This window comes from Hevea brasiliensis, chromosome 11 (assembly GCF_030052815.1).
Source record: "Hevea brasiliensis isolate MT/VB/25A 57/8 chromosome 11, ASM3005281v1, whole genome shotgun sequence".
Lineage (NCBI taxonomy): Eukaryota > Viridiplantae > Streptophyta > Magnoliopsida > Malpighiales > Euphorbiaceae > Hevea > Hevea brasiliensis.
This window is the reverse complement of record NC_079503.1, coordinates 1,023,110-1,155,136: the sequence shown is the minus strand read 5'-3', so window position 1 is coordinate 1,155,136 and position 132,027 is coordinate 1,023,110. Positions and strand designations below refer to the sequence as shown.

Genomic DNA, 132,027 nt, shown 5'->3' with positions numbered 1-132,027 from the left:
AAATGGCCACATGATATACCAATATAATGGGACCATGCTGTCGGCTACGATGTACATGGGTCAGTTTCAAGCAAGTTCAAGCTATTTTGTTAAATCAAATCAAAAAAAATTAAAATTAATTAAATCAAAATGAATAAATTAAATTATAAAATAATATATATTTAATTTTTATATTAAATAAATTTAATTTAATTTAAGTTTAAATTTTTATAATTTAACTCTTATTAAATTTTTTTAATATATATATATATATATTATTGTACATTAATTGAAATATAAAATTTTAATTTAAGATATATTATTTAATAATAATAAATACAAATAGAGAATAAAATAAAATTATTCATATGTTTCTCTTTTATATATACATATATATATATAATTTTTATTATCTCAACTCAAAATTTAAATTAAAAATTTAATTTATAATTATTTTTAAATTATAATTTAATATTTAAATATATAAAATCATTAATTTTGGTTTGGATTTACTGGAGTTTCAGGTTGATCGGTTTGGCGATGTATTCATACACCCCTATTGCCAGCTAATCAGTTTGTAAACAATAATATTGGAATTTGTTTCGTGAAAAATTATGATGTTTGGAGCAAAACATTTTTCATGAATATTATTTTTTATTATTTAATTATAATATTAAATTAATAATATATATTCGTATATTTTTATATTTTAATAAAATTATTAAAATTTAAAAAATAATTTTTCTATTAAAAAGATAAAATCATTTTTTATAAAAATAATTTAATTTTTATATTAATTATAAAATATTTTCTATTAAATTATTTTAAAAATATTTTTTATATATAAATTATTTTTCACAAAATAAAACAAATCTAAATTTTAATTTTATAGTCTTATTTAGACATTTCCTGTTTATGATAAAATTTTCATGGTTTTTTACTGTACAATGTTATTTTTACAATGGTAAAAATATATCCCATGAAATTAAAAAAATTAAAGATCATCAAACATGGACTATTTCTTCACAAATCACAAATATATTCTCTCGTATAATTTTGATATATTTAGAATATTTAAATATTTTAAAATAATTTCTGATAAAGTCACCGAATTGATTAATATTTTATTCTATATTCCAATGTTTATTTATTTAAAGTCAATTAAATGATTATTGAGATCATAATGAATGCGGTTAGAAACCCAAGCAGACATATCACATCACATAACATTGGCCTAGTGGGAGGCTGCCTCAACTGATGGAGAAAAACCTTAGCTTGCATCATGGGAATGAATTATTGAGACTCATGGGACCATCCCAGAAGTATTATAACCATAACGGTTTGAGGTAGTTATGGTCCGATTTGAACTTGAAATCAGATCAATTTAATTTAAATTCAAAACTAAATCAAAGTTAATTGAACGTGAATATTTAAATAGTATTAAAATTGATTAGCCGGTTCAATTATGGATTAAAAACAAAATTTTTTTTCTTAAAAAAAAATTAATTGTTAGATTTTTTAAAATTAGACCGGGTTGGAATTGAAATCTTGATTAAAACTTAAAACTGAGGGAACCCACAAGAGACAATTTTCTTTTTTTTTTTTTTTTTTTAATTTGCCCTTTTTCTCTTGTGTATATGGACAATGTTTTCTTCTCTAAATTTCGTTGTTTATTACGAGGTCAAAATTGTTAATTTATTTCATAGCCTCTATTAAAAAGATGCCAAGTTAGAATTATGATTATTCTTATTTATTAATTAAATATTTTATTATATAAAATTATATTTAATAAATTATAATATAATATAATATAATTATCATTAAATTTTTTTTATAATATAATATAATATAATTAATTATATAATATAATTAAAATTTAATATAATATAATACATATTAATACAAATTTTTTTTTTTTTTTACAAGAAACATGACTATGCCTTCCACCAGCATGTTTATGGGACCCAAAACTCAATTATTTGAGGGATGGGTGCCAAATCCTCACAGTTTTTAATACAAACCCTTTTCCAGAAATTGAGTAGCCATGTAAAGCCGCTAACTAAAACCACAATTGATTAGTTGTTTAAACTTTCAATTTATCATTTTTTTATTAATTATATTATATAATATAATAAATTATCAGAGTAAAAAGAAAATTTGTATATTTTGAAAGGTGTCATGCTTGTATGGATGGAGAAGGTATTATTGAATTTTCATGGTCTCAGGGTCCCATACTTGTCTGGGTGGTGGTGGTGGTTGATTAGCTAAGATGTAGACCGCTCCTCTATTAATTACCTTTTCTTTTTTAGCAAGAATCTGTGGGCAGCTAACCAAAAATTAGCAATGATGTCAATTAACAATAAAAAAAAAAAATCATCTTTACTCATGATTAAAATTTTGATATGATTTTATCTAGACTTTATCAACCATCTGCCATTAAAAAAAAAATCTATTGAAATTTTGTCAATTGATAAATATTAAAAATAAATTTAATGTATTATAAATATAAATTTCAATTTTTTTAATATATATATGGCATGAAAAGTTAATAATTGTGAGCTGCGCTTTGATTATTTTTAAGTATAAAATTCGTGCACTTCTTAGAAACCCATTTTAGGGCGGAAAAAATGGGGCAATTATGAATATGTGACTTAAAAGTTTTTAGTTGGTCACGTAATAAAAGAAAACAAAATAAAAATAAAATAAAATAAAATTATTAGTTGATGCTTAGGAGTCAAGTATGACTTCTGAGCAAAAGCAAGTTGCCATGGCTGAACGTTACACTCGCTAATTAATTGCATTAACAATTTTTTTATTATTTTTTCTTAATTATAAAAAATAAAATTCACTAAATATCATCTTTTGACATCATCAATTTAATTTAATTTTATTAAAAATAATCTATCATTAAATCAAATATGACATTCAATAACACGAATCATTGAATAACTTATCATTAGCTCTATTATATTTTTAAATGAGAAAAATATTTAATAATCATATTAATATGGAGAGTCAAACTAGAGTAAGATAAGTTTATCTCATCAAGTTAATTATCAAGCTTAGTAATTTTATTATTATCGTTGTTTTTATTATTATTAGAATTAGGCTAATATAAATTTGTTTTTTTTTTGTTTAAAAGTATGTTGGTTTTCATTTATGTATTTTTTTTATATATAATTAGTTTTTTAATATTTTTGTCTTAGACAATAATAAAATATTTACTAAAACCTGAATTGTAATATATTATTTAAGGAAAAGTAAAAAAAAAATATAATTTTACATTTTAACACATAATAAACTATATTTTAATTTTCAGCAACTTAATATTTCATATTTTTTTTATTTATAAATATAATATAAATTATTAATTATTATTAAATGATATTAAATAATATTAACATTGTAAATATATAAAACTGACGTGGTTACACATAATAGTTATATTAGCGATACATCAATAATTTTAAAATTGTAATATATTATTACGCGAATATAACGTCATTTATATGTTACTACATCACTAATACGTTAGTGTTATTTAATGATAAAATTAAAATTATATTTATTAATAAAAAATAAAAAATATAAATTAATAAATATTATATCAAAGACTCTTATGTTACAAAACTCAAAATCATAAAGAATTTTTTTAAATTCTTTTTCCTATTATTTATTTATTTTATTAGAGATTCATTGCCGTCTCAACTCTCTAGTCTAGCGCATTCCTTCTTGGGCGGCACCAATCCTAGAAAATATGTTGAAGCACAATTACTAAAAAAGAAAATACCCATAAAATCCAAGAAAACAATATTATTTTATTCATCACCAAAATTACTTTCTTTGTCATTCTTTCTAGTTTCTACCATATTATTTCATGACTGCCAAATGTTGAGATATGATTTGTGGATATTTAAGAGAAAATTATGATTATTATTAAATTTTAATTTAATGATATTAGAATTATTTTTAAAATTATAAATTAAAGGTAATTTATTTTATTTTTTTTTATATATTTTTAAAATATAAGAAATAAAAAAATGCCGAGTTTAAACATTCTCGTTTAAGGTTAATATTCTTTTTTTTTAATATTATGTTTTCATTAAGTAAAAAGAAAATATATATTTTTAAAATTATAAAATTCCAAAATTGAGTTATTAGCAATTCTTGATTTCCAAGTTTTGAGCAAGTTGCAAAACAGTCGTAAATGGGAAACAATCAAATGTCCAGAAACGTAGGACTGAAAAATCAAAATAGAATTCTGTTATAAATAAGAAAATATAAATTCTTATGAAGATTATTTCATTTATACACATGCAAGCACTTGCCCTCGCCATAAAATGGGCATTCTAACGTTGAGCACAACCCACCAAAAAATAAAGATGCCTTCCAAATTGGCTGTGCTGGTTCCCGTATTGTTGTTAAAATTTTTGGTGAGAATTTTTTTTAAAATAAATTATTTAAAAGTATTAATAATTTATTTAAATTAAATAATATTTTTAATAATATCTAAATTGATATATTAAATTTTTTTTTTCTAATTACATATCAATTAATGTATAGTTCTAACGGTAAAAAAAAAAAAAAAAAAAAAAGTGTTGTTCTTCATCGAAATTTTGAATGATTAGAGTGTCTTTTCTTAATTTGCGGCCTTTCCCCATAAATTTTAAAAAATATATATTGATTTTTTTCATTCCGTGTGCGGTGTGCCCCTTGCGGCTCTTCCAAGGTTTCCTGTAAGCAAAATACTAGGTGCTCCAATGTCTAGAGTACAGTTTTTTGCCTTCTCCTCTTCTATATCTGTTGCAATCCACACTTTCTTCTGACAATTCTTTTGAAACCTCGCATTAGTAATCAACCCATTTAATGGAATCCATTCAAATCAGTATATCAGCTGTTCTTTCCTGGATCCCTTTACACTGTTCATCTACTCCTGTAAATAGAGCCTCCCAGCTTCCAAATTGATGCAAGAATCGTTTTATTCTGATATTCCTGCATATTACCTTTTGAGTTGAAATTGAAGAAAGAAAGAAAGAAGAAATTTTTATTTTTATTTTTATTTTTTGAGTTATGGAAGAAAGACATGTTCTGTTTGACAAGTACGAGATGGGCAGGTTGTTGGGGAAGGGGACTTTTGCCAAGGTCTACTATGGCAAGAACATGGCAACTGGAGAAAGCGTAGCAATCAAAGTAATCAATAAAGATCAAGTCAAAAAGGAAGGGATGATGGAGCAGATCAAGCGAGAAATCTCCGTTATGCGACTAGTTCGACACCCAAATATAGTGGAGCTTAAAGAAGTGTTGGCTACAAAAACCAAGATCTTCTTTGTTATGGAGTATGTCCGCGGCGGCGAGCTCTTCGCTAAGGTAGCAAAAGGGAGGCTCAAAGAAGATGCCGCTCGCAAGTACTTTCAACAGCTAATCAGTGCGGTCGATTTCTGCCATAGCAGAGGCGTTTCTCACCGAGACTTGAAGCCAGAGAATCTGTTATTAGATGAAAATGGAGATCTCAAAATCTCTGATTTTGGGCTATCAGCCTTGCCGGAACAATTACTCAACGATGGGCTCCTCCATACGCAGTGCGGGACTCCAGCGTATGTGGCGCCGGAGGTTCTGAGAAAGAAGGGATACGACGGATCCAAAGCCGATATATGGTCATGTGGGGTAATCCTTTATGTTCTCCTGGCTGGATTCTTGCCATTTCAAGATGAGAATGTCATGAAGATGTATAGAAAAATTTTCAAAGCAGAATTTGAATGTCCGCCATGGTTTTCCACCGAAGCTAAGCGCTTGATTTCCAGACTTCTGGTTGCTGACCCAGAAAGAAGAATCACCATACCAGCGATAATGCGAGTTCCCTGGTTTCGAAAGGGATTTACAAGACCATTAGCTTTCTCCGTCAGAGAAATATCAAACCCAGATAAAACAGAAGAGGAAGACGAATCTTTATCTGCAGTGATGACTAAAGTTTCCTCCCCAAAATTCTTTAACGCTTTCGAGTTCATTTCCTCGATGTCTTCTGGGTTTGATTTGTCGAGTCTATTCGAGAACAAGAGGAAAACAGGGTCTATGTTCACCTCCAAATTCTCGGCAAATGCAATCATGAACAAGATTGAAGGGATTGCAAACGGGTTGAATTATAAGGTAGCAAAGGTCAAAGATTTCAAAATGAGATTGCAAAGCCCGTCGGAGGGAAGGAAAGGGCGGCTATCTGTCACAGCCGAGGTGTTCGAGGTAGCTCCAGAGGTCGCCGTCGTGGAATTTTCCAAGTCGGCCGGCGATACTTTGGAGTATGCCAAGTTCTGCGACGAAGATGTTAGGCCTGCATTGAAAGACATTGTCTGGACATGGCAAGGCGACACCGTTTGTAATAGCAACGCTGGCGGGGGAGACTCTGACAATCAAACGTCATTGTAGAAAGGTTTATACTAATTGTAATTATAATTAAAATTAGGGTTTTTACTTTTTATTTTTTTTCCCCTCAATTTGGCTTGACATTTTCCTTTTTGGGCCTGCGGAGTGAAGATAGGTTTTTGGTTTTTGACATGTGATCTGTAAATAAGCTGTGATTAGCAAGTTAATGTATGGATTTGGATACGAATACAATCATAAAATAACCATCCCATTGTATAAAAAATCCAATCAAGCTCTAGTGAGAAATAGATAGGATGAAATTATTATTTTAATTTATTATAAATTCAATATATTTGATATACATATGAGCTATATAAAAATTATATATTTAATAAATAAATTTTAAAAAAAATTATATATATAAATATAAAAATAAAATTTTTTAATATTTTAACTTTCCTTTTATTTATTATTTTAATATTTTAATTTTGATTTTTAATTAAAAAATGGGGCCCAAAAGTAGTTGAAACTTCAAAGGTCGGAAAACTCAGCAATCAGACTTTAATAGGGGAGAGTGAGACATTCAGAGATTCCAAACCAATGAAGCTGTGCCAAATGCAAAAGCTAGAATCCCCAAATGCCTCTATTTTCATCATTTTCTATCCGTGAATGGCGGTGCTTTTCAGTGACGCGTGTCTATCTATCAGCAAGCTTTTGAGCTTCACCGCACAACAAATAAAAACGCCTTTTTATAATAAAATTAAAAAAAATAATAAATCAAAACTTTAATAAAAGAATAAATCGAACGATCAAATCATATTTATATATAATGAGTCAAGGTCTTAAAATAAAAAGCTGTATTTTAGATTGTTAAATAATTTATTTAAATATTAAAAAAATTTTAACAAAACTCATTAAGTGAATAAAACAAATAAAAACGCGTTTTCTCTGCATCTTATTCACATTTTTAATGAAATTTAAATTAAATGTTATTTATGTGATTGGTGAGAAATTTGCACTAAGCTCATTTTGTTTATGAAACTAATTAAGTGTTTAATTTAATTAATCCATTATTTTAAAGATTTGGTAATTTTTTGAGGTTGCAAACATGATCGTGTTGGCTTTTTTAATGGACAAAAGTGTTTTGCTTAAAGAACTCAATGCATTATTTAATTATGGTGGGAAACCAGTTCATTTTGTTTGCATATGAAGGGTTGTAAACTTTACAAGATTAGTGAATTTTTTTTTTTTTAAGGAAAGATTAGTGAAGTTGGCAAAGATAATTTGCTTTAAAAATGTCTTAATTATAAATAAATAAATGGATAGAATAGATATATTTTTTACTTTAAAATAAATTACTATTTAATTTACATAATTTGCCATTGTTATTTATTAGGTATTTATGGTTTGAAAACTCAATTATTCAATCTCTAATTATGAAATTTTTTTCATTCAGTTGATTAAATCTCCATTAAATGATATAAAAAAATCTATTTTTCTTTTAGATAAGATTGCTTGGTGATACTACTCGCTCAAATTGAGTCAAATAGTCAGTACTCGATCAAAAAATCTAATGTGACAGTTAAATTCAATACTCGATCAAAAGGTTAAAATAAAAGAGGATTTGATCAGGAGACAAACCGACCATAATGTGGTCTTTTATGTGGTTTGACTCAATCAGTCCAAACTAAAAAGACTTAGGCATTTTAGATTGAGTAGAAGAATGTCTGGTCTTGTAAAGCCAAGCAAACACGAATGCGAGATATTAAAATAAGTTTGCATTCTTGCTCGACAAACCGAGCATTAACTTTGTTGAGAATCAGTCATATCAATCAACAATCATGATAAATTTGTAGACGGGAATCTCAAAATAGTAGCCGAGCATCCAAGATTCTTGCAAATAACTATAACAACTCTTTAGCTTACAGTTTATAAATATGAGAACTGTGACACCTCTTATCCGTCTACAGTATAGCAGAGTAAGATATGCCACACAGTGTACCGAAATTCCGTATTTTATTTCAATTATTGTTATCATTCATTAATTTATTTCTTTATAGTTATGAAATACAATTTGTGAAATTTGACTCATTTAAGTCATTTATTGAAATTATAAATTCATTTGAGGTTCCGAAAATTTTATAGAAAATCCGGCAGAGTATCGGTTAAAAATGGAAAAAACAGTTATTTGGAACCTGTGAAAAGCACTTCCAATACATTTCACATCATTTTCAAACTCCATTATATCAACATATTCTCAATATTTCTCAACTATTTCTCAAAAATTCTTCTATTTATCATTCATTCATTTCACATGATAATCATGTACAAATCATAAATAAATACTAAATTTTCATTTATAAAAACAAATTACAAATATTTATATTAATACCAAAATATATTACATGAGTTTCAACTACACATGATAAAATAAAAGTTTAACTACAAAATACAAACAGTACAAAATATCAAAATGGGACCTAGTATCCTACTAATGTACTGAAGTCTGTGAGATGACACGAACACTATGTAGATGTGTATACAAGTCTCACCCAGTTTGTGGTTTGCTGGGCTCTCTGGCCAAATCTTCAGTACCTACGCGTTGCAAAAGCGACGCGTTAAGCATAAAACTTGGTGGTGCCAATAATAAAAAAAATATATAATATGCAAATAAAAGTAAAAATTTATTAGTTATTGTACTTATAAGAAATCAATAATTACTAATTTATTATTTAGTCGAAGGCTAATTACATCTTATGATATTAACTCTTTCTAGCATTTTCTTAATCATTTTCTTGATGATTTTGAGCCTCTTTTTATTGTAATCATTATTGTTCTTTATCTTGATATTTAATTTCCTTACTTCCTTTAATAATCAATTCAATTATATTTATACTTTTCCATGCCCAAGTAACCTATACAAATTGACCAGACTGGATAAACGGGTAAACTAGCACTGGGTACTAGGTACCTCAGGCAGTCACACCATCGGTGACAATGTGTCTCCCGGTGTGCAGATAGAATGGCTAATAAGCCATAAAAACAATAAGGCATAAAGCCAAATATAACATCATAATTAGTATAACCATAGGCTATCATATCACAGAATGGCATGAAGTCATACTCAGTACTGCTATCAGAACCCTATTGGTATGCCAACCTATTCAAACCAATCACACTAGGCCTACTAGGGCATATTACAAAGTTATTTCTTGAATATTTGTACTTAACATGTAAGGTTACTATTCATTTGATCATTTAAGTCAAAATATTGACTTTCTCATATATGATAGTTACATGAGTTTTAATCACATAGATTTATCACATTTTGATTCCCAAAAGTGTTAGCATTAGTTGCCAATTCATACTTCTAACCAATGGAAAATAAATCAAAATTTCAGTTTTGGGTGCTAGAGTTCACTGTTTCATTAGGCCATTCTACGGTGAGAATTTGGTCAAGTGTTCTTGATCAAAGTTGTTCTTTATTGTGTCTAGTTACATTTCACTTTTTGAATCACTCCATTTGGAGTTTTCTAACTCAAGTTATGGCTATTTCACCATAATTGATCGGATTGCCTTTACCCAGAATTTCTGAGCAATTTTGGTTCTGCCAGATTTAGTAGTTCAATTTTAGCTAGCAGTTTCATTTGGTTAAGTCTAGAATTTGAGTTTGTGTTCTACATAAAAGTTGTTTTAATTTGCCCAAACTTTCTATTGATATAAACTTCAGGTCAATTGAACCTTTCTACACTGAGTTATGACCAAATGAATGAATACTATTCATTTGGTCATTTTGCACAGGCAGAATTAGTGCTACCCGGATTTGGTCAATTTTTAGGGCATCCTAAGTTTATTCATTTGGTCATTTTGCACAGGCAGAATTAGTGCTACCCGGATTTAGTCAATTTTTAGGGGATCCTAAGTTTATTTTCTGGACAGGTTTCCTTCATCAAAGTTATATCATTATGTGTCTAATTTCGTGTCCAATTGGCCTTGCACCAATTGAACCTACACAACTCAAGTTATAGTTGCCCAAACTTTCTGAACTCACACCCAGTCCTGCAGGTCACTCAAGGCAGCACACCCAACCTCAAATCCAAAGCTACAATTCACTTCAATTCCTCATTATACTCAGCCAAATGGTCACTAATTGACCATTAAAACTCCACTTAACATTAAAATACAGTAACCCTCAATTCATCACAAACCCTAATTAATCAAAGTCTCAATCTTATGTAACTCCTAAAATCCTCAACTCCAATCTATATATACACATCAATTGACATCAATACACAAGTTTAATTGTAAGTAAATCATCAAAACCCTCACCCTCTCTTGGTTGCCGAAATTTGAAGTGCTCCTATCATGCATATTTTTCTTATTTTTCCATAATTTCTAGTTGATTTTTGTATCCTAACATGAAAACAAGAAGAGAGAGAGAGAGAGAGAGAGAGAGAGAGAAAGATGGCACTAACCTTGTTTGATGGAATTCTCAACTTGATAAACTTTCAATTCTCCTCTTCTTTTTGCTGCCTAGGGGTTAATCAAAGTGCAGGGATCAAATTTAATGGAGGAATCAAGTGGTTTCATGGTGATTTTAAGTGAAAAATGGAGCTTAGAGGATGAAGATCAACGGAGGAAGAGAGAGAAATATGGGTTGGCCAAAGAAGAAACGTGAAGTGCATAAAATTCTTTTTTTTTTTTCCATTCTCCTTATTTTATCTCTTTTTAATTTGGTTTTTAGTGGCTTGTTGCAAGGTAATTGGGTGGAAGTGGTTTAATGACATCATGTGATGTCAAAATTCAAAATTTTCATCCATTTTATTTTCTTTTCTATTCTACTCATTTTCAATTAAATTTTTAATAATATTTATTAATATTTTATATCATATAAATTATTTATTTAACTGGACAAGTCGGCAAAAAATCTTCTCTGAAAACGAAATGACCAAAATGCCCTCCATTTGGCTTATTAAGCGAAAATCGTCTGTACTGATCTAAAAATTTTTCTATGCGTTTTCTTGGTATTCTAATGCTATAAAAACCTCAATGACTTTTCTCTGGAGTCCCAAAAATTATTTTATAAATTTTTTCTCAGGTTTAGGGCTCCTAGCTGCGAAGACCGCAACTTCTCACTGGGTTATCCATCGCTAAGGCACCGGCTCATTTAACTTGATTGTATTTTATTTCTAAAATTTTTCCTAAATTTTTCTTATAATTATTTGAGTTATTTATGACTCCTCACTCTATTCAAAATATTTTTTCAAACGTTATAGCTGTTCGGATCGATACCGATTACCGAAACAGTAAAATGTACGAAATTGCTACAGTGAGTGTGTTACAAGAACCACGTATTAATTAGGTATGCTTGCTCTATTAAAATTTGAGTTTTAAGTATCAAAATGACTAGTTAATAGTCAATCAACCTCATAATTTTCTTTATTTATAGGCTGGCAGCATCACTTGAGTTAACAAATGTGATTTAAATGGTGGCAGCTCAGCCTCTCCTCCATTCTTTTATGTTTTACTCTTTTTGTCCAAATTGAAGTTTTCTTGTATCTCTCTATCTCATAATATAATAATTAGTATTGTGTAAATTATTTATTATTTATTTTAATAATATATTTAATATTTTATTTTCTATATTTTTAAAATTTTATTAAAAGAAAAAACTAGTTACAATCTCATCGACATTTCTTCTATTTGATTCTTTTGTATATACAAATCTTTATTTGCCATGTCAATCAATCCCTTCATATTAGACTTAATATAAAGTCATATTATAATGAAGGTAGCTTACTTAATTGTGATTTTCCTAATATCCATGCAAATAATTTGCCTTAAAAAAAGATGGATTAAGAATAACATACTGCAAAAATTTACACTCCCCAACTACAATACAAATAATAAAAGATATATTATCTTAGCTAGTTCAATCATTTAAAAAGTAGAGGTGGAGAAAACTAATCATCTTTAATTTAATGATATATATATATATATTGTACCATAAGATGTATTGAATTACATATCTTTGCCAGAATTTCACCATCACCATTTTCGTTGACTTATTTATTTTCTATTAACTTCCAAGTTGGTTTGCCCAACAATAATGGTGGCTTTTAGATGACTTGAAGCATTTAAAATGTACTCAAAATTTTTTAGTCAGGTTTATTATAAATTTAAGATATAAAAATATTAAATTATATATTTAATAAATAAATTATATTATATATTTTATATATTAAATTAATAATAAATTAAATTAAAAAAAAATTATTTGATAGAGATTATGAGTATAATATAAATGGTTAACAATTAAAATATAAATAATATGCAAATTGAAATAATTAAACTCTATTAATTAATTAATTAATTAATTTATATGAATTAAATTAATAAAATAAATTAATTTAATTATTTAAATTTCCATCAATTATTAACTTCATTGAACAACTTACTAAACCTCCATTAATTCATTTCCTTGAGGACTCTTTACTTTCATTTTTGTGGGTGACAGTCACCGTCAAGAAAATTGTTGTGGTGAGCTGAAAGATTAAAACATAGGTAGTTAAATGGAATCACATTTTACAAATTAAAATTTTCCAATAACGCAACTCTTTCTGTTGGCTCACCTACATGGAAATTTTAAAAACATTCTCATGTGGTTTAATAATTATTTATTTATTTAAGGTTTGAAATATCTTTACCTATATTAAAATTAATTTTTTAAAATATATTTTTCATATCAATTTGATACATTTAAATTTATTATTTTTGAAATTATTTCTTATTAAAATTGATGTTGTCATCAATCTCTAGGTGATCCAATGATTGATAATGGATCATTGAGATGATAATCAATAATGTGTTGAAAAAATATACTTGAATAAGTGTTAGAAGTCTTTTTATATGGTGATGGGTGAGATTTTGGCATGGTTATCGAGATCTTGTTAGCTAATCTCGAACTCATCTACAACCGTAAGTCACATAACAATATTGCCAGTGTGATTCTCAACAAAGACCATGCTAATTGTATTCAATGGCGGTTATTGTGTTTAAATTATTTCGATCTCTGATTCAAAATGCTGATCTCTTAATCACTGTCTTGTTAAGATCAAAACGATCATGTAAATACTATGTTCAATTTTATAAAGATTAGAGATTTCTAGACAAAGATCAAAAACTTGTAAATTTATTGACAAAGATCAAGAACTTGTAAATTTTCTTTACTCAGCATCCGTTTATGATAAAACTTGATTCTCATCAAGCTAATATCAGTTTGAAGTCAAAGTTTGAATTTAGAGTGAATCATATTAGAAATCTAAATCTCTGATCTATCATTTAACGTATGTATAATGATAAGTTTACTAAAGATACCTCGCATTACGAATGGTAAATAAAAGAATGATGAAAAATATTTATATAATGAGTATTCCGTTTGTTCTTAAATGTATTATGTATATTTTCAATTAAAATTGAAAATATGTCTTAATTAAATAATACTGAAATTATATATATAGAGCTATGAAATTTTAAATTTAAATTTGAATTATAATTAATTTGTAAAAAAAAAAAGATTTTTTTTAATAATTAATAATTTCATATTTTCCATCCTCAGAAAATTACACAGCATAGTGTGCTATTTGGTGTGTTATTTGTTGATAAATATTTAAAATAAAGTATGTAAGATAATAACAAGTTTCTTTCGATGATAGGTCCATATCAATAATCAATCCAATCTACAAAAGTTGTGGAAGCCAAAGTAAACGATAGGCATTTGCTTAACGGAACTAACACACAAACAAAACTGTCAATTCTTGTTGATAAAAGCATTACGAAAGGCAAAAACGTGCCTTTACACCTGGATTAATACAAGCGGCACCAACTCTTCTCCTGCGGGCTGCAGGAAGAACAGATTGCTTCTTTCTCACAGAGACAGGAGATTAATCGTGAAATTTTGGTTGGCTGTATCCCAACAAACTAATGGAGGATATCCAAGTGGGCATTTGCACATCTAACAAGATCAGATATGAAAAAAAGCCACATGATGATCGAGAAGTTCATTGCCAGATTTAATTGTATGATGTGAAAACCATCGAGTCACCCAACATGAACAGAAGCAGCAGTTCCCCCAGTTGAGTTAGGATGTGTTTGGTAATACTGTTAAATATATATATAGTTTATAAAAAATTTAAAATAATAATATAAATTTTTTTATTAAAATTATTATTTAATACTTATTTTTTGCTTCTTGTAAATTTCTTTTTTTAATCCTAACCGATTAGATTCGGATGAATTTCAATCTCCACATTTCACAATCTTGCAAATGACTGAATATACTAGTCAATAGCTGTTATTTCAGACAAAAGCAAAGGTGATTTCTGGCCTTCATGTTCATATTATGATTAAGGTGTTTTTTACGCCCTGAAATTTAAAAAGAAGGGTTGTTACGAGGCACTAATCATCCATTCGGCAAGCGGAAAGTTGTGCTTTGTTGGAACTGAGAACTTGTGTGATTCCAGATTTCACTTTGCAGGGACAAAGGCTCCTTGCAGGCCCAAGATAAAGTTAAAAGTTCACTGAAATGGGAAGGAGGTTGGCTGGGTTGGTAAGCGTGTTCTGTGGGCTCAGTGGAAACTAAACAACTGCATCACTAGGGAAAATGGGCTAAAAACTCCAGGGCCGCCATCCTCTTGGTTTTGAGAAATTGGGCTTAAAATACTTGCAACAAAAGCTTGTGCCACGCAGTTATATTTTCCATTAATGGATTCGAAATGTTCTGAACCATGCATCCTGAGCTCTCTCTCTCTCTCTCTCTCTCTCTCTCTCTCTCTCTCTCTCTCTCTCTCTCTCTCTCCTTTGAACTCTATCTTGTGATAGTGCTAAGAGATTGGGCAAGTTGGTGGTTAGTTCAACAATGTATAATCTGAATCGTATATTAATTTTAAATTAGGAAAACTAATTAATGTGACCTATAATTATGATTTTTGCGGCAAATACTTTTCTCTGCCCATAAACAAAAGATTGGTTCCCCCAAGTCCTCCAAACAAGACGCTTTGGTGAATGTTGACCTAAAAAGAGTTTGGGTGGGACGTGTTTCTGATGATAGTACAGTTTCTTGCCTCTTGGTGAGCCCCAAAAGCATAGAAAAAGAAGGGAAAAAAAAATACTTAGAATAAGTAGATGTATAAATTGCATGCAATGGGTCATCAGCACTACGCATTGGGTGCTGATCTCATGGATTACCACATCATTTTGTAAACCGAGTGGTAGGTTTGATGACTTTTGACTTAAACGAATGAAATAAAGAAAGTGAAGATAAAGATTAAAGGATCTTGCGTGGACTCGTAATTCTTTTAAGTCTTTTTACGTACTTATTTGATTTGATAATGGACTAATTTGGCTTTTGGCACTTGGCCCTTTAAGACTGGTCGATTTGGCACTTCTCTTTATCTTTTAACCATTCAAAAAGAAAACACCAACTTGTGCTGTTCAGGGAAGTGGACATGGACCTCTCATTGTGTCCTCATTCTTATAATTCAAGATAGGACTAAACCACAATTTATTTTCTCATTGAAAATTTTTTTAAGGTCCAAAAGATGACGAGCGATTAGTGACATAAAGAGGATGATGCAACTATGCTCACATCATCCCCATCAATAGTTTATATAGACTTTGCTATTTGCCAATTCCACGGGGTAGGTTTCATATTAATTATTGAGAATTATCAAGTTAGTATTACATATACAAGCCAAGGACCACATATGAAAATGTGGAGAAAGTGGTTCTTTTTATTTGTTTTCTTTTTTCCTATTGACCAAGACATGTTTGATAATTAAGGAAGTAAAACTTTTTGATAATTGTAAAAAAAAAATTCTTATTAATTTTCAGGGAATTTTACTTCGTTACATAAGAAAAATAACTTATTTAAATGAGGCTTGATAAATTATTTATCGATTTATCTTTTAATTTATTATAATTTAAATTATATGATAAATATTATTATTTTTTATTATTCAAAAATAAATTACTTCATAGGAAGTTAGTTTATATAACGAATACATTTGTATTATATTTCTCATTAAACAAGTTCCTTTGAAGGAGCATATTACCCTTATCCTTCCAAAAAAAATATATTTCCAAGGAAACAACGCCTAAATTAGAGTTAGGGTTATTGTATTCTAAAAAATGCCATGATTCTGCATACTGCTAATAATTTTTGTTCTAAGTGAAGTTACTAATAATCTTCTCAAGAATTACTTGCGCCGGCCCTTTTCTTCCTCTCCTATTATTATTCCTCGTGTTTCTCATTTTCTGGTATATATGATTTCCATGAATAAACTAGGAAAATAATAAGTTTTCAAGCAAAATAATCATGGCCATTTCTGACCATGAAATCTCAACATTTGACCTTTTAAAAATGAAACATATAGTTGTTTATCATCAATGTAAACATGAATATAGAATAATATTTTTCTAATTTTTATTCACACTGATATGTAGATATTAAATTCTAAAAAATGGATAGTCATATATAATCACATAATTTGTATAAAATAAATTAAAATAATAAACTTTATTAATTATTAAATGTATGAAAAGTATTTTTATTTTTTTTTATTATATTCATTTATATATATAATCGTCTCAAATATAAATAATGATAAAAAAACTGCAAATAGTGCTGGTTCACATCTAGTGTTTCCAATTTTGGGGTATTATTATAAGTTTTTGATTTGATAACCAAAATATTTTTCTTATAATATGATTCAATAATTAAATTTTAGCATTATATGTATGAAATATAATTGAAAAAGATTAAAATTATGCATGAGACCACGAGATTCCCATGCTTTTCGTGAATCACGTACTATTCCTATACCTAATCAAAGGGTTGGTTGAAGAAGTCACAGTGTGTATTCATTTTGTGCCAACTAAAGATGAATCCAAATTCTAATAAACCAACTTCTCTAAAACAAGAAAAAAAAAACCCCAATTTGTTCACTTTGTGCATCAAAAATAACATTTTATACCAGTCAACGAAAATTGATTTAGTTGGTAAGACTTAATCGGTGTTTATATTTAAATGAGAGTTTGAGGTTTATCAACTATTTCTAAAAAGAAAATTTATAAATTTCATTATAATCCCTTAATAAGATTAATGATATATTCTGATCTAGAATCAAGGGTGTTGAGTGTTAAATCGATGTCCTTATTGGTGGTAGTCTCACCTTCTCAGCTTGACATTCAAGTGTGCTTCATTTTAGTTTAAAACTTTAAATCTGTTTAACAATATTAACTATTATAGTAACTGTAGTTATTTTACAAGATAATAATTATTAATAATTAGTGATTTATTATTTATATAGTATTTTAAAGCAGAGTATTCGATAAAAATAACTATTAGATTAATTGTTAAATATAAAAATAGTGGTATTATTATTTTAAATTTAATCAAAATACTAAATATTACCTTAAAAGGATAAGTAATATTTCATAATTCACTCACTCAATCTCTATATATTAATATGAATATTTATACTACCGAACAATATGAATAAGACACTAAACCCTATCCAACAGTGCTAAGATTATTAAAACATTTAAAATATACTTTTGTTATTTAATATCTTAAAATCACTTATATCATTTATATATTAATAATAACAGGGAAAGATTCAAAATGTCTGGGGATTTGTAGTTGCGTAGTCAACGAGGAAGAAGACCATAAAAGGCTAATTGAACTTAATTAAAGCTCCCTTTAGCATTCAACTTTTTTATGCTATGTTATGTAATTTCATATGTGATTCTATAGATATATACAAACACACATTTCTTAATATATCAAAGGTCTTAATTTAGTAGTATTAAAATTATTTTTAAATTTATAAAATATTAAAATAAATTTAAATAAAAAAAAAATTTATGTTGTGAGAATTAATAAAAAAAATTAATTGAATTAAATTCCTATGAATTTCTAATTTTTAAATGGTCAGAAAGCGATGATAAAAATCGAAATTATTGTGAGATTGTATGATAAAAGGAAAGGATAGTTATTGAAAGTGTGAAAGAAAAGGGAAAGGAATAATGAGTAGATGCAAACACATGGTGGCAAGATTTGCGGTTAAAATGGACCCATTTTGCATGCACTTTCCTTCTTCGGCCGCCCTAAAGGCCAACCAGTTCACACATTAACCACTGTAGGGTGGGGCTAGGTCATGGTCTGACCAGTTCAATTTACCTTTTCTTTCCATTTGTTCAATCATATAATTATATATATGTAAAGTCTAGAAGTCACAATTAATTAAATACTACAAAACTCCCTCAAATTGACAGCTTAAGGGTTAAATTTTGAGATTTTTTATTTATTTAAAATTTGAAATGAGAGATTTTATGGATGAATTTTAACAACCGTTCTTAACATATGTAATTATAATATCATAGTTTTTTAATTTAAAAATATGGCATAAAACCTCCTCAATTTTTAAATTTTGCACAATAAAATCCTTCTAACTTCCAATCATTAGTTTTTCAATTAGACAGTGTCTTGGATAGTTACAGCGTAGCGCTTAATTAACATTTCTCTTTTCTCTTTCAAGTCATATGTAAATTGAATTATTCTCCTCTCTGTAAAAAGAATAATTTTTCACGTATACAGAATAATTTTATGCTTTGCATAAAATATGAAAAATAAATGTTGACTAGCCCTTTCTTTGGAAATGAGTTTTTTAAAGTAATTGAAGGTTTTTCAAGGTTTAAAAACCTTAAACTTTTGTTTAAGAAGATAAAAGGTTTTTTAAAGTATAGTTTTTAGAGGTTTTTAAAAATCTCCAAAAACTTTCATTTTTCAACTCACCAAATTAGTGGGTTAAGGAGGTTTTTTCTTTAAAACCTTCAAATACTTTAAAAAACCTTCGTTTTCTGCCAAGCACTAAAAAATTATGAATATCTGAAAACCATGAAAAATCTTACTTTGAAAAATTTTATTTTATAAAACCTTACTATATTCTACCTTCTCCCAAATGGAGGGTAAGTGTCATGTTTGAGCTATTCACGTTAGTGTCTAATTAAAAAATCAGTAATTGAAAGTCAGATAGATTTTACTATGTAAAATTTGAAAGTTGAGGGGGTTTTATTATTACATTTTAAAGTTTAAACACTGTAGTGTTATAACCATATAAGTTCAGAGACAGTTGTTAAAATTTATCTGAGATTTCATTGAAATAGGAAAATTATTGTATAAACCTGGTCTATTATGAATTCAAAATATAGATATGTGTGATACATATACTTAATAAGTAGATCTCACCATACATGTTATATTTTGAGTCATAGTAAACTGAATATAAATAAAAGAAATCCATAGATTAATTGAAATGGTATACAATTTCTATGTTTCTCACATTTATTTTATTTTATTTAATATATATTCCATTCACAACAGAAAATTAATCTAATAATATTTTCAAATTTTCTATTTATACCTAACGGACCCAATAATGAATTATCATCATTTTTGTTTCTCAAAAATTAAATCCTTATATTATTATGATTTAATAGATCACTTCATGAGCTCATGATCTTCAACAAGCCAAAAATTGAGTTGGTAGAGCATGATATTAAGTGTATAAAGATGCTAGAAAATGGCTCAATAAATTCATTATATTAATGATGGAAATTGTTTTATAATATTAATTAATTAATAGAAAACAAATATTTTAGATGAAGTTAGCTGAAATGTCTTGTAATTTAGAAATTGTTGACATTATTTCCTCTATTAATTTATTGTTTATTGGCTACTTGACTTGCTATTTAAAAAATAGCTAGTCATGATATGCAACATACAAGCAACTCCATTTGAGTTTTCCTTTATTATTCAATGGAATTTCCTCAAACTTTACCAAAATCTTATGTTGTCCTGTTCTTTGGCTGATGCAACCAGCATACATATTAAATATTTTTTTTGTTTAAATTCGATCTATTATAAATTAAAAATACAATATATATAATGAGATTTATTTATTAAATACGTAAGTTCCACATATTTATATTTTTAAATTAATGATATGCTGAGTCTAGTTAAAAATTTCTTCATATTAAAATATTAAATGACTAAAATTTTTATTTGAATATTTTTTTATTCATTAAATTTTATATAATATTTGTAATTAAAATCTCACAATTGAAAAATAATTTTAATAGTATTAAATTAAGATTTAACAGAAATTTAATTTTAATATGCAAAAATTAATGAGAATATTTTTATTCATAAATATTAAAAATTTATTAATATTTCAATTTAAATATTAATTAATTAGCTAATAAGAACCCAATAACTTAATTATCTTTGCCATCCTTTATTTTTATTTATTTTAGATATAGGCAAGGTTCCATGTTATATTTAAAAAGTAAAGAAAAATTAGGCATTTACAACATGTCAATAATATAAACCCAAGACAGAAGTCTTTAATTCATTTTCAAAAAAAAAAAAAAAAAAAAAAAAGAGAGAGAGAGAGAAAGTCTTTAATTATGTTATCTGGAACTGGAAGTTGCAGAGGTCACAGCTTTTCAAATCCTGGTGGGTGCATCACTTGTACTCCACTCTATGGAAATAATTCCTCCAACGGATAATATAATTAATTTTTAGCTGACAACGATTGGATAACACAGGGAGGGAGGGATAGTCATCTCTCTTTTTATTTTCAAATCTAATAAATAGATAAAAAAATTTTTAACTTGAGCTCCACTCATTTTTTACATTTTAAAAATAAAGGTATATTAATTAAATTATTTTTAAATTACTAATTCAATAATTATTACTATTAATTTAGCCTTAAATATAAATTAAATCCCAATTCGATTGCGTTAGGGATTAAACAATTATTTTTTTATATAAAAAATATATAAAAAAAATTGTAAATCAATAAAATGGTCATATAACATTTCTAATTAATTATATTAGTATAAAAAACTTATAAGTTAATTAATATAAAATAAGGCAAATTCATATTATATAAGTTTCATTTCGCATGGCTCTTTAATTATTTCGATGTCAATATTTTTTTAGTATAATTATTGTAGATTTATTTAGTAAAATTGAGCAATAATAATCTAAAACTAATAAACTCTTTGAGGAATATGGGAAATTTTTGTAAGATTATTTATTTTGGAGGCTAAAGATTCTTGAGTTAGAAGAGGAAAGATTAACAAGATAAAAATTGTGTTTGCTGAAAAAAAAAATCATTAGAAGAAGATAATTACATGGAAAAATCTCCAAATATAAGGAGAAAAATAAAAATTGTATGAAATGAGAAAAATAAAAAAAATAAATCTAAATTTATTGAAAGCAAATTAAAAAAAAAAAAAAAAAAGACAAGCTGTGTCCATATTCATTCTCTAACGACTTAAATGGGAAAGGTATATTAATGTACAAACATTGCCATCATTTCCTACATTTTAATAAATGTATGAATGAAATGAAATTTCTATATAATCATTCCTTTGACCAATTTTCTTATTATATATTGCTTGAAATTCTTATCTATATATAAAATGTATATATTTATATTTTAAATTTATGATAATTTTATTTTTTTATTATATATTGCTTGAAAGTCTTATCTACATATGAAATGTATATGTTTATATTTTAAATTTTGATAATTCTATCTAAATAAATTTTTCCAAAAATAATATGCCGACATAAAAATGTCATTCATGTTCAAATTCTTGTTTATTCTTTCTCACGTTCTAGTGAGTATGAAAGGAATTAATTTATAATGGTCCATTCCCCATTTGGCTGAAATTAACTAATTACAAAGCATATGCTATCATTTATATGGATCTTGAATAACATTCACCGATTATGAACCTTATCATGAATAACAGAAAAATCTACACTTATAAGACTTCACTTCCTAATATATATAATTAAAAAAAATAATTTTTTTTTAAATCAATTTCTTATATATATTGTATATGCGCAAGGAGAGCAAAATGAGAATAACAATGGGTAGGTAGAATTGCTCTTTCTGTCTTCACCTCTTAGAAGATCGAAATTAAAATAAAGACTAAATTAGTAGCTCTCTTCAGTATACCCAATTTAAAATCTCTAACAAAATTTTAGCTTATATATAAAAAAAAAAGTACTTCCCCAACAAGGGAATGAGTTTCTTCGTGATTTTTTTTCTCTTAAAATTTTTGTATAATTATATAATATATAAATTTATTATTAGAAATTAAAAATATAAGTTTTATATGTAATCTTATTAATATATATATATATATATATATATATATTATTTTTTTATAATATATTAAGTGAATTTTGAAGTCGACAAGATAATATAAAGGTCAACAAGAAGCAACTTGCCTAAGCTGTATCCGTTTCCATTGTTGATTAGTGAGGTGGATCCTTCCTTTCCCTTGACCCTTGACACGATCCCCAAGAATTCAATATTATTTGCATTTCACAACCGACGTAAATGACTTTCTTCTTTATCTAATTATAAAATTAAGGAAAGCGGACAACCTTTTCTTCCCATATGAAGCTGTCGATTCCAAGATGATGTCTCATGTTTCCTTCCCCACCAGTGACTGCTCTCTCATCCGCTCTTTCCACTAGCTTTCCTTGCCTCCTCACAACGCCTTCATTTTCTTTCCTTTCCGATCCTTTTCTCTTCTATATATTCAAGTTTTTCTCTCATTTGCTTGACCATCTCCTTCTTCAATTCAATTTCTCAATTTGCTTCTTGCACGTATATCCTTTCTTTCCATTGTAATGGACTCCACTTGGGTTAACACTTCCCTTGACCTCAACATCAGTCCTTTCTGCAAGAATATTGATGCAACTGCTCCGGTGAGTTTGCGCATATCTTTAATTCAGATTCAGTTTTTTTTTTTTTTTTCCTCTCTTGATGAATGAATTGTCACACTCAAGATTATTTTCTTGAAGCAGAAGAAAAAATCGGAAGGAGATTTTGTTGATGGGTTTGAACAGAAACTACGTGTTAAAGAAGAGGTTAGTTTTTAATTTATATATAATTTACGGCAATTCCTTGGAATCCCCAAATCCAAGAACTAAAATCAGAAAACTGGGAAATGTTTTATGTGTGCACAGGCTAGCTTTTTGGTTGAAGAGTTGACTAGGTTAAGCTCTGAGAACAAGAAGCTAACAGAAATGCTTACTGTTCTCTGCGAAAATTACAACGCTTTGCAAAACCAGTTTGCTGATTTGATGAGCAAGAACTCTGAGAAGGAGCTCGCAACATCTAGGAAGAGAAAGGCTGAGATGGGAATCAATAATGGAACTACAGAAAGCAGCTCTAGTGACGAAATAGATTCAACTGAAAAGCCAAAGGGAAGCATCAAAACAAAGATTTCAAGAGTTTTTCTTCGGACCAATCCATCCGACACTAGCCTAGTAAGTATATATATGGAAACATTTTTGGGCAGTTGACGCAATGATTTAATGCAATTCCGATCTTTTTCTTCTTAATTCCCAATATTAATAAATATGATTAAACTTGGTCTGCGGCTTTGTTCAACAGGTTGTGAAGGATGGATATCAATGGAGGAAATATGGCCAAAAGGTTACAAGAGACAACCCTTCTCCTAGGGCTTACTTTAAGTGCTCATTTGCTCCAAGCTGCCCTGTCAAGAAGAAGGTAACAATTAACCACATCAAATTAATGATTGCTTATACTTAATAGAGAAGGATTTTGGGTTTCTGATATGTGGGGAATTTCATTTTTGGTACTCAGGTTCAAAGAAGTGCGGATGATCCTTCGATCTTGGTGGCAACTTATGAAGGAGAGCACAACCACATGCAACCGGAATTACCTTTAGGCTCGAGCCACCACCGTTCAAGTTTAGCAGTTCCAATTCCCACTGCGACCTCTATGAGAGTTTCAGGCCCTGCAACTGCAACTCTCGACTTGATTCAACCTGGAATGCTAGACAATGCTAAAGAGACAGTCAAAGAAACTGAAGCTCCAGCAATCCAGGAGATTTTGGTCCAACAAATGGCTTCTTCCTTAACAAAAGATCCAAATTTTACAGCAGCTCTTTCAGCTGCCATCTCAGGAAGATTCAACCAAACCCGGATAGAGAAATGGTGAAATTAGAAATAGTATCATGACGATTGAGAGTTCATACTTTACTGTCTTGTTTGTAGGTTAATTTGATATTACTAATGATGTATATAAATGTTAGAGACTAAGCCAAAATCAATTAAAATAAAAAAAGAGAGAGAATTATTTCTTTGCAAAGTTTATTGGGCAATACTAGGCACTACCAGCTATTTGATCATCTGCAATGAAGAAGAAAGTTTATTAGGTCCTCATTTGGTATCAAAGAGCCTAAAAAGGTACTATTTTAAATGCCATTGAGAAAACAAAAAATATTTATTTTTGAATTTTAGATTATAATTAAACATAATAAATTGAATTTTAAATAAAATTTTAACATTTTTTAATTAATATATTTAAAAATTTTTAAAAATATATAAGATATAAATTATTTTAAACTTGACTCGACTTGCCCCATACTCAATCAATTTTTTCTTAATTTCATCTTGACTCCAATATCATGCAAGAGGAAAATACAGAAAAAATCTTTCCAACTTAAATTTTTGTAAATAATAATATATTTTTATATTTTATTAAAAATTAATTTATTTTTATGTGTTTAAAAATCATACATGGGTAGGGATGGAGAGGAGGGATCCGCCTCTATCAGTCCCCTCGCCTTTTTTATATGAATGATCTGCTTCATAAAAATTAATAAATCAACTGAAGGATCTCCAACTCACTAGCCAACCAAGCATTGAATCTTATTTAAGTAATATTATAGATAAGCACTTATTGAATGTACAGGAATTACTCTCTCCGTTCATAAATATAAGTCACATTTAATTTTTTATTTTATTTAAAATTATCTATCATATTTAAAAGATCAAGGAGAATTAATTATATTTTTTAATTTTATTCTTTATCTTTATAAAATATAATAAATATTTATATAATTTTTTTAAAATTAATATTATCACTTTATTCATGATAAATATTCATTTTTTCAGATATCTAATAAAGGGTAATTAAATAAATTATTAATTTTTTTTTATAAAAATATTATTATCCAATCATTTTCTTAATCACCGTAAAAACTTTAAATGTTAATTAACATTCATAATAATATGTGGTCAAGTTAAAAAGTTTTCATTCATACAAGTGTTAATGTGAATTTTATTATGTAAATCACTTTAGTAAAACTGCCTTCTCAAATTTATAAAAAAAAATTATTCTCTCAAAAATTATTTGTCAGAGAAGTCTATTAAAATTATATATAAATATCATTAAAAATAGAAAAATTATAATGCTAATTTATTTTAATATTTCAATTAACGATTAATTATGTCCTAGATTATAGAATAAATAATTTTATTTATGAATTTTTAATTTTTATCTAAATAATTAAATTTTTATTAATGGATTGAAATTAAAAAATAATCGAATTAATTTAGTTAAGCGCTCAAAATTGTTATAAAAATAGTTTAATTTTAATATATATTCATAATTCTAATAATAATAATAATAATAATAGAGGGTTGGCGCCGGTGGAGCAGCGGAAGGTCGCCATCGTTGATTAAAATTAGGAAGGATTAGGCGATAAGCACATCATCCAACGCGTAGTAGCCGTATATCTTGACTGACCATAAGAGCCTGCCTAAAGCTGCACTCTAATTTTTTATGTAAAATAAATTCGTTCTTTTATTAAATTAAATTTATATTAAATATATTATAGTAATTATATTAAATTAATTTATTTTTCTTAAAATCTTGACTTAGTTAAAATTAGTTAACTAATTAAAGAAAAACAAATTCAAGGTCACTTTTTTTTTTTATGAAGCCCATTAAATCCAAATCAATTAGAATATAATATCATCCTCTTATTTGTAGAAAGAAATTCAAAAAAAAAAAATTGAGATCACTTATTGCATACTTGGACTTAGAAGTATAATGTTGAAATCCTGACCAATTTGGTCGGTCCAATTATGAAAATTATGAATCGATTTATTAAATAATTTATTTGATTTTCAAAATTTATATATTATTAAAATTAAAAAAAAAACTCAATAAATTAGCTTGGCATTTGCCGGTCCGTTCTACTCATTACGGATTTAACAAATTGAATGGCTCCTTACTATTATTTTTTCATTCAATTAATTTAATAAAAATGACATTATTTTGTTAAATTTTTAATTCTAAAAGATCAAAATATACAACTCAAGTGCTCAATCATTTTATTCTTTAATTTTTAAATTACTATTATATTATGATGACTTATTTTAAATATAATTTATATTGATAATTATATTATATTTATTTTTTAATTAAGTGTAATGTAAAACATAATTTGTAAGTATTTATATTAAATATAATGATTTGTATTAAATTAATAAAATTATTTTATAAAATTTTATGTTATTGTCTATTTCGTCGTCATTTCAACTCTAAATGGATATGGATGAACATTTACAAAAGCTTGGCCACGATTTAAGGGACCAAGAAAGTCTAAGGTCCAAGCGAAGTTCCACGTGGAAAGAGAAAATGGATGAAAATTATTAATTAATTAAAGATTTCCTCAATTTTTAATGATAATTTAAATTATTTATAAAATTCTAAAATTCATTATATTTTCATTCTCAATTATTAAAATCTTCAATTTTTAAAAAATTATTCGCTTTTCATGGACCAATAATATATATGGAAAAGTTATTATTTAATTCATTTATTGTTATATAATTAAGGCATTATTAATTTATGAAATAAAATTTAATTTGTCCTTTTTATAGATTGATTGGGGAGGTTTAATTTAATTTATTTTTAATTTTTAATCTAATTTAATTTATAAATTTTGATTTAAATTCAAATCAACCTAAATTTATTACACACATTATTTTTTAATATTTAATTATTTTTTATTTTTTAATAATAAAATTTTATTTTTATATTGTATAATTAATTAAATAAAATATCAAAAACACTATTTTTTATTATTCAATATTATTAATAAAATTGAAATAAAAAACATTATTTTTATATGTTTATATAATTAATTAAAAATAAAAATTATAAAAATTATACTTAATTAAATTGATGTTAATAAAAATATATTTTTTATTTTCATATAATTAATTAAAATTAAAAGTATTATAATTAATTTTAATTATTTAAATTAGAAAAATTATGTTTATATTTTCATGTTTTTAATTTCAAATTAGAAAATTAAAATTAAATAAAATTAAAAATATAAAAATATTAATTTTTTATTTTCATATTACTAACTAAAATTAAAAAAGTAAAATATAAAAAAATTAACAAATTATAATTATTTAATAAACATTAAAAATAATTAACAAAATAATTAATTTTAAAATATTAAAAAATAAAAAAAGTAATTCATGCATTAAATTAGTGAGTGAGTTACTTATTCTTTAATTTTGAGTGAATTTAGGCATAAACTAAAATTTTTAAATTAAATTAAATTAATAATTTAAAAATAAATTAAATTAAATATTTTTAATAAATATAAGTGATAAATTAAATTTTATTTCATTAATTTATAAAGAAAAATGAAAATGTGTGATGAAGGAGCGTGGGACGTGGCCGAGATGAGGTGGAAAAGCCAGGTTCCGTGCATGGACTGGATTTGATTTTTGACGTCACCGTACCATTGACTCTGAACGGTGACCACTGGGTTGCCGTACGCCCGCCATCCCCATTTTCTTCTTATCTTTTATCTACTTTGCTCTACACTCTGTAACGGTCTGATTTAAAATTGGAATCGAAATTAATCAACGATTTTCAGAATTGGATCGAACCATAATGGCCGTGTACGAATGAGAGTTTTTATTTTTCTTACTTCTCTCACCCCCTAAATCACACTATATTGAATTGACAATTCAATTTATCAAAACAATTCAATTTAATTCATCAATTTATTTTAAAATTTATATATATATAAATTATTATTTAACTTTTATATTTTAATGAAATTAATAATTTATTTTATTTATCTAAAAAATTATATTATTTAATCTCTCTATTTTTAATCTATTAAATTATTTAATTTTTTTACCAATTTTTTCATCAATCAATAAATTTTAATATCAATTGAATTACTATTTAATTTTTATATTTTAATAAAATTAATTAATAACTTTTTATATTTAAAAAATATTATATAAAAAATTAAATAATAATATTTTTTAAAATATAAAATTAAATAATTAATTTCATTGAAATATAAAAATTAATAATTATATATATATATATATAGACACACGAATGTCTAGTCAAAAGAAATTTGCCAAGTTCATTCAAAAGTCAAACTCTCATTTACTTATTTAACCCAAAAAAGTAATAGTAAAAAAATAATCATTAATATTTTTTCTTAAAAAAAAAAGAGATTATATTTAATTATTTTTATTCAAAAACTTTAAAAATACTTAAAATGAGACAGAGGGTGTGGGAAATTAATTAGAGTGTTTGATTTGAGAGAGAAGAGAATAGTATTAGGAGATGATATGGCCATAAAATATTAAATTTAAATTTCATAAGAGTGAGTGGTCCAAGATTATATTAGATTTTGTAAGAATTCAGACAGGCTTTGAATGTTGCTTTAGCCGTCAAATGAGAAATTAATGTTTGAGAAGATGAATTAACTAATTTCTGGTCCTATCTTTCACCTCACGTGTTTGACTGCTTAATTACTAATTTCAATTTCCATGGACAACCCTTTAATTACCATAAACTTTATGTTTAATTAGTCTTATTTATTACCTTCCTCTGCTTAATTATCTCTCTTTAAGCGCCATACATTTTTTTTCAAAATGCAATTAATATAAGTTGTAGCGTACGTAATTATTATAAGTTTGATTTTATATGAAAATAAATTTAATAATTATTAATTTTATATATTTTTTAATATAATTATTTTTTTAATAAAAAATTAAAGAAATAAAGACTCAAAGTTGAATCTGAATTGAGTGATATGTTTATTTTATCCTTTGAAGAAAGTCTTTTTCTATCCAATATTGTTTAGTTCTATGTTCACAGGTAAGTTTCCTGATTTGGGTAAAAATTATTAAATAATTATATAATAATGATTGTGGCCTGTGGATCCCATAAACTAGGCGATTACAAAATAAATATTATTTAATTTAATTTTATCTAATAATTCTTCATTTATATAATTTTTAATTGACTCTTAAGTCTTACTCATGCGCACCTTCCTCTTATATATATATATATTAATTATATCTCATGACCTTTCTCTTTCCCAATTTCGATCTTATCTTTTTTCAAAACGATAAATTGAAAAAATCAACTCAATTGCCATCCAAATTATTTAGCTGTGAGGATTTTATATATTACACTAGCCTACAAACGTTATGTTAGATAGAAAATTTAAGGGATAATTGTTAAAAAAATTCTGTATTTTTTAAATTTATATAATTTTATCTCATGCTATAAAAATAATCAATTAAATTTAAATTTTTTAGTCTTTATTAATTATATCCCGCAATTAAAAAAATTATTTTTTTAATAAAAATGCTATGTAAGAATGACTTGATTATAGTTAACATGGAAGAGGAAAACATACATTTAAATGAAAAGAAAAAAAAGTATATTTAATTAAATATAAGTACTTTATATTATTATATATTCAATAAGTAGCACTTAAATATTTATTTAATGTCGAAGATGAAATAAAAATATGAGATTAGGATATTTGAAGAGACTGACAATATGCTTTTTTGAATAAGAGTATATTATTTTAATATATTGATATGAAAAGTACTACATATTATTAAAATTATATTATTACATAGAATTTATATAGTGTCTCCATTAGTAAAATTAAAATAACAATTTTTTTAATAATGGGATAAAATTGATAAAGATTAAAAAATTAAAAATTTAATTAATAATTTTCATAATAAGGTAGAATTTCAAAAATAAAAAAAAAGGTGATTTGGTAATCATTCCAAAATTTAGTAGTGTTCATATATGGTAATTCATATTTAATATCCAAAATGAAGTTTAAAGGAAACTTAATTAATAAGAGAAATTAATAAATGGGTTTAATTTTTAAGAATTAAAAAGAAATTTAAGTATGTGCTGTTTCTGTTTTGTGTGTATTTTCAATTTAAAAAAAAAAAAAAAAAACAAAAGGAGACTCGTGGGTCTAAGATGTTTGCTGCTCGCGCCATGAGGTACGTTGGAGCCATGACAAAGAAAGCAAAGAAAAGAAATAAAAGACTTGTTACATCAATGGCTGATGTCATAAAGGTAAGGTCAGATATCCTGGGCATGTTCAGACCCAATTCAAATTTCCAATTTTTCCAACATATGTTTGATTTCTAGCAAGTTTCCTGTTAATGACTAGGACCAAATCCACTTGCTTTCTAAATTTAACTCGTAGAGAGAGAGAGAGAGAAAAGCAGCAGCAGCCACCTCCAGTTTCTGGTCATCCACTTTAATCAAATTATAACTAGCTGGGTTGGGTGGCTGCGTGACCAACACGGCCTTAAAATTCTAACCTTTGCATTAGAATATTCCTTGCCTATAAATAAGTGCTTCTCCCTCTCATATTTCTTTTCTATTAACACCTCTGGCTATCAATACTAACCTTCTCCTGCCTATAATTCATTAATCCTCTTAAACCCTTTTCCCATGGATGGTCACTCCTCTTGCAAAGCTAAGGTAACTTACCCTTCTTCTCTTCCATTTTTTGATTTATATGAGCATATACTCATTAGCTAGGGCTTGAAATCAAGTGGAAATTAACTAAGCTAGATTTTACCATTAATGGGTTGTATATTTTTTCATTTCTGATATGATTTTTGTTCAGGCGGAAGCTCTCCAAGATGAGTTGGAACGTACCCGGAAAGAGAATGAAACCCTTAGGGTTATGCTTGAAGTTATGAGCAGTAAGCTCAGTGACCTTCAAGCACATGTTCAAGAAAAGAAATTTAAGGTTCAAGAAATTGGTAGCTGCTCACCACTTAGTGGTGCTTCATACTACTATCATGAGGTCTATGACCCGATCAAGAAACCGAGGATTGAGATTCCCATGGCAAAGCCTTCACAAATCTTTGTCAGAACCGACTCCGAAGACAAGAGCCTGGTAAGAATGTATATATTGATGTTGTCTGTGCGTGGATCGATCGAAGTTTTGTTGATTATAGTATATATATTGGATCTGTGGTACTTACGAGGGAAGACGTGTGAAATTTTAGATTGTAAAAGATGGATATCAATGGAGAAAGTATGGCCAGAAGGTTACTAAAGATAATCCATCACCTAGAGCTTACTACAGGTGTTCCATGGCTCCAGGTTGCCCAGTCAAAAAGAAGGTATTGATCTCAAGTTTTTTCTAAACAATTGTGTTTCTTGGCGATTTATCTTATGAAATATATATAAATACATGAGGTTTCAGGTTCAAAGATGCGCGGAGGATAAATCATTACTGGTTGCAACTTATGAAGGAGAACACAGCCATGATCCCAACGGTTCACCTGGACACACCATGTACTCTCCAGATAGCTCGAGAAGTTGCATTTCTTGTCCAGTCACAAGCAATCATTTTCAACCAGGTTTAGCCCTTGATCTTAACCTCTCAAGCCCCATAGATGACAAGGAAAAACCTTCTCAAAGTTTTATGGAAGATCACACCAACAAAAACTGCAACTCTAAGGTTGAAGAGTACGTTGCATCCCTGACTAAAGATCCCAGCTTCACCGTTGCTTTGGCAAATGCTGTAGCTCGCTCTTTATCTACACCAAGAGTGCTGTGAAGGTCTCCTCTTTAAATGTAATGGGAATTTGATAATTAATTAGTTTTTTGGTAGTTATTTTTTCTCTTAATTTGATTGCTTATGCTTCTACTGTACATGAGTCATGAATCAGTTCTTCCAGGATGGATTTAATAGTTTAAAAAAATGGCTAAAAGTTACCGCATAATAAGAATTATAAAATGATTGGCTTAAGTGAGCTTGCTTTTCTTTCTTTCCAATGTATTCACAAGGAAGATGATGCAATGAAAGTGCATAACTCAATTTGGATGGAGAAATTATAAAATACAATACAACGGCTTTATTACAGCCATTTGATTATGGTGGATCCAATCATAATCAATGGTCAAAATTTATTAGTTATAAATACAACAGTTGCATGAAATAATAGTTTTAATTAATGTGCCAAGAACATATGCACAAAGATCGTGGCGAAGAGAAGACGGAAGCCATTTACAGAAAAGTAGATTTATAGGAAATTTGCGCAGCTTTCAACAATTAGCTATTAAATATATAGGGCTGTGAATCTTTCTCCATTAATCATAATGAAATTACACTCTAGATACTAATATTGCTTGACTAGATTTAAACATTTACATCACTAAACTCAAATATACAGAAGAATAATACAACCTTTTAACCAAATATAGCCCTCCTACATATAAATTATGAAAAACAAAGGATATAACAACATATTTTTACAACATAAGTCTTGACATATCTTGGAAGTGGTCCGTTGAACAAAACTCCATTGCACCAACATCTCTGCTCCAAAAGCAATAGAAATTTGTTAAAGTATCAGTTCACAACAAACAGCAGAAAAACACAAACAGAAGAGGTATTGGTCGGCTTACAGCTCAAGATGGGAATTTGTCGCTGTGATAAGCACATGCATTTCCTCAACAGCATATTCTTGCGGCATGGTAAAATCCCTTTTTTTTCCCCATACCAATGCATGTTTTAGGTTTTTCCTTGGTCCATGAAATGAGTGTTCAACGATTAGTGCAATGATGCTTATCTACATGAGAACCACTTCTGTTTTGTTCAATAGACTATGGCATATACAGTCCATGATTATTTGATATTCCCACTCTTGATAGGAGTCGGCATCAAGTTTTCAGACTCCTTTTTGGAACCATTCACCTTCAATCTTTCATTTTCTGCTTCCCTCTCTGCCTTTTTCTTTTCAAATTCGAGCTGCTTGCAGTTTTCCTCATGTGCTCGGACAAACATCCTAACGAAATTGAGCAGAGTAGATACAACTGAAGAATGAAGACACAAAGTGAGACTGCTTAAAACAAACACATTCTTTTTATTTTTTTTTGACATTTTAACTTTACTACTGTGTTAACAACAATGGAGATCTAAAAATGTTAAGCACCTTGCTCAAATGGGCAACGAGCAGGATCTTCCCCAAAATAAAGGGCCAATGCATCAGCATTTCTACCCTGAAAACATTCAAATCCAGAAATAAGTCTAATAATGAGTGTATCAAATGCTGAAGCACTCTGTAAATATTCAAGAGCAGCTTCCTTCAAAAATTAAAAGGCAGGGAGGAAGGAGGAGCTCATGCATACCACGGTAGAATAAAGTGAAGCCAAAGATCTCACTTCACTTTCAGCAGAACTAAGGAATGCCTTTAGGGTCTGGACATTTTAAGAAACAAAAATTACAGTAACATTGTTAGTTCTGAACATGTTGTGTTTGTTAGCATTTTTTGTTGAGATATTTGCTAGCATTAAGTACTACAGAAGCTATGTGCTAAAACGTAGCATAAACCTTCAACCAAAAGCCTATTGGGTTAAGTGTAATACCATGCACATGTCCACGCTTGCCTCTTATTGCAATTTGATTATAAGAATGGGAATGTCAGAATTGGTATTTAAACCACTAGGTCCAAAAAGACTGGCATGAAAGAACCACTCAACTTAAATTCTTAGGTGAATGCCCAAAAATTATATCAACTTTAATGCAAATGAAAGGAAAAGTAAAAGATTATTGTGTTCCTTGAAGCATCAATTCCCAATAGGATATTCCTGCAAACATATCCTGAAAGCCTTATCTGCACATATGAACAGACACTAGCTGACATGTCAGATTTACCATGCAAAAATTTTCTGACACTTGACCATCATTCTCTGAAGCAGTCAATTCCTGCACAACTTTCTCCAGCCCTTTACTAATGGCTTGCATTTCCTCTGCCAAATATTTCAGTTGTATCTGCATATAAATTAGAATTGATGAATAAAATGGATAGTGGATATTTTATAGAATACACGTGATTAAGGAGAAGAAGAGCACTTTGGTCACAGCCTCCAAATTCATGAGGTCCTTTGGGAAATCCAGCAGCTCTGGAAGCTTTTCAGCAAGTACCTATAGCTCAGTAACCAATAAAAATAATGAAATGACATACAACTATCTGCCAATACATGAAAAAACTCAAATTTCTACGTTCTGCTATGATACAATAAATATAACTGACACTGAAACCAAACAACAGTTTTTATCCCTATATTATTTTTTCCATTTGTTTTGCTGCCTCTCTAATTAATAAGCACAAAATGAAGATTTTCAATCATTAAATGCCTTCCAGCCAGGTACCTCAGTTAGAAAGGTTTAACATCTACCTTACAGAGATAATGCATGAGAGTCATCTTGTTGTTCCGAGCTCGTGTATCTGTGAGTTTGAGGAGACTGTCCAGCCGAAATCCAATAGCAGAACCTAAAACAATACATAACAATAAATTGGTAATCCCAGAATCCCAGGGGAGTACATTAAAACTCTGAGAAAGATTCAGAGTGGAAATACAGGATGAAGAGAAAACCCCCCAAAAATCTTGAATTGGATATCATCAAATGAGAAAATATCCAGTTTTGTAGAGATAAATTGTTGCTTATGCTAGTTTCCCATCAGTATTCAGGAGGTTGAAAAATCTGAGGGTTAGTCAGTTGGCATACAGGTTCAAACAAACTGTTGTTGCATGAAGTCAATATACAAAAACTGCTGATATGACCATTTATTGAAGTGCAGCCACAAATATTTAAGTATAATATGAACAATAGAAAATTATTGAGCACATCAATCAGGCTTAATCACAAATATATGTTAATCCAAACCATGTATAAAATGTGAAATTTGTCAATGAATCTAATGAAATATTCCTTATTTATAGGAGTAATAACTATATAAGTAGAAATCATCATTTTCCATATAAATAGAATTGATCATTTTCCAGGTCAAAATCCCTTGAATCGACCTAGTTTGTTGAGTTTAACCGTATCATGGTGTAAGAATCCTCCATGTCAGTTTGATTTACATTTTCATTAGGTTTAAGTGCAGGGCAATAAATCCCTTGGATCAGCCTTCTATATTGAGTTTGACTGCATCAGAGTATATGAATACCAATACCATAGGTCATTAGGCTTAATGAGAGAGTATGAAGCAATTTAAAATTTTCCAATAAAAGGGCATAAGAAGGATTTATATAGCAAAAGTTCAAATAGTCATGTAACTCACATAATGAATAAAAAATTCAAAAAAGAAATTGTCAATAATCAGTTATACCTATCCGAAGCTGGAAATAAGATTAATGGCCCCGTCTCTAACTTGACACACAATTTCATTTTTCAAAGTTCCCTAATTTGTATAATCTACAATCATTGAAATTCCAAATGTCTTTTTATGGAAGTTAAAAAAACAAGACTAAACTAAGGAGTTGCAACTCACCCCTTGCAGTTCCATGGTTCAAAGCGTTACCCAGGGAAAGAATAGTTTGCATGATCCTTTTCAACTTGACTGAACTCCTGATCTGATGAACACATTATTGAAAATGGTGCAAGAGATGAAAAATACATAGAAATATCTTAACTGGAAGGAGCCAGAGAATTAAAAAAATATTGGACTTGCCTCTTCAGCAGCCGAATTTACAACATTCAAATTTCTTCTGAGGTCAGAAACCTGAAACAGGTGCAAAACAAGGGCAAAATTAAAAATAATAACAACGGAAAGAACAGAAAATCAGCATACTTAGGTAAGTTGTCCTCTAACCTGGGGATGAAATTGTAGCTTAAAAGAAAAAACTCTTAGTTTTGACTCTACCCGTGGCACTTTCATCAACTCTAAGAAGAACTGCCATAAAAATGCATAAATATAATTAGAATAGGAATTTAAAAAAGAGAAATAGAGAAAAGACGATATATATGAATGTATATTCCCAAACCAAGATGCAGCTCAAATTCTCTAGAGAATACAGACTTAAATTTATAGGATATTTTATAAATGTATCAACCAACATCACTAGCATCATCCTACTTCACATTGCCTAATTGATTTATTAGAGGAATTAAAGGGAAATCAAGTCACATGAAGGGGCTGATTTTTCATATTTACAATTTTTAATTGTGGTATTAGCTATACAAGCCAGAAGACAACATAAATGCAAAAGAGAAATCTAATTTGAGAAGACTATGTCACACCTGTTCGCACTTTCCCAAGTTTTCTTTATCTCCATTATAACCCTGAACATTTATAATAAAAAAAATCTAGTTATTACTCAATAGGTACAGAAGAATGCACTTGCATTTTGAACGAATGAAGTTTGCTCTCTATGACCAGTCAGAAATGAAATAACCTGGTCACAATGGGTTAAAATTCTTACCATATTAATGAAGAGGTGAAATATTTCATATGAAAACATTTTGCAATACCTTAAGCAATTCCATCTCTTCTTTTGTTGGACAGAACTTGATAAGGTTATCAACCTGATCAACATCTAGAGCTGAATCATCCATGGCAAGGACAGAACTCTGCAAGACATTGGTAGTGAAGAAAAAATATAAAAGGAATAACAAAAAATTATGTAATGGATTAGAATCCCTGATCCACAACAATGCTACAGGACTTCAAATTCTTCATTAGTTAGTTCCAGAAGAAAAAGGAGAGGGGCTAGTCAGATTCACGAGAACTAACACATCCTCAGATGGGAAGGAAGAAATAGGAAGTAATTTGTTAATCACCATTAAAAAGTGAACGGTGCAAACAAAATATACTTTGGTGGAAAATGTAAATCTGCATTCACTCATATTCAACTTGGTTTGAAGAATAATAATGCTTTAGGATGGTTATGAAATTTCAAAAGAATTTACAAATCATCATTTAGTGAATTACTAAAGTGAATGGCATTCAAAGCCTAAACCACAATACACACACACACACACACATATATATATATAGAGAGAGAGAGAGAGAGAGAGAGAGAAGGAAAGAGAGAGAGAGAGAGACGGATAGAGCGTACAGAAAGGAAAAAAGTGCATAGAATAACCAGAAACATTTAAGCCCATCATGCAAAAAAAAAAATGATCAATGACCATCACCAAATCACTTTCCCATACATTTACTGAACCTTTGTGCATAAAATGATTATATATATATATATATATATATATATATATATATATTTACATTATGAATTAAGGCCTATAATATAAATTTGTTTGACCTCATTTTTCTTAACCCAAATCATTTTGAGATGCATTTACTTGACAAAACTGCAATAAGATTCAGCGTACCATTAGGTCAGACAGAGGAATTTTAACCTTTGAGAGCATAATCTCACAATTATATGCCCGTCTAAGCTCAATCTGCAGGATCAGAAAATAACTAGTGAAAACAGAAATAAACACTAGATGTTTTGAGAAGTATTAAGCGTGCACCAAGAATAAACCCAAAAAAATAAGCCACCATGAGTGTGTACTAACATGCCAACTTGCTGCACAAAGAGAATTAACAGAAAGTATCTAGTTTACAAAACAAAAAAAAGAAGAATGCTTTTGAAGATTAGAGAAAAAAAAATGAAAAAGGAAAAAAAAATGGAGGTTCAGTGACGCCAAAACAATCAAACAAAATTTAGCTCCTTTCCTTTAAAAAAAAAAAAAAAAAAAAAAAAAAACACTGATTACCAGCTGAACTTTATCAGATTTAGGTCCCAAGGTGCGGCGATTTGATTTTCCCCCTGTGCCTCCTTGACCAGTAGTTGGTGCAGCTGCTGAGAACAGACTTTCAAGTTCTGACATGTCAAATTCTGGAGCCCTAGCACAGACAAAACAGAATAAGGAAAAAGAAAAAAGCATAGAGTTATGTTAACTGAAAACATTTCTTTAACAAACAGGTTGACAAGCACTTGGAAGCTTCATCAGATTTTTGTGTCTCAGCCCATAGACTTCCTTGCATGGCTCTAGTTAATTTTAACCAGTGATAGGGCTTCAAGTTGGCCTTTCTAGGTTGAACCTGACTTCTTGAACTTGGACGTGATAGGCCTCGCCCCTTTAAACTGAATGGAGCACCAGAAGGTGGTCCAGGAACTGGAGGCACATTTCCATTGCCAACTCCATAAGGAGATGGTGATGAAGCAGCAGGAGGGTTTGATAACCCTTGGGCAAAAGGAGCAGGAGGTGGTGGCACAGGAGGAATACATGCAGAACTGTTAGATGAGTTTCGAGCAGAACTTGGAGGAGGGGGTGGTGGTGGCACTTTAGCAATGCTGGAAGGGCCCAATACAGACCCAGAACATGGGGGTGGAGGAGGTGGAGGAGGTCCTGAGCTAGCAACTAATGAAGCAATCTCAGTGGGTGGAGGAGGAGAGAGAGTCGAATGTGAATTCTTGATTGTGGAGGATGGAGATGTTCCTGAAAAAAATGAAGGTGGAGGAGGGGGAGGGGGAGTTGAGAATGATTTATTAACTTTGGGTGATGAGGATGCTCTGGAAAAATAAGAGGGAGGAGGAGGGGGAGGGGGAGGCGGAGGGGGAGAAGGAGAAGGAGGTGAGAATGATTTCCTTTCTCTAGGTGATGGTGATTCCCCTGAAAAAGAAGAGGGTGGAGGAGGGGGAGGGGGAGTTGAGGATGAACTCTCATAGGCAGAAGGAGATGACCCTTGAGGAGAAGGGGATGGAAGTAGGGTAGCAGGACCCGATAATGACCAACTTCTATCTGATAATTTTTCAGGACAATGATTAGGTGAAGATTTTGTTGCTTTTGAAGTTGATTGAGGTGGAGGATAGTCAGCAGCAGAAATTTTTTCTGAAGTGGTGGTAGCCTCAATGGAACATTGCAATGATGTAGAAGATGGTGGTGGCGGCGGCGGCGGCAGCGACAGCGACAGTGACGGTGATGGCAGCCTTACATGAGAGACATGGCTGAGCTGCACAGATTTCTGTACATTTGTGAGAGGGGATGAAATTGTTGGGGATGAAATTGTTGAGGATGTTAATGTCAATGGGCGCATGGCTTCCTCACTGTTAGATGCAGCATGATCATGCAACAAAGCTGAAATGCCAACGGTTGGGGAGGTGCTATGATATGGAGAAGATCGTGAAGTCTTTGACACTCTTGAGGATAAGATCTTCGACTGAGCAGGCCATTGCAGTGCAACCTTTGGTTCTTGGGGTTCAACCTTCTCCATAACTGAATTTGCATCTACAGATAGTTCCCGTAGACTAGGGGATGTGGGACTCCCACTCTTTTTCTCTACTTGATTTAACTTCGATTCATGTTGAAATTTTTCAGTGTTCATGCTGCCTTTTTGTGCTTTCCGTGGAGAAACAGCCTCCAAATTTTCTTGGAGTGTAGTGATATGCTGAAGCACATTTAATGCCACATCAGGTTTTGTATCTAGCCAGTCCACATTGCTGAAAATCTCTTGAACTTTAGCAAAAGCTTCCTCAGGAAGGCCACCTTTCTCCTCCAAACCCGGCAAATCAATTGAAGTACGAGATGAAATAGAATCCATCTCTGAAAAAAGAACCTTCATCCACAGATTAAAAAGGGAAAAAAAAATCAATTGCCTCTGAACAGATCAATTTTGACACAGCATTGAACACATCAAGAAGCAGCAAGATAACTGGATACCTCAGCTCTGAAGTCCTTTGGAAATTGATCTTTAACATTCCATAATGTGTCAATTTCATCACGGTTAAGCATCAATATATTTGATCTTATAAAGGCCGTATTGAACATAACACGGAACATCATGTGTTCCCTTTCCAAATCACTGTCCACACTAATACATTCCATCACAACATCACCTTGAATATGACAATGGATGTCTATTTTAATTAAATCACAAACTTCCTGCAGCAATAGATAAAGAATTTGAGAACACCTATAACTTTATCTATCATATTCATTGTAATCAAATAGTAAACCAACAGCTTAAATCCAATTTATTTATCGCGCTCATTTAATTCCTGTCCCATTTCCAAGAACATGTCCTTGGTTGGTGCATCAAACAAGGGTAAGTCATTCTGCCCATAAAAAAGGATATGGAGAAAATGAAATAAGCTCATGTCCTTGTCCGGAAAACTAAAAGGCTCAGAGAAGGGAAACCCAAGTGCTATTATGGACTAAATATAATTATTAGGTACACTATGAACAGAAAATTCGATACAAGCCAAATTATCATTTTGAATTGCAGCAAACTTTGAAGACTAGATTCACAAAATGCAAATGATACACTTTTTCATGAATGAGTAAACAACCCGACATCCAAATTAGAATCAAAATGTCATGTGGAACATATACCTGTCGAAAGGAAGTAGCAGTTCTATCTGAAAAAGATCATTAGACAAAGAAAAAGAATGCAAATGATTCTCTTATCAAGAAATTCAGTTACATTATAATTGCTTCTGCGTAAGAAAAATCTTGCAATAAAATCTAGTTTTAAGCAATTAGGAACAACTAGAAATATAAAGATCACCTTTCACCCAGCAAGCAAGACCATCCAGACTTTGGACCAAAACATAAAGCAGTTGTATAGATATTTAAACACACGCACACACACTTGAGCTACCTGCTTGTAATGCCGAACAAGTTTGCTCCTTTTTGGTCTCGAGAAAAGAACTTTGGGAGTTTGATCAGCAACCATTAAAGGGTCCTGACCATAAATTCTAAATATTGGACGGCAACCACCCTCTCCATTCATATTGGGAATAACTCTAAGAATAACACAGTCCAGAGTAAGTGCCCTATCCAGTGGAGGCCACTGTGAGCCCACATTCCTTCTTGATACATATTGCAGGTACCTCAGTTGTGAAGGCAATGGATTGAGGGGTGACATCAGCTGCAAAAGCTCTCTAGGTGCTTGCTTGTAAATCATGTCTAGGGTTTTCTGCTCACCGGTGAATTGCTTCCTATATATCAAGAGTGCAGCAAGCATGAAAGCCAAAACTGGCCAGCCACCTTGTTCGCAATGCATCAGTAGCACATTTTGTTGCACAAGTGACAGCCAGCTTTCACTTGATTTGAGAAAGTGGTGGATCATCTCCATAGTGAGCAATGGGCAACCTTCATAGTGACGAGGATAGTCCATTACAGTCATATCATACTCAGATAATATGCTCCCAATCTGGCTTTGGTTCTCTCCCTCTCGGAAGTTGAAGACCATGAATGAAGAGTCTGGAAAGTAGTCACGAAGTTGACTAACTATGTTTCCTATGTAGACTTTACATTCATCATCTTCCAAAATATCTGCAGTAAAGCAGCAGTCAAAGACTGCAGAAAATAATAAGTGTCACTGAAGTGAATAATCAATATGAACAGAGAAGTTATTTGCATTACGGTTTAAAGAACAACCCACCCATCCAAACAAAAAAAAGGAACAAAAATATACAAACTTCAACAGCAAAATAATAAGTGGTTTGACTACAATTAAATGCATACAATGTATTAAACCATAACCATAATATTAGAGAATCATACTAAATAGAAAACTATGTGCGTCAAAACTTATAAAATGCAGAAGTTGCAAAGACTACTCAAAAAGGACTCTAGATCTACAGAAATATTATAACTGATTGGGTTTTAAAATGCAACCTCTATAAATGTGGCTAAGCAATACAATCCAAAAGCTGGAGACTACAATAGCAACAACCAAAAGTCTAGTTGGAATAGAGTCTGGGTAAGTTCCATATGGTCAAGAAAATTAATATATCATTTTGATAATTTTAAAATATCCAGCTCCACCAAAGTGATCAATAAGAGTCAATAATTCGACATTGAGGCTGTATCCACCAAGTTTCATTCCTACTATTTCAAACTAATCACACTGAGATATTCTTTATGTGTTTTTTCCACATTTAACAAAGCTTAAAGATATTCCTTACCTTGTAAATGTTAGAACATCAATTCACGCCAGTATTTCTAATGTAGGGAAGTTAAAACCACTCAACCATCGCCACTAAAGCAAGTAAATTCAAAACAGCAGAATAAAACAAAAACAAAAACAAAAAAAGGCTATTATTGAGGCACTAAAGGAAAGAAACAAAACAAAACAAACAATGCATTGAAAAAGCCAAAAATAAAATGAGAGAAGAAAAAAAAAAAAACAGAACCCAATAACCTTCTACCATAAAGTAAGCAAATTGATTCCAGAGAAGCGTACCATAAACCCTTTCGGAGATTTCGAAAAGGCCGTCAGGCGGTTTTCGATAGAAGAACTTCCTAAACAGAGCCATTTCTAGGAGATCCAAGAGAAAACCCCAGGAAAAGACCTAGAAATGCACCAATTGAAGCAACATTGCACCAAAGACGCAGCTTCTTAAAATCAGCTGATATACAGAGATTACAGAGAAGCCAAAATGATGCGCATTGAAGAAAGAAAAGCAGAAGAGGCATGGATTTTGCTGGGACTTGAAGATACCGGTTGTGTGGGTATTGTCATTGTCTTCACATGCACACTTTGTGTTTGTGGGTTTGTGTCAGAGAGACTTAGCTTTCAATCAACAGAGGTTGATAGCCACAGAGACGGAGAGAGAGAGAGAGAGAGAGAGAGAGAGAGTATTTATTCGCAGGTTGTTGCTCAGAAGAGAATGAAAGAGAGGGACATAGATTCGGTGCAGGTGGAGGTTGTTAAAGGGATCCTCATCAAATGATCTGGGGTTTGTCTGTGTCTTAATTTTGGTTTTGGTGTGTCCTTATGTTGGTTAAGAATTTAATGTTGAGATTGTTTAATGCATGATTACGATGATGTTAATTCTGTGTTATTTTCTCTTTCTATCTTTTCTCTCATCATAAAGGTGGTTAGACTGCATCGTTGCCTTTGGACTTTGTTCCTAGCACGTGTGCTGCTCCCTTGCCATTTAATTAACTCTTACCACATAATTATAATTAAACTTGAATTATTCATAATAAAATTAAAATCAAAACTAAAATTAAAACGGAAAAAGCTTTATAATCTAATTTTAATTCCTTAAACCTTAAATTAAAGCCACTAATTTCAACTTAGAACCAAACCGATGGCCATCCAATGTGGAATGTTGAGTTTTCTTATAGTCTATTTAACATTGAATTTAAAAAATTAAAATTATTTTTTTTAAATAAAAATATTATTTTAATATTTTTATAATTACAATTAATTAAATTTAATTTTAAATTTTTTTTTAAATATTTAAAAAAATAATTTTTTCAACAACAAATTTAATATAATAATACTAAACAGGCCTTAATGCCATACGTATATGGTTTGGCCCCGACACCTCCATGTTGTGCAACCACAAGGAATGACTCACTTGAGAATACAAACCACATCTGAATAAACAATTGGCATCTTTAGCTTTTGGACATCTTGGATTTTATTTATTTTTAGCTTAGAAGCTTTAACCAACCCTTTCCCATGATTGGATGGACCTACATAACATTTATTTATTTATTTATTTATTTCATCCTTATTGAATTTAAAATTTAATTCAAAATTTTATAATTTTACATATATTATTGAATTAAATTTTTATTTTTATACGTGGTTAAAGATGGGAAGTTGTATAAAGATGAAGTTATTGTCTTTTTGACAGGATTTGAAGGCTTGATTAAATGCTTAGCTATGCACTTTTAGCAAAGGGATAAGGTGGACCAAACCAACTATGGCGGATTTCAAAGAATATTGTTATTTTCAGTATATATATATAAATAAAATTTAAAAATTAAAAATAATAAAATTTAAATAAATTAAATTAAAGAATAATTTCAAAATATTAAATGGTAAAAAAAATTTAATAATTTTTAAATAGTAAAAAATACTTGGTATTTACAGATAAGATATGAAGAAAATTTTAAAATAAATTTAATTTAATTTTCCCAAAATTTGAAATTATGCCCACTGACATCATCAGGCGCGCCATTGAATTAACAATGGCCGCCCTCCGCCCCTCCGTCGTTATCTTCCACCTTCTTGAAAATAACAAGTCAATTTGATTTTAAATTCCCGATTTTATTATTGGATAATGATTTGGAATTTTATCAAGTGACAATAAGCGAATAATTCCAATTATATATATACATTAACTCAGAAATTAAGATAATATTTTTAATTACATTGTCAATTTGATAATTTTAATTTAATGGATTCCAAATTAATTCAATAGCCATTTAATATTTTAATTTAATGTTTTTCCTAAATATATTTATATAATATTAAAATTATATATTTAAAAATAATTTTTTACTTTCATCGATAAATAATTAATTTATAGTTATAATAATTAAAATATATTAAATTTATTTTAAAACTAATTGGATTATATTTAAATTAATTTAATTAGCATAATTAGGATAATACGTGTGTGTTCTTATTCTTTGTTTGTCATGCTTAGGGAAGAGCATATTTCAATTTAAATCAAAAAATTAAACTGAATTAAGTTAATTCGATTCAATAGATTCAGTTTTAAAATTTAATTAGTTTGATTCGATTTTATAAATTTTGATAATTTCGATTATCAATTCGGTTTGATTGTTTTCATAAAAAATAAAAAAAATCAAACCGAACTGAAATTACTAATATATATATCAAGGAAATCCTAAGATTTTTGAGCTTTCATTTCTAAGTTTTTTTTTTATATTTTTATTATTGAAATTTTATAAAATTTAATTTGATCAGTTTAAAACAAAACCGAACCGATATTGAACCGACCATTTGATTTGATTTTTCTTAATAATCAGTTTAGTTCGATTTTTAAAAATTTTTATTTTTAATTTTTCAATTTTATTAGTTCGGTTCGGTTTAAAATTGAATCGACCATTTGCACATCTCTAATTATGCTATGTCTACTGATAAGAATTGCATCCATTAGTGAAGTTGGCCATTTAATTAAATAATCTTTAAATTATACATTTTTTTAATACCAAACAGAATTGAAATAGACTATGTTTGGCACTTAAATAAAATACCGATAAACTAGGGTGGCCAGGATTCGGTTTTGAATCGGAGCCGAATCAAAATTGATGAAAATTGGATCTGGCTTTAAATTGAATTGAAATCGTCTTTCTGCAATTTGGTTCATATTCATATTTTTCAGAAACTGTGAATTGACTATTCTGAACCGGATGGAACCAACAATTTCGAACTAAACCAAACTAACGATTTAAATACACAAAAATTTAATAAATACCTCACCATACTCCATATTATTTATATATATCATTAATTCTTTACACAATTATTCCCTACAATCTTTTTAATTCTTAATATTTTTTTTATTTTTCTTAAATTTTCTAAATAATTATTTTTTACACTCATTTTAATTATGAATATTCTCTCAAATTTTCACTGTATTATTTTATATGCTCACTGAAATTTTCAATACTATCTCAGTTACTCTATTATTATTTTATATATTCAATAAATTTTCCAATACCCTTATTTTATTTTTTTTTCTCTTTTATACTTTTTTAACTATCAATTATCATATAATTTTTAAAATAAGACAAGCAATAGAATTATAAATTTTGATTCATCTAAATCTTAAAGGAATACATTCGCTAAATTAAGTTTCATTTTCTAATTTCTTAAAAACAAATAATTTTATTTTTAATTTTTTAATTAAATTCAAGTATTTACTTACTAAAATATTCTTAAAAATAAATTATTTTTATTTTTTTTATTTTACTTAAAAAATTAAAATATTTTTACAAATATAATTTAAATTCTAAATTAATATTTTTTTTAATTTTTTTAAATCAGAATCACTGCTCTCAAATTATTCTTTAAATCATCTTCAAACTTCTATTTTTAAATCACCATTTAAACTATTTTAGATCAGAACTTAAACAATTGAAAAATCATTTTTTAAATTATCTCTTAACAGTTTAATTAAAATATGATTTTATTAAACATGAATCCGCAGCTTCTAAACCCGTAACTAACCAATCATACAACATAAAGCAAGGTACAGAACAACTGGAGAAATATCGTAAATTCAAGTGCAAAGTGAAAGCGTTTAAAACTTTCCCTCCTATTTCTTCCACCATCCAAACCCTCCGCTCGGTCACTGCTTCATCACATTTAATACCTTCTCTGTCAAATTCTCGATCCCCGATGAAGCCAGCCTTTAATTTTAAATCCCCAAACTCCTCTATCTCCTCTTCGTCCCGCGACCAAACTCAGCCTCCCTTACGCATCTCCGATGTCTTACTAGCTGCCGACGACGACGACGACGAAGACTATGGCGTTTTAGACGAGCGTTCTTTGATGGGTGAGCCGAACGAGGGCTCTAGGAGCGTAAACTGTTCCTTGCCCCATCGGCTTGTGGCTCGGTGCCTTTTGGGGCTGAGGCGGGCCAGGGTGAAGAGAATCCAGGGGGAAGATGTGAAGAAAGAGAAACAAAGCAAGATGGATGAAGATGAGAAAGGATTATGTGATCCAACGGCGCAGGCTAAATGTTCGATGAATGGATTCAACGGTGGGAAGTCGGTGTCGGCGACTGGTCTGTCAGTCTTTTTTTTTTCTTTTTTTTCTTAAATAAGTTCTAGTAATTTAAGACTATATCAAGTTAATCTGGTATTATTATGTTCTATTTTTCCAGGAGAGAGTAGGAAAGATACCTCTTTCAATTTGGGAGTTGGGTGTTACCTTTTATATCTAATTGCAGCAAGTAAAAACGAGCTTCATAAGATGATGGAGGCGAGGTTGCAAATGGAAACCCTTCTCCAGAATACCAGAGAGGAATTGCTGAAGAAAAGCAATCTCTCTAAGTTGTCTAAACCCAACGATATGTTTGCCTATTCCGCCATTGATTCTCCACAAGGTCCATATTTTGAAAATCAATTTCTACTGGAGTCCTCAATAGTTTCAGTGGGTGATCAGTCTTTAAGGTACGAAACACCTGAAAAAGAAGAGTGTTTAGAAGAAGGAATGGGTATGGGTCGGCTCGAGGCAGAACTCCAAGCTGAGCTAGAACGTTTGCAACTTCACTTGGATAGGGAGGGGTTGCTGAAACATTCAGAGCAATTAAGGATAGAGGTAAGCTGAATTGTCTGTTTTGTGGCGTGGTATCTTGGAACTGTTTCTATGAACCAAGAAAATAGTTTTGATGGATTTACAGCGAATGGATTCTATTACATTGCTCTCATGCTAGAAGCAGAAGTCATCGCATAGAATTATGGGATGAGTTCATAACAGATATGCATGCTGGAAACTATTTTAGAGTAGAATATCGATGGATTTTCTCTTCAGGTTTTTGTTGCTTGTAGAAAGTGGTGAACAATCTCATTTGTTCGTCTTGGATTTTTCCCTCATTTTCGTTTTGATACATAGAATAGAATTGTTGTTGGCAATTAGGATTTATTTCCTTCCTACTTTTTGGAAGATTGATCTTCCTATTGTATATTTCTTGTCGTGTCTTCTAAATATCGAGATTTTGGAAATGGCAGGTGACTGATGAACACGGTGCCTGCTCAAAAAGTCAGACCATGAGTTCTGGAGAAGTGATTGACCCTCAACCTCAAGATGCAGACACAAATTGTGGAGTTCCTCCTGATGAACTGGAGAGAAGGTTGCATGAATTGCTGGAAGCAAGACAGCAAGAAGAGATAAGAGAGCTAGAAGCCGCTTTGAAATGTCTTCAGCACCGGCTTTATGAGAAAGAGGTGGAGGTTTCACGGTGGAAAGACACAGCAATGCTCATTTCACGGCATGCTATGGAACCCTCACGGTTCACTTCACAGCATGATCCAAAAATTATCACTCCTCAAGGTGAAGATCAAATGTGTGATAGTTTGAGAATGAGATGTTAATCAGATCACCATAAAACTGTAATTGGTGTTTGATGATGATTGATGAATATTTTTACCTCTGAAATGTGAATTGCACAGTATCTGATATATACTGGACAATGGGAAATGGAAAGTTGATGCAAAAATTGATGGCAAAAAGGGAAAGCAGGATTGCCAATTGAAGCAGAAAACCCTCTTTGTGACTTTGTCTACTGCTGTGCATGTACAATTTCTGCAAATTTCTTGGTCCTCGATTTGAATTGTAATACTCCTAATTTCTAAATTTATTATTTTATGGTTAAATATTAATATTTTATTTTATTTAAATTTTAAGAAATTATTTGAAATTTTTCGAATTTTAAAAATCGGGTTCGATTTTCTGAAAATATAAAACTTTGATGATTTTTAAAAATTTATTTAAAGAACCACGTAACAAAACTAAAAATGCTACTAAAAATATATTTGGATTTTAAGAATTTTTTTAAGTTTTCTAGAAATTTTTCTGCATTTTTTAGCTTCGTTTTCGGTCCCAAGGCAGAGTAAAAATTCAAAATTTTGTATCATGAATCGGATCGGCCTAATCGAACTGAATTGGATCGAACCGATCGAATCGGACTAGTCATTTCTTTTTCTTCCTTTCTCGCGTGCGCCTGACACTTCCTCCTTCTCTCCCGTTTTCTCTCTCCTCTCTCCTCCTCTCACCGCGCTGCCCCAGCCTTCCCCACTTGCCAGCGCGTTGCCCCAGCCTTTTTAGCTTGCCGGCCGTCACCTGAGGCGTTGAGAAAACACCCCCGAAGGCACCCCAATGCGCAACGCGTCACTTCACCTTCCCGGCCAAAATCTGGCAGATCCGGCCACCGATCGGATTGGGTCTTGTGTCAAAACTCATCTACACCTCGAGAGCTTTCCATAGACACCAATAACACCAAAATTCATCAAGCGGTTTGCCTAATTTTTGTCCTGAAAGTTTTAGCCCATATCGATTTTTGAGCTAAATTTCTCGCAAACCGTGAACCCTATGAGAAAACCGAGAGTACCGGAGTGCTCCACTTGTAGAGAGCTTTGCGACAATACCAATTTCAAAATTTTCCGACAACGTTTTTCGGTGGATCCCACGAAATTTCGTAGTGTTTTTCCGAGTACTAAATGAGTTAGAAAATTTCGTAAAAATTATATACTAACCCCCATGTTGTGGGCTTCATGTAGGTATCTTCAATTTGCGGAAATTCAAGAGTTGACTTAGGGTGTGTTTTGATGCATAATGAAAAAGTAGTGGCTTATGCTTCAAGGCAGCTAAAGAGGCATGAGCAAAATTATCCCACCCATGATTTGAAAATGGCAGTTGTAGTCTTTGCACTAAAGATCTGGAGACACTACCTGTATGGTGAAGTGTGCAAGATATACACCGACCACAAGAGTTTGAAGTACATCTTCAAACATAGGGATTTAAATTTGAGACAGAGGAGATGGATGGAGCTTCTGAAGGACTACGATTGTATCATCCAGTACCACCCTAGGAAGGTCAATGTAGTAGCAGACGCTTTGAGCAGAAAATCTTTTGGCAGCTTGGCGCACATATCAATGGAGAAGAGACCGTTGATTCAGAAAGTACATGAGTTGATGGATCAAGGTCTGATTTTAGATATTTTTGATGAGGGGGTATTGTTGGCCCACTTTTCAGTGAGGCCAGACCTGCGAGATAAAGTCAGAGTTTTCTAGCACAGAGACCATCAATTGATGAAGATCATAGAAAGAGTACAACAAGGTGAAGGTGGTGAGTTTGGATTTGCAAATGATGGCGCCCTTATGCAAGGTTCCAGGATATGTGTACTCGACGTGGATAATCTCAAAAATGAAATCATGCAAGAGGCACACTATACACTATACAATGTCCACCCAGGCTCCACCAAGATGTACCATGATGATGTGAAAAATAGCTACTGGTGGAGTGGCATGAAAGCAGACTTTGTGTCCAAGTGCTTGACTTGTCAAAAGGTGAAGATTGAACACCATAGGCCGTCAGGGAAGTTGTAAGAGCTTCCTATCCTAGAATGGAAGTGGGAAATGATTACTATGATTCGATATAGGTAATTGTAGACTGTCTAGCTAAATCAGCTCATTTCTTGCACAGTATGCCCGGCTCTATATTCGAGAAATAATCAGATTGCATAGAGTTCCTGCTTTCATAATATCTGACAGAGGGCCACAGTTCACTTCTCAGTTTTGGAGGACGTTGTAGGAGGCATTTGGCACACAGTTGAACTTTAGTACCACTTTCCACCTTCAAACAGATGGGCAGTCCGAAAGGACAATCCAAAAGCAGACTTTGTGTCCAAGTGCTTGACTTGTCAAAAGGTGAAGATTGAACACCATAGGCCGTCAGGGAAGTTGTAAGAGCTTCCTATCCTAGAATGGAAGTGGGAAATGATTACTATGATTCGATATAGGTAATTGTAGACTGTCTAGCTAAATCAGCTCATTTCTTGCACAGTATGCCCGGCTCTATATTCGAGAAATAATCAGATTGCATAGAGTTCCTGCTTTCATAATATCTGACAGAGGGCCACAGTTCACTTCTCAGTTTTGGAGGACGTTGTAGGAGGCATTTGGCACACAGTTGAACTTTAGTACCACTTTCCACCTTCAAACAGATGGGCAGTCCGAAAGGACAATCCAAACACTGAAAGACATGCTTCGCATGTGTTTTTTAGATTTTGTAGATCAATAGGATGATCAACTACCCTTGGTGGAGTTTGCCTATAACAATAGTTATCATTTCAGCATGGGGATGGCACCTTATGAGCTACTATATGGCAGAAAGTGTAGGTCTCCTTTGTGTTGGACGGAAATGAGAGAAGCGAAGGTGCATGATATAGACCTAGTGCAGTACACTTCAGAGATGGTTCCTTTACTCAGGAAACGATTGAAAACAGCTTTCAGTAGGCATAAAAGTTATGCAGATCCCAGACGGAGGGATGTGGAGTTTGTAGTAGGCGATTACGTATTCCTGAAAGTTTCTCCGATGAAGAGAGTTATGAGATTTGGGAAGAAGGGCAAGTTGGTACCTCGATATATTGGACCTTTTGAGGTTATTGATAGAGTGGGAGCAATTGCCTATCGGTTGGAGTTACCACCCAACCTTTCTCATGTTCCTGTATTTCACATCTCCATGCTCAGAAAATACATACCTAATCCTTCTCATGTGCTACAGTTAGATGTAGTAGAGCTGAAATAAGACTTGATGTTTGAGGAGCAACCTGCTATAGTGGACTACCAAGTGAGGCAGTTAAGATCAAAACAGATCCCTATGGTTAAGGTTTTTTAGAGGAGCCAGTCAGTGGAAGAGTGCACCTGGGAGTCAGAGTGGGACATGCGTAACAAGTACCCTTATCTATTCAATGTGTAATTCTGTACTTTATTCTGCTTTGTGTAAAATTCGAGGACAAATTTTCTGTAAAGTGAGAAGAATGTAACACCCCTAATTTTTAAATTTATTATTTTGTGGGTAAATATTAATATTTTATTTTATTTAAATTTTAGAAAATTATTTGAAATTTTTTGGATTTTAGAAATCGGGTTCGATTTTTCGAAAATATAAAACTTTGATGATTTTTAAAAATTTATTTAAAGACCACGTGGTAAAACTAAAAATATATTTGGACTCTACAAATTTTTTTGAGTTTTTTAGAAATTTTTTGAAACTTTTGGGCCTCGTTTTCGGTCCCAAGGTAGAGTAAAAATTTAAAATTTTATATCCTGAATCAGACCGGCCGAATCGAACCTGATCGGACCGTACCGGCCATTTCTTTTTCTTCCTTCCTCGCGTGCGCGCCCGACGCTTCCTCCTTCTCTCCAATTTTCTCTCTCCTCTCTCCTCTTCTCATCGTGCCGCCGCCGCCCTAGCCTTCCCCACTCGCCGGCGCGCCGCCCTAGCCTTCCCAACTCGTCGGCAGTCGCCTGAGGTGCAGGGAAAACGCATCCGAAGGAGCCCTAAAGCACAGCGCGTCGCTTCGCCTTCCTGGCCAAAATCTGGCTGATCCGGCTACTGATCGGACTGGGTCTTGTGTCAAAACTCTTATACACCTTGAGAGCTTTGCATAGACACCAAGAACACCAAAATCTATTGAGCGATTTGCCCAATTTTTATCCAAAAAGTTTTAGCCCATATCAAATTTTGGGCTAAATTTCTCACAAACCGTGAACCCCACGAGAAAACCAAGAGTACCGAAGTGCTCCACTTGTCAAGAGCTTCGTGGCAATACCAATTTCAAAATTTTTCGACACCATTTTTCAATGGGTCCTACGAAATTTCATAGTATTTTTTCAAGCACTAAATGAGCTTAGAAAATTCCGTAAAAATTATATACTAACCCCCGTATTGTGAGCTTCATGTAGGTACCTTAAATTCACGGAAATTCACCGATTGCCCGGGTTTGTAAATTTCGGGTCGGACAGACAGGCTATCGAAAAAGTCTTGGAACTGGGTCAAAATTTTGGCTACCCCACTATTTTCAGATGTCTCGAGCGTGCTTCCGAGGTCGGAATCGACATAGGTAAATCCGAACCTTACTTTTTCTTAATTATCTAATGCTTGAATGGGATTAAAAATTCATAAAATATTCGTGGTAGCTTAGAAAATTATGATTCTTTTTGCATTAGCTTAGTAATAATGCTAAGGAGCGTGGGGCAAAATTTTAGAATTTTTAGAGTTCATTTGGGTAGTTTTTACAAAATAGTTAATTATAAGGATTAAACTGTAATTTTTCATATTGTGATTGTTAACTGTTTAGATAGGCCTAAGAAGGACTGTGTGATGTGATTGAGTTGTAGATGTGTGGTTTGTGGATATAGAAGTGCGTTTTAAGTCTTTTGCAGGTTGGGTAAGCCTTACGTATAGGGGAGACTGTCGAATTTTCGATACAACTTAGGATATCTTTGATCTTTTCTTAGTTTGTATTGAGTCAAATGTATTAAATAATTGTAATAAAATTGTCAGGTAAGTCGAGACAGCCTTCCTTCTTCGCTCAGCAGCCACAGTGACTTCGATTGAGTCTTTGAGTAAAATATTAATTTTAATTGTAATTTCGATATTACTATATGTTCAAGCATGCCCATGCATCACTTATAAATATGTATCTATGTAATTAAATACTAGGCATATTTTATATTGCATTCATATATATTGAAGTGCCATGAATGTTATTTGTGGTAATTTGGAGCAGTGTGTGTGCGTGGCGTGCGTGTAATATGATATTGGATATGGACAGGACGGGTAGACACGGCTTGAGAGACACTCACTGGGACCTAGTCCTTCGGGGTAGACACGGCTTGAGAGACACTTGTTGGGACCCCGCATTTGGTTTATTAAGCGAAAGTCCGGCTTGAGAGACACTCGCTGGCCGAGGTTGGATTAAGAGGGCTGTATAGGGGATCATCTCCCATATATGTATTGTTTGACAGTGTTGGGTGTGTGAGTGCTCCAAATTGCCTTCTTACTGTTATGACGTGATAATATTGACGATGTTGCATTTCACTCCACATGGTGCATTAGCTTTAGATAGCTATAGAGATTATGGTTAAAATTGATATTTTACTCTCTGAGTCGAACACTCACTCCTGTTCATCTATTTTTTTCCAGGCTACAAGAGGATTATTGTTGTGGCTAACCTGCTCTTCTTCTTCGCAGGTCCATTGATAGTATTTAATGTGTTTTGTACCATTGAGTTAAATTTTTAGATTCCGCATTTATTAGAAGCACTTATTTTAATTGGGCATGTATTATAAAAGTTATGTTAGACTTGTAAGATTATTAACTATATGCATGATGGGATTGGATGAGGGAGCTGAATTCCCATTTGATTTATGACCTTTTGATTATGTTGAGGGTGAGCTGAGCTCCTCAATTTATCATATATTGTGTTTACAAGTCGGGCGAGTCAAAAACTTCCCATTAAATGGTTCATTTTATAGTCGGACTCTGTCCGGTTAAATTCTTGAAATTAGGCCCAAATGGACCTTAGAGTTGGGTTGAGGAATAATTAGGTTTAATACGGGTTTCGAAGGTTTTAGACTGCCTAGGTCTTAGTGTCAGTCTGGTCCATAAGTTGAGTCGTGACATAAATATTATTATGTAAACTTTGGATTGCAATTCCCATCATTGGTCCAATAGATTGCAATTGTTTATTCCCAAGTCTTGATTATATCTTCTTGACTTTTTGGTATGGATACGACTTTATATGACCTAGCAAATTGCATATATATGAAATCACATCTTGTACTATTAACGAACTATTATTCTTTATCGTTTTGCCATAGACAGGCCCATCTTAAACATGATTTTAGACTCTTGCCAAATAGCCTAAATTATTAGCTGTCTTTCAAGCATTTGTCCAAGCCTCTCTTATGACAAGATTACCAACACGTGCGCATATAGATCTAAAGCTAAATTACGTTATGGATAAATAGAGAACAATAAAATATTACCACCTGATAAGAAAGAAGTTTGATATGTAAATATATGGCGGGTAGGTGGGGTCCATTGTTTCATTCAACGGCCGTGTTCTCACCAGCAGTCTTCTTTACACGCAAGCATCATGTTCGTGCAAGCATCATGTTCGTGCAATCACGCTACGCCAAACCAAAACTGTACCTACGGAGAAGGAGAAGACCGAAGATGCTATACGCCCACTGCTCTCCCACCATCTGGTTCTGTTGTTTTCTTGCAATTGTAGTATTTTAAACCACAAATAAGAGACCCTTGGGAAAATTAGATAACGGATTCAGACTTTAGACGACTTGAAAGCTCTCTCTCCGGATTTCTTAACTTTCTGTTTGGTTATTGAGAATCTCAACAGGCGAAGAAAAGAGGGACTGACGATATCTAGAATTGGAAAGTTGGATTCTTCATCTCAGGTTTGGTTTCTTTCAAGCAAAAAAAAATCATCTTTAATGGTCCCGAGTTTCTCTCTTTTCACACTAACGTTTCTCTTCTTTCACATTAACCGTTGATTTCTCTGCAATTAAATTTTGCTGTTTTTTTTTGACATTTTTGCTTTCCTTTTCTACAGCGTATTGATTTTTTTTTTTTCCATTTATATATACATTTTTTTCGCCTTGATTTTTTTCGTGTGTGGCTGTGGTCAATGTTTCTTGTTGGGTCCCTGTCGTAAATCTAATTGTTTCATTTGTTCGTTGGTATTCTCTGCAACAAGCAATTATTAAACCCAAATGGTATTCTTCTCCTTCCTGGAACTTTTTATGCTTAAATGGATTTGCTATGGGTACTGATTCTTGTTTTATTGTCTCTGAGTAGATATAATATGGCAATGGCGGACAGCAATTCTGTGTCTCATTCTGGGAATGCCTTAAACCTTGAGTCGGTGAGAGACTCTTTGATAAGACAAGAGGACACCATTGTTTTTAGTCTGATAGAGAGAGCAAGGTATCCCGTCAATTCTCGACTGTACAATCAAACTTTGGGGTTGGTTCCTGGGTTTTCTCGGTCCTTGGTTCACTTCATTGTTAAGGAAACGGAGGCTATTCAAGCCAAGGCAAGTCTCTTGTATATTAAAACTCTTGATGTGTTCTCAAAGAATGCTCGTTTGGATGTATTATTATTATTGTTGTTGTTGTTGTTGTTTTGCTAATATATAAAATTGTTAATTTGTTTTTATTGAAACGTTGTTTGGTCAACTTTATATCTTTGGCCATTGGATGGTGCCTGCCTTCAAACTGTTTTGCATAAGATGCAACTTGTTATTATTTTTCCTGTCCTTTCCTATTTAGATGGATTTTGAATTAAATAAATGTGCTGTGCTGAGTTGGAGCATGTAATTGCAAATAAGGTTAGGTGTTTTGACGTTAGCATGGTTCCACATGATGAGTTCAGATTTTGGCATTTTTCCAAAGACACGAGATTTGTGTGTAACCTTCATGCCAATTAATTTCTTTGACTTGTTTGATTCTGATTACATCACAGGCCGGGAGGTATGAGAATCCAGAGGAAAATCCCTTCTTCCCAAATGGTCTACCACCCTCAGTGGTGCCGACTCATAAGTATCCTCAGGTAATTGTTTTCTTGTAAGCTATGTTTTTGTTTTACCGGATTCCATGAAGTTGAGAATCTAAGCTTCTCTTATAGGTTTTGCATCCCGCAGCTGCCTCCATTAACATAAACGAGCACATATGGGATATGTATTTTAACCAACTTCTTCCATTGTTTGTTGCTGAGGGTGATGATGGCAACTATGCGTCAACTGCTGCTAGTGATCTTAACTGTTTGCAGGCAATGATTATGCTATAAGCCTATAACATGTGCTTACATTCCTGGTTCCCCTTGATAAAGGGTTGATGTTTGTTTTGCTAAACCACTTTTATAGACTATAAAAATGTAAATTCCTGCCTGCAGGCCCTCTCTAGAAGAATCCATTATGGAAAATATGTGGCTGAAGTTAAATTCAGGGAAGCTCCACAAGATTATGAACCTCTAATTCGTGCTAAGGTATCATTAAGGATGGTATGATTTTGGAGTAGAGCTAGCATTAGTAGGGCTTAAGAAGATGGTGACTTAATTCATTAAGTGTTGATAGCAAATTCATAGTTGCATTTTTTTAATCCCCAGTTACATTTAAGAGTAAAGGTAGTGAAGGATGAATAGTTATTCATCATTAATATTTCCACACAATTAATTATGGTGATTGGCATGTAAATGCAAAATTTGCATGGACTTTTAAAAAATTTTTTTTCTTTATCATTCTAAGTTCTTTATTTTGTTGAGCAAGTAAAATGATATTTAGCATATTAGTGGGCTAATACCTTTGTTCTTTCAGGACAGAGATGCTCTGATGAACTTGTTGACGTTTAAGAATGTGGAAGAGATGGTGAAGAAGAGAGTTGCAAAGAAGGCAACTGTGTTTGGGCAAGAAGTAACCCTTGGAAACAATAGCAGTGGAAATTACAAGATTGATCCTTTGATAGTTTCTCATCTCTATGCAGAATGGGTAATGCCGCTCACCAAGCTTGTTGAAGTTGAGTATCTCCTTCGCCGACTGGACTGAAAACCTTATATCGTTCACGAGTAATCGATGAATATTTTCATTATTCTAAAGAACACAGGAATCAGATATCCAGCCCATGCAAAATGTCCCATTTAGATATGGAGAAGCATGCTCCAGTATGTTCATTGGCATTTCAATGCATGTGTTATGCCTTACTGATTATGTAAGATTTTAGAAATAAAACATTATTTGGTATGATGCTCAGTTCTTCAGCATCAGAAGGCAATATTCATTGGAGGATCATGCAACATATATAGCATTAATCTGGATTAGGACCGTGATATTAATTTTGCACCTTCCCTTCAACGTATATTAGTTTTGATTTCCTTTCTCTGGAGTAATAAAACTCGTATATGGATTCTAATTTACTAACTGAATGAATGCATTCTAATGCGTGTCATCTAATAAGGAGAATGCTTGATTAGCGAGTTCGATTTAGCCTCTACCAAGTCAGAACCTGACAAAAAGCCAATTACTATGGTTTTTTTTTCTTAATAGATAAATTACATTGCATTAAAAAAAGCATATGCTCATTATATAGAAAGAATCCAACTAAGATCCAAATATTATAGAATCAAGGCTTTGGCCAATCCGATCAAGAGGAAAATATTCACGAAGAGAAGCTCATACTAGATTGGGCTGATCCACATTACTCCGTGCGAGTGACCACCCCCCATAGAACATTAACCTTCTCCTCAACTATACAGAGCAGTAGCCACCCAAACAGAATGAAGCTAAGAAAACCTCAACTTGCAGATCAAGAAACCCTCTCCAGTAAATCCCAAAATTGCAGCAAAACCAAAGGCTCTTATTTATGCACAAACCACTCCGCTCGGAGTTGCAGAGCGAGACCCACTTCCGAGACGGGGGATTAAGACCTCTTTGCTTCGAGGGGCAGAAGAGTAGCGGAACCAGCAGATATGAAGGCCTATGAGCCTCAGAGGACCAATGGACAAACTAAGAGAAAAGTCTCTCTCTATTTAGAGAGAAAAGCCATGTTATTATGGATATGACATAAATCACTCTATGTACACCAAACTTATATAAAGAAACATCTTTGATGTAAAGTCTGACACAAATTACTCAGACATTTCATAAGTATCAAGCAAATTATAATATACCAATCAATCAGCATCATGATTACTTGTACTTCTAAGTAACAAAATTCTCAAGTATATTACAATGGCTTATCCGGATTAGTCCTTAAAGTTCTCAAATCTATATGACAGTTCGCCCAATTTCATTATTTTCCCGGGATATCATTCACTAACTCTTCCACCACAGATGATGGGTGAGTTGTCATTATAGTAATTTTGGGAGAGCAATGAAGAACATAATGACTAGAAGTTAAGTGTGAGTGTGTTAAGCTTAAAGTGATACATATAGGGGCTTTTAATCTGACATGATAAAGAGAGAAATTTTATTAGAGATTTTATCAGATTCTTATTGGAGAGATTGTTTGTGAAAAAATAAAAGAGGATTGATTTTGTTGAAATAAAATGAAGTCTATTAAAGTTGAGTGATTGGTAAAAATAACTCGGTCGCCTTAATTTACGTTATCGCCTATTATTGCATAGAGGAAATTTTTGTCATTTCATAATTAAAAAGTACCATGAAATGGTCCCCAATCCTCAGTGTCACTCTTCTGACTCTGCCCTTTCATCGTCTTCTCTGCTTCGCTTGCTTTGATGACATGCAGAGACTCGGTTCTTCACACTTCCTGTGTTGAGGCAAAACACCAGAAATGCTACATACATTGTTTACGAAAGAGTTTATTAGCCCTCAAATTAGCCTATAAAACCCCAAAATTTGCATCTATAGAAAGGAGTTTAGGTTTGGGGTTTAGGGGTCTTCGGCTTTCTCTATACTGGGAACTACATTCTATGCAAGTCATTATGAGTTTAAGATTCTGAGTTTCTATTCTTTCTCTAATTTTCTTTGCTTTTCGGTAGTTTTTGTTAAACCATGTAAAAGCCTGTTGCTTTATGTGGAATTTCATTTATTTTTAATAATACTTGTTAGGTGTGACTCTGAGTTGGTTTATTTTGCGTTTTTGGGTGAGATTTTTTATTACTTTGTTAGGATTCACAGTTCATGGAATCATGGCCTTATCACTAATGTCTACGTATGCTTATTCTTTTCAGATTTTGAATTAAATGAGGGAGCTAGTGGTTGCCATGGATGAAGACATTGGCATGAGTAGTAAGGGCAAGAAGCTCCCAAATGGATTTGATAACGAAATAGATTTTGATGATGATGATGATGATGATGATGATGATGATGAAGAGTTCATGGACTTAACCGCTTGCTTACGCGATTAGGGGGACGGTTTTCTTAAGGATTTCTGTGAGAAAGCTGCGACCTTGTTCTTCGATGAGTATGATCTCATCAGTCACCAGATCAACTCTTACAATGACTTCATCCACAACGGTTTACAGATGGCCTTTTATTCCTTTGGTGAGTTGGTCGTTGAACCTAGATATGACCCATCAAAGAAGGGAGAGAATGAATGGCGTTATGCTTCACTAAGGTTTGGGAAGGTCTCACCCTTGATAAACCAAATTTTTGGGCTGGCTCGGATGGTAGTGAACACAATATGTTCCCTAGATATGCGAGGCTTCAGAATATGACGTATTCAGCCAGGATGAAAGTGAATGTTACCGTAGAGGTTAGTAAAATGTATTTTAGTTTCTCTGAACTTTGTGTTTCACGGAACTCAGCAAACTTTACTAGCGATGATGCTGGCCATTTTGTGACTCACAGGTTTTGAATCTTGATTGGTTGTTATGTTTCTTTGTTGATATAGAGATTGAGAGATAAAGATGTGGTTCTTTGTCAGTTAAAATATCTTTTTCTGTTTAAATGGTACAATAATGGCATTTTCATTCTCCGTGTGAACTTTTTTGGAGAAGGATTTTACAGCTCAGAGTTGTAAACTTTTTGAAGAATGCCATAGATTGATTTCTCCTCTCATTAAGAGTTTTCAATGTCTGATATTTTTCTGCAAATATTTCAGGTGTACACCCAGAAAGCTGTTAGAAGTGATAAACTGGGAAAGATCAATTTGTTGACAAGATGGTTCTAAGTACTGATAACAGGGATGTCATAATTGGGAGGATGCCTGTAATGGTTAAGTCTGACCTTTGCTGGATGAAAACAATTGAAAAGGGTCATTGTGATTTTGATCATGGAGGTTATTTTTTGATCAAGGGCGCAAAGAAGGTGAGTTTAAAACTTTCTTTTTTTGCTTTTTTTTTTAATTTTATTTTTAAATCTATTTGATTTCAAATTAAAGAAAAGAAAATCCAACTAAATTAATCTTCTTTGTTCCCTTTCGAACTCTGAAGCTTGGAATTCAAGATGGCATATCCGTAGGAAGAACTACATATGTTCTATTGATGATTTGGATGGCTAGACCTTGGTTCTGTTAATCGCTTACTACTCTTCTTTTCTATTTTGAGGCTGAATTAAATAACTTTTTTTGCTTGAGCTTGCTATATAAGTCTATTGCTTTTCCAGTTTCTTCATTCATTCTTCCTTTTTTCTTGTACTGAAGTGTTGTACCCTTGTTGAATGTGCTATTCAAGTTATTGATCATAGTTACTCATTGTTTTAACACCTTCTCTGCCCAAACATCATGATATCCATCTTTTATTCATTGCAGGTTTTCATTGCACGAGCAAATTTGTTTAAAGAGACTTTGGGTCTCAAATACTCAGGGATGGACAGTTGCGTACAAGTCTGAAGTTAAAAGGAATAGATTAATTGTTAGACTAGTGCCAGTGGGGCCCTCTAAAGATGAAAACATTAAAGGAGAAAAGAAAGGCCTTACTGTATATTTCTTGTCAATCGAGATCCCTGTATGGATTTTGTTTTTTTCCCTTGGAATCAAGTCAGACAAAGAAGTTGTAGATTTGATTGATTATAATACAGAGGATGCCAGCATTATGCCTCAATTCATTATGCTGATGATGAATGTGAGGGGTTTCGCAAGGAGAGGAGTGCTCTTGGTTATGTGGTTAAACAAATACAAGGAACCAGATTTCCACCAGGGGAAACTGAAGATTGCATTAGTCTGTATTTGTTTCCCAGTCTCCGTAGCCCTAGGCAGAAGGCTTAGTTTCTAACTTATATGGTAAAGTGTCTTTTACAGGCATTTAGTGGCCAAAGAAAACTGACAACAGGGATGGTTTTAGAAACAAGAGATTTGAGTTGGCTGCTGAGTTGCTAGAGGGAGAGCTAAAAGTACACAAAGCACATGCACGGACGTGCATGGCCAAGGTTTTGTAGAAAGAACTCTATGGAGATCGTGAAATGCGCCCAATTGAGCATTATCTGGATGCTTCTATAGTCACCAATGGTCTATCGAGAGCATTCTCATCTGGGGCATGGTCACATCCATATAAGAGGATGGAAAGGATGTCTGGTGTTGTGGCTAATCTGGGACCTACAAATCCATTGCAAACAATGGTTGATTTGCGGAAAACACGACAGCAGGTTCAGTACACAGTGAAGGTTGGAGGTGCTAGATACCTGTAAGTATAAAAGCTTACAATTTAGTTCTTGTTTTTATGCATTATGTCTATCCGATATACTAACTCTATAGCTAAAAGCAAACACTCTTAATTGCTTGATTGGTTAACCATATATCTAACCATGTCATAATTGACAGTGCTCAGGTTATTGTGCTAACTGTTTCTGGACAAGGCCGTATTGCTAGATAAGCTAATCAATGTACTTATGAACTTAAAGTAATCTTGAAATCAATGGATTTTTGGGGTGACCAGTGTGCGATGCATGATAAAATAAATTACTTTCATCATTTGTTCTCTCCCCACTTTACCAGTCATTTTATGAGTGGTAGTAGCATTTGGCTTAATGTGATGAAATGACTTTTAAGTTCATTGAGGGTTGAACATGAAATGTCTTGGCTTCTAATTTCTTTGTAAGCTCAGTTGTAAAATGGGGGCTAATTAAAATGCCAAGTTATATTTGAGTAGCAAGCAGGGTAGCACAATTTGTATGTAGACAAGTGGTTGATCTCATTATCTCATCATGTATGTGCTGATACCTGGAAAATGTTGATTATGCTCTGCCAATAAGGCTAAGTTTCAAACAGTTGCTGGAAATAGATTTTTTCAGTTATTATTTGCATGATTATAATAACTGTTGATATTTTCCATCTTCTGTTGAAATGTGTGTGTGTGTGTGTGTGTGTGTGTGTGTGTGTGTGTATGCATGCATATCTGATCATCAGGAAAATTACATTAGTTTGGTTAGATTAGATGTTGGGTTGTGGCAGTTTCTTTTTCTTAATATAATCTACTGCATGCAGGCACCCTTCTCACTGGGGTAGGCTTTGCTTTTGTTCGACTCCAGGTGCTGAAAACTGTGGACTTGTAAAAAATTTGGCTTCTACTGGACTTGTTAGCACAAACATTTCAGAACCCCTAATTGACATATTGTTTGATTGTGGAATGGAGAAAATTGTAAATGATACCCATACTAAACTTAATGGGAAGTATATAGTATTTCTGAATGGGGAATGGGTTGGAGTTTGTGAAGATTCTAATTTGTTTGTTGCCAAGCTTAGTCGCTTACGATGGAGAAAGCAGTTGCCTCAACAGGTTTTGTCCTTTTAAATTTTTAGTAATTTTGGTCTTTTGAGTGCTATAACCGTTTTGTTGTGCTTTAGTTGGTGGAATAAACATCTAGTCTGACCACATGGCATATGCAGGTTTTGTTTTATGTGATAAGATTTTGTTGATATCCCTAACCTTTTTTGTATTGAACATTTCAGAACCCCTAATTGACATATTGTTTGATTGTGGAATGGAGAAAATTGTAAATGATACCCATACTAAACTTAATGGGAAGTATATAGTATTTCTGAATGGGGAATGGGTTGGAGTTTGTGAAGATTCTAATTTGTTTGTTGCCAAGCTTAGACACTTACGATGGAGAAAGCAGTTGCCTCAACAGGTTTTGTCCTTCTAAATTTTTAGTAATTTTGGTCTTTTGAGTGCTATAACCATTTTGTTGTGCTTTAGTTGGTGGAATAAACATCTAGTCTGACCACGTGGCATATGCAGGTTTTGTTTTATGTGATAAGATTTTGTTGATATCCCTAACCTTTTTTGTATTGTATTCTGGTAGGTGGAAATCAAAAGAGATGAAAAGCAAAAAGAGATGCGCATATTTCTGATGCTGGAAGGATTTTACATCTCCTTTTGGTTGTTCAGAATTTAACTAAGATAAAAGGTTTTAAAGGAGGAAATTAAACCTTCGAATCTCTTCTGGACAAAGGAATTATTGAGTTTGTTGGAACTGAAGAGGAAGAGGATTGCAGCACAGCATGGAGTGTAAAATTTCTTCTGGAGGGAGCTGATGGGAAGCAACCTTAAAGTACATGCACTGTGAGCTTGACATGTCCTTATTGGGTTTAAGTTGTGGGATCATTCCCTTTGCCAATCATGACCATGCAAGAAGAGTTCTATACCAGGCTCAAAAGCATTCTCAGCAAGCTATAGGTTTTTCCACAACAAATCCCAACATCAGAGTGGACACCCTGTCACATCAATTGCACTATCCCCAAAGGCCACTTTTTCAGACAGTGACTTCTGATCGTCTTGGAAAATCTGGATGCCAACAAGGTCATAACAGAATGCTGCCAAAACCTGAGTTATATAATGGTCAGAATGCTGTCGTGGCTGTCAATGTTCATCTAGGATACAATCAAGAGGACTCCTTAGTAATGAATCGCGCTTCTTTAGAGCGCGGTATCAACATATCAGAAGTTACAAGGCTGATGTTGATGATAAGGAACTATTAGACAAGGCGAAAGTTTGATGATACTGTAAATTTTGGGAAGATACAGAGTAAAACTGGATGTGTTGACAGCCTTGACAATGACGGTTTTCCTTTCATTGGTGCTAATCTACAGAGTGGTGATATTGTTATTGGGAGGTGTGCAGAATCTGGGGCTAATCATGGTGCAAAATTGAAGCACACTGAAAGGGGCATGGTCCAGAAAGTCACATTATCTTCTAATGATGAGGGAAAGAATTTTGCTGTGGCGTCTCTGAGACAGGCAAATTTGTGAACATATTACACTAATGGTGCATGTGAAAACACCACAGATATGCCTATGTATGTCCACATGCACATAAACCATGTATTCATGCATGTTTTCAGACATACACACACATGCATGCATCCACATGGTGTGAATTATATTCTAATGGCTTGGCCTTTTGCTTAAATTATTGCCTTTAAGATAAATGTCTCCTAGCTCATTGCTGCAGGTTCGTTCTCCATGTCTTGGAGACAAGTTTTCTAGCATGCATGGACAAAAGGGTGTTCTGGGCTTTTTGGCAACTCAAGAGAACTTCCCTTTCACCAGACAGGGAATAGTTCCTGATATTGTTAAAAACCCACATGCATTTCCCTCACGACAAACTCCTGGTCAACTCTTAGAGGCTTCTTTGGGAGAGAGGATTGCCTGTGGTGGTTTAATGAGATATGCCAGCCCGTTCTCCACAATCTCTGTTGAAGCAATCACAGACCAGCTTCATGGGTGACATTTCCTTTGGTTCATGTCATAATATTCACCACTGATGCACCATGTGAAATTTGTTAAATAATATCATTTTTAGATTTTTGTCTTATCTGAATTGCTTTAGAGGTAGAAATAAAAAATGTCAATGCCATCTTCTTCTGGGTCATTTGGTTGCCAGACTAATCCTGCAACAGTTCATTTTTAGATTGCATGGTTTAGTTCATTCTGAATTTACTACCTCATAGATAATTTCCATATTTGAACATTTTGGAGATTGTCTCCTGTTGTTTTCTGTAAATGTGTAACACCCCAAAATTTTTAATTTTATGAGCATTTTTAGTATTTTAATTTTATTAAATTTTTGGAATTTTTTTGAGATTTTTCGGATTTTAAAAATCGGGTTCGATTTTCCGAAAATATAAACTTTGATGATTTTTAAAAATTAATTTAAAGACCACGTGGCAAAACTAAAAATATATTTGGAGTCTACGTATTTTTCTGAGTTTTCTGGAATTTTTTCGGAATTTTTGGACCTCGTTTTCGGTCCCGAGGCAGAGTAAAAATTCAAAATTTTGTATTCTGAATCGAACCGGCCGAATCGAACCGGACCGGATCGGACCGGTCGAATCGGACCGGCCTTTTCCTTCTTCCCTTTTTCTTCCCCGCGCGCGTCGTCCCTCTCCCTTTTCTCTCTCTTTTCTCTCTCCTCCCCACCCCCAGCCGCCGGCCAGCCACCTGCCCAGCCCCCCAGCCGACCGGCGCCGCCGCCCAGCCCTCCCAGCCGGCCGGCCGCCGCCCAAACGGCCGGAAAAACGCGCGCGAAACGCCCCCCTGCGCGCGCGCGCCGTTTCGACTTCCCCGGCCAAATCCGGCCGATCCGGCCACCAATTGGACCGGGTCTTGTGTCTAAAATCATCTACTCGGCGAGAGCTTTCCATAGACACCAAGAACGCCGAAATCCATCGAGCGGTTTGTCCGATTTTTGCTCGGGAAGATTTTAGCCCATTTCGACTTTTGGGCTAGATTTCTCGAAAACCGTGAATCCCACGAGAAAACCGAGGCCACCAGCACGCTCCATTCGTCGAGAGCTTCGCAACGACATAAATTTCGAATTTTTCCGACACCGTTTTTCGGTGGGTCCCACGGAACTTCGCAGTGTTTTTCCGAGCATTTAATGAGCTTAGAAAATTCTGAAAAATTTATGTACTAACCCCCGTGTTATGGGCTTCGTGTAGGTATCCTCGATTCGCGGAAATTCGGCGATTGACGGTTACGCAAATTTGGGCGCATGGACCCGTTACCGGAAAAGTCTCCGAATTGGACCGAGGTTTTGGCTAGCCCCCCATTGTCAGACGTCCCGAGCGCGTTCCCGAAGTCGGAATCGGCAAAGGTAAACCCGAACCTTGCTTTTTCGTAATTTTCTAGTGCTTAAATAGGATTAAAAATCCATAAAATATTCGTGGTAGCTTAGAAAATTACGATTCTTTTTGCAATAGCTTAGTAATATTGCTAAGGACCGCGGGGCAAAGTTTTATAATTTTTAGAGCTTGTTGGGCAGTTTTTGCAAAAATGATAAATAATAAGGACTAAATTGAAATTTTGCGTATTGTGATGGATAACTGATTTGATGGGCCCAGGAGGGGCTGTGTGATATGATTGAACTGTGGATATATGGATTGTGAGTATAGAAGTGTGTTTTGAACCCTTTTGCAGGTTGGGTAGGTCCTAGGTATAGGGGAGACTCTGCCGGATTTTCGGCACGACTTAGGACGTAATTGGTCTTTTTCTTTGTTTGTATTGAGTCAGATTGTATTAAATAATTGTAATATAATTGTCAGGTGAGCCGGGACAGCCTTCTTCCTCCGCCCAGCCGCCTCAGTGACCATCGTCAAGTCTGTGAGTAAAATATTAATTTTAATTGTAATTTCGATATTATTATATGTTCAAGCATGCCCATGCATCACTTATATGCATATATTTATGTAGTTAAACTCTAGACACGATATATGTTGCATTCATAACTGTTAGCGTGCCATGGATGTTGTTGTGGTAATTTGGAGCAGTGTGCGTGCGTTTGCGGCGTGTGATGTGGTGTGGACTATGGATAGGACGGGTAGACACGGCTTGAGTTCTTCGCTGGGACCCGATCCTTCGGGGTAGACACGGCTTGAGTTCTTCGCTGGGACCCCGATTTGGTTATTAAGTGGAAGTCCGAGCTGAGTTCTTCGCTGGCACCAGGTTGGATTTAAGAGAGCTGTATAGGGGATCAGCTCCCATATATTATGATTGATGCTACAGGGTGCGTGAGTGCTCCAAATTACCTTTTTGATGTTATGATGTGAAAATGTTGTTGATGTTGCATTTCACTCTACAGGGTGCATTAGTTCTAGATAGTTATAGAGATTATGGTTAAAATTGATATTTTACTCTCTGAGTCGAATGCTCACTCCTGTTCAATATTTTTTCAGGCTACAGGAGGATTTTATTTTGGTTAACCTGCTTTTCTCCCTCGCAGGTCAATTATTACTGTTTGTATAAACTTGTTAAATCTTAGAATTTCCGCATGTGTTAGAAATGTTTATTTGATTTGGGTCTGTAAACTAAATTATTATTTTGGACCTGTAAACTTAATATGCTATGCATGTTTGATGGATTGGATGAGGGAGCTGAGCTCCCATTTATTATTATGTTGATGAGTATGTGGAGGGTGAGCTGAGCTCCCCATTTGACTATATATTGTGTTTACAGGTCGGGTGAGTCGAAAACTCCCCGTTGATAAGTCCATTTTATGGTCGGACTCTGTCCGTTTGTTTTCTTGAAATTAGAATTGGGTAAATGAACAGTTAAGGCTTACTACGGGCCTCGGGGGCTTTAGGTTGGCCCAGGTCCTAGTGCCGGTCCGGCCCATAGGTTGGGTCGTGACAAAATGATTTCCAGAATAATTTGTTCTTTTGATATTCATGCCAGAGCCGGATTTCCAAGATGGGGAAATGAGAGAGTTTTCAATGGTCGAACTGGTGAAATGGTTCATTCTCTTATATTTATGGGTCCAACTTTCTACCAGCGGTTGGTCCACATGGCTGAAGACAAGGTAAAATTCCGAAACACTGGGCCTGTTCACCCCTTCACCAGACAGCCAGTTGCAGACCGTAAGCGTTTTGGTGGTGTCAAGTTCGGCAAGATGGAGTGGGACTGTCTTATAGCTCATGGTGCATCTGCTAATCTGAACAAGCACCTTTTCACTCTCAATGATTCTTCACAAATTCATATTTGCCAAAGTTGCAAAAATGTGGCAAATGTGATTCAACCGGGGGTGCCTGGTGGTCGCAAGTTTAGGGGTCCCTACTGCAGAATTTGCGAGTCTGCTGATGATGTAGTGAGGTTGAATGTACCTTGTGGGGCCAAGTTATTATGGTAGGAGCTCTTCAGCATGGGTATTAATTTGAAGTTTGAAACTCAGCCATGTTGTGCTTCTAAATGGGGTTTTTTTTTTTTTTCCTTTTTTAATGATTGTCACCCTTGTCCAACTTTCTAACTACATGTTATCTATGTTACTTGTACTGTACAGTATTATTATGAGAAGTATCTATCAGTGTGTTTGAACGAAGGTAATATAACAAAATTGTCCAAATTTATCAATTTTACGAATTAAAAAAGTAAGAGTGTTGAAGGTTTTAAAACCTCAAAAAATCTTATTTTTTAAAGAAATTTTCCTCCAAGTGCTTGAATACATTAATGTTGGATGATATTCATAAATCTAGGAGGTGGAGATTTGACGATGAAAGAGAAGCTTAAATCTGGGTTTTTATGGTTTCTGTTTCTGGGCTACGCCTGGTGACTATGGGTTTTACATGACATCAGTGTGTATAAGAATTAAAAATTCAGAAAACGCCCTAGACCCAAAATCCCTAGTAGCCGAAAAGGGCAAGTGGACCAGTAGAAGCCTATATAGGCTAAACAATTGAAAATTTGAAGATTGAGTGTGGCGGTCAAACGTAAAGCCGTAAAAGGCCAAAACCCCAAAGCACAAAAAAAAACCGTCAGTGCCTGGTCAACATTAGTCAAAAAGAGAAAAGGTCCAGATGCTCCCCTTCCCTCGCTGTCTCTATAACCATGCCTCTCCTTGCTTCTCACTTCTTCATCTCCTCATAACCGAACAGAGCACGTCCAACAGCAACAGGAATTGGGTCAAGGACTGTCCTTTCCCAATAACCATCTCCTCCTTTACTCGACTATCTATCAAAAACTAATTTTTTTTTTTCTTCTTCTCTCCTCTCTTCATGGCCGACTCTGTAGGCAAGAGGGAATCACGTACCCTGTACTCGAAGGCCTCTGCCTGTGATTCCCCCTCCTTCTCCAACCTTCTCAGAAGCGTTTTGACTACCAATTCTCCCACTTTGCGATTTCAGGTTCTTATTTCTGTTTATATGGATTTTATTTTTCTGTATTATGTTTGAATGGTACTGTTTTGCTTTATTGTTGTGATTTTTGACACTCTGGTGAACGCGTTGTGCTTAGAACTTATCATTAATTTTCTCTCTGTAATTTGGTTTCTTGGGTTGGTTTTTTAAATTGATCGTTGTTGCTGTTACGATTTTATTTAGTATAACTTGTACGGAGCAATGATAAGAAGAGGGGTTTCTAGGTAGGCTTAGCTATTGAGTTCAAATTTATTTCGAATTTTTGTTGCCCTACAGTTGGGAAGTGAAGACAGCATTTGGAATTTTTGGTTTGCTTTGTTTTATACTCTGTCCTATCACATTGTTGACTAAATTACTCAGTTTTTGGAAAATCAGCTGTAAAACTATTCAATTATTTTGTTTAGAGTTTTTGTCCCTCTGATTCATTTAATTTGTGCTTCCCTGTAATTTTCTATTAGATAGACATGGGAAATAGAATGATTCATGTTCTATGTAACAAATCGCATTAAGTGGGTGAAGAACTTATCTGCAATTAGACCTGGAACAATTTTAGTATTGTTTTGAGATGTGTGCCAACATGGCATAGGTACTGGTTATTTTGTTTTGTTTTCCTTTTCTTTCTGTAATATAGTTTTCTAAAATCCTGTTGTCCTTCCACACAGCCATAAAAATCTATGCAAGTAGCTTAGATTGTAGATCCCACATTTGATTAGGTGTGATTTATAATTTTTTGATGAATTTGTGACCATGCTATTCCATATAACTTTCAGAATTGTAGAAAATCCACCAGAAAAACAGAGAAAATTGTGCTTATATGAATAACATATGTAGGTTTTTCATTTACATTTTTTGGCAAGGTGCCCATATGTTATGAACTTCTTTGATGTTGGATTATTAGAATCATGCGATACTTATTTTGTAGGGGAAATATGAGATATCCCAAGAAGATAATGTGGTGAGCAAAAAGCCTAAAGTAGATGGAGCAAAGTTGGAACTTCAGGCTGAATGTGCAAATCCTTCTACCAATATATCACCTATTACTCCACCTGCAACGTCCATGCCTCATTCATCCCCTGCAATCCCAATGTCTGGGCTAATATTAGACCAGAAAAATGCTGACCATAATACCAGTCTTTCCCATATTGTTACGGAGAAACCTGCCAGTGATGGGTATAGCTGGAGGAAGTATGGCCAAAAGCAGGTGAAGAGTTCTAATAGTTCCAGAAGCTACTACAGGTGTGCACGTTCTAATTGCCTTGCAAAGAAGAAGGTTCAACGCTGTGACCATTCCAAGGATATCATTGATATCGTTTATATAGGTCATCATAATCACGATCTCTCTCAAAACAAATGCAACGTGTCAAGAGGATCTGTGGCATCTGCTAACCTTGCTGCAGGCCATCATATTATTGATTCAATTCAAAGGGTAGCTGGTGCAGATATGTCTATCTGCTGGGAAGACACCAGGCAGTCATCAGTGCATATCTCTGAATCTGAACAACAGAGTTCAAGTAGTTCTAGTGGTGATCTTAGGATTAAGGTTGTGGAGCACAATGGTAATGAGCTGGACTCAAAAAAATTGTAAGTTATTTGGAAACATGATCCTCTTAAAATAGCTTCCATTTAAGTTTTTCGTTAATGAAATCATTGTATTCTGATAATTGTTTTCCAGTTTTGTTTCGAGTGGGGCAGAACAACAGAAAAATAGCTCTTGTGGGATTGCAGATGCTGAGGTTCAGGAGAGGCATGGTGCGGAACGAACGCTGAAAAAAAGGCATGTCCTGTTTAGAATTTGATTCTCTTGAAAATTAAAACCTGCTTTTGATTTTAGTTTTGACGTTAAATGCATATAATTGGTCAACAAACAGGAGTGCGTATTCAGCTTCTGTCTTGGAAGCTAATAAAGAGACTAAGATTGTTGTGCATGCTGCTGCTGATGGGGGCATCTCAAGTGATGGTTATCGATGGCGCAAGTATGGTCAGAAAATGGTGAAGGGGAATTCTCACTTGAGGTGAATTTTCATATTAATTTGTGCAATTATTAGTGGATAAGTTCCAACTTTTAATGGATTCTTCTTCTGTTGTACTCATACATATAAGCCCTGGTTTTTAGCCATTGCATTGCTCTGTCTATAGTTGCATTCACATATTTCCATGGCATATGTGCTTGAATTTCTGTGCATTCCATGATGATTTGTAATTATACACTGAATTTTATACTGAATCTTGGTTAGTCCACATTTATCTGAGCTACTCGCCTGTCCTTTTGGTGAAATGTTAGGAGTTACTACAGATGCACATCTGCAGGATGCCCTGCCCGCAAGCATGTTGAGAGGGCCGTAGATGATGCAACAACCGCCACAATAACATACGAAGGGAAACATGACCATGACGTGCCCATACCTAAGAAACAAAAAGGTTCAGAAAATCTTGGTCGGATTTCCTCCAATACCACTATGAATGATGCTAACTGCAAGAAAACAAAAAGTTTATCTAGCGAAAGGATTTCAGCCAAATGGTCAGTGGACAGAGAAGGAGATTTGATGGATGAGAAGGTCTTAGAGCTTGGAGGTGAAAAGGCACTGGAGTCCGCCCGAACCCTGCTCAGCATTGGAATTGAACTCAGGCCTTGTTGAGAAACAAGTAGTAGTGTTGATTGATGCAAAAATTTTCTCAAATATTCCTTCATTAACGGAGATTATGCACCCTTGATTTGAGTTTATTGAAATTTTGGCAGTCTTTCTTTTATCATTTGCTCTTTATGGGCTCTTTTTTCTGTAAGTGCTGTCCTTCTGTGGAGCATTCTCTTACTATTTCATTGATTTATTATTATTTTTTTTAAATTGGTTGTTATCGTAGAGGTTGTTAAACCAGTCCCATTCCGCTTGGAGAGGTTAAGTATGAAGTAAAATACTTGGGCTTAATTACTATTTGTCTCCTGAGGTTGGAGTGCAATTACAAATCAATCTACCGATTTTGATAATTGTATTATAAAATTTTATTTATAAGTCAATTAAATCTATTTATAAATAAGTTAATATTATAAAAATTATTTAAAATTAAGTCTGAATTTGTAAGTAAAGAAATTTTATTTATAATTTATTTATTTATTTTAAAATTATTTTTATCAAATAAAAAATTATGTTATTTTAATAATTTTTATAAATATTAATATTTTTTTATTTTAATAATTATAATACTTAATTATATAATTTTTTAATAATTTAATTATTTTTAAGTGCTTTTTAATTGAATACTTAAAATATTTAAAAGTTATTTTAAGTTTTAAATATTTTAAATAATTTTATTAAATAATTAATTATTTATTTTAATTTGACTCATAAGTCAAAAAGCATATTTTAAGTAAAAAATTAAAAATAAACAGCTAAATCAAACACTTTTTAGTGTGAGTAGCTTGATTTATGTAATTTATTCAAATAATTATAACAAAGTCTCTTTTTCCCTTATTTTATTTTTCTCTCTTTTCATCAACACTTCATTTGTTTTGAGGTATATATATATAGCAAGTAGAAAAAGCAAAAGAGAAGAAAATGATAATTAAATTTTTTAATTTCCTTTCAAATCTAAAAATAAATTCCCAATAAAAGTTATGGAGGTTAAAATTACAAATATATTTTTAACATCATATAAAAAGAAAAGTCAGCTTTATAATTTTTTTTTTTTTATCTGTCCAGATAACTATACCATACAATGAAAATTATATTTTTCTTCTCTTTTATTTAATTTCTTTTAATTTTCAACAAATGCTAAATAATGAGACCTTTTATTTGGAAAAAATAATCCAATACTTTTATTTCTGATGGGGTGAATAAAATATTATTATTTCCTGTTTTAATTATTGTTAAAATAATTTTAGAATTTTAAAGTTCAAGGATTAAAAAAAAATTGGTCAAAATTTCTGTTTGAGAACCAAGAAAATCAGGATAAGAACAGTTAGTTATCCTAGAGTATAAATGCATGGAACACCAAAATTATATCAAAATTTCAGACAAGTTCAACCTCTCAAACAAAAAATGCCAATGAATAAGAAACAACGACACAATTGGCTATTACAACACATTATGCTGGGAAACAATTCTCTGGAAAACGTTTCAATGGGTCAATTACCACTCATCCTGCATCACAGGAAGCAAAAACTAGTATTGTCATTTGTGAACCTAGCATTTGCTATTATCCTCTCTAGATTGATCTAACTCAGATATAAGGTTCTCGTATTGCTGTGGGCAGCTCCAGCTCCGGTTCAAGCTCACCAAGAGGGGAGAAATGGCAATCTACCATGTCTTCACTTACTTCACCTAAACTTGGAGGGTTCCACTGCATATCAGAAGCGCATTATCAATTAAGTTAACAAAGCTTGGATAGTGATTAAATACCAAATGGGATTTTTCTAATACAGTAGATCGATTCACCTTTGGAGCAAAATCCTTATCCAATAATCGCGCCCGAATACCCTACACAGAGATTTATTCACCAATAATTCAAGGTTAGGTCCACCAAATGTTCTCTAGATGAAAGATAAGCAAAATCGTTATCCAAACCATACCTCAAACAAGTCAGTAGAGACTGTTTTGGAGATTCCAGTGAGGGATACTCGATATTCATGAGCTAAACATTGATCCAGCGATTGAAATCTACCTTCTCGTATCTATTGCAACATAGAAACTTCACACAAGATTCCAACTATCACAATTGAGAATAACATAGATGAAACACAGCATTAACTTACGGATCGCAAGGCAACTTTTAAGCTTAGCGGGGAGGCTTCTTTCATTTTTCTGAGTGCTTCTTTACACCAGTTCTCATAAGAACTAGATGCCTCATTTTCCTGAGAAAATCGATAATTAAACTGATTATAATAAGGAACCAACTTCAGAGGAAAAAAAAAATAGAAAGCATTAGCATAGAATACAATACTTACCAGTGCATCAATAATTTCCTCTACTGTATCATGACTAAAACATTTATCAATTGTCTCAATCCTGGAAAGGGGAGAGAGAGAGAGAGAGAGAGAGAGGGAGAGCGAGAGAGAGAAAGAAGAAGAAGAAGAAGAAGAAGAAGAGGAGGAGGAGGAGGAAAAGTGAGAGAAACATCAGAAGACAAAACTAAAAGTCCAATTTATATTGAATAAACTACTTGTATTAAACAAGCCACACCATCCAGCCGACAGTAATTTTGATGATGCTACTCTTGAGATACAAAACCATAGTTTAAGGTGATCTTGGGCCTGTTATATCTTCTACTGTCAAATTACATGAAGATAAGCATTGATAACAGATGACAGAAATATCAACCTTTCTAGACTATCTTATTCTTAGTCCCGGACGAAATGATACAAATTATAGAAACTAATTTCATAAATGTAGATGCAATAAATAACACTAAAAAATTGATGGCAAAAGTAAGAAATACAAAATAAGGCATACTTATGAAGGACGCTCGTCTTATCTGGATAGACAAGATCACCATACTGCGCAAGAGAAGTCTCTATTACAGTACGATCATCTGTGATTAATCTACCAAGGCGTTCCTCAATTAAAGCAAGTCTCTGTCCAGGAAATTCATTACTATAAGCAACAATAACGAGAGACTGAAACATATTAATAATGGTGTAATGAGAACAAACCGCATTTAATGAGTAGTGGGTAGTGAGGCCACAAGCAATCATTTCCACACCATTAAGCTTATCTCCTGTTAGGGCTAAGTATTCCCCTGAAACAATATTAGCAACATCCACCAAATCAATTCTGTGATTCACATTCAAAACATCTCTACATGCTCAACAGAGTAAGAAAAATCACATTGCTAGATGTCAGAGATGCATATTACCCATGTAACCAGGTAGGTGAGAAAGATAATAAGAAGCGCCTGCATCAGGATGGAAACCCATTTGAGTCTCAGGTTGAGCAAAGATCTGCAAAATTCATACATAATAGTAAGCTGTATCTTTGAGTACACCGTTATGAAAAATTTGCAGTGCGGTTTTCACCAATACAATACAGCAAAAGTAGAACTTAAAACTGTCCAATACTCCAGTTAACAAACATTTGACTAATAAATGCTATTTTATAAGATGATAGGTTTTGATTATTAAAACAAGGATACAAAATCAAACACAATTCAGTAAAACTGCCAATATTAGGGAGTAGCACCCGTAACATACAGTTTTATCAGTTACAACAGAAAACATTCCTGGAAGTGAAATTCCAGCCCCACATCCCATTGTGATGCCATCCAAGATAGCCACCTGTAAGAATGTCAAGTTGTTCCATTAGACAAATTCCAGAGCCCAAACATGTATTGAAACTAAAAACGTTTCGAGGAAAAGCACAATCTACAAGATATTACATAATCTCAATCTAAACTGATCTGAGATCTAAAATTTCTCACATGTGGCTTCAAATATGTTCCTTGTAGGTAGGCAAACTTATATAATGTCTGAAAAAAGCTTTTGCACTCTTCAACTCTCCCTACACATAAAAAGCAGATAAGATGTAAGCTACTTTATCACAAATCAAGATGTGGTAAATAATGACACAAAAGCAGCATCTGAACAATAAACAAAATTAATAAGTTAATTGTTGATAAAAAAAAAAAAAAAAAGAGAGAACTGAGCTATCAACATAACAGTAATTACAATTAACATGCCTGTACATAATCAAAATAGTTGGAAAACATACATGCAACAATATCGCTAATTATTATTTAATAAATTGTGAAACCAAGAATGCATCTTTAACCAGTTGAAAGTTGAAAGTTGAAAATAAAGAGACTTAAGTTGTCATAACAGTCATTGCAATGATCCAAAAGTATGAAATAAATGAAAAGAAATGGTTAAGTCCAAATTAAGGCTTAATTGGCAGGCAGTTACAAATGCAACCCTCCATCCCTCCTCTCAAGCAATCTGATTTAAGAATTCTATGTTTATATCATTCTCAGGAATAATTTATCATAGCCAATTTTTCAGGCTGATCAAAGGCGTTCTTCACAAAATTTAGAAGTAAGCTATCCACCAAAATGATGGCCAGCGGCAGAAATGAGCAAATTAAATTCTTTAGAGTTTTTGCGACCACAAACTAAAAATTGATGTTCTGATCCTTAATGGTTTGGATTACCAATAAAGCTAAAGATAGACACAATAATTGAGCATGAAAGGAGACCTACCTGCATTAACTAGTTCACTGAGCCAAATCATATCTCCACCTGAACAGAAAGCCCTGCCACTACCCTTTAAAAGATTTCAAGAGAAGCAGTTTAGATGCCAAGACTGGCCATAATAAAGCATTAATATTGCTTTCAAAAACATTTCCAGAAAAAAGTACAATGCAATTGGCAAAGGAGCAGGTATTGAAATTCCATTTGAACAGCCGTTACACCATTTAAGCAGTTCGTTCTATAACATGTACCCACATAAGAAGCCAAATACCTTCATGAAGACAAATCCAATATCTGGGTTTTCTTCCCATGATTCATACAGTCTCTTGAGCCGAGCCACCTACCAGGGGAAATAGATTCAATTTATCTACAATTTCTTTTTGTTAGAATATTTTCCGGATAGGCATCAAGTATGAACTAAATAAAAGTCGTAAGCAAACAAAATGTGGAGAGAAGAGAGAACAAACCATGGGACCAGTAAGAGCGTTGAGAGAATATGGTCTGTTGAGAATGGCTGCTCTTGATTTCGCTCTTCCTTCAACCAAAACCTGCAATTACAACCTCACTAAGCTCCATTTACGAGCGAAAAAGACTAAAGGTCCAGGCCAAAACTGACTCTTTGTACAATTTGGCGCAAATATTTTTGGAAAACTAGACATACACTATCGTATAAAGACACGGAAATGGGGAACGCGATAGAGAGATTGACCTGGTCCTGGAGATTATCATTTTGGGCGTAGTCTGGGAAAGCAGAAAAGCCTCTCTGTGTAGAGAGAAACCCAGCACTGGAGTTGAATGAATACCTTAAGTTTATTAATTCTGTCAATCTCTGCATCTCTCTCTGTTTAGTGTTTGCTCTTCAATGGATGCTCTCTAAGCACGGAAAGAAGAAGAAGAGGAAGAAGAAGGAGAGGGCCGCCTGCCTCTGTGACTCCCTGACTCTCTCACTGTAGTGCAAGTTGCCTAGAGGCTGCAAATGAGCTGGACCGAGTCTTGGAGTCGTGTATAGAGGCCCAATTCTGCATAATAAGAAGCCCAAAACCTTAATCGCGCTTCAGGGAAAAGTTTAAATTTTGAAGCTAGATTTTCATTAGAGCTCTCAAATTTACCCTATAAGACCGCTCAATTTCCAGTTTGAAAAATTTGCCCACTTTGCTGGCTGCTCCTAAATCCTCCTCTTCTTCTTCTTCTTTTATCATTTGCAGTGGAAAAAACTCCATTTCTCCCTCTGCTGCCAATCAAGGACAGTTTTTTTAAGGTAAATAATCCATCCTTTTTTCTTCTCTGTGGAAATTTCCCTTTTTTTTCTGAGAAAATTGGAATGGTCTCTATCATGAACCTTCAATTTTCATTTTCTTTCAGGAATGATTCTCGTTTGTTTTCCTTATAAAATGATGAACATTGGTTTTCAAGATCTAGATTCTTCATCGATTTATCTAATATTGTTCTATTATTCTATCAGTTGAAACGATTCAAAATGCCGGAATCCAGAGACAGATTGTCGAGGGCCATTGACATAGCTGCCTTATTCGCTCGTAGAAGGTCAGGGATTGTTGGGTTTTATGAAGACCAGCAAGACCTTGAAAGGGCCTTCTTTGGATCTCCGAGTGGTCCACCAATGGTAGCTAATCGAACAAGGGCCGTAGGCATGAGTCCTATTGGCCGTGGAAGGGGCGGTTCGGGCACTCCAAGAGGCCAGACTGGGCGTGGCAGGAATATTTACAGAACGCAGGCTATAGGTAGAGAGAATACGCCAATTGGGAGTGTGAGGCGGGGAAATGGAAGTGGAAGAGGTCGTGCCTCGAACAGTGTCTTACCTTCTTGGTACCCGAGAACCCCTCTTCGAGATATCACTGCTATTGTCAGGGTAATGCTCATTTGCCATATTCCCTGTCTTTTGGGTTGTTTTAGTTCTTTGCCTTGATTATTTTGCATTAAATGATCTTGGGGGTACTTTTAGGCTTAATTTGCAAGTGTGGTGTTTTGATTGAAGTATTTTTTATACAAATTGCAAGCTTTGATAATGAATCTTGAATGGTTAGGACTTATAGGGTTATCCGCTTTTAAGTTGCGATTGATTTGCATTCTTGGTTTTGTTTTGGATTTCAATGAGTTATTTTGATCTTGGTTTGAAACTCTAGATACACCGCTGGATGGTAATGTTAAATAGGTTTCTTGGAAACCTCTCTCTTTAGGGTTTAAGATTGTTGATTGACTTTGAGTTTGTAATTAATTACTGTAATTAATTATGACTCTACCTAATATTTTGTTACAATTCAATATTCATCTTGATTGTGTTTATTGCTTAATGCTGACTTTAACCTTTATTGGATGACTTTGCTAGTTGGGTGTACTAGACTGTGATCTTGTTTTTGATGGATTTTTAAGTAATACCTTTTGTTTTTGTTTCTTACCTATGTTTTGGATCCTGGCATAATCTGGTATCAAAAATTAAAATTTTGCAAATTAGGTTTTTTTCTCATTACTGTGGGACCTTGATCTGTGAGATTTATTTTTGTCATCTGTACTTGTTTTCTGAGACAAACCTCACTGAAAATATCTAACATACTTCAACTTTGTTATTAGATGCATTGCTCCTTTTTGACAAACCTTTATATAAACTTTCTGCTTAAGTTTTTTCTTTCTGTTCTTTTCTATCATTCTGATCCTGTTTTTATTATATTTTGCTTGTCTTTGTATCTACTCCTAAAGTAAACAATTTAGATGCCAAGGAAGCTATTTTCCAGCATGTTATAATTTCATATTGATTCAAACTTTCCAACCCTTCGCAGATAATATGCAGATTGGCATTGGTGATGTTAGATAGTTATGACATATCATTTCTCAAATTGTAACTATCTTGCTTTGGCAATAAAAGAACATGTTCTAATTGTCTAATGCAGGGGCCAGTCTGAACCTGAGCTAAATTATTTACACACTTTAAGATACTAGTGCATTTTTATCTGGTTAAAACAATTGCTGTCGATCACTGTTTTCCCTGTTGACGATATGTGCCTTCTGTTCCTACTTTTCTTTAAGGTGTGCATCTTTTCTTTTATTCATGCCTAGCCTTCTGTATCATTTTCTTATTTCATTTTATCATTTGGGCTTAGCTTCACTCCAATTCTTTCTTTTTTTTTTTTTTTCTTATGTTTGCAAATCTGAAATTCTGAGTCACTTGATTCTTGATTTTTTCTACTTTAGCTTATAATTTCTAATATGGTAGCTTGCTTCTATGTTTTTCATTGCCACTGGAACCATTTATTGAACTTATTCATTACTTGGATTCAGTAATTAGACTGAAAGATAGTATAGCTGTAATGCCTTCCATGAATTTAAATGGTAAGCGTCAGCTAATTTAAATATTCTACTATTTTTTATCAAATCTATTGAGGCATTGATGGTAGCTTGCTACTATTTTTTCGTAGTTGTTATAGCCACATGGTTGTTATGTCCTTTAATGGTTCGAGTACTGCTAGACTTTGATTCTTTTTACGAAGCAAGTATGGTGCTCAACTTAAGCACCCAAGCCAAACGGCTGTCAAATAGCCTTGTCCACAATAAGCCTGTTTGTCAAATGTTGGGTGCCAATGCGTTATGCCTCAAGTTCTCAATTTTGTGAGAGACTTAAATACTTCATTGGCCGGCATTTTATGCAAAGTCTTTTATTGGTGGGGTATGTAAATGAATTATTGTGAAGGGGATGCAATCTGTTCCTTTTACTTTTTATCTTATTCTGGAGTGGCTATTTGACCAGGCAATTGAAAGGAGAAGGGAAATTTTGGGAGTAGGCAGGGCCCAAGAAATTGAGAGCTCAGTGCCCCGCTCTTATGGTGTTCTTGACTCTTCTGAAGAATCGCCAGATGCTCATCTCGAACGCAGTAACACTATCATGTCTCCAATACCAAGTCTTGAACTGAAGCCCTGTCCTCCTACGGTGGGCAAAATTCCAAGAATTCTGCTTGATATTACAAATCAATCCTCCGAAGATTCTTTGCTTACACCTCAAAAGAAGCTCCTGAACTCAATTGACACAGTCGAGAAAGAAGTGATTGAGGAACTTCAGAAACTGAAGAGGTCTGCTAGTGCTAAGAAGGCAGAGAGAGACAAAAAGGTTCGTACTCTTATGTCAATGAGGTAACCAATCATCTTCTGATGATAGTTACGTCTTTTACAGCAAAACATAGGAGGACAATATGTGGAATAAGAAAGCAGGGCCCTTGACGACGCACCTGTGCAGTGAGATTGATCATCTACTGGTGATAGCTTGTGCACATTGAGATTAATCATCTTCTGATGATATCGTTTTTAGAGTTTTGAACTTCAGTTATTAGCAGAGGGCTCTTAATTTTTTGATTGTTTACTGGTTGCTCTTCTCTTCCCGCTGAAGGCCGAGGTTCATATAGGATGAATTAGCAGTTTGCTAGATATGATCATTGCTGAAGGTCTAGTGTAGGATTGGCGGCAACCTTATTGTTGTTTCCTTCAATCTCTTGAAGGTTTTTTCCTTGTTACCTTCTTTCTCTTGAAGGCGTGTAGGATAAGTACGTTATATGTTTTTTCTGATGTACATAAAGGCTAGATTAAAGCCAACATGGTACTTATGGCAGAAAATGGGCAATACAGTATCTAGACACTTTGGGTTGAAAGAAATGCACATCAAAATATACCATAACTTGTTTGCCCACATTTTTATCTTTCAAACAAGAACCAACTAAATTTGGTTTATGGAAAGAAACTGACCAACATACTTGAACCTTGCTTTAGAATCAATGAAATGTGATCATCATGGAACTGTTCTTGTAATCTGCCACTGTTGATTCCATACTGTTCCAGCGTAAGCTGATGAATTAAGATGGGCAAGTTTCCATGGGTTCTTAAAATACGTATCAACCCTTTTCACTATGCTTCGACACCCAACAAGACAAATTCTAACTTTCTTAACGCGTCATCGTTTGACAATAGTTACAGTCTTTTGCAGCCCATTAAGGATTAAATTAAGCAAAGAAATTAATATACCTGATTGAGAGATTTCTAATCATTGTTTGCAGATCTAATATACACATCTGCATTATCAAATATGTCATGACTCAGCCTATGGGCTGGACCGGCACTAGGACCTGAGCCAGCCTAAAACTACCGAAGCCCGTAGTAAGCCTAACTATTCCTTAACCCAACTCTAAGGCCATTTAGGCCTAATTTCAAGAATTCAACCGGACATAGTACGATCATAAAATGAACATTTTAACGGGGAGTTGTTGACTCACCCGACCTGTAAATACAATATATAATCAATTGGGGAGCTCAGCTCATTCTCCACATACTCATAATAACATAAAGTCAAATGGGAGCTCAACTCCCTCATCTCGTCCAACATAAATGCATATAATAAGTTTATAGGTCTAATATAGCAAATTATATTACAGACCCAAATCAAATAAGTATTTCTAACACATGCGGAAATTCTCGGAATTAACAGAATTATACAAATATTAATAGCTAACCTGCGAAGAAGAAAAGCAGGTTAACCACAACAATAATCCTCCTGAAAAAATAATGAACAGGAGCGAGCGTTCGACTTAGAGAGTAAAATATTAATTTTAACCATAATCTCTATAGCTATCTAAAACTAATGCACCATGTGGAGTGAAATGCAACATCGTCAATATTTTCACATCATAACAGAAAAAAAGGCAATTTGGAGCACTCACACACCTAACACTGTCAAACAATACATATATGGGAGCTGATCCCCTATACAGCCTCTTAATCCAATCTCTGCCAGCGAAGATCTCAAGCCGGACTTTCTCTTAATAAACCAAAAAAGGGGTCCCAGCGAAGATCTCAAGCTGTGTCTATCCTGTAGGACTGGATCTCAGCGAAGAACTTAAGCCGTGTCTACCCGTCCTGTCCATATCCAACACCATACCACATGCACGCCACGCAAACACACTGCTCAAAATTACCACAAGCAACATCCATGGCACTTTAACAGTTGTGAATGCAACATAAAACGTGCCTAGAGTTTAACTACATAGATACATATTTATAAGTGATGTATAGGCATGCTTGAACATATAATAAAATCGAAATTACAATTAAAATTAATATTTTACTCACAGACTTAACCGCAGTCACTGTGGCGGCTAGGCAGAGGAGGAAAGCTGTCCCGGCTCACCTGACAATTTTTATCATAATTATTTAATAAATTTGACTTAATATAAACTAAGAAAAGACCAAAGATGTCCTAAATCGTACCGAAAATCCGACAGAGTCTCCCCTATACCTAGGACTTACCCAACTCGCAAATGGGTTTAAAACGCACTTCTATATCCACAAACCATACACCCACAACTCAATCACATCACACAGCCCCTCCTGGGCCTATCCAAACAGTCATCAATCACAATATGTAAAATTATAGTTTAGTCCTTATAATTGACCCTATTGCAAAAACTACCTAAATGAGTTCTAAAAATTCTAAAACTTTGTCACGCGGTCCTTAGCATTATTACTAAGCTAATGCAAAATGAATTATAATTTTTTGAACTACCACGAATATTTTATGGATTTTTAATCCCATTCAAGCACTAAAAAATTAAGAAAAAATAAGGTTCGGGTTTACCTATGCCGATTCCGACCTAGGGAACGCGCTCGGGACGTCTGATAACGGTGGGGTAGCCAAAATCTCGACCCAATTCCAAGACTTTTTCGTTAGCCTGTCTGTTTGGCCGGAAATTCACATAACTGGGCAACTGTCGAATTTCCACGAATTGAAAGTACCTACACGAAACTCACAACACGGGGGTTAGTATATAATTTTTATGGAATTTTCTAAGCTCATTTAATGCTCAAAAAAACACTACGAAGTTTCGTGAGACCCACCGAAAAATGGTATCGGAAATTTTGAAATTTATATTGCCGCGAAGCTCTCGACAAGTAGAGCGCTCTAGTACTCTCGGTTTTCTTGTGGGGTTCACGGTTTGCGAGAAATCTAACCCAAAAATTGAAATGGACTAAAACTTTCCGGACAAAAATTGGGCAAACTGCTCTATGAATTTTGGTGTTCTTGGTGTCTATGGAAAGCGCTCGAGGTGTAAATAAAATTTGATACAAGACCCGATCCAAACGGTGGCCGGATCGGCCGGATTTTGGTCGGGAAGCTGAAACAGTGCGCGTGCGCAGTTGGGTTTTCGCGCGCGTTTTCCTGCCCCTGGGACATTAGCTGGCCGTGGGGAGGCACTGAAACGGCGCGCCGACGAGGTGGAGAGGGCTGGGGGGCGACAGCGCAGCGTGAGAAAGAGGGAGGAGAGAGAAAATGGGAGAGAGAGGAAGAGGGGTCAGGGACGCGCGCGGAAGAAGAAGAAAAGGTGCTGACCAGTTCAATTCGACCGGTCCGATCCGATTCGGTTCGATTCAGCCGGTCTGAATCAAGACACAAAATTTTAAATTTTTTCACTATGCCTTGGGACCTAAAACGATGCCCAAAAATTTCAAAAAAATTCTAGAAAACTCAAAAAAATTCGTAGAGTCCAAATATATTTTTAGTTTTACTATGTGATCTTTAAATTAATTTTTAAAAATCATCAAAGTTTTATATTTTTGAAAAATCTAATTCGATTTCTAAAATCCGAAAAATTTAAAATAATTTTTTAAATTTTAAATAAAATAAAATATTAATATTTACTCACAAAATAGTAAATTTAAAAATTAGGGTGTTACAAGATATCCAAACTTTGTCATGGACTATATCTGATCCCCACCGTTCCCTTAGCAACAAGGCCACAGTATTCCCATTTGGCCTCCCTGAAGCAAGGTCAGTGCGTTCTTTGAACGAATACAGCAGCAATTTTCTTTATGATCGATGACATTTTCTTGATATGGAAACAGATGTATAGAAAAGACACATGATACTAACATTGCGACCTGCGGCATCCTCTATGGCTCTATCAACGGCCGAACCTTCAAATGCTCTGAACTTTTTCATGTCGTCTCTAGAATATCCACAATCCCTGAAATGAGAATCATCAGGATGTGCGAGTAACTGCCAGTATTGAGCTACAATATCCAATTTCTTGGTTGAATTACCAGCCAACCAACGGAGCACATCGCCTATAAGAAGAATATTAACCAAACAGAGTGAACAGAAAAAAGAAAAGATAATTACCGGTGGAAAGAACGCAGTGAAGCAGAGGAGGTAGGTTTGATTCAGCTACTGTCATGAAGCAAATATTGGTGAAGAGAAACAGAGCAAGTGCAATGCTAACTTCGTCTTTTGAGTCTCATTTTGCTCTTCAAATCGTTGAATGTCTTGCGTCTGCTTCTCTTTCTTTATCATTTCCGCAGCAGTGTGAACCTCCATCTCCATGGCCTTATGTAATTAGCAACCCTTCATCCTTCCTCCGACTTTTCTTACATTTTGCGATTGCGCATTAACCAAATTACAAGAAGTAAATCAGAGTTCACAAAGAAAAAGCCATCATAAAAATCCCAATCGTTATTCTTGAAGATGAATTGTTGGTAAGATTGTTGCACGACATGCTAATGTAGAACAACAATTGAATATCTCAAAGCCAGGGGTTTGAGCATTGGCAACAGCCTCTCTGCAAAGCAGAAGCTGCACACATCAATCTTCGCCAGAGCTTACAACAGAATTCATAATAAGAAGCCCAAAAACTTTTACTACATGAACAATATTCAATATTTCTGGGATAACCTACGTGATTCACATTAGACATATATAATCTTGATAATGGAACCAACAGATGTTAGACACTAGCCAGCCCCCACGAAAAAACCCAATAAAAAAGGAAAAAAAATTATTACATTTTTCCGGATAGGATAAAGATAAAAAAGATAAACCCATCATTATCAACTAAAACAAAAATCCTACCACTTTTTACACTTGAAACAGATTTTAGTTTTCATTCACGGTTTACTGCTGATGAAGTTTGAATTCCTCTCTTAGGAGATAGAATGTCTCCTTTGTCTTGAGGATGAACCAGAGGACTTGGTGTCCCCTGGAACCATTGATGTTGCGCTCTGTGAACTCCCAGATGTCTCTGAGCTTCTGTTCTCTCCATGCCCTTTAACGATGACCCACAACTTGTCAAATATTCTCCTTGATCGAGATGGCAGCAACTGCATGCCACTTTTGTTGTTCTTGCTGTTTTTCTTCATCAGTTTTCCGTTTTTCTGGAATTCTTCATCTTTTATCTTCAGTTTACTCATCTGTCTCTTGAGATAGTTGTTATCATCTGCTGCTGTCTTCTCACATTCTTCATCCGTGTTTGTCATTGAATTTGAAGCATCACGTGTATTGTTTTTAAGAGCTTGAACACCAGCACTTGCTCTGACCTGCTCAAAAAATAAAACTTGGACCACAACACGAAGCGGGAGCCGCTCATTCTGTGCAGCATGCGTTGATACATCTGTTGTCAGTTTCTTGACATCCATCAGTGCACATATCTTCTTTCTTTCAGCCTTTGTCAAACTGGGATGCTCCTGAACCCATATTAACCCAGGCAGTACGTCATATTAATTATTATCTTCAACAAATTAGGGAAAAAAAGAAAAAAAGAAAAAGAGCATTTATATACAGTTGTTTGCTTCCAGTCAAACAGCAAAAAGAAATAAATATATATATATATATATATATATATATATATATATATATATATATATATATAGTATTAAAGATCTCTCACATGGGAAACATGATGAAACTGCTAAATCTAGAAAATTCTTTTTTCCTGATACCGCACTCCAATCTTATAACCCACCCACCCCCCCCCCCCCACCCCCTCCCTTTTTTTCCTTGTGCATTATCCAGCCCTTTATCATAGTTGAACTATTTTCTGTGCAGATCTTAGATCCCCAGGCACAATGTGTGCCAGTTGGAAATGCCCCATGGCATCCTAAACAACTGGTGTCACCAATCTAAAGACAGCCATGTACAATGTGCAAATTACAAGCATAAAAATAAAATTGAGAACCAGAGAACACCCTGAAAGTGTGGATGTAAGCACACATCAAGAACAGGGTTTTCTAAGAGTTTATACAGTTGAAAAGAAGCATAAATTGAATTGGAGCTAAATGTACAATCAAATACCTTTAGATAGGTGTCAATGGCTTTGTACAGTCCATCATGAGTTGGTCTAGCAGACTCGGGAATAGATTGTGACAAGTCAATAAAACTGACAAGGGTGAGATTTGGGTCATTTGCAATTTCTGAAAGATATCCATCAATTATTTTTCCAACATCCAACACGTATCCATGCCCATGCCACAAAACAAAATCATCGTCATTCTTCTCAACACTCAAATCTTGACTATACTTCTCATTTGTCATATAACGATTCACAAGGCATTTTACCAATTCCACATCATATAATGTGGTTTGAGGGGACTGTGCTGGGATCAGCAAGTCGTTAACAGAGGCCTCATGCAACTTTAAACTGATTCTCTTTACCAAATCTTCCCTAGGCAAATCATCCACTCCAACAAATATGGCAATTTTCAACAATTTCAGCAATAAACTACATGGACAGCCTACACCCTTGTCCGAAGGCAATAAACAAACCAGTGTTTCCACCAGATATTTGTACTTCCAAGTACAACCATCAGAAACCATTTCATCAAATGTATCTGGCAACCATCTGACTGCATAAGTTTTCAGTGCCTCCCCAATAACTGTACCATCCATTCTTCCCTTTGATTTAACAGAAATCATAACTCGCTTGTAGAGATCAACATCCAGCTCACACATATCTTCAACCCACCAATCCCTTGGAACAGATTCAATTTTCTCTCGAAACTTAATACCATCTTCAACTATTTTATCAGGCACTGATAACTTTCTATTATATGTGTATGACCAAGTAATGTTTGCAGGATCCACAGAGGTTTTAGACGCAATAGAATCTATGCATCTTCCCACAATCTTCAGATCTTCAGACCAAGGCAGAAGAGATTTCGTGGTTTGAAGAACAATGATGGAATCCTTCCAGCTTCGGAAAATACTGGAGTTCAGAAATACCTCAATTTTGAAAATAAGGTTCCCTCGTTCAATATCCTCAGTCATCTCAAGGTACTCAGCTGCACAACGAGCAGCTACTACATTGTAAGCATTGAGAGTAACAGTCATTCCGTAGCAGAATTTAGCACAAATTTCAAAAGCCTTTGGCCCACCAGGAAAATCAAGCATATTAATTTCATCAGAATTCTCCTCATTAGCTTTCAACACTAGTTTTTGCAAGCGATTACTTTTTGACAAGATAGGAAACTGCACAGGCATATTACAGCAACAAACCATCTTGAGATTATAGAAAAAAAAAGAAATTCAAAAATAAAAAATAAAAAAGAAAGACATAATTCAAGTTGGGTGATGTACCACTGACCAAGTATTTGACACCTTATTAAACAGCTAAAATTTCAAAAAAAGGATATACAAAATAAGAAAGATTCTAATTGCGTCTATTAACTTTAGCACCACATCAGATATGGCAAGACCCATTTCTTATGCACATTTAGTGAGGCCAAAAGCATTCTTAAAGGTTACCAATCCTAGGCCAGTACTTCAAAACTTTGTAAAACCAAACATCGAGTGCAAAGAAAATGCTCACCACTTATGCGGGCATATAAACCAGATAGTCCAAAAAAAATAAAAGAGGCACATGATCAAACTTCAAGGATTAAATAACTCATTTGATTTTATGTTTGTACAAATATATAGCACATTTAGAAGGCAATTTAATGGGAGCTAGATCACAAGAAAAGTCAGAATCGAATATGAACATATCTGCTATCCATTTGGCCAACTACTCTGTTCTTACTAACTGAAATAATCTAAAATCCAACATGCAATTTCCTTTCGTAATATTAAAAGAAACAATGATAACAAACTCCAAAATGCCTGGATACGTTTTTGTTTATGAAATTGCAACAACTTAATCTTGAGTATCATTTGCCACTTTTAAGAACCAACAAACATGTCAAATGCATCCACCTGTATTAAAATTCAGTAACATCATGATTTACTGGTTGCATAAAGCAATATCCCCATGCTTGTAATTAGGCAATAAACACAAGACTTCAAAAGAATGAATATACTTTATTTTTTTTTTACCTAGATCTCTAAAGACTTGAACATGTTCATGGGTCTTCAAAGGAATACAGACACTTCACTGGTTTCATATGAATATAAACCACTAAAACTAACTGTTATGTTAACACCAATGATACAAGACTGTACCTTGTGGAGGTAAAACTTAACTTCACCAACATTTATGTTGACATCTGTAGCCAGCTCAGATGACACATACCTGCATGAGCACATTGATCACGATGAGTTCATACAATGGAAACAGCATCCTGCCTGCAAAGGGCAAGCAATAAATGCACTAATAAACTGTAAGTTATCATGGCATAGAGCCACAGAGGAAGAAAATAATGAGAAAGTAGTTTTCTGGTTCTTTAAGCAGTCCAATAAAACTTCCATGTTTCAGGAAACTCAGGTAATTATAAATTTACTTTAAGAACTTGATAATTGATCTTGACTATTGGAAGAAATTTTTTCAAATTCAAAATGAACTCAGTATACATATATTATGACCACAAAATACATGCAAAAGCTTTTTTTTTAAAAAAAAGAGAAAGAAAAGAAAAGAAAAACTGTTTAAAGAGATGAAATTGCAGTCTAGAGACAGTAAACTAGATGGCAATGATCAGCCTTCTTGCCAGCAAGTTAAGTGGATGTTTGGTCAAGAATTCTCTTACCAGCAAGTTCATTCAGCAAATTAGTAGCTATATTTGCTGCTAAGAAACATTGTAGAACTAGCAAAGACATCCACAAAAGAAAAACCTCGAGTTCATGTGCAAGAGAAACAAATAGATCCATAATCTCAGAAAAGTTAAATTCTTAGAATTATGCAGCCTAGATGTCCACATCCAACAGAATAGGTGCCAAGTGCAACTATCATGCATGCTTTCAATATTACCCAGGCAAATATCAACCTAGCTTTCTTTCAGCTTGGCATTTTATTATGCAGCTAGCATATTAAGAAGTGATGCTAGTCTTTTGCCAAAATGTCTAAAAATTCCATTTTTTAAAATTCAATGTGATATACCTAATGTTAAAGAAATTACATTTTTCCATTTGACCCCCGGAGCACACCAGGATAAAATTATTTATCCACGCAAGGCCTATGTAAGAGAGTGAACATAAAGATCGGCTATTGGCCCAGGACATCTCGATGCACAAAACTTAATAACCTGGTAGATACCAAAAAAATATATTTCTCAACAACCCTACACCACCATGCCCCTCCATTTTCTCCCAAAGAATTAAAGAAGAGTACGGTCCCTAATCAAACTCCTTTGAAGATAAGGAACTGTAAGGCACAGCAAGAAACATGACATGAACATATTTGGACCACCAATTCACTCACCCAAAAGGGACAACTCAATTGCAGGACCACCCTTTAGCACCTCCTCCGCGCCCCCACCAACATCACACCACCCAAACAACAACCACCCCGCGGCTCCGCTCCCTCTAGTAGTACTGGCAGTAATAATAGCAGCAGGGGAGAATAGGCAACCTCAGAGCCTAAACGTACTAGGCAAGAGCACAAAATTTTTAGAAAATACAGTGTTTAATCCTTTACGTTAGAGGGTTAAAATTAGTAATGCTTTATTTAGCAACATTCCATGAGATAATAAAAGAGAACCCTTCGAGTTTAACACCGAAAAGACACATCATATTCCACAAAAAGCACAACATAGACCAACGATTAACAAGCATAACTAACCCAAAACAGAACCAAAATGAAATGAAAGGTGCAGAAAGCATACTAAATAAAAACAAGGCTTGAGCTTGTCAGTTTTGGCATAAAAGTTTAAAAAAAAAAAAATGCAAAATTCTCTCACCTGATGGATTTGCCTTCTGCTTGAAACGCATCAGGCTTCGACCCCAACTTCATAAACTTCATTTTTTTTCTATCCCCAAATTACCCTAACGAATAGCCAAAAACCACAATAGAACCTTCACAAAAGTATACAAACTAAGCCACTGTATTGTCTGAAACTGCCCATACCACCACAGCACCAATTTTCCCTATTTATCAGATGACAAATTTGGAGACGTTTCTCCAGCCAGGCACAATCTCAAAACCCAGACCCGAAATGGCGGGTTCTTATGGAGATTTCTATCTGTCCCTCCCTATGAAACACACTACCAGCAGACCATAATACACATTGGACAAAGACAGCCTCTGCCTTCACACTAACACCTCGAATTTCACGCTGTCCCCACTGATTTCCTCCCCTTAATGACACGTTGATGTCTGATTACGCTCACAACAGCCAACCAGAGAGAACAATGGTGGGTGCCCTCAACCGAACCCAGAGAAAGAGAATAGTGGAAAAATTCAAGTAAGAAAATCAAGTAGATGTGGAAAAACTAGCGAGAAATAATAATTAAACAGTCAGGAAAGCTTAAAAGAAAAAAACCAGCCTTGCATGGAGGGAAGGAGAAATGGCGTCAGAGTATGAAAATATGGCGTCAGAGAGAAATGGGTAAGAAAAGAGGATAGAGAGAGAGTTGCCAGCGGCGTTAATCTCTCTCTAAAAAGCTCTCATATCATATCAATAAATTCTCGCCGCCTCTGCTTTAAATCACCCTGATCTGCTCGAGATCTTCTCTCTCGTCGCAAATCTCAATGACACACTCTTGACTTCTCTCTTCCTACCTCTGTATGTGTACGAGATGAATGTTGATCGGGTTCGTCTCTGACGCACTTGTCTCCCCTTGGGCTTGAATTTTCCAGGAAAATAAAAAATTCAAGAAAGAGAGAGGGAAAAAATCGAGTGTGAACATTGTGGTGCGTAACTGCGTATGGGAGAATAGGGAGGGGAGGGTGGGTACTTGGGGCTTTTATGCCGTTAAATCACGCCACCCTTTTATTTCCAATTTTGCCCTCACTGATTCTTTTCTATTATCTTTTATGCCACTGGCGTTGTCTTCTTCATCATGACGCGTAGCTTTAGCTTCCTTCATACTATCTATCGACGTCGTTTAACCTGCGTCGCTAACTGTTATTTTTTTGTGGCGTGGTTTAACCATTCTGCTCAGATATGGTCCAACCAATTCTCACAGGCCCACTCCAAATATGGTCCATTGTGGTAATAAAAGTATGAATTCCAGTTTCCCTTTCTTTTCTCTCGATTCCCTCTTGGTTTTTTCTCTCGATTCACTGTGTGTTTACAGTGTGTTTGAACGGAAAGAACAAAGATTTTATAACTAATTCTAGTTTGAATTCTAATTTTGGCAGCTCAAAAATATCCTCCAAATCTGTTTTATCCATTCATGTTAATCTTTAATTTCTTCCTTCCAAACATACAATTGCCTGCCTGCCTGGCTTTGGCCAGTAGCAAGGTTATAATGAACTTAAAGCCATGTCCTCAGTTCGATCCTCCTCCTCAAAAAAAAAAAAAAAAAAAAAAAAAGACATGCCATTGCCTGACTTGGCTTTCTTAAACCATTTCTACAAAAATGGCTACAATATTGATGATTGTGACGGGATTAGTTCTCCAACTTCAACGTCCCAACGCTAACATTTACCCAGTAACTAATTCAATACTAATTTTATATATACATCGACGTATAATTCAGACATCCTAAAATACAAGATATTAAATTTCAATAAAGAATGATTAAATATAAAAAAACATCATAATCAAGTTATATTTTAATTGCAAATTTGATTACAATATGGGACTGCGCCCACAACAACTATCCACATTAATTAAACAAAGCTACCCTACTCTCATGCATGTGATGTGCCATTTATATATAATATATATACAATATTATTTTTTTTAATATATTTTTAGCTCTAATTGATAAAGAAAGGAGTTTTTATTTTTATTAATTTGACTAATTCTATTGGCTAAAATTTCTTTTGATTTGTGTATATGATGCAAGTTTTTTTTATTGGACTTTGGATGCGTAATCTGTTCTAAAGTGTTTTGCTTGGTTTAGAACATTTACACAAATAATAATTAATTATTAATAAATAAAAAGCAGAAAAAGGAAGATAAGAATCCTAGGGTGAATAACATAAAGTTTATGTCTTTGGTTATTATCATATACATAGTAAAAGTGAAATTAGCATAGTTTGTCAACATGGGCAAGCGCAAAATGTGCATAAATAATTATATTATGAGAAACAAAATCATTAAGATAAATGCTTATTAATAATAGAAAGTTTAAATCAGCTCGAAAATTGAAATTGATACTTCTTTTTTAGTTTTAGTTTCAATTTAAATATGACATTGGATCAATTTAATCCGATTTAAATCTAATCATCCAAAATTTATTTAGATTATTTTTTTTTAATTTGAGCTTAGCTCGTAATAAAATTTGATAATTTTATATCAATTTCAGTCTAATTCATTCATAATTTGAATCAAACACGATTATTTAGTTTTAATTTAAAACTGACTTATAATTGAATTTAATCTAACCTGTCAAATAAAAGTTAGCTATATTAATTATGAAAGGTATTGAACGTGATTTTATCATATTTTCACTATATTCTCTTCTCTATAATTAACATAATCTTATGGATAAACACGTACATATGCATGATAGTTATAGAAAGAGATATACATGTGTGTGATAGTTATGGAAATCCTTAGGCAGAAATATTGAAGCAGGACCACCACCAAACAACAGTCAATAACCAGGAGTGTTTCAATTAGGGGACAATTTTAAACAGTAAAGAAGAGTCCCATTAGTATAAAAAAGGATTTGTATTTCAACTCTAATTGGGCTAAAACACAATCAATCAAGTGCTTTACATTATTTAGGAACTAATTAGTTCATGCAAGATCAATCTTGGCATTGCCATATTTGATATTTCTACTACAAATATGAAAAGGGTTGATTGGTCCATAGCTATACGTGAGGATGAGAGGGACCTTTTTAGACTCTGCATGTTGTATTCATGCCTCTTAATTGCCCAATTAATAATTTGGACCAATGCCTTCTCTCTCTCCACCATGTCATTATCCTTTACAGCTGCCTCTTCATTGTCCAATTAAACCGCTTCTCTACTTTTTTTACCCAATAATGTGGGGTATTTGATATGTAAGAAAGCGTTTAATAATGCTTGAATTAAATATAGTCCCTGAGACTTAATAAATTTATAATTTAATTACTATATTTTTAAATTAAATAATTTAATTTATAAAATAATTTAAACATTTTAATTGACTTTTAAGCTAAAAATTATTAAGTTACTAACTTATATTTATTTATGTTTATGTTTTGGAAGAGAGAGGGAGAGGGTGGCCCAGTAAGGAAAGGGGGGATCCTGTTTTAACAACCAGGACAGCACATGGTGTATAATTTGTCAAAAAGCAAGACCCAGTTAAATGATCCCCATGTGTGACTCTTAAGGGAAAAATTATAGTTGAAATTAGGCGTGAGCATAAACCATGATAAATAAATGATGATGGGAATGATGGAGGGACCCAAAAGCTTATAATGGGTATGGTATGCATGGGCTTTACCTTAGCAAAAAGGCCAACGTGGGGGGGGAGGGGGACCATCTAGCTTCCTTTATGCCCAACCCTCTCTCTATGATTTTTGAATAAGTCCACATTTTTTCAGTGATGGGTTTTGTTTTGGGGTTACCACTTGTAGATTCTCTCCAGGTTTTATGCTCCTAAAGCTCGACATGATTGTAATAACTACTTGCTCTCATTACTCTCCTTTGCCCCCCCTATATATTCCCTCTATTTGTTTGATTATAATACAAAATATTTTTGTATGGGAACACCCTCGTCTTAAGGTCAAATAATACATCTCCTACATTCTTACTTTCTTTCATTCTCTTTTTCTCTTCCCACTTTTCCGTTTCTTTTTACATGATGCCCATATGATCCTGTGTTGGTCGACAATTGTGGCAACTCACTAATAGCTAAATGGTTTCCCAATTTATGAATAAAACTTGTAGTGAATTTCCATTCAGGACTGGGTTAGGCTGGTCTTTATTGGGCTGATATTGATTCAATAATATTGAAATTGCATTCAGAACATGAGGAAAAAAAAAAAAAAGTCTTAGTAGTTTTTGATATAAGCAATCTCCATTGCTGCTAGTGCCGAGTGCCAATCATGAAGGGAAGTATATATATGAAGAAAACGACAATTCAAGACTGGGTTAGACTTGTCCTTACCGGGGTTGATTTTGATTCGGTAATACTGAAATCGTATTTAGAATAGTAATCGAAGGAAAAAAAAAATCTTGAAAGAGCTTTCGGTGCAAGTAATCCCTGATGCTTGTCCCGATTGCCAATCCTAAATTGAAATCTATGAAGAAAACGACAATGATCATACAGAAATCTCACAACCACACCCATCCCCAACATGATGTGAAGTGTGAACTGCCAATGGAGGCATGAGCAATTGAATATTACACTTTCACTTTACAGTTCTTGTGCAGCTCTCAGCTTGAGAATTGAAAAGCAACCAGCCAACTGCGAGCGCGCGCGCAGACACCAATCTTGACCCCATCTCCCCTCTTAATTATGTGTATCAAGGTCCTTACCTTGTTATTAAACACAAACTCGAAAGCCCAATAACAATGTAAATAAACTTTCTTGGGCTTCTACATTCCACTTGGACGTGTTTCATGTTGCTGTTGGGCCATTAACTAGAAAAAAAAAATCAATATTAAGAATAAGGTGTTATTTTTTATGGATATTGTTCTCTTAAATTTCTGAAATCAAACCTGCCGATTAATGTTAATGCTAATGCATACAATTTCTAGGATTCCCTTCAATTGCAAATGCTTTGTTTTCTCAATAAACCTAGGCACATGCTTCAAGCTGCAAGTGGGGGGTTAAGTAAGAACACCGACAATTATGGCTCTTTTTACCATTGGCAAGTGAGTGGATGGACACGTGCTAAGCCTTTTATCTTGGCTTCGAATTTCGATTTCAGTGACCCATAAAAGGAATGGCCTGCAATTTATGGAATAGCGGAACAACGGAGAAAGCTAATGAACATCAATGCCTCAGTTCTAATTTAGACCGCCTGCAGAGAGAGAGCACCAAAGAGAAAGAGCGGAGAAGCCAAGTATGGCACCTGGGGTTAGGCGTTTGGGAACATATATATAACTTTATTTTTTCACTATACTTATAATTTTTTTATATTATTAATATTATTTTTAAGAATAACATTAATATTAATAAATAAAGATAATATTTAAATATATTATATTTTTTTAATATATTAGATGATATATAAAATTTTAATATTTAAAATGATGAAAATAATAATAAGATGAAAGTAACTTCAAATGATTTCATATTTTTAATAATATTTTTATTATATTATTATATTTTAATTATTTTAATCATAAAACTTTCATTAAAAATTTTGAGAGATATCTACGTTTAGCACCCCAATTTCCTAATGTTAATATATTTGAGGATTAAATTATTCTATAATGGTCTCATTTAAAAAAAAAGAAAAAGATTAATCTGGATCCTATCCCAGATGTGCACTGAAAAATGTATACGTGTCAAGACATGGATAGAGCACTGGTGCTTATCGTACCCAAATCAACCTGACCAAAACGAGGACCGGATCTACTCCCATTTCCCGACCCATGAGCTTCATTTTTTCATCAACCTTGTTGACCCGCCTCTTATTATAATGCATCCTCTCTATTTATCAATCGCGCAACAGACAAAACCACCACTCTAGATCTAGCTTCTTCCTCTTTTTATCTCTATCTTCCTAATTTGCAGAAAACGCCATGGAGCCTCGAGGAGGAAGATCTTTACCTCCATTAGCGACGATCTGTGCAATTCTCGCGCTTCTGTTCCATGGCGCTCACTGCTTCTATCTTCCTGGCGTCGCTCCTGAGGATTTCGTCAAGGTGAGCGTCTTTTATTATTATGGATTTGAACACGAAACACAAATCGACTCGATCTGCACTTGTTTTTTTGGATCTGGTTATTGTTTTAATTGTGATTTCTGGTTTTACTTAATTTCTGTTTGGATGTTGATAAAATGAAGGAAACTAGAGGAAATTTGAAGAATTAGTGCGTTATTCTGTTCGATTTGCGTGATATTGTAGTGATCAAATGTATTTATGTTTCGATTTCTTTTGCTTGTGCATTCTCACCTGTGTTTTAAAGACTAAATCACTGAATACGATTAATTCTGAGAGTGATATTAGATTCGTGAAGAAGACGAGAAATTGATTGAAATGTTTGTGTAATATGGAACTATATTATCTTCCTGCATTATGTTATTAGCTATTCGGTGGATATTTATCATAAAATTCTTAAGATCCAAGCAATTAAAGCTAGCTCTTTGAATCGAGCATTTCTTGTTCACCATTGTAGCTACTATATTCGTTAGATCGTGGTTTCTTTTTTTTTCTGTTATCATAATTCATGAAGGATTGAAAATCGAAAATGCTTGATATACCTTTTTCAATTTAACTAGCTTGGAGGTCATACTGAGCCACATAATACGCTTGCCTTAATTCTAACTAATTACAATTTAGATGCCCAATTTGTGAGATTTGGGCATTGCTGAATTGTATGTTTATGAAATGTTCTGGAAATGGTCTCCTAGCATCACTGGCTATACAACTCAATCCTTACTTTGCTGGATATTTACATTGATTTGTTACTTGGTTTTGCTCATGTATGATTTACCATAAGGTTGGATTTCAGTTGCAGTCTTTGATGCATTTACATTCTCACTCAAAAAACCATATTTGTGCAAAGAATTATTTACCTTGTATTAATGTATCTAATGTGATTTTTCTATGGCTTACAAAAGTAATTAACATTGATGGTATTGAGTCTTTTGGTGCAATGGGGTCATCTAAAAAGGTCTACTGAACTCTAGTTACATTATTCTTCTCAATAATATGTTGTCTAAATTATTACTATTATAATATTATACTATTGTTTTTCAAACCAGAAAATGGAGTATACTATACATTTCGAAATTATGCCAAGTGTGGAAAATCGTTAAGATATGGCTAACTCACTCTGCATTTGTTTGTCTATTTGGTTGTTTCTTTTCCTCATAAAATGCAGGGAGATGAGTTGAAAGTGAAAGTGAACAAATTGACCTCTACAAAAACACAGCTTCCTTACTCATACTATTCTCTTCCTTATTGTCGCCCATCCAAGATTTTGGACAGTGCAGAGAATCTTGGGGAAGTGCTTCGTGGTGACCGTATTGAAAATTCCCCCTTTGTGGTCAGTTATGTTATCTTGTGTGGATCTTGGCCAATTTTTTAATGTGTTTGTACTGATTTTGCTGTTATGTTGAATCATTGTAGTTCAAAATGCGGGAGCCAAAGATGTGCAATATTGTTTGCCGTGTTAAATTTGATGCCAAAACTGTAAAGGAGTTTAAAGAGAAGATTGATGATGAGTATCGGGTGAACATGTATGAAACATCTTTTCTATACCATATAAGATATGTGCCAATAGTTGCGGAAATTCATTCAAAGTTCATCCTGTAATTGTTTTCACATGCATGATATAGGATCCTTGATAACCTTCCTCTTGTGGTTCCAAGACAAAGGTTGGATCAGGAATCTCCTACTGTGTATCAGCTCGGGTTTCATGTTGGTCTTAAAGGCCAATATAGTGGGGTATATCGTTGCACTTCAAACTCCATTTGCATTTTGTTGTTGGTAGATTGGTTTTTGCTTTTGCTTACTTGAAACTATATGCAGAGCAAGGAGGAAAAGTATTTTATCCACAATCATTTGGCATTCACTGTCAAGTTTCATAGAGATTTGCAAACTGACTCTGCAAGAATTGTTGGATTTGAAGTTAAACCATTGAGGTCTGATATTCAGGATCATGCATATTATATGAAATGTTGGCATTCTATGTTTTATGGTAGTAATATTTGTTTATTTGATTCATACAGCGTTAAGCATGAATATGAAGGAAAATGGAATGATGAGAAAACTCGTTTAACAACCTGTGACCCCCATGCAAAGCACACAGTTGTTAATTCAAACACTCCTCAAGAAGTTGAAGGGAAAAAAGAAGTTATTTTCACATACGATGTTGAATTCCAGGTGAGTTCTTGCATAAAACTGCAACTTTTGTTTGGTGTCACTGGTTTCTATTTAACTTCTTGAGCATCTATCATATGAATAGGAAGGGATGATCAACAACTAAAGGATGTATAAACCCCATAGTTTGATTAGAATTTAGGATGTTGGAAAATAGCTCCAATTTCCCTTCTGCTTCCTCCTCCCTTTCTCTCTGTTCTCTCTTCTTCTTCTTCTTCTTCTTTTTTTCCTCCCATCTCTCGACCATAATATCATTGGAATATAGAAGTGATATATTTTGCTTTCTTATCTGTGAGGTGTGACTGTTCTTCTTACTGTCTTACTCTTGTGTGCCTCAGGAGAGTGATGTGAAGTGGGCATCTAGATGGGATACCTATCTTTTAATGAGTGATGACCAAATTCATTGGTTCTCAATTGTTAATTCATTGATGATCGTCCTGTTTCTATCGGGCATGGTGGCAATGATTATGCTTCGCACGCTTTACCGTGATATATCCAAGTACAATGAATTGGAGACACAGGAAGAAGCCCAGGAAGAGACTGGATGGAAGCTTGTCCATGGAGATGTTTTCAGGCCCCCATCAAATTCTGATTTACTCTGTGTCTATGTTGGAACAGGTGTTCAATTTTTTGGAATGACCCTTGTTACCATGATCTTTGCAATTCTAGGGTTCCTGTCTCCATCAAACCGAGGTGGTCTTATGACTGCCATGCTCTTGCTCTGGGTTTTTATGGGCCTTTTTGCTGGTTATGCCTCTGCTCGTTTGTACAAAATGTTTAAAGGAACAGAATGGAAGAGAACTGCTTTCAGGACTGCTATTATGTTCCCAGGAATCGTCTCTGCCATTTTCTTCGTCTTAAATGCTCTTATCTGGGGCCAGAAATCATCTGGGGCTGTGCCATTTGGGACAATGTTTGCTCTAATATTTTTATGGTTTGGGATTTCTGTTCCACTTGTGTTTGTAGGAAGTTATATTGGGTTCAGGAAACCGGCAATTGAGGATCTTGTGAAGACAAATAAAATTCCGAGACAGATTCCAGAGCAGGCTTGGTACATGAACCCAGCCTTCTCCATTCTAATTGGAGGAATACTTCCTTTTGGAGCTGTTTTCATTGAGCTCTTCTTCATCCTCACCTCAATCTGGCTGAATCAGTTTTACTATATCTTTGGCTTCCTCTTCCTAGTATTCATTATCCTCATTGTCACTTGTGCTGAAATAACTGTGGTGCTTTGCTACTTCCAGTTGTGCAGTGAGGACTACCTGTGGTGGTGGAGGTCATATCTTACATCTGGCTCCTCTGCATTATATCTCTTCCTTTATGCAACATTCTACTTCTTCACAAAGCTCGAAATAACGAAGTTCGTTTCTGGGGTGTTATACTTCGGATACATGCTAATTGCATCGTATGCATTTTTTGTGTTAACTGGCACCATTGGGTTTTATGCGTGCTTTTGGTTCACAAGGCTCATCTATTCATCAGTGAAAATTGATTAATTCTGGCTGTTCCTTCTCTCCATCAAAACAGGGTAAGATTCAAAGATAGTAGATAATTATGTTATTAGATGTAAACATTTTTGTGCATTTTTGAATGGAGACAGATGATTCTGATGTTATAGTCCTTTATCTTACTTACTGTTGAAGAATGATCTTTTTCTTAAATATATAGTTCGTTAGTAAGCTTGTAATGCTTCCATTTGATTGTTAGTCTTGTATTGGGTGTTAGTCGATGAAAATTTAGGATATCTGTGGATTTATTTGATCCTGTTAAAACCTAGAGAAGATTCACACGCACATTCGCATGCTCACTCCAAATGCCTGTTATATATATATATATATATATATATATATATATATATATATATATATATATATATCTGACATTTTACCTTAATGGAAGCAACAAAAGGAACCGGGAAAATACTGTTATAAGAAATTCAGCAATTCTGTGCTTTTCTCATGATCGGTGTGCAAGAAATCACCATGCTCCATTCCTGTGGTGAAGCCTAAGATTAACGTGGTCAAAAATGGTTTCGCCCTACAGGTCCAACGACTGGTTTTGTCTCTTCTACGCCTTCCCTTGCCCCTTGGACAAGAATGGAAGTTGTGAGAATCGCTGAGCAAGGATAACCATTGAAATGCCAACACCAGATTCCTATTTGTAGTCATAGTGTTGGTTAATCTCAGGGGATAAGGTCCTAAATCCACCGTGGCTTAGATTAACGCAAACACAAATCGACTTGTTTTGGTTGTAATTTCATTCCTCGTCAATTACTTGCGCTGATCATGTTTTCACCTGCTGTATATATATGCCTGTTGATCATATTAATCTAAAAAGCTAAAACAAACAGGATCGATTTCCTCCAATAAATTTGGATATTAAACAAAGAAAAGAGAAATGACTAATCATCATCAGTTGTGGACTAATCCCTTCCATGGTATATTTATAATCAACAGAGAACTAAAAACACAAAATTAAATACAGCCATCTATAACCTACTTCCTACTGGGATGAGTATCTATGGGCTCAGCACTATTGGTAGCCTTATTCCGGGCGCTTGCTTCTGGCGTTTTCTTGGCATACAAGACCATGTATCCAATGGCGGCTGTTATAAGGAGGCCAGCAATTGTCATGGTGTTTCGGCTAAAGGGCAGTTTGCCCCTCTGATGCAAGCTCCCCTCCGGCCTTGGGTTGTGGCCCAGCGGTTTCTTAGATCCCTCTAAGCCTGCGGCTTTCACTTCTTCGGGACTCATCTTGTGGGGGTTAGCTGTCTTCCTCCACTCTTCATTCCCTGCCATTTTATGCATCTCCTAGCCCTCATTCAAGAGCGTTAGAGATGATGACGAGAAGTTCTGCCGCGTTGAAGAAACTATATGGAGGAGGGATGGTTTAATCCCTGAACACGTAGCGGTTGCATGATACGAACTCATAGTCTTGGGACAAGTGGAGTAGCTGGTACGTGATTCGTGAACTTCTGTGGTAGTAGGGCTGAGCAGAATTCGGTTCAAACAAAAAAATAGAACCGAATCGAGTCAATTCAGTTCAATTGGTTCGATTTTAAAATTAAATCGGTTCGGTTCGATTTTAATTTATAAAAATTTCAATTATTTCGGTTCGGTTCGGTTTTGAAGAGAAAAAATTGATTAAACCGAACCGAACCAAATAGTGATTTATATAGTCAAATTGAACCGAATTGATTTTTGAATTAATTTATTTTTATGAAAAATTTATGAATTATATTTAATTATATATATATTAATTGTTTAATTTCATTGATTAATGGTTATTAGGTTCAAACCAAAGTTAAAATTAGACCAAATAACTTGAAAATCAAGTCTAAATTAAAAAATAATCAAAAATCAAACCGATCAATTTAAATTAAACCGAACAAAAATAAAGCGGTTCGGTTCAATTCGATTTTTCACCAATTTCGATTCGGTTCGATTTCTAAAATTGACGATTTAATTTTTATGATTTAATTCGATTCGATTCAATTTGAACTGATTGCTCACCCTAGGTGGTAGCGGCCAGCTGGTATTTGGAAATTGGAGTTCTCAATCTCGAATGTGAGTGGGTTGCACGCCAATTCAGCCTGATTAAAGTAGATGCCTTGGATAGGAGAATTGGGCGTCAAATAATAATGGGCTACACGAAGTGCTAGAAACATAAATTCCTGATAAATAATTTATATGAAAAGCATTTTATACAAAAAATAATTTTTAAAAAATATTTTTAATTAATAATAGATATTTATATGTATATATAAATATTTTTATATTTTAATAAAATTATTAAAATTTAATAAATAATTCATCTTCTAAAAAAATATTTTTCTTGAAAATAATTTTTTTTATTTAATTAAAAAAATATATTTCATTGATTATTTTAATGCTTCAAATGCTAAAAATATAAAAAAGTTTCGCAAAATAAACGAGCCTAAATCTTGACCAAATTCAAATGGCTTAATAGTCAATTTTAGTCAAAACTTTATGTGAATTGTTAATTTTAGTTTTTTTTTTAATTTAGGTCTATTTTCACAAATTAGACTTAATTATGATTAGGGAAGAGACTTTCTTTTGGATACACACATATGGTAGTCAGGTTAATAAAAAATAATAATATTTAAATCAAGTCACCATGATTAACTTCTTTAAAAAATGACTATGTTTTGGGTAAAACCAAAACATAACCATTCATTTTCCTTCTCCTAAATAGAGATCGAATCTTCTTGCTCCTAGGGTTCTTGTGCAAGGGATAACTAATTAATTCTACGATTTTTTATGCTGTGGCTTTTGTGATAAGGCATGGTAGAAATTCAAGACTCTTAACATCTACAAGCAATGTAAAGGGAGAGATTTCAGTTAGTTCAAGTGGGTGGGAGTAGTAGTCGAAACCTTTGCCAACATGATGTATCTGCAATTTGTTATATTTCTTTAATAAAAGGTAATTCAGGAAGAAGAGTTTGGAGATGTCCTAATTGGAAGGTAAATGTATGACAATGTAGTACAATTATAGTGATTTTTAGTCTAGTTTAAACTAAAATTAATTGAATATTCTTCTTCTGTTAATCGAAATCTTCTTGCTTCTAGGGTTCTTTCCTAAGTATAACACCCCAAAATTTTAAATTTTATTATTTTATGAGCATTTTTTGTATTTTAATTTTATTTAAATTTTAGAAATTTTTTTCGAGATTTTTCGGATTTTAAAAAATCGGGTTCGATTTTCCGAAAATATAAACTTTGATGATTTTTAAAAATTAATTTAAAGACCACGTGGCAAAATTAAAAATATATTTGGAGTCTACGAATTTTTCTGAGTTTTCTGAAATTTTTTTGAAATTTTTGGACCTCATTTTCGGTCCCGAGGCTGAGTAAAAATTCAAAATTTTATATTTCGAATCGAATCGGTCGAATCGAACCGGACCGGATCGGACCGATCAAATCGGACCAGCTCCTTTTCTTCTTCCATTTTCTTCCGCGCGTCCCGACCTCCTCCCCTTCTCTCTCTCTTTTCTCTCTCCTCCCTCCTCCCCTTGCCGCGCCGCCGCCTCCCCTGCCTCCCCACCTCGCCGGCGCGCCACCTCAGCCCTCCCCCACGGCCGGCCGCCGCCTGGAACGCCGGAAAACGGCCCCAGAAACGACGCGCAGCGCGCGCGCGACTCCTCGACTTCCCGGCCGAAATCCGGCCGATCCGGCCACCAATTGGACCGGGTCTTGTGTCTAAAATCATCTACTCGTCGAGAGCTTTCCATAGACAACAAGAACACCAAAATCCATCGAGCGGTTTGTCCAATTTTTGCCCGGGAAGTTTTAGCCCATTTTGATTTTCGGGCTAGATTTCTCGCAAACTGTGAATCCCACGAGAAAACCGAGAGTACCAGAGCGCTCCACTCGTCGAGAGCTTCGCGGCGACATAAATTTCGAATTTTTTCGACACCGTTTTTCGGTGGGTCCCACGGAACTTCGCAGTGTCTTTCCGAGCATTAAATGAGCTTAGAAAATTCTGAAAAATTTATGTACTAACCCCCGTGTTGTGAGCTTCGTGTAGGTATCTTCAATTCGCGGAAATTCGACAGTTGCCCGGGTCTGTGAATTTCCGGCCAGACCGACCCATTACCGGAAAAGTCTCTGAATTGGACCGAGGTTTTGGCTACCCCCCCATTGTCAGACATCCCGAGCACGTTCCCGAAGTCTGAATCGGAAAAGGTAAACCTAAACCTTGCTTTTTCGTAATTTACTAGTGCTTAAATAGGATAAAAAAATCCATAAAATATTCGTGGTAGCTCAGAAAATTATGATTCTTTTTGCAATAGCCTAGTAATATTGCTAAGGACCGCGGGGCAAAGTTTTAGAATTTTTAGAGCTTATTTGGGCAGTTTTTGCAAAAATGATCAATTATAAGGACTAAATTGAAATTTTACATATTGTGATGGATGATTGATTTGATGGACCCAGGAGGGGCTATGTGATGTGATTGAGTTGTGGATATATGGGTTGTGAATATAGAAGTGTGCTTTGAGCCCTTTTGCAGGTTGGGTAGGTCTTAGGTATAGGGGAGACTCTGCCGGATTTTCGGCACGACTTAGGACGTATTTGGTCTTTTCTTGATTGTATTGAGTCATTGTATTAAATAATTGTAATGTAATTGTCAGGTGAGCCGGGATAGCCTTCTCCTCCGCCACCACAAAGGACCGTTGTCAAGTCTGTGAGTAAAATATTAATTTTAATTGTAATTTCACTATTATTATATGTTCAAGCATGCCCATGCATCACTTATATGCATATATCTATGTAGATAAACTTTAGGCACGATTTATGTTGCATTCATAACTGTGAAAGTGCCATGTATGTTGTTGTGGTAATTTGGAGCAGTGTGCGTGCGTTGGCGTGCGTGTGATGTGGTGTGGACTATGGATAGGACGGGTAGACACGGCTTGAGATCTTCTCTGGGACCCAGTCCTTCGGGGTAGACACGGCTTGAGTTCTTCGCTGGGACCCCGATTTGGTTATTAAGTGGAAGTCCGAGCTGAGTTCTTCGCTGGCACAGTTGGAATTAAGAGAGCTGTATAGGGGATCAGCTCCCATATATATATGATTGATATTGCTGGGTGCGTGAGTGCTCCAAATTACCTTTTTGATGTTATGATGTTAAATTATTGCTGGTGTTGCATTTCACTCCATAGGGTGCATTAGTTTTAGATAGTTATAGAGATTATGGTTAAAATTGATATTTTACTCTCTGAGTCGAACGCTCACTCCTGTTCAATATTTTTTCAGGCTACAGGAGGATTTTATTGTGGTTAACCTGCTTTTCTTCTTTGCAGGTTGTTATTCAATATTTGTGTAATTTTATTTACTCCTAGATTTTCCGCATGTGTTAGAATTATTTAAATGATTCGGGTCTGTAATATAATTGTTATGTGAACCTGTAAAATTATTATATGTATGTTTGATGGATTGGATGAGGGAGCTGAGCTCCCATTTATCTTTATGTTGATTTGAGTATGTGGAAGGTGAGCTGAGCTCCCCAAGTGATGATATATTTTGTTTACAGGTCGGGTGAGTCAAAAACTCCCCGTTGAAAGGTCCACTTTATGGCCGGACTCCGTCCAGTTGATTTCTTGAAATTGGGCCCAAATGGGCCTTAGAGTTGGGTTAAGTGAATAGTTAGGCTTACTACGGGCCTCGGGGGCTTTCGGCTGACCCAGGTCCTAGTGCCGGTCCGGCCCATAGGTTGGGTCGTGACAATTGTGGTATTAGAGCTTAGGCTCCAGATTCTTAGGGATTGATTGTCTAAAGTGTTGGGAAGAGTCTACTAGGAGTCACATGCGGAAAATAGGGTCCACATTCGTCTTGCATTGTCATCTTTGCTTCTAGTTTCTGCTTCATATATTGTGTGTAAATATGAGTCTATAGAGCTATGTAATGTGCAGTTTTGAATTTTGTGGGCTAATGCTGCTGAATTTCAAGAAAATACGTAGAAGTAGGAGAGCTGCCACTGCACCAGAACCAGATGTGCCTGACAAGGTGTCAGCACAAGATGAGGCGCCTGCCCCGAGGAGGCGGGGTAGGAGGCCTAGAGCTGTTCAAGTAGAAGAGCAGCTGCCACCAGTACAGGATCAGTCTTTTATGGCACAGGGTCCCATGGACCCCATGGCAGCTACTCTAGCTGGTTTGCAGAGGACCATCGATATGATGGCACAGTATATGGTCCACCCTCCACAGCAGCAGCAATCCACCGCACCAAGAGGGGAACCTTACAAACAGATAATCAATTTTAAGAAGTTGGTGCCTGGTACTTATGATGTGTCAGACGATGCATATCGATTTTTGGATTCTCGCATGTGCAGAGAATGCAGTGCGATTGACTGATAGAAGACTTATAGAGTGTATGCAGCATGTCATGGGGCCTATGCCTAAACAATGGATGAATGATTATATATTACCTCGGATGGAGGGTTTATCGTGGACTCAGTTTATGGAACTGTTCATCAATCGGTTTGTGCCAGAAAGCTTCAGAGATCAGAAGCAGTGGGCCTTTGAGGCCTTAAGACAGAATGGTAGGTCTGTAGATGAATATGCTATAGAATTTCTGGAATTGAGCAGATATGCCCCTACAGCAGTAGCTACAGAAACTATGAAGGTGAAGAGATTCCTAAAGGGGCTTGACAGGAGGTATGCGAACCTGGCCATGATGTCTGATCAGTCTTTTGATGTGGTGGTTGATCGAGCCAGACAGATTGAGATTAGCTATGCTGTGGATGACAGCGGAAGAGCAAAGAAAAACAAAGCAGAGGGTTCTACCGGTGTTCCCCAAATGGGTACTCCAAACAGTGGTGGCTAGAGTAATTACAGAGGAAAAAGTAGGAACAAGAAGAGTGATTTTAGACACAAACCTCGAGGTTCAGACCTGGATACGGATCCAGCAGTGGTCACAGTTTAGGGTACAGCAGTTTTGGGTCTGGTTCAGGATCTTCCTTAGCACCTTGTGCACAGTGTGGAAGAGGACATTCAGGACCTTGTTTGATGGGTTCAGGAGTATGCTTCAGGTGTGGCCAACCAGGTCACTTTGCTAGGAATGCCCCGTGTTCAGCGAGCCACAGATGGGGTCACAGGGTTCTGTTGCGAATGTTCCTCGTCAGTTGTATCCGGGTGCTTCCAGCATGGCAGGCAGTCAGTTCAGTGGCCAACAGGGCCGAGGACAAGGGGGACGTGGATTTGGGGGCAGATCAGGAGGGAGAAGTCAGTATCAAGGTTCTGCCACTCAGGGTAGGGGTCAAGCTCGGGTTTTCACCCTGACCCACCAGGATGCTCAAGCTTCAAATGCAGTTGTGGCAGGTATTCTTCTGGTCTGTTCCTATGAGGCTCGTGTTTTGATAGATCCGGGTGCTACGCACTCATTTGTCTCCCCTGTGTTTGCCATGAGATTGGGTAGAAACCCTACAACTCTAGAATGCCCTTTGTCAGTAGCTACCCCACTTAGTGACAACATAGATGTAGATATGGTTTTTCCGGGTAGCCCAGTAGTAGTGGATGGAAAGATCCTCCCAGCAGACTTGGTTCCTCTACCAGTAATGGATTTTGATGTAATTTTGGGGATGGATTGGTTGGCAACTCATTATGCCACCTTAGACTGCAGGAACAAAAATGTGCATTTCCACATACCTGGTGTGGAAGAGTTTAGCTTTGATGGTGACAGGAGCGTGGCTCCATATAACTTGGTGTCAGCAATTAGTGCTAGAAAAATGTTGAGGCGTGGATGCCAAGGGTATTTGGCATTGGTGAGAGATACATCTGTAGAAGGTGTCAACATGGAAAATGTTCCTGTTGTCAGAGAATTCATGGATGTCTTCCCTGAAGAGCTTCCAGGGTTGCCACCAGAAAGGGGAATAGAGTTCTGCATTGATGTTGTTCCGGGTACAAACCCCATATCAATGCCACCTTACAGGATGGCCCCAGCAGAATTAAAAGAGTTAAAGGAGCAACTACAGGAGCTGTTGGACAAAGGTTTCATACGTCCGAGCACTTCACCCTGGGGTGCTCCTGTTCTATTTGTGAGAAAGAAGGATGGGTCATTGAGGTTGTGCATTGACTATAGACAGCTGAACAAGGTGACTGTGAAGAACAAGTATCCACTTCCTCGGATCGACGATCTGTTTGATCAGCTCTAAGGGGCTAGATTCTTTTCCAAGATAGACCTGCGATCAGGCTACCATCAGTTGAGAATCAGGAATGAGGACGTGTCCAAAACGGCATTCAGGACAAGATATGGTCATTATGAGTTCTTGATGATGTCTTTTGGACTCACTAATGCACCAGCAGCCTTCATGGACTTGATGAACAGGGTGTTCAAGCCATTTTTGGACCGTTTTGTCATCGTATTGGTATACTCTCAGACCGAGGAAGAACACGTGTGGCACTTGAGGATGGTGTTGCAGACTTTGATGGAGCACCAGCTATATGCGAAATTTTCAAAATGTGAATTTTGGCTAGAAAGCATCTCATTCTTGGGACACGTGGTTTCTAGTGCCGGCATTCAAGTGGATCCCAAGAAAATTGAAGTCAGAATCGATTGGCTTAGGCCTACAACAGTCACTGAGGTGCGAAGTTTTCTGGGTCTAGCTGGCTACTATAGGCGTTTTGTACAGGATTTTTCCAGGATAGCAGCTCCCCTAACTAAGTTAACCCGGAAGAATGTTCCATTCATTTAGACAGATGACTGTGAGAGGAGTTTCCAGAAGCTTAAGGAGTGTCTAACCACCGCCCCTGTGTTGACACTACCTATGAGTGGTGAAGGATACACCGTGTACTGTGACACCTCCAGAGTTGGCCTAGGGTGTGTTTTGATGCAGAATGGAAAAGTAGTGGCTTATGCTTCAAGACAGCTGAAGAGGCATGAGCAGAACTACCCCACCCATGATTTGGAAATGGCGGCTGTAATTTTTGCACTAAAAATCTGGAGGCACTACCTGTATGGTGAGGTGTGTGAGATATACACCGACCATAAGAGTTTGAAGTACATCTTCCAACAGAGGGACTTAAACTTAAGACAGAGGAGATGGATGGAGCTTCTGAAAGACTATGATTGCACCATCCAGTACCACCCTGGGAAAGCCAATGTAGTAGCAGATGCTTTGAGCAGAAAATCTTCTGGCAGTTTGGCACACATTTCAGCAGAGAAGAGACCATTGATTCAGAAGGTACATGAGTTGATGGATCAAGGTTTAATCCTAGATCTTTCAGATGAGGGGGTATTGCTGGCTCATTTTTCAGTGAGGCCAGACTTGAGAGACAGAGTTAGAGTTTCCCAGCACAGAGACTAACAATTGATGAAAATCATAGAAAGAGTATAGCAAGGTGAAGGTGGTGAGTTTGGATTTGCCAATGATGGCGCCTTAGTGCAAGGTTCTAGGATATGTGTGCCCGATGTGGACAATCTCAGAAATGAAATCATGCGAGAGGCACACTATACACTGTACAGTGTCCACCCAGGCTGCACCAAGATGTACCATGACGTGAAAGATAGCTATTGGTGGAATGGCATGAAGAGAGACATAGCAGACTTTGTGTCCAAGTGCTTGACTTGTCATAAGGTGAAGTTTGAACACCAGAGACCGTCAGGGAAGCTGTAAGAGCTCCCTATCCCAGAATGGAAGTGGGAAATGATCACTATGGATTTTGTGACTAGGTTGCCTTGTACCACGCGAGGATATGATTCGATATGGGTAATTGTGGACCGTCTAACCAAATCAGCTCACTTTTTACTTGTGAAGACTACGTATTCAGTGGCACAGTACGCCCGACTCTACATTCAAGAAATAGTTAGATTGCATGGAGTTTCAGCTTCTATAATATCTGACAGAGGGCCCCAGTTCACTTCTCGGTTTTGGAGAAAGTTGCAGGAAGCACTTGGCACACAGTTGAACTTTAGTACGGCTTTCCACCCTCGCATGCACTGACAAATTGAAGGACAATCCAAACACTGGAAGACATGCTTCGCATGAGTGTCTTGGATTTTGGAGGTCAATGGGATGATCAGCTAGCTTTGGTGGAGTTTGCCTATAACAACAGTTACCATTCTAGCATAGGGATGGCACCCTATGAGGCATTATATGGAAGAAAGTGTAGGTCTCCTCTGTGTTGGACGGAAATGTGGGAAGCGAAGGTGCATGATGTAGACCTAGTGCAGTACACTTCAGAGGTAGTTCCTTTAATCAGGGAACTACTGAAAACAGCTTTCAGTAGGCAGAAGAGTTATGCAGACCCCAGACGGAGGGATGTGGAGTTTGCAGTAGGCGACTATGTATTCCTGAAGGTTTCTCCAATGAAGGGAGTCATGAGATTTGGAAAGAAGGGCAAGTTGGCACCTCGGTATATCGGACCTTTTGAGGTTACTGATAGAGTTGGAGCAGTTGCCTACCGGTTGGAGCTACCACCCAACCTTTCTCACGTTCATCCCGTATTTCACATCTCCATGCTCAGGAAATACATTCCAGATCCTTCTCATGTACTACAACCAGATGTAATAGAGCTAAAAGAGAACTTGACATTTGAGGAGCAACCTGTAGCCATAGTGGACTACCAAGTGAGACAGCTGAGATCAAAACAGATCCCTATGGTTAAGGTCTTGTGGAGGAGCCAGTCAGTGGAAGAGTGCACCTGGGAGTCAGAACGGGACATGCGTAGCAAGTACCCTTATCTGTTCAATGTATAATCATGTGCTTTATTCTGCCTTGTGTAAAATTCGAGGACGAATTTTCTGTAAGGGGGGAAGAATGTAACACCCCAAAATTTTAAATTTTATTATTTTATGAGCATTTTTGGTATTTTAATTTTATTTAAATTTTAGGAATTTTTTTGAGATTTTTCGGATTTTAAAAATCGGGTTCGATTTTCCGAAAATATAAACTTTGATGATTTTTAAAAATTAATTTAAAGACCACGTGGCAAAACTAAAAATATATTTGGAGTCTACGAATTTTTCTGAGTTTTCTGAATTTTTTTTGAAATTTTTGGACCTCATTTTCGGTCCCGAGTCAAAGTAAAAATTCAAAATTTTATATTTCGAATCGAACCGGATCGGATCGGACCGATCGAAACGGACCGGCTCCTTTTTCTTCTTCTCTTTTCTTCCTCGCGTCCCGACCTCCTCCCCTTCTCTCTCTCTTTTCTCTCTCCTCCCTCCTCCCCTTGCCGCGCCGCCGCCTCCCCTGCCTCCCCACCTCGCCGGCGCCCCACCTCAGCCCTCCCCCACGGCCGGCCGCCTCCTGGAACGCCGGAAAACAGCCCCAGAAACGACGCGCAGCGCGCGCGCGACTCCTCGATTTCCCGATCGAAATCCGGCCGATCCGGCCACCAATTGGACCGGGTCTTGTGTCTAAAATCATCTACTCGTCGATAGCTTTCCATAGACACCAAGAACAACCGAAATCCATCAAGCGGTTTGTCCAATTTTTGCCCAGGAAGTTTTAGCCCATTTTGACTTTCGGGCTAGATTTCTCGCAAACCGTGAATCCCACGAGAAAACCGAGAGTACCCGAGAGCTCCACTCGTCGAGAGCTTCGCGGCGACATAAATTTCGAATTTTTCCGACATCGTTTTTCGATGGGTTCCACGGAACTTCGCAGTGTCTTTTCGAGCATTAAATGAGCTTAGAAAATTCTGAAAAATTTATGTACTAACCCCCGTGTTGTGAGTTTCGTGTAGGTATCTTCAATTCGCGAAAATTCGACAGTTGCCCGGGTCTGTGAATTTCCGGCCAAACCGACCCGTTACTGGAAAAGTCTCCGAATTAGACCTAGGTTTTGGCTACCCCCCCATTGTCAGACATCCCGAGCACGTTCCCAAAATCGGAATCGGTAAAGGTAAACCCGAACCTTGCTTTTTCGTAATTTACTAGTGCTTAAATAGGATAAAAAATCTATAAAATATTCGTGGTAGCTCAGAAAATTATGATTCTTTTTGCAATAGCCTAGTAATATTGCTAAGGACCGCGGGGCAAAGTTTTAGAATTTTTAGAGCTTATTTGGGCAGTTTTTGAAAAATTGATCAATTATAAGGACTAAATTGAAATTTTACATATTGTGATGGATGATTGATTTGATGGACCCAGGAGGGGCTATGTGATGTGATTGAGTTGTGGATATATGGGTTGTGAATATAGAAGTGTGCTTTGAGCCCTTTTGCAGGTTGGGTAGGTCCTAGGTATAGGGGAGACTCTACCGGATTTTCGGCACGACTTAGGACGTATTTGGTCTTTTCTTGATTGTATTGAGTCATTGTATTAAATAATTGTAATGTAATTGTCAGGTGAGCCGGGACAGCCTTCTCCCTCCGCCCAGCCGCCACAGTGACCGTTGTCAAGTCTGTGAGTAAAATATTAATTTTAATTGTAATTTCACTATTATTATATGTTCAAGCATGCCCATGCATCACTTATATGCATATATCTATGTAGATAAACTTTAGGCACGATTTATGTTGCATTCATAACTGTGAAAGTGCCATGTATGTTGTTGTGGTAATTTGGAGCAGTGTGCGTGCGTGTGATGTGGTGTGGACTATGGATAGGACGGGTAGACACGGCTTGAGATCTTCGCTGGGACCCGGTCCTTCGGGGTAGACACGGCTTGAGTTCTTCGCTGGGACCCCGATTTGGTTATTAAGTGGAAGTCCGAGCTGAGTTCTTCGCTGGCACAGTTGGAATTAAGAGAGCTGTATAGGGGATCAGCTCCCATATATATATGATTGATATTGCTGGGTGCGTGAGTGCTCCAAATTACCTTTTTGATGTTATGATGTGAAATTATTGCTGGTGTTGCATTTCACTCCATAGGGTGCATTAGTTTTAGATAGTTATAGAGATTATGGTTAAAATTGATATTTTACTCTCTGAGTCGAACGCTCACTCCTGTTCAATAATTTTTTAGGCTACAGGAGGATTTTATTGTGGTTAACCTGCTTTTCTTCTTCGCAGGTTGTTATTCAATATTTGTGTAATTTTATTTACTCCTAGATTTTTCGCATGTGTTAGAATTATTTAAATGATTCGGGTCTGTAATATAATTGTTATGTGGACCTGTAAAATTATTATATGCATGTTTGATGGACTGGATGAGGGAGCTGAGCTCCCATTTATCTTTATGTTGATTTGAGTATGTGGAGGGTGAGCTGAGCTCCCCAAGTGATGATATATTTTGTTTACAGGTCGGGTGAGTCAAAAACTCCCCGTTGAAAGGTCCACTTTATGGCCGGACTCCGTCCGGTTGATTTCTTGAAATTGGGCCCAAATGGGCCTTAGAGTTGGGTTAAGTGAATAGTTAGGCTTACTACGGGCCTCGAGGGCTTTATGCTGGTCCAGGTCCTAGTGCCGGTCCGGCCCATAGGTTGGGTCGTGACACTAAGGGACAACTAATTAAATCTAGGGTTCTTTATGGTATGCCTTCTACGATCAGGCATAGTAGAAATTCAATACCCTCAACATCTGCAAGCAATGCAAGGGAAGATATTTCAATTTGTTTAAGTGGCAGTAGTGGCCGAATTTTTTGCCAGCATGATATACTTGTAATTGTTTATATTTCTTTGGCAAAAGGCAAAGCAGGAAAAAGATTTTAGAGATGTCATGATTAGAAGATAAATGCATGACATTGTAGTACAATTATAATAATTTTTAGTCTAGCTTAAACTGAATTAAATTGAATCTTCCTCTTCTATTATTACAGGATAGTTTAGTTGTAGATTTTTCCAATGGATTGACTCAAATATTCTATCGCATGAGAAGGTTATATTTGATAGATTGTTTAAGAAGATTAATGATTTGAATGTTATGTTGGTGGAAAAGATGTAAGTTAAGAGAGAAATTTATATGCAATTGAAGAAATCATTAAAGAGGGCAAAATTAGCTAATTAACAGTTGGCATAGTCAAGCTTGAAAATTTGTCTATGCTTGAAGAACTGAATATTGAAATGAAGTAAAGGTTATGTAAGTACTGATATTTGGAGGTTCTGAAAATGGAATGGCTACGTTTTGATTTTGCCTATAATGCACTCATTTTTTCAAGAAATTAACCATAATTAACTGCTATGGATCACATATTTAAATATTATTATTTTTGTTTTATGATTTGACTGTCATATGTGCACCTCCAAAAACAATTTTCTCTCCTAACCACAATTGAAATTAATTTATAAAAATAAATAAAAATTAAAATAAAAAAATTATAATTAAAATTGACAATTCACATAAAATTGCAATTAAAATTATCCATTAGGCAAATTCAAATTTATCTTTCCAATAGTGATTTCAATCAACAAAAGGTTACAAATAAAATTAAATGAGTTGAAAGTTTTTCATACAAAAAAGACGTTTCTTCATATAACTCTCCTCCTAAAGAGGCAAAACGCGATGTAAGTGTGAGCCTAACAATGAGGAGTTTTGACGAAGGCCGCTGTTTTTTTCGCAAATTATTAAGTGCACCTCCGAGGCTTCACTTATAAAATAGTGGCCTTACATTATTATTTTTATATTATAATTATTTTTATATAAATATATATAATACACTATTTTTTTATGCACTGCACTGGATGTATGGTATAATTTGCTTTTATGAGCCGTTTAGATTCCTTACCAGGCTTTTCATGCAATTTTGATCATAACAATGGTCCACGCCCTGAGCCCCAGGTGGCCAACACTTTCATCTTCTCTTTCTTTTTTTTTTTTCTTTTTTTTTTTGAACACTTTTATCTTCTCTAACGGCTACTTTCGCTCTCCTCTATAAATACACCCAAATCCCACTCGCCACCTCAGTCTCGGCGTTCGCCACCCTCAGTCTGCTCTCTCTGAAGAAGTTGCACGCTCTCTCTCTTTCTTCTGGCCCTCCTCAGTCTCCATGGCTTGCTTTCAAAGAGTTGTAACTTCTTCTTTGTTGCTTATGATCACTCTGCTCTTGGGCTTCTCAGAAGCTAAAGAAATTCTGATTGGTGGGAAAACAGATGCATGGAAAATCCCATCTTCTGAATCTGATTCTCTAAACAACTGGGCTGAAAGTGCTCGTTTTCGCATTGGCGACTCTCTTGGTACCATCTTCTTTTCCTAGTGCTTCCTTTTTTCATTGCTATTCAGCAATGTATTTCTAACATCATTACCCTTTTCTTCTTGATCTCTCAGTGTGGAAGTACGACAGTCAAAAGGACTCGGTGTTGCAAGTGACTAGGGAGGCTTACCTTAGCTGCAATACCTCAAACCCAATTGAAGAGCACAAGGACGGGAACACCAAGGTGAAACTCGATCGATCCGGGCCATTCTATTTCATCAGTGGAGCAGGGGGGCACTGCGTGAAGGGCCAGAAGTTGATTGTGGTAGTGCTGTCTCAAAGGCACAGGTACACTGGCATTTCTCCAGCTCCTTCCCCAGAAGAGTTTGAGGGTCCTGCAGTTGCCCCAACTAGTGCCGCTACAAGCTTGAAAGGCAGCTTGGTGGTGTCACTGGGACTTATGCTTTGGGGTTTGTTTTGATGAGAGAATTCCTGGGCTTGGAAGGATTTTTGTTTCCTATTTTATTACAGTAATGAGGGTATTGCCAGCTGCTTAAATTTTTAATTTATGGTAGGGAAATTTGGAGTTTTCCTTTACGAAGTTTTTTTTTTTCCTTGATAGTTGAGCATGGATTATGTAGAGACCGACATCAATATTGATATGGTATTCATTTTACATGAGGGCAATCAGATTTATTTCATACAATCATCCACAAATAGTTCCAGTAAATGTTTGATAATTTTCAAAGAAATGGCATAACAGATTGCATAATAATAGACATCATCTACAAAACAAATGACTTCCCAGAGCCCTCCATTATCTGTCCACGCTGTGTGCTAATATCAAACACTGAAAGCATGCGTTTTTACCACAGAAACAAGGAAAGCAATCCTTCACAACTAGGCCAAAGCACCATTCAATACCACTCAAGCAGATGACAAACACCAGCAGCAGTCCTCAAAACATGAGGAAACTCAAATGCAAAGATCCTAGTGGGTCTTTAACCTGGTACTTCTCAAAAACAGCACAATTGATCAATGTTGCCAGAAAAAGTTGCACATCCAGATAATGTATATATAGCTAGTGATTTGCAACATTAACGCCCGTGTTCAGTTGTGGAAGACAGTTTTCTACTTCTTGCTCCATTCCAACATTTTTTTATATAAAAATGTTAATACTAAAATTTTTTTATAATAAAATTTTTGAATTTAGATTTACTATTTTTTATTCATATAAAAGGCTTAGACAACACATCTCTTCTTAACTATTATTTAAAATTTATATTTAAAAAAAACAATATTATAATCATTACTATGCCATAAAATTTGGGATTTGAATATTTTCTATAGTATTGAAGCAGTAACATAGTATTTTCCAAATGAAACTATTTTATTATAAGTATAGGATAGTAGAAAATTTTGTGGTTATCCTTGTTCTAATCCATTACATTATATTTTTCTATATTCCATTACAACATGGATAATCTATTTTATTCTTATCAAGCAATCTAAAAAGAAACCTACACCCACTATACCCCATTCCCAAACAAGGACATTTTTTGTTACTGTTTTCATTCAGGTACTAGAGTGATCCACACCTAGGTAACCTCTCAAGTCTCAGCTTGAATGAAAAATTAATTCCAATAATAAAAAAAAGCAATACATTGGGAACTAAAACTAGCGGTAATATTTGATACATATAAAGCAACAACTTTTGTTTCACATTCTCTTTCACATCATCACATGCATAATTAGCAACTGCCTTGTTTAGACCCCTTTACAAAACTACAAAGCAATGTATTCATGAGTTGCACATATCCAGCAATTGCACAGCCTATAACTAATTGATTAATAAAATCAGAGTTATTCACGTTCATGAAATTAACAAAGAAAGTAATAGATTCACAGTTAAGGAGGTAATATATGCAGCCAAGACACTCTTGCTATCAGCAACTACAAATTGAACCTTTTCCATGCATGTTTTGAGAACATTAAGATAACAATAATATGATGAAAATGAAACCAAAAAGGTTATGAGAAATGAATCCTTAATACAAAAGCAATATATACCAGGACAAATTAGGATATCAGCCAACATGCAGATCATCATCATCTAACGCGTCAATTTGCATCGGTCCCTTAAAACCATTTGCATTATCACCAAGAAGCTCACGTGCTGCTTTTTCAAGAAATTCTGAGGCAGCTGTTTGGACTGAATGTTTTTCAGATGACTGATATTTCCTCTTCTTTTGGATCTTCCTCTCCAAATACTTTATCCTGGTTCCTTCTCCTTTACTGATAGCTCTCATTCTTTTCTTCTGTTCTGCATGGGGTGAACAAGTTTTTAAAATGACATCAGCATTAAAAGAAAGTCCAAGCCAATAGCAATTAGCATTTAGCAAGGGATTGATTACATACCAGAGGTAAGGTCAGGCAGAGAATGCTCAATGAAACGGGTTGCAGCCTGGTAATTTAAGGTGGCAGAAGATTTCAATGGTGCTTCAGGAAGAAATTCAGACTTGTTTAATCAGTAAGGAAAATATACTACTGAAAAATGATAATTAGGGATTAAGGCTTTAAGCACATGTAATCACCTTCCAATATAATTGAAAATTTTCTTAGCCTAGACATAATATATCTCAATTTAAAATTCGGGTTGCATGAATAACAACATATTCCAAGGGAATAACTACCTTTACTCAAATCTATGGACCGTTCAAGCTTGTCTTGGTACAAATTCAACCTCTCCTACACATAAACCCCAAAAATCATTTTTTTGGTGAGACGCATAAATGGAACTTATAAGCTCTTTCTCACGCATATACATAAAGCAACACATTGAAGGGGAAGAACATACAAAAGAAAAGTCAAATGCATATGCCTACTCAGGTCGCAATGAAAAGAATATCAGAAACGTCATAATTCAAAAACTTTATGAAATGCCCAGCAACAATCTAAACACTAAAACCGACATCCCAAATTTAAGAATTAAGGGAAGTAACAGGGTATAAGAGGACATACAAGCTCCGTCTTCACTGGATGCTCATCTGGGTCAATTCCACTGCATCTCAATCTCACTGAAAATCCATAAAATTGAAGCAAGTCATAATCAAGAATGCTAATCATAAACGAACACCGATATCTAATAACTTAAATTCGAAACTAGATAAAAACTACAGGATAAAAAGAGTGAACAAGGACTAGTATGTACATGAGAAAAGAATAGTAGTGGCCTTGGCAAGCAGAAAGAGAGACTGAGCGCGTTGGAGAGGGGGCGTCTCAGCGAGGACATCCGGGTCAGAGAGAGAGAGGAACTGAAGCAAGTGGGTCTGTACTCGTTCGAGGTCGGCCAAGGTAGTCTTAGCAGAGCCCATGACTGATTCTGGTACAAGTGAGCTGCTTTCTCTTTCATCCATTTTATTTCCCTTAAGAGGACAAAGAAAAATTCAATCTTTCTTAAGACAGATTTTCTGGTGTGCTTCTGTTCTTGTAAGGAAAAGAAGAAATTTGAGGTTGCTGTGTTGTGTTGAGTTCTTCTGTGTAGGCCGCTAGGGCTTTTGGATGATGGGGAGAGGTTTATGGAGACAGTTAAGCTTGATACAATTTTTTTTTTTATAATTCAATGGAAGCGTAATTAAAACCAAATTATTATTTTTTTTTCTTACCTTCATCCTAAATTTTAATAGTATTTTTTTAAAAAAATGTATAAAGGGGCAATTTAGTAATTCAGATGGTTAGAGCTGGAACACTACAGTACCACCATTTTAAGCCCATGTGAGGTTTCCTTACCAAGAGCTGCAAATCCACCAAGAAACAGTAGCCATTTATCTGCTGCCTTTTCTGCACCCTCTGTAAACCAAAGATTACACATCCATAAGATATTATCTATCGCTCTTTGTCTCTCCAATTTCTAAAATGGCCCAGCTGGACCTGGTCCAGTTGTTATGTGGAGCAAGAGAAAAACAAAAACCAAAGAGGAAATATATAAGGAATATAGCATTTAGATGGATATATGGATATATATCTTCAATTTTCCTCCAACCACCGCTCTCTTCCTATCTCCAAAACACATACCCAAAAAGATTATCTTAACATAAATGCCCTTCTGTCAATCCCATCTTCCTCGATCTTTCCTCTCTTTCTTCATGGGTCTGCTTTAGGGTTCTTGCGTTCAGCGAGGTTCAGAGTAAGGGAAGACAAGACTCACTGATATCTTCTTTCTATTTAGTCCTTTTCAAGTCGAATTGGGATTGAGTTTTCTTTTCCTGATTCTACTTTGTTTTGATGGAAAAAATTTGCACGTTTTAGTTTGTTCTGATTTTTTTTTTTTTAATTTTTTTGAAATCCATACAGAATTTGAGTTTCATTTAGGATTTGTTATTAAAAAAGCTCAATTTGCTTTTATTGGGTATTGGGAAAGATCAATTTTTCTATTCATACCGCCCAAACCCTACAAATAATAAATTGTCTAATGTTGAAGAATAGCATGGGTCAATCTCAATTCGTTGAGGAAGCTAGCTTTAAATTGAAACATCAAAGCCTACTTCAGGATTTCTTGGAATTGCAAAAGGTTAGTCTTTTGGTCTTTTATCGATTCTTCAAGTGTATTTGTTCTTTTTAATTATAGTGAACATATGCCTTATTGGTTATCTCATTGTTTTGTTTTTGTTCTAATTAAGTATTCTCGTTGAGTAATCTGTTTGTTGATGTTTGTTATTTCAATGTTTTTGTTCCAAGTAGGTATGTTGGGTGTAGTTGTTATTCTGAGTAGGTCCATTGAGAGCTCTGTTTGCTGATTTTGATGGTTGCTTCTGTACGCTAAAGTGAAAAGAAATTGATGGTGAATTATTTGTATTGTTGTTTGATTTCAAAGTTAGGGATAGATAACTCACCAAAAGTTGACACACATTGTTGTTTTATGTTATACCGAGTCTGAAGGTTTTGACTTATTGGGCCTTGTGGCATGATCTTTGTTTGTTTTGGCCTACACATTGATGGTTTCTGATGATTATTTTTCAGGAATTTGTTTCAAAGAAGAAAAAACTGCAGATGACTAAGCTGAAGAGAGACGTTCTATCGGCTGAAGTTCGGTGTGTACTTTGCTTTGATGAATTGCCTGGATTTTTACAAGTTATAGCATGAAATACTTAGATGTGGAGATGCTTCACTCTTGGACTTACCCTTTCCTTTTCTCTGAATTTCAGCTTTTTAAGGCAGAGGCATAGACATTTAATGGCTATAAAGTCCCTTAATCTTCAGCCAGAGCAAGATCCCATTCCACCACAAAAGTCGTCTATGCAAAATGAGGGTGTTGGGAAATTGTTGAGAGCTGAGAAGAAGCTCAAGAATGGCATAATCACTGAGAAAAGAGTTAAGAAGAAAATCTCATGGCAAGATCATTCAACTGTAATGAAGGTCTAAATGTCTTATATTTCGTTAGCCAATAATGAAATTCTTATAGCTAAAAACCATTGATTGGCATCACCCTCAAATAATTGACTAAATTGTTTATAGCATTAGAAATTTTTGTTTGGTTTCTTTTATTTTTGTTTTATCACAGTGGAAATTGTAAAGAGAGATTTCAATACTTTAGATATACATAACATGAATTTAGTCAAGTACCCATTTATTAATTTGATATTGTTATCCTTGGTTTTAAGTTTGCAGTATTTTTGGTTTTAAGTTTGCAGTATTTTTCATTGTGAGGTTATTTTGATTGGCATTCCTGAAATGTAACAAGAACAGCCCCTTTATTTATTTATTATTTTTTAAAAATAGCATTCGAATAAGGTTGTGTTTCATTTATGTTCTTGAATCTTGCTCTCCTCTGGAGTTGCAAACTTGGGGATGCACATATCATAGCAGATTTTGGGTAATTTGGGAACTTTGTGAAGATGTGCCTTTGCAAATCATTCATTCCTCAGTTTTGGGTTATTGTTGTACCTAGCAATTCAATTTGCAAAACATAGAAGGATGTCAAATGTTATTGTTGAAACTGATTCTTATCAGTTAGTTCAGTGTTTTAACCATCCTCCTGCTGGTTGCCCTTGGGAGCTTGATGCCATTAGTCAAGTCGTTTGGAACTGTTTATTAAATCACCCTGGTTGTTCTGTTGTTTTTGCCCCCAGGTCAGCTAATGTTTGTGCAGACTGGGTGGCCAAAAAAGCGAAGTTAAATTTGTTGTCAGGGTTGGGTTTCTAACCTCACTCCAGTTTCAAACACTGCTGTACAAGGATAGCATGTGCTCTTGACTAATGAAATATCTCTATTCTGATAACTAATGAAATATTTCTGTTCTGATAATAAAAAAAAAAAAAAAAAAAAAACTGTAGGATTTTAGATTTGTCGTTCCTATTGGAATCTGTGCACAAAGTTATCATTCCGGGTTTTTTGCATAGTCATTGCTGGGTTTGCTTGAAAAGTTCAGGAACGTGGGAATAATGCGCCTATTGTCTTTGTATGGGTTATGATCATTTATATTCAGCAACGTATCCGAGCAACTTCAACGTTTCTTTGCTGAACTTCTGGAGCCTTGAAGACCAATTTTTATTGTTTTCTGTAAAACCTCATAAAAATCATGCATAAAGTTTGTTGAAACTTCTGGCGGAAAACGATAAATATCATATAAAAATACCATATAAAAAAACTGTTATTGAGAAAAACATATTTTTAAATATATTAATTAAAGTACATTGAAAATTAATTTAAAATAAAGTTTGACATATTTTAGTTGTAATAATTAAGCTTAAATGGTTCTAGAAATGGTGGAATCTCATTGTCTATCGGTTTCAAGTAATTCTTTCAAAACCGTAACTGTATGCCCTTCAAAATCATCTCTCATTTCGGTTTCAGGAAATATAAAATAATAATATCTTATTGATAAACAGTTTTCTCTGATGTTTACCATATAAAGATATCTAACAAGTAACGGAAGAAACTGAAAGAGGGAACTGGGACGCAGCTGCATATCTGAAGGAGAGGGCTGAGCCGGCAGCTAGTGGTTCTCCACTGTTGACAACACAATCATTTCTAGCAAGTTTCTTGAATATTTTGGGATTGATGAAGATTCCAGAGCTGAAATCACCACAGCTGAGATGGATATTGGTAATAGCACACCCAGTTGAACAAATATTGGCAATCTCCACCGAGAAAGTTGGCGTGCCATCTGGTTGAACACCTACTTGGCCTTGTGCTATTGCTATGTCATTCTTTGAACACTGGTTAGCTCCTACAGCAGCAGTCCCTGCATATATAAAACTTCAAGATTTAGATTTCCCCCCATCCCCATCTCTGTGGTCCATCTATTTTCAAAATAAAATAACATGTACAGTTTCGCTTTGATTACCAGAACTGGGAAGTTGTCTGTGAAGTGTTGCTTTGTGCTCATAGATCTTGTATTCTGAACCTGAAGAAAAATAGCAGGAAGGGAATTAAAGTTGATAAAACCAATAGTCTTATCAGTGAAGATCAGGATCACAGTATATACCAGGTGCTCGAGCTGCGTTATGGTGGTGGTGACGGGAATCAACAACCACCGAGACTGAGAGGATGGAAATTATGCAGAAAACCAAATAGAGGATTGATGCCATTTTAGAGTGATGGGTAGTGGTGCTTTCTGCAAAGCCAATTGGAAGGAAATGGAAAATAGAGCTGGCTATATTTATAAGTAGAAGTGTTAATAGGAGGGCGGTAACTTTAGACATTTGCAAGCATGCCATGAACGAGATACGAAGACCCACAATTTAATATTATGACAAACTATTTCAAGACAAATTGACAATTGACTTAAGTATTAGGCTCTATTCAATATTATTATTAAAGCTGCTTTTAAGAAAACATTTTTAATATATTAATTAAAATGTATTGATTTTTTTGAAAAAATTAAATTTGATATATTTATTATAAAAATTTTCATTAATATATTTAAAAAATCTGAATTTATGCCATAATCTGTAGTTTTTCAATAGAAGAATTGGTCTACCCAATCTGGAGATTGAAATTTCTCAACTCGTGAGCTTCTTACAGTCGCTATTTCATATTTAGTATTGGCTGGTGGTGGTGATCAACAGACAGCTGTTCGAACATTTGTGTTTGATTACCTTGTACTTTGCTCTGCATGTTGACAAGCTACTCGGGACAAAAAATTAATTAAAGAACATAATCACAAGTTCAAGATACGAAAATAGTCAACCCTCCCCATAACCTACAAGTGTGGAATACTTCGGGCGCTAGTTCACCCTTCTTAAAAATACTTACGTGCATAAAGCATTGAGGGCTGATCAACTTATCTTTTGAAACGTGGTTAAGTAACCAGGTGATGCACTCAAAGAGCTATACATGTTATTGAATGTGATAATGCGATTCAAAGTTAAAGCACACACTAGCATATTGATGAATGAAGATGGAACAATTTTTCTTAATATTTCATCCATTCATGTTAAGCCATCTACAAAGATATAAACAGGACCCAACTTTTCAAGAAAACTAAGGACCCTTGAACATTCTTCGTGCCACAGAGCTGCACAATGGTGGCATCTGATGAGATATCAACAGATGCTGGCTACTTCAATTCGTTTTCCTTTTGTTTAGATTCAGTGTCAGTAAATTCAGTTGCAGAGGATTGCTCATTTGCAGAGGCAGTGCGCTGGATTGGTTTCTTAAACTGCACCAAGATCATAGTCATGTTGTCGCATCCTTCACCACTTGCCGTTGATGGTGCCAAACACCTATCCAGTACTCTATTGCACACTACAGAAAGCTTGCTTTCCTGCATTGCTCAAGTGTAGAAACAGTATCATTAGACTTTGAAAGGTCTAAATATAAGAGTACAACCACCCACGCATTTCAAATATACAGTCTAGACTCAACCACTGATCAAAGAATGAAGAGCACGATCAATTTCTTGATAGTTTGATGTGCTTTCTAGTCCAAGCACTTGTTTATTAAGTTTAAGCTTTATGTTGAACAAATTTCAATGGAGAAAAGGACAGGAGCAGAGAGTAAACATTAAACAACCTGGCATATGAAGATCCTAAAAGGGGTCTAAATGCACATACCGTTCTGAGTTGTTCATGAATAAAATCTACTAGTTGCTGGCTTGACAAGCAGTCCCTGAAATATTCAATAGTGAAAAATCATCTACTTGCAAATATTTAAAAAAAAAAAAAAAGAACTGTAGGGAATAGTTCAATCAGAGCACATAATATGTGATCATCAGCTAAATACCCAGTGCCTGTCACTGAAAAGATAGAAACAGTAGACCACTGACCCGGTGAACCAAGTAATTTATGAATCAAAACCATCATCTTTCTCCTAGGTGTAAAGGGCGATTAGCCAACCTAAAAGGGATCAGCATGCAATATTCACTAAATTAAGTTGAAGAAATAATTGTGGCTGGTGTACTAAAAAGCACAATGTGGCTATATAGGTGAATCAATGAGAACCAAACCAAAAGAACCCAATATAAAAATAAAAAGAGGACCAAGTCCAAGATATAGCATGTAGAAAATTTAATGCTGCACATGGGTAAACCTCCTTTGGTGGATTCGGATCCATCTCTGTCTTTGTTTCAATCTAGGTATTGTATTTTAGTTGCAAAAATCAACAGATATTTATTCCTTCGTAAAAGCCAATCCCAAAAATATTGCATAATGCACCTCGCCTGATAAAGTGATTAACATCATCATATCATTAACAATTATGTTAGGCAAATAAGAAACAAAAGAATTAGAAGAATACCATATTCCATCACATGCTAGCACAATAAATTCATCATCATCGCAAAGCTCAACCTAGTTACAATAAAAAAAAAAAAAAAGGGAAGCAATCAAGGATTGTTAAACAAGAAGTAGTTTCAAGCAAGAAATATAAGCTGTTGTCAACCAGTACTAGAAGAATTTTAGTTGGAATCAAAAAGTGCATATCCCTAAAACAACAGAAAGCAGAGGGAATATGCTCACACAATCTATATGTAAAATGGAGATTTGATTAAATGTAGACATTGCAGAAAGTAGCCGACCCCAAATTTTTGGGATAAAGGCTTAGTTGAGTTGAGTTGAGTTGAGTTGTAGACATTGCAGAAAGGAAAATGTACATACAGTGTTTATGTCTGGATTGGCTGTTACAATTTGTTTTTCTGGAGGCAAAAATTTATTCTGCTTGAATTCCATGTCACCTGCATTACACAGAGACAGAAAAAAAATTGAAAGAATGGAAGAGTATACAACCCCCCCACCCCAACCCTCCTCTCTTCCTTTTTCCCTCTCTGTCTCTCCACGCATAATGACGAACATGTGCATGTGTGAATCTGGACACCTGCTAATTAACATGCAAACATGTGTACGAATTTTGTGCACATAAAAGGCAAACATTGATACATCTTGTTCATTTGGAAGCAAGCCCCTCTTAAGCCTTAAAATCCAGCAAAGATGCCCTTGTGCCAAAAAAAAAAAAATCCTCCCTCTGTCCCCATGAAGTAGTTTAAAATGTTTTTCGAGATTCATATTTTACAAAATAACATTATTTAGTGGCTTTTAAGGTTTAGGAGGACAATTCAAGTCAATCATTGTTGTCCACCCTACTTATTTAACAAGGGATGGACATGGATCCAGTCTATGGGCCAGAAACCAGAATGCAATATATAAAATCTAATTAGAAAACAAATAATTTGTGTAAAAGGGGTTTATGAGAAATCAGCTAAAGTACCTATAGCTCTTGCAAGATTCAAACTGCCATTGACCCGTCCTGCATGTATGAAACCACCAGCTTTTAGAATCCTGTCTTTCTCAGCCTCAAGATCAGGTTTGTGATCTCTAGACAGATTATATGCCTGCATCAGAGAAACCACAATAAAAACAAGAGAGCAATATTCATTGGTAAATGGACATTGTACAAGCTATTGGCCATAATATATATGTTCCAAGTCCATATTTCTGAATACCATAGCCAGTCACACATCTTGCAATTGGATTAAATTGCTAACAGCACATAGTGAAGAAAGTAAGGATGCAAGCTTCTGTAGAGGGAAGAACCTTCTCTTCGAATCTTTCTAGAGAACAAAACCCAACTATCATTTCTAGTTAATTGAAAAATACCTGGCCTTTTCTAGATATCACACATCGAGAATCACCAGCATTCGCAACAACAAGTTGGTGATTTCTAATAATTGCAACACAAGCTGTGCTCCCAGAAGTCGGTCCAGAAAAGTCAGAGTGCGGGCCCTGATCACATATACAGAGTGAATGACTTGTAACCATTTAGATGCTAGAAAGAATTCAGACGATCCACAATCACATCATACAGAGTTGCATTATATTAGAAGATAATAATACGAGGGTAGATCCTTTATTTTATAAAATACCTCTTCAAAAGCCCAATTATCAGGTTGGTCATTACTATCACTACCCCTTGGAGACCATATCAACCCTTCTATCATGCCCGTGAACTTATTTATTTTATCACCCAAAACAGCTAATTCCCGCCATCCTCTTTGTCCACGCATCATCTCATCCATTCTGGAAGGAACATAAACAATGAGAACACGAGTATGCATTACTGTTAACGGTTCACAGCATCTTATTAATAAGGAGAGATAAGTTACAGAGATATCAGCTCCCAAATGACATAATATCAATGAAAAGGGCGTAACTTTCCAAGATACAAAACAAAATACAATGAAGAAAAGAAATTAACACTACTGAGAATTTATATCAAAATATTAAGAAGAAAGTTTATTTTTGATATCAACAAAGAAAATTAATGATATAATGAGACCCAACTGTCAATGTTATCCAAGAGAATACAAGACAAATGCTAGTTAAAAATGCAGCTTGATATTACAATACAACAAAGGAATAAAATGAAAAATGTCAGTATCATTTATGGGCACAAGTACCACATAAATAATGGCCACTAAGAAACATCCGGTCATTTAGGAACATAAGCACATAGATGACCCTATTGTCCACTTAAAATTGACTGCCATGGGGGAAAAATATGAAGGCCGAGGGGGGAAAAATATGAAGGACCCTCCAGTAATTAAATGAAGCAACCTGAAAAATGCTTTCTGCACAGAAGTTCCAATATCTCCAGCTGAATATGCTTCACTCCTCAGGACCTGCTGATGAAGAAACTTCGCACAAAATTTTGCAACTACTTTACCTGCAGGTTCCCAGAACAAGGTGAGTAACAATAAAAGCCAGCGCATATGATGAATTTGTAGGCATAATGACAAGCAAATTGGATCGGAGTAAAAGCTATGCACAAGTCCTGGCACATCAGGTACTCACTTAGAGCTAAAAGGGTATTCTTGTAACATCAAGGATAAAAAAAATGAAAAAAAGGAACCATTGGGACAAAAATAATTCATTTTCTGAGCCTCACGATACCCTTGTTTGCTAGAAACAGCCACATTCATGTGTACAAAATAACAGTAGTATTTTATTAGGCTGAAAAAGAAAATGATGCATATCTAAGTTGCAAAATTTTTTTAATGAAATCTGAAAGATTGATAGAAATGATGACTTAAAAATTACCTTGAAACATAAATTGGAAAAATAAATAAATAAATAAAAATGTAGGAGCCCAAAGATTCTAAGTCATTTTGCCCAACATCTAGATTTTCATTAAACAGATTCATTCACTTCACGATTACCACATCACATACTTTGATATGTGTCGCATAAATTTAAGCACAATTTGAAACATAAATCAAAATGGCAATAAAGATTCATTGAAAGTCCACAGCAAAACACCACAGAGATCACTTTTATTTTTCATTTTAAAAAAATAAGTCCTGATACTAAAACAATAAAACCAGAAATTTTGCAGAATCAAGTGAACTGCATTTAAGGAAGTAAAAATGGTCACATAGCAAATACAAAAATACCTGAACCTCCCAATTCTTACCTCCATGGCCGTCATAAACACCAAAGAATGAAGTGGAAGCATCCAAATCAGGCAGTGCAGCATGCTAAGTAAAAACAAAAAAAAAAATAACAACTAACATCATATCTGTAATGCAATTTGAAAAAGAAAATAAACTGGTGAACAAAGTACTCATTTATGTTCTGTAATTGTTAATATCAGAATGAACACCGGGGAACAAGCATTCATAAAATAAATGTGGAAACAACAAATTTATACATACTAACCCAATCTCTAAAAAACAGATTAACTATACGTAGAACATAGTTTGAAGCCTTCGGCATAGTGCATCAAATACAGTTTCCCAGGATTGTGTATTGATAACTAACCATTTCCAAAAGCTTCAAACATCTATTAGGTGTTTCCATAAATTTACCTTTTTTTCTATAAATAAGGAGACCAGCTCCCCCAGTCCACGAAGAATGGAAAATGAAAATTCAATGAGAAATAAGTCAAATAGAGATCTCACACAGTTATACAACAACTTAATTATCACCTAAACTTATTATCAAAATCCTAATTAGTTTAGGAGAGCCAGTCTATTATTTTTATTGAAACAAGAAACTTGCCACTCTTAAAATAATAACCTGTAGATGAACAAATAAAGAATACGAGCCCAAAATTAACTTTAAAATGTATTAGCTTCTTATCCCAGTCAAACGAACAAATGAGACCATGCCTAACAGAGTTTATCATCAGCATTAACCACATAACATAATAACTTTATAGATTCCCACTTAAAACCATCACTATATTCAATATGTGTGTGTGAATATACCCAAGAGAAAATTATAGGATCAAAGTTGCCACTAATAGGACTTCAATGCTTATGAAATTTAGATAGATAACATTCTAAATTAATTACTCACAGAATCTTCCATTGTTGCACGCCAACCTTGCATGGATGACAGACCATATCTGAGCCTATCATTCTCACCATCCTCTGAGAATTTCTCTGTTTTAGGAGAGCTGAGGTATATACCCATCTCAATCTGAAACGCGAAATAAGGATGCAGTGACAAAGGAAGAGGGACAAAAAACCAATGTAACAAAATTGTATCCAACAACTTCAGCCAGAAACCCAAACATAAAACACTATTTATTGCCGCAACAAATAATAGCTCCCATGGCCATTTCAGACCAGATGATTTCTTTGGCTAGTGAGAAACAGAAGTTTAGTCTCAAAACTCAAAGACCATAGTTTTTTTCTCTATGTTCTTTAATATCAAGACTAAACGTTTCTATTCCAAAGGCTCCTCAGCCAACCAAAAATGAGGGTTAAGCCATTTGCTGATCAATTCATAAACAAACAAGCATCATAAAAATAGAAAACAAAAATTAGGATCAATCTGGATGACAGGATGGTTACAAGAAAAATTGACCACAACTGAGATCGCCAACCGACATCCAAATACAATAACTACCAATCAAGATATAAGATCAAAATTGAATCAGGTAATTACAAGAAACACTTGAACCAATTTGAAATGCAATCTTGGAACAAACAATATTCAGATCCAAGAATATACCTGAACAAAACAAGATGTTACCACATGCTAATTTGAAGCCACAGTAAAAAATAATAATAATAAAAAAGACAAAGCTTCCATGAAAAGAAGGCTTCTAAAACAGCAATAACAAAGACAATTCTGAAACGTAATAATCGAATAAGACAAGAAAAGCAAAGAGATTCATTAAACTGTGCTTATTTACCTGCCCAACTGGGCTGCGTACGGAGCTTGAGATCAGAAGCAAAGGATCAGAAAGAGCGAACGGTACGTAGAACTGAAATGTTCCCAAAACTAAGGAAGACCTATCAGGGTCATCCAAGAATCAGAGAAACAAAAGAAGAAAAAAAAAAAACTATAATTAGGTGACAAGAACAAGAATTCAAAAAATAAAAGGACAAAGACACATACTTTGGTAAGAGAAGAATATAAAACTAGAAAAAGATAGAAACTTGATCGAGAAATGATGATGTTTTGGAGCTCCGGTGACTGATGTATTCTGATGTGAATAAGGATTTTGAAATCTTGATAGAAATGGAAAATTAGAACGCTCTGGATTTAACTGTTACGGTTTCTACTGTTGAGTTTTAATAAGTCGTGTCAGCAGTAGATGAGGAGTGGTATTTAGGCGATTAGCTGTCATGATTTGCGGTCTACGAGTATTTGATTTACTTAATGAGTGCAATTAAAAATTAATAGATATTTATTTAATTTTATTTTTTATTTTAATTATATTATTTTTTTAATTTAATTTAAAATTTAATATTATTAATATTTTATTTTTTTACTTATAATTTTAATGTTTTAATTACTGTATTTTATATTTGTTAAAATACTTTTATGAATAATATAAAATATAAAATATTTATTTATATTTAAAAATTTAAAATTAATTATAAATTTTTTATTAATAATAATAATTATTTTATTATTGTATCTATATTTTTAAAATTATTTAATTATTTTAAAAAATAATTATTTCTTTATTTCATTAATAAAATAAATTATATAATATAAAAGATTAATAATTATATATTTATTTAAATAATATAATATATTAATTTAATAATTATATATTTAATTTAATAATAAAATAAATAATATAATGTAATAAATTTATAATTTTATATTTATTTAAATAATAAAATAAATTATGTGATATATATTTTTATTAATCATTTCACATATCAACAGTAATAGCTAAATATAATTTTACTAAATACTTAATATAAAATAACCATAATCAACTATCAACTAACAGTAACAGTTAACAGCTATCAGTTGTCAGTTAAATCAAATAGGCTCTTAAACTTCATTAATTAATAATTATTTTAGGGGTGTTTTTAGTTTGCTGTAGCATAAGATTTTTTTCCAATTCAATCCCAATAATTTATTCAGACTTGGGAATCAAATCCCTTAATTAGTTAATTTCCAATGGATTATTAATTGCAGTCTGCGATATGCAAATTTATTAATTTATTATGTTGTTAATTTATTTAATAAATTTTAAATATATTATTATAGATTAAACCAATTAATTTATATTATTTATATTGACATAAATATAAAAAATAATTAAAAAATAAAATCATGCATTTATTTATAATTATATTATCACAAAAATAATGAAAAGAAAGCTGTTGGATATACATGGATTGTTTGGATGGATTTAATGTATTTTTTTAAATTAAATTAAAAAAAATTAAAATTAAATTTTTACATTAATTGAATTGTTTGATTTGGACAATTTTTATTTTTTTTAATATTATTTAAATTTTTATAATTTAATTCTTAATAAATCTTTTTCATATACATATTATTATATATTAATTGTGTAACACCCCCGTTTGCATAACCTGGTAGATCTCACTGTTCTTGTGACCGGTGTCATTCCGGACAATTAAGGGGATTAGAACCTCACTTAAGACAACTAGATAACCTATAAACATAAATAATTAGTAATTGCTAATTAGTTAAGTATAAATAAGAAAAACAGAACATAAGAAGTTAAACGAGCCGAGAGTCACAAATGATGGTGACCTTCTCGGAAGGATCACAAGTCATTTTAAACTCAAATTTCAACAAGAAAATGTGACTGCGGTCCTTAGGACCCTTATAAACACAAATGAAAAGAGAAAATCACGAAAAAGCGTTAAGCTACCAAATAATTAGGTCGAGAGCGATTTAAATATGGAATTAATTGCAAACCGGGATGAACCGGCGATGGGCAATTTGGTCAATTGACCCCGAGAGCTGACTCCTAATTTAACTGTCAAATAAAATCAGAGAAAAGAAAATTTCGGAATCGAGAATTAAATTAAAGAACTAATAGAAAAATTAAAAAAAAAAAGAAAAAAAAATGAAAAAGGTGTAGGAAGATGACATCATGCATGCCAATATCCATCGTATCAGACATGGATCCTAGGTTTACTTCTAGATTCTGGGGTAGTCTTCAGAGAGCCCTAAGAACTAGATTGAACTTCAGTACTGCATTC

At 34.3% G+C, this 132,027-nt stretch overlaps 17 protein-coding genes and 1 pseudogene across 37 annotated transcripts; 11 read left to right on the top strand and 7 right to left on the bottom strand.

Annotated features, from left to right (window-relative positions):
* The first annotated feature begins 4,586 nt into the window (after positions 1-4,586).
* LOC110649511 (CBL-interacting serine/threonine-protein kinase 25) lies at positions 4,587-6,576 on the top strand. Its single transcript, XM_021804098.2, has one exon. The coding sequence runs from the start codon at positions 5,050-5,052 to the stop codon at positions 6,394-6,396; it is 1,347 nt and encodes a 448-aa protein (XP_021659790.2). The 5' UTR covers positions 4,587-5,049; the 3' UTR covers positions 6,397-6,576.
* Positions 6,577-22,876: 16,300 nt separating this feature from the next.
* On the top strand, positions 22,877-24,602 carry LOC110649512 (probable WRKY transcription factor 60). Its single transcript, XM_058129581.1, has 5 exons — positions 22,877-23,191; positions 23,291-23,353; positions 23,453-23,755; positions 23,883-23,999; positions 24,096-24,602. The coding sequence occupies exons 1-5, from the start codon at positions 23,114-23,116 to the stop codon at positions 24,450-24,452; spliced, it is 918 nt and encodes a 305-aa protein (XP_057985564.1). The 5' UTR covers positions 22,877-23,113; the 3' UTR covers positions 24,453-24,602.
* Positions 24,603-30,946: 6,344 nt separating this feature from the next.
* LOC110673911 (probable WRKY transcription factor 40) lies at positions 30,947-32,388 on the top strand. The gene is made up of 4 exons (XM_021837150.2): positions 30,947-31,103; positions 31,252-31,527; positions 31,640-31,756; positions 31,840-32,388. Exons 1-4 carry the CDS (start codon positions 31,074-31,076, stop codon positions 32,194-32,196), a joined length of 780 nt encoding a protein of 259 aa, XP_021692842.2. The 5' UTR covers positions 30,947-31,073; the 3' UTR covers positions 32,197-32,388.
* Positions 32,389-32,682: 294 nt separating this feature from the next.
* Positions 32,683-43,256, bottom strand: LOC110673907 (formin-like protein 18). 5 transcript variants are annotated; one of them, XM_021837142.2, is made up of 18 exons: positions 42,629-43,249; positions 41,039-41,739; positions 40,099-40,320; positions 38,373-39,994; positions 38,152-38,281; positions 37,762-37,833; positions 36,901-36,999; positions 36,670-36,711; positions 36,242-36,322; positions 36,101-36,151; positions 35,921-36,002; positions 34,821-34,915; positions 34,495-34,566; positions 34,297-34,413; positions 33,771-33,839; positions 33,575-33,641; positions 33,048-33,427; positions 32,683-32,958 (listed from the first exon to the last, which is right to left on the bottom strand). In XM_021837142.2, the coding sequence occupies exons 1-17, from the start codon at positions 42,699-42,701 to the stop codon at positions 33,339-33,341; spliced, it is 3,684 nt and encodes a 1,227-aa protein (XP_021692834.2). In that variant the 5' UTR covers positions 42,702-43,249; the 3' UTR covers positions 32,683-32,958; positions 33,048-33,338. The 5 variants fall into 5 exon arrangements, with proteins under 5 accessions (XP_021692834.2, XP_057985562.1, XP_021692833.2 ...); XM_058129579.1 differs by having other exon boundaries at positions 33,048-33,455; positions 41,039-41,715; positions 42,629-43,247; XM_021837141.2 differs by having other exon boundaries at positions 33,048-33,455; positions 42,629-43,246.
* Positions 43,257-46,391: 3,135 nt separating this feature from the next.
* Positions 46,392-48,558, top strand: LOC110673908 (protein POLAR LOCALIZATION DURING ASYMMETRIC DIVISION AND REDISTRIBUTION). Its single transcript, XM_021837144.2, has 3 exons — positions 46,392-46,943; positions 47,043-47,479; positions 47,890-48,558. Exons 1-3 carry the CDS (start codon positions 46,556-46,558, stop codon positions 48,250-48,252), a joined length of 1,188 nt encoding a protein of 395 aa, XP_021692836.2. The 5' UTR covers positions 46,392-46,555; the 3' UTR covers positions 48,253-48,558.
* Positions 48,559-54,816: 6,258 nt separating this feature from the next.
* LOC110673909 (chorismate mutase 2) lies at positions 54,817-57,485 on the top strand. 5 transcript variants are annotated; one of them, XM_021837148.2, is made up of 7 exons: positions 54,829-55,143; positions 55,443-55,461; positions 55,544-55,781; positions 56,210-56,296; positions 56,372-56,515; positions 56,639-56,731; positions 57,060-57,485. In XM_021837148.2, the coding sequence occupies exons 3-7, from the start codon at positions 55,551-55,553 to the stop codon at positions 57,285-57,287; spliced, it is 783 nt and encodes a 260-aa protein (XP_021692840.2). In that variant the 5' UTR covers positions 54,829-55,143; positions 55,443-55,461; positions 55,544-55,550; the 3' UTR covers positions 57,288-57,485. The 5 variants fall into 5 exon arrangements, with proteins under 5 accessions (XP_021692841.2, XP_021692838.2, XP_021692840.2 ...); XM_021837146.2 differs by lacking the exon at positions 55,443-55,461 and having other exon boundaries at positions 54,828-55,143; XM_021837147.2 differs by having other exon boundaries at positions 54,829-55,461.
* A 1,307-nt stretch (positions 57,486-58,792) lies between these two features.
* On the top strand, positions 58,793-68,452 carry LOC110673883 (DNA-directed RNA polymerases IV and V subunit 2-like; annotated as a pseudogene).
* Positions 68,453-68,702: 250 nt separating this feature from the next.
* Positions 68,703-72,109, top strand: LOC110673878 (probable WRKY transcription factor 32). The gene is made up of 5 exons (XM_058129578.1): positions 68,703-69,254; positions 70,189-70,847; positions 70,939-71,049; positions 71,138-71,278; positions 71,548-72,109. The coding sequence occupies exons 1-5, from the start codon at positions 69,126-69,128 to the stop codon at positions 71,900-71,902; spliced, it is 1,395 nt and encodes a 464-aa protein (XP_057985561.1). The 5' UTR covers positions 68,703-69,125; the 3' UTR covers positions 71,903-72,109.
* A 1,198-nt stretch (positions 72,110-73,307) lies between these two features.
* LOC110673918 (3-hydroxyisobutyryl-CoA hydrolase-like protein 2, mitochondrial) lies at positions 73,308-77,417 on the bottom strand. Of its 2 annotated transcripts, XM_021837163.2 has the most exons (14): positions 77,149-77,414; positions 76,907-76,987; positions 76,711-76,779; positions 76,449-76,512; positions 75,675-75,754; positions 75,448-75,531; positions 75,114-75,198; positions 74,911-74,996; positions 74,711-74,832; positions 74,206-74,266; positions 74,014-74,112; positions 73,831-73,932; positions 73,697-73,738; positions 73,308-73,601 (listed from the first exon to the last, which is right to left on the bottom strand). In XM_021837163.2, the coding sequence occupies exons 1-14, from the start codon at positions 77,272-77,274 to the stop codon at positions 73,482-73,484; spliced, it is 1,221 nt and encodes a 406-aa protein (XP_021692855.2). In that variant the 5' UTR covers positions 77,275-77,414; the 3' UTR covers positions 73,308-73,481. The 2 variants fall into 2 exon arrangements, with proteins under 2 accessions (XP_021692855.2, XP_021692854.2); XM_021837162.2 differs by having other exon boundaries at positions 74,014-74,266; positions 77,149-77,417.
* A 132-nt stretch (positions 77,418-77,549) lies between these two features.
* LOC110673919 (protein POLYCHOME) lies at positions 77,550-81,032 on the top strand. Its single transcript, XM_021837165.2, has 3 exons — positions 77,550-77,697; positions 77,902-78,306; positions 80,197-81,032. Exons 2-3 carry the CDS (start codon positions 77,917-77,919, stop codon positions 80,578-80,580), a joined length of 774 nt encoding a protein of 257 aa, XP_021692857.2. The 5' UTR covers positions 77,550-77,697; positions 77,902-77,916; the 3' UTR covers positions 80,581-81,032.
* A 4,061-nt stretch (positions 81,033-85,093) lies between these two features.
* Positions 85,094-91,362, bottom strand: LOC110673895 (BTB/POZ domain-containing protein NPY1-like). Of its 6 annotated transcripts, none has more exons than XM_058129576.1 (5): positions 90,366-91,362; positions 88,763-88,815; positions 87,630-87,723; positions 86,551-87,536; positions 85,094-85,943 (listed from the first exon to the last, which is right to left on the bottom strand). In XM_058129576.1, exons 1-5 carry the CDS (start codon positions 90,394-90,396, stop codon positions 85,404-85,406), a joined length of 1,704 nt encoding a protein of 567 aa, XP_057985559.1. In that variant the 5' UTR covers positions 90,397-91,362; the 3' UTR covers positions 85,094-85,403. The 6 variants fall into 6 exon arrangements, with proteins under 6 accessions (XP_057985559.1, XP_057985558.1, XP_057985556.1 ...); XM_058129575.1 differs by lacking the exon at positions 88,763-88,815 and adding an exon at positions 88,693-88,762; XM_058129573.1 differs by having other exon boundaries at positions 86,551-87,723; positions 88,693-88,815.
* Positions 91,363-96,115: 4,753 nt separating this feature from the next.
* On the top strand, positions 96,116-100,248 carry LOC110673900 (transmembrane 9 superfamily member 8). Its single transcript, XM_021837130.2, has 7 exons — positions 96,116-96,388; positions 97,569-97,733; positions 97,817-97,926; positions 98,026-98,134; positions 98,219-98,331; positions 98,419-98,572; positions 98,908-100,248. The coding sequence occupies exons 1-7, from the start codon at positions 96,266-96,268 to the stop codon at positions 100,063-100,065; spliced, it is 1,932 nt and encodes a 643-aa protein (XP_021692822.2). The 5' UTR covers positions 96,116-96,265; the 3' UTR covers positions 100,066-100,248.
* Positions 100,249-100,925: 677 nt separating this feature from the next.
* On the bottom strand, positions 100,926-101,465 carry LOC110673901 (uncharacterized). The gene has a single exon (XM_021837131.2). The coding sequence runs from the start codon at positions 101,374-101,376 to the stop codon at positions 101,065-101,067; it is 312 nt and encodes a 103-aa protein (XP_021692823.2). The 5' UTR covers positions 101,377-101,465; the 3' UTR covers positions 100,926-101,064.
* A 13,396-nt stretch (positions 101,466-114,861) lies between these two features.
* LOC110673904 (early nodulin-like protein 15) lies at positions 114,862-115,776 on the top strand. The gene is made up of 2 exons (XM_021837137.2): positions 114,862-115,143; positions 115,235-115,776. The coding sequence occupies exons 1-2, from the start codon at positions 114,957-114,959 to the stop codon at positions 115,579-115,581; spliced, it is 534 nt and encodes a 177-aa protein (XP_021692829.2). The 5' UTR covers positions 114,862-114,956; the 3' UTR covers positions 115,582-115,776.
* Positions 115,772-118,745, bottom strand: LOC110673902 (uncharacterized). 4 transcript variants are annotated; one of them, XM_021837133.2, is made up of 6 exons: positions 118,312-118,737; positions 118,122-118,177; positions 117,794-117,848; positions 117,519-117,599; positions 117,171-117,423; positions 115,772-116,112 (listed from the first exon to the last, which is right to left on the bottom strand). In XM_021837133.2, exons 1-5 carry the CDS (start codon positions 118,514-118,516, stop codon positions 117,188-117,190), a joined length of 633 nt encoding a protein of 210 aa, XP_021692825.2. In that variant the 5' UTR covers positions 118,517-118,737; the 3' UTR covers positions 115,772-116,112; positions 117,171-117,187. The 4 variants fall into 4 exon arrangements, with proteins under 4 accessions (XP_021692825.2, XP_021692824.2, XP_021692827.2 ...); XM_021837132.2 differs by having other exon boundaries at positions 115,772-116,106; XM_021837135.2 differs by having other exon boundaries at positions 115,772-117,423.
* A 128-nt stretch (positions 118,746-118,873) lies between these two features.
* On the top strand, positions 118,874-120,759 carry LOC110673905 (uncharacterized). Its single transcript, XM_021837138.2, has 3 exons — positions 118,874-119,670; positions 120,120-120,190; positions 120,305-120,759. The coding sequence occupies exons 1-3, from the start codon at positions 119,572-119,574 to the stop codon at positions 120,519-120,521; spliced, it is 387 nt and encodes a 128-aa protein (XP_021692830.1). The 5' UTR covers positions 118,874-119,571; the 3' UTR covers positions 120,522-120,759.
* Positions 120,760-121,824: 1,065 nt separating this feature from the next.
* LOC110673898 (TPD1 protein homolog 1) lies at positions 121,825-123,182 on the bottom strand. Its single transcript, XM_021837127.2, has 3 exons — positions 122,587-123,182; positions 122,446-122,505; positions 121,825-122,343 (listed from the first exon to the last, which is right to left on the bottom strand). Exons 1-3 carry the CDS (start codon positions 122,816-122,818, stop codon positions 122,018-122,020), a joined length of 618 nt encoding a protein of 205 aa, XP_021692819.2. The 5' UTR covers positions 122,819-123,182; the 3' UTR covers positions 121,825-122,017.
* A 236-nt stretch (positions 123,183-123,418) lies between these two features.
* Positions 123,419-130,136, bottom strand: LOC110673896 (probable protein phosphatase 2C 60). 4 transcript variants are annotated; one of them, XR_009141225.1, is made up of 13 exons: positions 129,944-130,135; positions 129,738-129,837; positions 128,894-129,016; positions 128,007-128,070; positions 127,151-127,259; positions 126,460-126,613; positions 126,194-126,319; positions 125,805-125,928; positions 125,198-125,274; positions 124,839-124,891; positions 124,632-124,761; positions 124,157-124,211; positions 123,802-123,867 (listed from the first exon to the last, which is right to left on the bottom strand). XR_009141225.1 is itself a non-coding variant. In XM_058129570.1 (12 exons), the coding sequence occupies exons 3-12, from the start codon at positions 129,008-129,010 to the stop codon at positions 123,661-123,663; spliced, it is 1,086 nt and encodes a 361-aa protein (XP_057985553.1). In that variant the 5' UTR covers positions 129,011-129,016; positions 129,738-129,837; positions 129,985-130,136; the 3' UTR covers positions 123,419-123,660. The 4 variants fall into 4 exon arrangements, 2 of the variants coding, with proteins under 2 accessions (XP_057985553.1, XP_057985552.1); XR_009141226.1 differs by lacking the exon at positions 124,632-124,761 and adding an exon at positions 124,369-124,438 and having other exon boundaries at positions 129,944-130,134; XM_058129570.1 differs by lacking the exon at positions 124,632-124,761 and having other exon boundaries at positions 123,419-123,867; positions 129,985-130,136.
* Positions 130,137-132,027: the final 1,891 nt, after the last annotated feature.

What these genes read in the sequence shown, in the direction of transcription:
- LOC110673900 (XM_021837130.2), top strand. Translation starts at nt 96,266, where the DNA reads ATGGAGCCTCGAGGAGGAAGATCTTTACCTCCATTAGCGACGATCTGT. An exon ending in TTAAAGGCCAATATAGTGGG is followed by an intron (nt 98,135 to 98,218) that starts GTATATCGTTGC and finishes AACTATATGCAG; the next exon opens with AGCAAGGAGGAAAAGTATTT. An exon ending in CATACGATGTTGAATTCCAG is followed by an intron (nt 98,573 to 98,907) that starts GTGAGTTCTTGC and finishes TGTGTGCCTCAG; the next exon opens with GAGAGTGATGTGAAGTGGGC.
- LOC110673895 (XM_058129572.1), bottom strand. Translation starts at nt 90,427, where the DNA reads ATGAAGTTTATGAAGTTGGGGTCGAAGCCTGATGCGTTTCAAGCAGAA. An exon ending in GCAGAAGGCAAATCCATCAG is followed by an intron (nt 88,763 to 90,365) that starts GTGAGAGAATTT and finishes GTGCTCATGCAG; the next exon opens with GTATGTGTCATCTGAGCTGG. An exon ending in TTAAGTTTTACCTCCACAAG is followed by an intron (nt 87,724 to 88,692) that starts GTACAGTCTTGT and finishes ATGCCTGTGCAG; the next exon opens with TTTCCTATCTTGTCAAAAAG.
- LOC110649511 (XM_021804098.2), top strand. Translation starts at nt 5,050, where the DNA reads ATGGAAGAAAGACATGTTCTGTTTGACAAGTACGAGATGGGCAGGTTG.
- LOC110673911 (XM_021837150.2), top strand. Translation starts at nt 31,074, where the DNA reads ATGGATGGTCACTCCTCTTGCAAAGCTAAG. An exon ending in ACTCCGAAGACAAGAGCCTG is followed by an intron (nt 31,528 to 31,639) that starts GTAAGAATGTAT and finishes GTGAAATTTTAG; the next exon opens with ATTGTAAAAGATGGATATCA. An exon ending in GTTGCCCAGTCAAAAAGAAG is followed by an intron (nt 31,757 to 31,839) that starts GTATTGATCTCA and finishes ATGAGGTTTCAG; the next exon opens with GTTCAAAGATGCGCGGAGGA.
- LOC110673896 (XM_058129570.1), bottom strand. Translation starts at nt 129,010, where the DNA reads ATGGGTATATACCTCAGCTCTCCTAAAACAGAGAAATTCTCAGAGGAT. An exon ending in GTGCAGAAAGCATTTTTCAG is followed by an intron (nt 126,614 to 127,150) that starts GTTGCTTCATTT and finishes TGTTCCTTCCAG; the next exon opens with AATGGATGAGATGATGCGTG. An exon ending in CTAGCATGTGATGGAATATG is followed by an intron (nt 124,212 to 124,838) that starts GTATTCTTCTAA and finishes TGAATATTTCAG; the next exon opens with GGACTGCTTGTCAAGCCAGC.
- LOC110649512 (XM_058129581.1), top strand. Translation starts at nt 23,114, where the DNA reads ATGGACTCCACTTGGGTTAACACTTCCCTTGACCTCAACATCAGTCCT. An exon ending in AACTACGTGTTAAAGAAGAG is followed by an intron (nt 23,354 to 23,452) that starts GTTAGTTTTTAA and finishes ATGTGTGCACAG; the next exon opens with GCTAGCTTTTTGGTTGAAGA. An exon ending in ATCCATCCGACACTAGCCTA is followed by an intron (nt 23,756 to 23,882) that starts GTAAGTATATAT and finishes TTTGTTCAACAG; the next exon opens with GTTGTGAAGGATGGATATCA.
- LOC110673904 (XM_021837137.2), top strand. Translation starts at nt 114,957, where the DNA reads ATGGCTTGCTTTCAAAGAGTTGTAACTTCTTCTTTGTTGCTTATGATC. An exon ending in TCGCATTGGCGACTCTCTTG is followed by an intron (nt 115,144 to 115,234) that starts GTACCATCTTCT and finishes TTGATCTCTCAG; the next exon opens with TGTGGAAGTACGACAGTCAA.
- LOC110673907 (XM_021837141.2), bottom strand. Translation starts at nt 42,701, where the DNA reads ATGGCTCTGTTTAGGAAGTTCTTCTATCGAAAACCGCCTGACGGCCTT. An exon ending in GAACCATGGAACTGCAAGGG is followed by an intron (nt 34,916 to 35,920) that starts GTGAGTTGCAAC and finishes GTATTGTTTTAG; the next exon opens with GTTCTGCTATTGGATTTCGG. An exon ending in TGTCAGAAAATTTTTGCATG is followed by an intron (nt 33,840 to 34,296) that starts GTAAATCTGACA and finishes TAAAATGTCCAG; the next exon opens with ACCCTAAAGGCATTCCTTAG.
- LOC110673901 (XM_021837131.2), bottom strand. Translation starts at nt 101,376, where the DNA reads ATGCATAAAATGGCAGGGAATGAAGAGTGGAGGAAGACAGCTAACCCC.
- LOC110673918 (XM_021837162.2), bottom strand. Translation starts at nt 77,274, where the DNA reads ATGCAGAGATTGACAGAATTAATAAACTTAAGGTATTCATTCAACTCC. An exon ending in ACGCTCTTACTGGTCCCATG is followed by an intron (nt 76,780 to 76,906) that starts GTTTGTTCTCTC and finishes TTCCCCTGGTAG; the next exon opens with GTGGCTCGGCTCAAGAGACT. An exon ending in CTGTTGTAACTGATAAAACT is followed by an intron (nt 75,199 to 75,447) that starts GTATGTTACGGG and finishes TGAATTTTGCAG; the next exon opens with ATCTTTGCTCAACCTGAGAC.
- LOC110673905 (XM_021837138.2), top strand. Translation starts at nt 119,572, where the DNA reads ATGTTGAAGAATAGCATGGGTCAATCTCAATTCGTTGAGGAAGCTAGC. An exon ending in ATTTCTTGGAATTGCAAAAG is followed by an intron (nt 119,671 to 120,119) that starts GTTAGTCTTTTG and finishes ATTATTTTTCAG; the next exon opens with GAATTTGTTTCAAAGAAGAA. An exon ending in GTTCTATCGGCTGAAGTTCG is followed by an intron (nt 120,191 to 120,304) that starts GTGTGTACTTTG and finishes TCTGAATTTCAG; the next exon opens with CTTTTTAAGGCAGAGGCATA.
- LOC110673909 (XM_021837145.2), top strand. Translation starts at nt 55,497, where the DNA reads ATGGATTTGCTATGGGTACTGATTCTTGTTTTATTGTCTCTGAGTAGA. An exon ending in CGACTCATAAGTATCCTCAG is followed by an intron (nt 56,297 to 56,371) that starts GTAATTGTTTTC and finishes CTTCTCTTATAG; the next exon opens with GTTTTGCATCCCGCAGCTGC. An exon ending in GTGATCTTAACTGTTTGCAG is followed by an intron (nt 56,516 to 56,638) that starts GCAATGATTATG and finishes TCCTGCCTGCAG; the next exon opens with GCCCTCTCTAGAAGAATCCA.
- LOC110673908 (XM_021837144.2), top strand. Translation starts at nt 46,556, where the DNA reads ATGAAGCCAGCCTTTAATTTTAAATCCCCAAACTCCTCTATCTCCTCT. An exon ending in GAAGTCGGTGTCGGCGACTG is followed by an intron (nt 46,944 to 47,042) that starts GTCTGTCAGTCT and finishes CTATTTTTCCAG; the next exon opens with GAGAGAGTAGGAAAGATACC. An exon ending in CAGAGCAATTAAGGATAGAG is followed by an intron (nt 47,480 to 47,889) that starts GTAAGCTGAATT and finishes TGGAAATGGCAG; the next exon opens with GTGACTGATGAACACGGTGC.
- LOC110673919 (XM_021837165.2), top strand. Translation starts at nt 77,917, where the DNA reads ATGCCGGAATCCAGAGACAGATTGTCGAGGGCCATTGACATAGCTGCC. An exon ending in ATATCACTGCTATTGTCAGG is followed by an intron (nt 78,307 to 80,196) that starts GTAATGCTCATT and finishes CTATTTGACCAG; the next exon opens with GCAATTGAAAGGAGAAGGGA.
- LOC110673898 (XM_021837127.2), bottom strand. Translation starts at nt 122,818, where the DNA reads ATGGCATGCTTGCAAATGTCTAAAGTTACCGCCCTCCTATTAACACTT. An exon ending in TAACGCAGCTCGAGCACCTG is followed by an intron (nt 122,506 to 122,586) that starts GTATATACTGTG and finishes ATTTTTCTTCAG; the next exon opens with GTTCAGAATACAAGATCTAT. An exon ending in CAGACAACTTCCCAGTTCTG is followed by an intron (nt 122,344 to 122,445) that starts GTAATCAAAGCG and finishes TTATATATGCAG; the next exon opens with GGACTGCTGCTGTAGGAGCT.
- LOC110673878 (XM_058129578.1), top strand. Translation starts at nt 69,126, where the DNA reads ATGGCCGACTCTGTAGGCAAGAGGGAATCACGTACCCTGTACTCGAAG. An exon ending in GAGCTGGACTCAAAAAAATT is followed by an intron (nt 70,848 to 70,938) that starts GTAAGTTATTTG and finishes ATTGTTTTCCAG; the next exon opens with TTTTGTTTCGAGTGGGGCAG. An exon ending in CTGAAAAAAAGGCATGTCCT is followed by an intron (nt 71,050 to 71,137) that starts GTTTAGAATTTG and finishes AACAAACAGGAG; the next exon opens with TGCGTATTCAGCTTCTGTCT.
- LOC110673902 (XM_021837135.2), bottom strand. Translation starts at nt 118,516, where the DNA reads ATGGATGAAAGAGAAAGCAGCTCACTTGTACCAGAATCAGTCATGGGC. An exon ending in GTCCATAGATTTGAGTAAAG is followed by an intron (nt 117,600 to 117,793) that starts GTAGTTATTCCC and finishes TTCTTCCTGAAG; the next exon opens with CACCATTGAAATCTTCTGCC. An exon ending in TCTGCCTGACCTTACCTCTG is followed by an intron (nt 117,424 to 117,518) that starts GTATGTAATCAA and finishes CACCCCATGCAG; the next exon opens with AACAGAAGAAAAGAATGAGA.